Below are 144,179 nucleotides of genomic sequence, written 5' to 3' on the forward strand. Positions count from 1 at the left end.
CATGACCACCCTTTATACTCCCTAAGGTGGTCTTCAGCAACACAGCAACACAGACTCAGCAGCAACCTTTTACCCCAAACTCCATTAGATTCAGAAGGGGTGGTTTTGTTTACATTTGTCTGACCAACATGGCAAAGTAGAAGATATTTAGACAAAAATGCATTTGTTTATTCATTTATTGAGCTGCATTACTGAGTTGCTTTACACTTGTAATCTGAATTATTCTTCTGTACATAAGCAAATTAGCTAATTTAAGGCCAAAATGCAGGATGCAGCCCATGCATGAGTCTGTCCCAAATACGTTTGTTTAAACCAAGCATGCTTGAGGTCTTTTGCTGTTGTTGATGTTATCAGAGTATAAACTTAGAGAAGGACCACAGGACTTAATGCCATTTCTCTCAGAGACCATCACTGCCCTCTGTTGTTAAACAGTGACATTACACTGCAGATTACACTGCCACACTGAAGGTTTGCTCACTGCAGGGCTGTGCAATGTCCACTGACCCCTCACTGATAGATACCAATAATACATAGTGTAGGATAATACCGTAATTCAGCTCCATTGGCTGGCAGTGAGGAAGATAAGAAGCTTTTGGACACATGTCCAGAAAACAGGCTCTTTCCACAAATCTGTGTGTCTCCTTTATTGCCAAAAAGTCTGGAAATGGGTTTAGAGCCTTTTAAAGTGGCACTGAAAAAATAAATAAATAAAATAAAATCAACATGATTGAATTCCCTTGCAATATTTTTGCGTTCTCTCACAAAATTTCACTTGCAAAACTTTCGCATTCCCCTGCAAATATTTTGTGTTCTCTTGCAAAATCCATTGCATTTGCAAGCAAATCAAAAATTATTTTGAGGTAACGCAAAACATTTACAACAGAACGCAAATTTATTGCAAGGGAATACAAAACATTTGCAAGAGAACGCATTGCCTTTTTTTAACCACGGCCCTTCAGGGGGTCCGTACTGTCCTGCTTTAAGTAGCAAGTAAACACATGAACTTCGTGCTATACTTTATTTAGACAAAGATTGCATCAAAAATAACTTTATGAAAACTCTCGGTTTAGGAGAGTTTCTTTTGGTTTTGGATGTGTTGCACTAAATGGTCTATAAATGGTTTGCATGTCAGTCATATGGCTGTTTCCTATCAAAAGTCAGCGATTCTCAAAGCCATCCTTGACTGGTGTGCGAGGCTGAGAATTTTTCATGTGGAAATCATGTACACATTTTAATCAAGTAATCTGTATATTCCATTGACGGTTTTCTTTCATTCTTTGTTGTCACTATAATAAGAGAAGAAGAATCATAGAGGAACAGATGGCTCTCCCTCAATCCCTCCACACAATCAAGATTAAGATTACGCTCAGCACATGTGCAGTCACACACACACACACGGTACTCTCAAAGAGATTTGTTTATGTGTTTTCTAACACTGTAGGATAAAATGGACAAAGGAACATCACTTAGATACAGTCATGTTCTAAAGTTTGGGCGGCCCAGACAAATTACATCATTCACAGACATTAATATTTTTCCTGTCCTGCTTCTTTGTTGTCCAGCTGTCGCATTCATTAAGAAACAAAGACAGGATCATAGCCTGAACAATTCTGATCTTTGTTTGTAGAGACATATATATATATATATATATATATATATATATATATATACGTGTGTGTGTGTGTGTGTATATATGTGTGTGTGCACACATATATACATATATATACCATATAGGTGCACTTTATAGTTCTACAATTACAGACTGTAGTCCATCTGTTTCTCTGCATACTTTGTTAGCCCCATTTCACTCTGTTCTTCAATAGTTAGAACCCCCACAGGACCGCCACAGAGCAGGTATTATTTGGGTGGTGGAGTATTGTCAGCACTGCAGTAACACTGACATAGTGGTGGTGTGTTAATGTGTGTTGCGCTGGTACGAGTGGATCAGACACAGCAGTGCTGCTAGAGTTTTTAAACACCTCAATGTCACTGCTGGACTGAGAACAGTCCACCAACCAAAAACATCCAGCCAACAGTCCTGTGACCACTGATGAAGGGATGAAGGACTAGAGGATGACCAACACAAACTATGCAGCTGAGCTACTGTCTCTGACTTCACATCTACAAGGTGAACTAACAAGGTAGGAATATATATATATATATATATATATATATATATATATATAGATGTTAAGCAGGAAGACGGATCTCAGAAGATGAAAGAAATAGTTCAGTCAAAAAAAGCTTATGTTACTAATGGTATATAAAAATGAACAGTTCGGTTATTAGTTTCTCTCCACCATTTTCCACATTAGCATGTTTGGTCAAGATTCTTTTAAAGGGGAATCTGCCTGTTTTTTAAAAAGTTCTCAAAAAATTATTTGTGATCTGATAGGAAATTGCTATTTTAGAGTCACTAAACTGTTCACAGTGGTGGTGATAGGAACCAGATATCCAAAGAAAAAAATGCTTAAAAAAGCTACATCACAGACAATTATTACATTAAGTGGTTACAAGTATGGTACCTGATGCCTGAGACACGGTTTTACAATAATTTTGCAACCTAAAACACCTTTGATAATGGAAGGACACAATATTTTTACCATTTTTTACCATTATTAACATTACATGTAAAAACTATGGATACTAATTTAAATATCTATATTAGCACTGTAGACATTGTGACCCCTGGTTCCTCTCACCACCACTGTAAAGAAATCCATTGGTAAGTTTCTCTACTGCACCATTTTACATCAAACAAATGATGTTGGTCACATCTCTTGAATTGAATTATGCAGAATTAATTTTAAATTGCTGGAATCCCCCTTTTAACCATGCAAATCATGTGTAAACCTTGTGCTATATGTAAAACTCAAGCCAAATGCATCTTCCACAGCGTTCCCATGAGCGCTACTGGCAGACGATTGATTGGTGCATAGGCTGCTCCATCAAGAACAATGGATTTTATTGGCTTACTGTGTGATGACGTCATTGTCTTCTTATCCTTCATCCCTCAACTGCCACCAGTCTACAGCATACATGTGTGAATGTGTGTGTGTGTTTTGTGTATCTTACAGTAGAAAATGTTCTTTAGGCTGGTACTCAGTAATTTAGTCAGTAATTTAGCGTATGGATCCGCTGGCAAAAGTGAAAGAGAGCAGCTTATGAGGCTTCTGTTCATTGGCTGAATGAAGTCAAGGTTAAAGCAGCAGGGGGGATTAAAGTATTTTTACCACAAAGCCAGAGAGAGAGAGAGAGAGAGAGAGAGAGAGGTAAGATATAGAGAGATAGAGGAACAGAGTGGAGTGCAGCCAGTTGAGATATTTAGATAGATATTAAAAAGTGTGGGACAGAGAGAGAGAGAGAGAGAGAGAGAGAGAGAGAGAGAGAGACATAGGCAGAGACAGAGAGGCAGATGGACATAAGAAGTGAATGAGAGAGATATAGAGACAAACAGACATAAATATAGATGGACACAAAGAGATAAAGAGAAGCAGAAAGGCAGATGGATAAATAGAGAGAGAGAGAAAGGGAGAGAGAGAGAGAAAAAATCAGACTGACTGAAAGACAGACAGACAGATAGAGCATAAGACAGTGGGAGAGAGAGAAACATACAGACAGAAATACAGATGGACAGATAGAGTGAGACAGAAAGAAAGAGGACAAAAGAGAGAGAGAAAGAGACAGATAGTCAAACAGACAGATGGACAGAGCCAGAGAGAGAGAGACAGATTTATAGAGAGATTTATCATTGAGCTCTATCATTTATCTCAGTCTGTTCTGTCAGTGCGGTTCTCTCCAGTTCTACTGAACATAGTGTACGTTTGTCTCCAGTCTCTGGGCCCCCCCTCGGGCCCCTCACCATCCGGCCGGCACCATGATGGGCTTTCAGGTGGACGATGTGGAGATCGACCCGGTCACTCTGAACCTGATCATCCTGATCGCGAGTTACGTGATCCTGCTGCTGGTCTTCCTCATCTCCTGCATCCTCTACGACTGCCAGGGAAAAGACCCCACCAAGGAGTACGCGCCGGACCCCCAGCCCAGTGCCACGCAAACACCCATCCGCCTGGTGGTCATGCAGGGGTCCCCCGCCACCCGCTGGGACCAGAACAAAACGGTCACCACATATGAATCGGCAGGGGGAGAGCAGAGGGAGAAAAAAACTACACTCGTCTGACCACAGGAGTGGACTTACCTGTACATAGAACTTTGTTTTTTAATGTGGGAGAAAAAACTGAGCTCGTCTGACCACAGACTGGACTAACCTGTACATAGGACCTGTTTAAATGTGGGAGATAATAACTCTTCTCCTCTGGCCAGCAAGAGGGAACAAGACTGGACAAAGGTGTACATAATTTACTGTATACACATTTTACCCACTTTTAACTTAGAAAAGAAGTTTTATTTTGTAATTTTGTGCTGGGCTGAAGAATGCTGGGACTGGATCTGCAGATGATCAAACTGAAACGGTAAGTCTGCTTTGTTTTTATGCTTATTTGAGCCTTTTTTGAGCTCTCTCTCTGTGTGTGTGTGTGTGTGTGTGTGTGTGTGTGTGTGTGTGTGTGTGTGTGTGTGATCAGTGTCCTCCTCTCTTGGCTCTGAGATTTCATAAAGCAGGATTTCACGTGATAGCACAGAGACACACAGGCTTATTTAGCCTACAACATTCTGCAAGGTCCACATTCTAATAAAGCATTAAAAAACATGAAAAGTTCTATTTATGACACAAACATTAACGCACTGACCAATCAATACATTAACTGTCCAAAAAACTTAAACATCACTTTGTTCACATTTATGAACATTTCATTTTTCTAAATGTTTTAGTATAAATGTGTATGATTTCATTGTCAATTTGCAAGTCAAAATAGTAAAGGGGGATCAGAATTGTTCACAGTTGAAGGGAATAGGAACCAGACATCTGAAGAGTTGAAATGTATATGAATTTGCTGCCTCATGTCTGAGACTTTTTTAATGATAGTTTTGAGGTAAGGTTTTGAGATAAAACATATTTTGTCAAAATGCAGTGTGGAGAGGTACAAGCAGGGTACTCTACACAGTTAGAGATAAAGGTTCTGTGCAGGTACATTTTTCATTCATCAAGGTACAAACAATATAAATGTACCATCAAAGGTACAACAGTGGTTTTAAGGACCAATTGTGTATCTTAAATATGTTTGTCTCCAGAAACGTTTTCTAAGAAAAAGAAAAAGAGGTCAAGGATTAGCTATTGGTTCCTGAGGTTAAATGGACATTCTAGCCTTCGGTGGGCTGTTTAAAAGTTCTTTTGTTAGCTGGTGAATGCAGAAGGAAGGTACATCGCTAATGTTACAGCAAGGAAATTGAATATCTTATTACAGTTATACTGCAGTAACTGTCTTCAAATCATTACAGTGGAGCACTCAGACGACAGAAATGTCTTGTCAGACGAGAAGGCTAACAACAACTTGTCTCTGATGTCCATGTTGTACTGAATGAAGACAGAATCACTGTTTTCTTTACAGTTTTGTTTGGCAACAAGGTAAGAGTTGCACTTAGCTAGCTCAGTTGTAATTATTAGCGTACATCTCAGTGGCTAGGCTAGCAGTCAGGATTGGTTGACACCACAGGGCTGTGTGATATATCTGTGTAACGCATTTTGAGCAGAGAGAGTCCTGCTGAAAAAAGACCATTAGAAATAATATTCATGGCATATTTTTTTCACGTTCCATATTCACCAGACATGGATACAAACACAGCAAAGTATTTCAGAGCACCAAACTGAACACTTGATAAAATCAGCATGGCTTCTGTAGCTGTAGAGATTCTCTAACATAAGCGGAGATGGCAATCCTCTGCTGTTTGGCGTTGGGGAACAGTGCAACGCCTGGTTTGGCCAATCAAATCAGACCTCATAAGTTGTAAGCCAAGCATAATCTTCCAAGTATTACAACATTTTTCTTCAGCAACTGCAAAACAGGTCACGAGTGTAGCTCTGAACCTTTGAAGTTGCTGTTACAAAAGTTAGTTTTGAAGAATTCATAACTGATCTCTGTCAGAGCCGGTTCTGACCTCCCTGGGGCCCTGAGCAAAATTCTACAAAGGGGCCCTCCTACCTGACCCATGAGCCATGTAAAGCATTTGAAATTGCCACACAGTCACACCTGACACCCTTCTGGTCCCACTACAATCCTCCCTCCTTTAGAACAGTTTGATTCGTCTGTCACTCCAAGAGTGAGTAGACCTATACAGAACAGAATAAGGTACAAACAAACAATGTTTATCAGTCAATCAACATTTACTCCTCTACTGACAAACTTAAGCTTAGCACCTGCATCAGCTGCATCAGGTCCATTCAGATTGGCCTTATCTGATTGCTGTTCCTGCAAGTCACTCTCATGGTGTTTTGACCAGATGGATAGTTCTTTTTAGTAGGCTTTAAATCACTTAAATACTGATGTTTACAAATTATAGCCTTTAGGTCTGCAAATACTTGCACTGTAAGAGATACTTTTCTAGGAGACTGTCTGCTAAAAGCTGTTATCATCTGAATATTGTGAAGTAAAAGTAAATTATGTTATAACTGTGGGATAATAGCACAGTTTGGATGTTTTCTGGCTCGACAGTTAGTTGTGTGCTGTTTTGCCCTGTTTCAGCTCATTTTTCTGGTATAAAACTAGCCAGCTACTTTTATCTTGTAGATTCGTGAGTTGTTTAGATTGTCAATAAGGTATTTATGATGGGCTAATGTCTGAGAAATGACACAGCACACCATTTTCAGTTGTTTTAGTATTCCAAAGAACAGTACACAGGTACATACCAGACGATTATAACATACTTTCCACAGTATTTTATCCTTTGTTGGTCGTACCGTCTCCATTAGGCAATGTAAGAAAACAAGTTTTCTGAGACGCTGGCATCTAAATGAGCCCTAACTGACACAAGATTATCTGCTGTTCATGCTGTGTTACGCCTGTTACACCAAGGATTGGGTCTCTTGTAGCAGTACTGTTCTGTTCATCCAATCTGCTGTGTTTATGCAAACAACTCAACTGTAGACCCACTAGACTATAAAAGTATATTCAAAAAGAAACAGCTTATCATAATAAGTTTTATGTGTCTTGTTTAATTGCCTGGGCTAATCATTAAAAGTTCAATTAATTATTTTAAATTAAAAGCATTTAAAGGTAACCAGCATTTAAAGGTAACCATTGTCACGATTCACTTATGTTATCTGTTTATTAATTCTTTTTATCCAAAACATGGTTAGCATGAAAATTGATATAACTGCACCTTTTTGAGTTTTAAGTTGAATACTCCTGATATGTATTATACTTAAAATACTTTTGTCAGGTCTTTTATTGTTACTCCTTACCAGTACCAGGTTTTCAGTTGCAGTTCTACAATTCTGAAAGGAGGGGGTGCTGCAGCTCCCTTAGCACTTCCCGTATTCCCACATTTTAGTGTCTTCAGCTGAAGGGAGCTTTCATCAGAGACTACAGAACTAGATATCAGAAGAGAAAGTGAAAAGCAGAGAAAGCAGAATGTTTGAAAATGAATGAACAGAGAATCCATTGTTTCTCTCCCCATTTCCAACTGATCTGCATCTGTTCTGAGTTTTGGCCTTTATTCATTTTTATTTTAAGTGAATTGCATTTTTTAATTATTTTCCTTAAGACAGCTTCTTCTGTGGACAAATATTTTTAAAGATATTATAAAAATAAATTTTTAAGACACTTTTTTATGGTGTCTGACAAGACCCAAAGGAGTGCAAAATAAAAAAAATAAGCTGCAAATGCAGAAAACACTGCAAAGTCAGTCACAACACAACAGAAATGTTCCCAGAGGACCCATTTAAAACTTGAAATGCTCTGCAGCATAAACATTGACCAGTAAAAGTAAATTGACTTTTATTTGAACAGATAAATAATATTATTGTATCGTAATTAGAATTTCATATCAATAACAGATATGACTGATAACTACCATAGTACAGCTATGACGCGTCAGGTCGCTAACTAACCAGCCAAATTAACCATGAGTTCACTGTAATGTGAGTCTGTGCAGTCAGTGATTCTGTCAGTGATTTTCCATCACAGATATTCCCTCCCCTTTCAGAATTTTCAGAGTTGTGAATCACTTCCGTTGTGTTGTGACTGGCTTTGCAGCATTTCTGAAGTTGCGTGTGTTTTCTGAGAATACAGTGCAATTGTGGAATGTAGTCCAAGCATAGTCATGCTGACAGTACTTTCTGAATTTGTATTACGTTTATGAGCATCATTTTTTCCATTTTACTGTGCGTTGGGGCGTGCCAAAAATTTTTCGAGATTTTTTTTTATTTATTTATTTTTTCAAAACAATAGCCAGTGGTTTAGCAAGTTTAAAATGTGCACTAGCTTATAAAAGTGCATTCAAAATAAAACAGTTTATCAAAATATATTTTATGTATGTCATTTAACTTTGTTATTTGCTAATTGTTAATGGTTAAGCCTGTGATGGACTGGCGACCTGTCCAGGGTGTATCCTGCCTTCTGCCCAATGACAGCTGGGATAGGCTCCAGCACCCCACCATGACCCAGAAGCAGTTTAGATGATGTGTGTGTGTAATGGTTAAGCATTTAAAGGTAACTGTTGTCACCATTCGCTTATGTTAATATATTTTTTTTCCCCAGAACTTTGTAAGGATAAAATTTGATGTAACTGGACCTTTTTGAGCTTTCAGTTCAATACTCCTGATATATACTATACTCAAAATGCTTTGGTGTTTTATTGTTATTCTTTACTGGTTTCCAGTTGCAGTTCTGCAATTCTGAAAGGAGGGGGTGCTGCAGCTGCCTTAGCCTTTCCCACATTCCCACATTTTAGTGTTTTCCCTGCTCTAACACGCCCACTTCTACTCAGGGAGGGCTTGCTAATTAGCCAGTTAGTTGGATCAGATATGTTTAGCACAGAAAATACTCATATACACAAGAACGGGCCAGGGGTGCAGCCTGTGAATTGTGGTCACCTGGCCACACCCATATCACGGTGAAAATCTGAAAACAATCAGTGAAGTTATCAATCAGTTATGATCACGGGAGCGTGGACGCTGCTCAAAACTTATGCTCTATGTAGACTACTGTAGATTTTAATGATGTCCAGCACTGTTATGATGTTAGTATCATATAGTAATGTGTCATTTATTATGTAAGCTAAATACTTTTTACAGCTAAGTTCATATTTAATGATGCAGGCTAGATTTCATCAGAGGTGAATCCAGTGCTGAGTATACATTCCTGCTAATGCTACAGTAGATTAGATTGTTACCCTGCCAAATATTATTCTCTCATAATGTTACCTCACACCTTTTTCCCCCACCCCAAAAAATTGCTGGGCCTAACCTGGCCACCCCATTGAAAAGGTTCTGGCTCCAGGAACAGGATTGGGAATCACTGGCCCATGCTGACTGGGTTGGTTGCTGTATATTGGGTGATTCCAGGTTAGAGAAATGTTTTGCTTTCCCTGCCAATAAAACACCTAAACTCCTTGCTGTTGTTGCCAGGGACAAACAGCAGGGGATTCTGGTGTAAACAAACAAACACCAACTGAAACTATGAAGTGCAATGAGCTGAACTCCTAATGTTGAATAGCCTAATGTTCATTCAATACAATAACATAGACATAATACTAGGACAAGAAGCAGGACAAAATGCATTTAGCAGTGTAAACAACAGCCGAAGTAAAAAAGAAATACAATATATAGAGCATGGAATGAATGCTAAATAAATATATGATGTGCCTATAATTGCTCATCCTATAGCGTAGCTGGCACAACAAAACCTTATATCTCTAAAATGGTCATTTTTTAGGAGAAGGAAAAAATAAGAATCTTGTTAATACAATAAGATTCTTTTCTAGGAAATTTTGAAGCACTTCTATAGCTCCATTTCTTTTGATTAATGCACTTTAGTGTTTGAAATACATTTTAAAACAACATATTGAACGAGAACAGCTGGACATGGAAGCAGGAAAGGCAGAGGAACAAGAGATATTATTTTGGATGTACACTGGATCATTGAAAAAGCCATGGAGCTCAAGAAGGACATCAACATGTATTTCATTGACTACAGTAAAGCCTTTGACTACTTTGACCATGTAAAATTATGGAATGTCCTCAGGTGAATAGGACTGCCAGAGCATCTCATCATTCCAATATGGCAAAGGAGCTGGACAAGGCCGCATACTATCACCGTACCTGTTCAACCTCTCGATGCAGAATATATAATGAGAGAAGCAGAAATGGAGGAAGATGATCGAGAATTTGGGACTGATGGAAGAACTATTAATAACCTTCAATATGATGATACAACACTCATAGCCGGAAATAACTGGAAGACGTGAAGGCCCTTATAACGAAGGGAAAAGAACAGAGTGAACTGATGAGACTTCAGCTCAATGTGAAGAAGACTAAGGTTATGCAGACATGAAAGACTGCTAACTTTACCAGTGATGGAGAAGATGTGGAAATGGTGGACTGCTTTTGACTGTTGGATCAATTATTAACAACAGAGGATCCAGCACTCAAGAAATACGACACAGATTGGCGCTCAGCAGAACAAGGATGAAGGAGGTTGAAAAGATCTTAAATGCAACAGTTTGTCTCAACAAACAAGGAACTGTACAGCCGGTGGTCTTTTCTGTGGCTCTTTATTGATGTGAAAGCGGTACAAGAAACAAGCGTGGCTAGAAAAATATAGATGCCTTACTTTGGACTTATTCTAAGAAGAACCAATTATTTGGAAAAGACCACTGTGCTTGGAGGAGTTGAAGGTAAAAGAGGAAGAGGATGACCAGGAACAAGATGGATGGATACAATCAGAGGAATCATGAACTAGATATTCATAAGCCTGAAGACCCAAGCAGAAGACAGGATTTTCTGGAGAAGCACTATCCATATGATTGCCAGGAGATAGACACAACTTGACGAAATTTGAAAGTTTCATTACACGCTTCTATAAGCTAAGAATAGGTCAGCCAGTTACAACAGCTTTCCTTTTAATGACACTTTTCAATCATTTGTGAACTGAGGATACTAGTTGTTGCAGTTTTGCAGGTGGAATTGTTGTCTGTTCTTGCTTGATAGAAGATTCAAACTGCTCAGCAGCTCTGATTCTCCTTTTCATGATATGCCTTGCAATTTCAATAGTTGACAGGTATGGATTCAGGCAGATGAGTCAAGCACAGATATTCTGTGTCTACAAAGCTAAGCTGTTGTAGCATGTGTAGAATGAGGCCTGTCTTGCTGAAACAAGCAGGGACATCCCAGGAAAAAAAACATTGTCTTGATGGCAGCGTATGTCTCTCTAAAATCCCAATATATGCTTCTATATCAATGGTACCTTCACACATATGCAAGTCACCCATGCCATGGGCACTGATGCTCACCCATACCACGTCAGATGTTGGCTTATGTACCTTTCACTAATAAAAGTCGGGATGGTCCCATTCGTCTTTGGCACAGAGAACTAATTTTTCCAAAAAAAACAAGCTGAAACATGGACTCATCTGACCATTCTTTGCAATCTTGTGTTGAGAAATGTTCTCTTTGGATTGTTTAACAACAAGGTTTGGCACAAAGTGGTAAACTATGACCCATCTTAGCTTTGCCTTTGGTTGATCCTCCTTTCATACCCTGTCATGATACCCTCACCTGTTATCAATTCACCTGCTTATTGTGGAATGTCAAATTCCAAATTTCATATTTATAAAATGCAATGACATTGGTCAGCCAAAAGTCATTTGTTTGTACTTTTTTGTCAGTTTAAAAGAGAATTAACCAATAACAAATTCTCATTCTTTTTTTCTTCCGTGCATTTTACAAAAAGCCCCCCCCTAAAAAAAAAGTCTGAAAACAGGCTTCGTATTTTTTCCATATGGGATCAGAAATGGACTATTTTTCTATCAACGTAGTCCCGTCATTATTCATTCTGAGAGACTAAATTCATACCACAGAATCATTTACAGATTGCCTAAGAAAGTCTTGCTACAGCACATTCATTGAGTATAGAAAGAAAGTCTATAAAGTTTTCTTTGGCTAATATAGAGTATCTGATGACCAGTCAAAACCAATAGAAAGAGTGATATCTCATCTCAAGTAATATAAACTCTATCAGTACACACTATTGTAATAGTGTTGATCAAACACGATGTTTCAAAGGTTGAGTGACGTTGAGAGCTGGGTCAATATTGGGCATGCTGTGTTGATAAGAAGTGCTCCACGTGGAGGTGTAAAGTGTTGATTAGATTAAACACATGCATTCATACCCGAAGCTTGACGTTTGTGTTCAACATTGTGTATAAGTGCATATGTCTGAGTGTGGCCATTAAAACTATGTGCACAAGTTTAAATTCATTGTAATTCTGGTTAAAGGAATCAAATTTGTCCTTGTGTAGTTGACAGAGTTGTGCAAAACGTTTAAATAGAAGTAGTGAAAGAATACTGAACACACTGCCCTTAATGTATTCAGAATACATTTAGAATACATTCAGACTATATCCATATGAAGTGTACTGAAAAACTATGCTCTATGCTTTACGCAGTTGACTCCATTCCTCACTGTAAATGATAGGCAGTTTTCTTTGTGTAATTCTTCTGTTAATGTTTTATCATGTGAAGTTGCAACACAATTTTTTTCTCTCTTAACTGGTCCATTTCAGTCCACTGCTGCTCTCTCAATCTTCTACCTGTAGCTATTTTATTTTATAATAATTTCAGTTTATATGTGTAATATAATGCCAGAAAACCCACAAACGAGTCCAGTACAACACAGGTGGTAAGCTTATCACATGTCCACTACTGAGAAGACTGTTCAGTTCCATCATCCCTCAAAAGAGTTTAGTAACACTGAGATTAGTAACAGACTCATCACATTGATTTATCAGTCTACTCAGGCTTTAGCAGGAGCTTTAGTGTGTGCACAGAAGCCATTTGTTGAGGTCCTCTTCGATGTCTGTCTAACAAGTGTGTTTACTACACCTGTCCTGATTTTAAAATAGTTAAGAAACAAACATTGATGGTGTTTCTTTTAAAGAAATGCATGCATGTTTTTTGATATAGTGAGTGAGAATTCTAAAAGTATTTTCCTAAAATTAGAAGAGGTAACTACTGAATACTGCTGTTACAAAATGTAACTTGGACTGAATACAGATATTTAATTATATGATATTTACTTGTATTCCACTTCATCCCAACCCTGTGAGTCAGTCAATACATATATGGTGTCTGAAGTTTGCCTCTTTAGTAAAACTGGCTGGTGATATTTATCAGTATGATGATAAATCAGGTCACATTATGTTATTATAATATCCTGATAAATCAGGCCACAGTATGTTTTTCTGAGCATATTGTAGACATCATCAGTACTTAAAGAATGCCAACCTACCACATGATTCATTATAAAGTGTCCTGTTTAGTTGAATTTACTGTAGCACACTATGTGAAACCTCAAATCTAAATCATTGTACTCATAGTTTTTGATGGCATTTTATGAAATGTGGCACTGATAGGGCTTTTTACTTACTTATCAAACCAGAGAAAAATGAATATTGTGATGCACATTGTGTACAGAGAAAAGGTCTTGTAGTATGATGTTGATATATTTTTGAGATGTCGCCCACTCCTAGGTGAGGTATAAGCTACATTAGCCTCATAGCTCAAGTGTAAAACTACCAAAGCAAATATCTTGTCTTGGCTGACTGGCTACATTTGAAGTAAGGAGAAAATCTTGATCTTATTCCATTAGAACAGAAACATGCCATATTTTATGTCTAATTGTTTCCTCTGATATGTTGAAGTAAACAAATAAACAGTTATTGTACAGTAAATTGTGCAAAAGGTATTCTTTTTGTAGAGGACAAAACATTTGTAAACAGGAGTTTGATCAGGACACCCAAATACAACTGTAATTCATGGGTGTGTGTGTGTGTGTGTGCATGTTGAGACAATTTAACCGCAATTAAATATTGTTTTTCATTGGCTTCTGATTCGAATAATTGAGTTGTTTGTTACTGAGCAAGTTCAGTCTAAGGCAAATTAAGGGAAGTACGTGTTTGATTCATAATAGAACAAATATGTGGATCGACCAGAAGCCCTTGAAGTGCCATGGTAGTGATTCATGTGCCACTTTGTTTTTCTGTTGTTGTTCTTGTTGTTGCCAGAAACGCTTTCGTGTTTTGTAGTAACTGTGTATTAGTTGTGTATACAGTTCATTGAACAGAGCCTACACTGTAAAAAGAGTCTGTTGTTTTAACTTGAAGTAAACTGGCTAAAAGTTTGAGTTCATTGAACTTCTAATAGTAAGTGAACTGAAGATTAATCGGTCCTGCTCTTTTCAATACTGGTTTTAAACAGCACTCACCCACTTGGCCTTGTCAGCAATGTTCAAAACCTGATATATTTTGTCCTGTGTACAATGACTCTGGATCCTCTGAATTATGAGGTCTTTAAAGAGTCTAAATATGAATATTGCTATGTGCAGGCTACCACTGCGGCACTTTAAACTGACATCTTACAGGCCGGCAATGTCCCCAAAATACCCCACACAAACCTGAAATGTTTATTAAATGTGGTAGTTGCTTTGGCAGTAGTAACCTGAAGTTCGAGTAGCTGGTGTTGTTATATTATTAAATGTACCCATTGACTTGTCTGACTCATGTGATGTTAGTTCAATGCGCAAGAGTTTTAGCTTGCTTCATGCTTCAAACTTTGACTTCTTAGCGACCTCATATGTCAAATGGTCCAGAAATAACTGGGGGTACACATACAGGACAATCCATATCTGCTTTGGAACATTTTTATTTACCACAGAGTGCGATAGCGACATTTTTGAAAAACACCATTCATTTTTCTTATAGAGAAAATCGGCATAGACCCAGAGTTCATTATTAGAGCGTGACTCAAAATTACATACGACGTAGGTTTTTGTAGGTGTTCCTAACTTTTATGCTGTAGTGTACATAGTGTATAATTTCCATTTCTAGCAGAGTTATTAGCACAGCTGTTCTGTGATGCTCCACAGATTATCCTGCTCGAAATGATTTCCTGCCAGACATGGAGACTAAGCTGAATTTCAGGGTCCATATGTTAATGCTGTGTCCAGCACAGGGCCAAACTGAGCTAACCAGCTTTACTCAAAACTGCACAGCTTTATTCAAAGCCATCATCCATTTAAAAAGCTTCCAGAAGTCAGGTCTATTCAATTACTGTTGGCCTAGTGAGAGTTGATAGAAATGTCCCAAGGCCACCTTCTCATTTTTCGAAATGACGTACTTCTAAGCATTTCTTGTTAACCTTTCACGTGGATGGCCTATCCACAGTAGATCGTTTTCGTCCAGTGGACGTTGATAATGAAATTAAGGAACTGTATTTGCTCCATGGAAATATGTTTCATGTTCAGGATCATGTGAAACTGATTTCAGAATCATTTGAGATGATTGTAAGTATTTTCTACAGTTGTTAGCTTCCAAAAATTATATATTTCTTTTACAACAAACTTACAGACTTATATGTGCACACACACACACACACACATACAGAAGCAGAGAAAGTGCTGGATCTTTTGTGTGGAGGCGAATTGTCTGGCCATGTGTTGTCTCCGTCTCCTCTCTGGTGTACTGTTTCAGAGAGAGTCACTGTGGGGTCACTGCGTCTGTGTGTGTGTAATGAGAGAACCCAAGAGCCGTGGGGAACTCCCAGCATTCACTGGGCTCAGCTTCCCGATAGCATTGTAGTGGTAAAATGATCCTAACCGGTGAAGAGGGCATTCAGAGTGGAAACTGTCTGTCTGTGTGTGTGTTTGTGTAGCTTTTGACTTGGCGCTGTAGAAATCCTTGGACATAGAGCCAACCCTGATGCAATGAGGAGGTGAGAGGACATTTTATGCTGATTTCTACTAATCATACAATGAATTAATGCTTTAAAGTGATGGCTTATTATTCATTATTAACCAGTATTCAACAGTGTAAATTATTAAGAGAACTAATATTTATGTAGTTATGAGTAAGAAATTTATGTCTAGCCACACATAGAGATACTTAAGGGTCAAAAAGATTCATTCACTCAAAATGATTTATTTCACTTGTAAATCATTACAGAACAACGCAAACAATGCAGTAAAATGTAAATGGTTTAAGTGAGCATAAAGTGTATTATGTAATTTGACAAGTGCTCAATATGAACCTCCTCCAGCTGTACAGACAACATCAACACCATAGTCAAATTCATCCCATACTCGACTGAACAAGTTGGGTGTCACTGTACTCACGGCTCTTTCAATGCAATTTTGGAGTCCATTGTTGTGGAACCAACAACAAACACTCTGAGCTGCTGGAGGTTCACTGCCAACGAAAATCACATTACACAGTTATTATGGATTCAGTTCTATTGAAGTGGAGAATGCAAAACATTTTCTGCTCAGGGGTCGCCATCTCCTCGCAGACTGAAGGGAGCCATATTCCAGTCAGAAACTCTATGACCCCCTCTTTCAATTGGTATGTGATTTGTTCCTAGACGCCTCACGGTTGTAAAAATGTGGCGCTTTGAAATCAGATTAATCTTTTCAAATCACCCTGTATATACACTATTCCAACTTTTTTGGAACTGAATTTGTATACACGCACATTTTATCTTATTAGATTCATTATTTTTTGTAAACATACACTCATTCTGAAATTGATGCCTGCAGCATGTTCAAAAAAGTTGAGACAGAGGCAATTTAAAATTAGGAACATTGTGAAATGTTCAAAAAACATCTTCAAGAGGTGATGCAATCATGCTTGTGTATTAAAGGATCATTCAGAAAAGGCCTTGTCCTTTACGATCAGGGGTTTGGTCAAGGCTTGCCACTTTGCCAAAAATGCATCAGCATAAAATCCAACAGTTTAAAAATAAAATTAGGTATTTCTCCCTCTACAGTGCACAACATCATCAAAAGATTCAGGTAATCCTGAGAAAGCTTTTTGCATAAAAGAAAAGGCTAAAAGCCACAACCAAATGTGACCTTTGACCCCTCAGATGGTGCTGCATTAAAAATCGACATGCCTCTCTGATGGATATCACCCCTTGGGCTTGGGAATACTTTGTAAATAAACACTGTTTATCGATGCAACCACAAATGCAGGTTAAGACTGTACTATGCACAATGGAAGCCACATGTTAACAATATCCAGAAACGCCACCAACTAATCTGGACTCATCTGAAATGGACTGATGCTCAGTAGAAATGCGTGCTGTGTTATGATGACTCAACCTCTCGGTTTATGGAAATAATGGATGTGGTGTTCTCTGGGCCAAAGAAGAAAAAGATCATCCAGATTGTTACCAGTATAAAGTTCAAAAGCCTGGGTCTGCCATGTTATAGGGGGAGTGGTGCTTTTAGTGGGCAACCTGTACATCTGTGAAAGCACCGCCAACACATTTTAGAGCAACACATGCTTTTTCAGGGACATCCATGCTTATTTCAACATGACAACACCAAACCACTTTCTGTGCTAGATTGACCTCTCTGCAGTCCAGAACTGTCTCCTATTGAAAACAGGAGGCACATTATTAAGCTCGACAACAATATGACAGCAAAGGCTCTGTACGTTTGGACAATTGAAGATTTGTATACCTGAGGAATAGTAACAAATTCCAATTCTGGTTTCTTTCAAAATAGGATCAGTTTGTGTCTTCAGACTCCAACTGTTTAAGTGTTGTTAAAAGGAAAAGTGATGTAACACAGTGGTAAACCTGCTCCTGGTCCCAACTTTTTTAGGATGTGTTGCAGGCATCAAATTTGGAATGTGTATATAATTATTAAGTTCATAGGTAGAACATGAAATATTTTGTTGTACTATTACTCTTACTGTTCCAACATTTTGGGAATTTGGTATGTATTTATACAGTTATTACCATAACTAAGTAAACTGAAAGGAACTGTGTCAATGTTATATATTTTATTCATTTTGAATCAAGTAAATTCAGTGCATTGTAACTTGTATGTGGGGCCATTCTTTTTAGACAGACCCAGTTAAAACAGAAACCGGAACCAACACTGTTAAGATTCCAAAAGCCTTTACAAGACATTACATCTTATTACTGTCACTTAGTCTGTAGAGCTTACACACATGCAGGAAGCCCCAGGCCGACAGAAATAGCTCAGCACATAAAGCCTGTAGGAAAGGCTGAACACGGAACTTTGTGTGTGTGTGTGTGTGTGCGTGTGTGTGTGTGTGTGTGTGTGTGTGTGTGTGTGTGTGTGTGTGTAGACTTACTGATGTTAAGCTCCATTTGTGAAATGAAAATAGTGATACGCAGAAACGTAAAGGCTTAATTCCCCTTCTGTGTCGCTCAGTTCCATTAAATTAAACCAGAGAGTAAGATTATGACGTGTAAGGGACGGTCATCTGCCAGGTCTGAGTGAAGCCAAAACAGCAACTGCAGGACACAAGGACGTAGGAGAGAGTTGGATATTGGTGGAGACCAATTTACTGCACAAAAAAGCGAATGTGAGAATTTGATATACCAACAAATGAATCGGACAATGCTTCCTCAATTAACCCTTGTGTGGTGTTTGGCTCTGTGGGACCCATTTTCAATGTTTACCAAAAGAAAAAATGATGCGATTTATTATTATTTCAACCTCAGATTCTTTGGCTCATTTTCTGTGAAGAACATATGAAATAACACATTTTCAATGCCTTCACACTGTAAACCCCCTACACATTTATATTACACATGTGGTGTTGGGGTGAATCCGCAGAGAGTAAAGTATAGAAGTGCTGTGTCCCTTTACTCTGTTCTCCTCCTCATGGCCTGCTGTTAGTGTGTGTGTGTATGTGTGTGTATGTGTTTGTATAGGTGTGCGTGTGTGCGAGGGGGGACAACATGGACTGGCTACAGCTGCTAAAAGAGAACCCTAGGCTGGCCACTTGTGGTATTTTTTAACATCTGGTATTACATAAATTGTTATGACTATATTTATTTAAAAAAACAATAATGTGGTGGGTCCACCAAACCACTGAGTAACAAAAACCTTAACACCACACAAGGGTTAACAAATGCCAGAGTATTTTCTATAATAAATGCATTAATTACAGCAGGATACGCTTAAAATGTAGACAACACTTTTGACACATGTAGAACATATAGAGTTCATGTAGCTCCACATGTAAAGCATTGGGCTTACGTCTTAATACTGTTTAACTCTTTGATGCATTTGAACTTCAGTGAACTGAAGCCTGACTCTCATTGGATTTATCTGTGCTCCTAGCCCTTACATATTCTATTAGAACTATATGGCTATTGGAGCTAGAAACCTAGTGGCAAGCTAGCTAGCAAGATAATTTACCAGTTAAGGCTAGTGCATAGCCAACATCAAGTAAAGCACAGGTAATCAGGTAAATTACTTAAGCTAACAACACACTTCTATTTTAATTGTAAGACTAAGATAGCTGGCTAATTTTCCAAATGTTCCTAGATACTTACATTTGCTGGTCAGAATTAAATAATATATATCATATTTGAATGACTATTATTATGATGCAATTTTATAATGATCATCATTTTTATATAATATCATTATAATTATTATTGTAATTATAATTAGTGTCAGATACAAAGCTTAGGACTCGATTCCACACAGGGACATTAAAGTTTGCCTGCAAGGGGCAGATTTTGACACTTCTAAATCCTCCTGTTACTTCCTGTGGGAATCGCACTTGGTCTTGTAGATTGGTCTCACCCAGCAATTCAAGTCCAGCTCGCTTTCTTGTTTAATTACCATTAAAGTTCTGCATCAAATTGTATGTGTGACAGGGGCGTAGGTCTTGATTTTGGGAAATCAAGAATCGAGACAATTATAGTGTGGAATTGTCTCTTGGAGTCAACTCCATCACTTCTCATCACTTGGAATCAGAATTAGGGTCAATGCCAGAATTTCATCAGCTAAGTCAGCAGTTAACCAATGAAATAACCTACTGAGGGTGTATTCAAAAACATATTACATGTCACTTTCTGACATGGCTGGGGGAGTGTGTTTTAGATTTTACTATTAAAAACATTTACTATGTGTAGTTTACAACAATCTTAATTAGGGAAGACAAACTAGTCTGACTCTTTAGGAGTATCAGAGTACCCCTGTACTTTGCCCCCTTGATATGTAGTAATGAAGTGATGTCATATCAAGCTGCGAATGTGTTGGCCACTTTAGAAATACCACCAAATTAATTTGTTTATTTTTCATTATTCTTTACATATAAGAATCAGATGTTTTATTCTCCCCCAGAACCAGATGGAAAGAAATTTCTCTTGGTGTGGGTGTCAACATAAAACCTTATTCAATAATATATATATATATATATATATATATATATATATATATATATATATATATATATATATATAAAGATATACTGTGTAAATACACAGAATAGACAATACACAAACAAGCTATGAGTAACATAAAATATGTGCAATGGGAATTGATTGCAGTTACAATCCACTACTGAAGTACATATATAGTATGTACAGCTGAAGATGTGAGCAGTGAATATTGTTGTAAATATCTTTATATAATATGCATATTTGCAACAAATTAAAGTACATGTATGCACTGACTAGTAGAGGAAAACAGGAAAGATCCTTATCATACCTCTTTAAGATCTTATAGGGCATGGGTGAGGAGCTGTTTGGTGAATATGCTGCTCTAGCTCACCAACCAGACTAGGTAATTAACTGATGAGTTGAATCAGGTGTGCTTGAGCAGGAAACTATGCAGGAATGTGGCCCTCCAGGACTGGAGGTCCCTACTACAGTTATACACGATTGCAGCTTTTTTTTTTAATGTACATACATTTAGCTCATCCCTGTTAGCTAGCTATTAAGCACTTTTACACTTCACTTTCTGCTTTGTGTCGCATCGTGGGACAGTTCATCACCAACCTACTAAAAAAAATGATTCTAAATGTGCTTGGTGGATGTATGGCTCAGTATGTAGTAATTGTGTACAAGTACTACATACTGTATACTTTAAAGTCATAATTAGTGCTTAGTATTGAACTGCAACACAGCATACATGTGTTAGAGCAAATACCATAACTAAATAACCATAACTTTGTAAAGCAGTGGTAGTAATATAAAAGATGTATTAAAACTTGTAAGGTGTGTGTCCTGCACATTTATTTTTGTTCAGACACACTTTACAGTCTCAACGCATGCTGCCAATCTTAACCTTTTGGCATCACTCAGTCACCCTTAATTGTCCTATCCACGCTCTGCCCCCAGATACGTTTGTTAATAGCAACTGTTGGAAAAGCTTTACCGAATCTTGGCAAAATTTCCATTCAACCTAAAATTGGAGAGCATAATGTACAGTTTTTGCCAGAATATTTGGAATGTGTTATTAATTTCAAGTAATATTTAATGCTGCCACATGCAGATTCAATTATAAAAAGTAGATTAAATTAAATATTCTTTCTTTCTCTTTCAAACGCCACACAAGTAGTTTCATTATGGCTGTGCTGTTTGTAATCTGAGGGAGTGCACAGTCTCTGCACTAATTAACCTGCCACCTTAAGCCAATTACTGAGAAGGAAAAACACTGGTACACTTGATCCCTCAGGGCCTCCATTAACCATCAGTTACCAGCACCGCAGTACATTCCGCTAGTACATACTGTAAATCTCCACTGCCTGAACACAAAAACAACCAGCTCTGTCTGGAGCAGTGTGAAATAAACATGCTCTAGGATAAGCTATTGTACTTACTGTCCAGGCTTCATGTATCAAACTTTGGCCAAATAAAAATGATTATAAAACTAAATATGGTGCTAAAATATGGTGTGTGCTGCTGCTGATCACCTTGTATAGCCTGAAATAATAATTTCATAGTCAGAGTCATCGGGTCAGATTTCACAGGAGTTTTTCAGACCACGTCATATGTAGTTTTGTATTCATTTCACACATACAGGCTTAAAAAGAAGAGCCGGCTCAATGTTTAGATCTCAAAATCAACTTTATACTGATGAAGATATGACAATAGTTCACCTACATTCTCAGATGATGCATCCTTTACCAAGTTTTGACTGGGTTCTCTTTGAATACTCTTTCAATGCATTCATAGTCATCAGATTCATCAGGGAAGAGATTTGGAGTTACAAAATGTTTTTTCACATGTTGTGTGTAATTACACATTTCCACCAGAGAGGTCCAAAATCCAAAACCCAAAACATAGTGTAGCTTTAATGTATAAAATCTTAAACTATCCTCAGAGGGCAGACACAGTTTGGTTGCATCCATAAATTTACAAAAGGGCTTTAAAACACCAGCTTGATTGCACAGTGGTGTTATTTCTCATGCCAGAACATTAACATTAGCTTAAATTTTACAGCACAATAATGTACATCATTCTTATTTGTTACATAGGGCAATAAATATATGTCACAGACATCTACATTATAAAAACAATGTAGTTTGACACTATCAAGATGGCACACTTTATGAGTCTAGGTTTAGTGAAAAGTGAGAAAGCTTTAAATTATTGCTCTACTCAAGTTTGGCTAAAGCCTTCTTGGTTAGCTAACTGTTCTTATCATACAGTACATGCAACAGAAAACAACTGCGGAACATACAGGGCAAGAAATCTGCAGTAGATCTCTACAGCAGTGGTTCTTGCTGTTTTTCAAAAGCAGTGCCTCCATCAAGGGGGGCAGGGGGTCATGGCCATTCTTAACCAATTGCTGCCCCCCCCCCAGTAGCCCCCACCTTGTCTATTGAACAACTAAAAGATTTATTGTAAAGAATTCAAACAACACTACAACATGGTTGACACACTTTGTGGAGCACTGTTTTTCTAATAAGGAGTGAACTCAGCAACTTTTCATCAAATTCAAATAAAATCCTCTGCTACAAACACAAAAGCGGTTTGTTTACAATTTACAATTTACTTTTACTTTTAAATTTTACTTTTAAAAGAATTAGAGTCAGTGTGATACAAAGGAGGGCTAAAACCACTCTGATGGGACGTTTTCCATAAACCACTGTGAGCAAATCAGGCCTGATGTTGCACTTGGATTCTGTAGTGTTGCTTCACGTCTGTCTGATCTCGGTCTGTAGAAATTTGGGTCAGACTGTTGCATGTGCAAAGTCACAGACGCACAGAGGAGAAGAAAGAGGAAGAAGAAGAGGATAAGTCTTCCTCTCATCGGCTTAGCCTAATACAGCAGCAACCTTTGACCTTCTTGTACCTGCCGCAGCGATGGACTCTTCTTTTTTTTTTCCTTGGCTGCTCGAAGCTTGGCTGCTGTTTCTGCTTGCAATTTTGGTCGCTGCTGTAATGAGTCCAAACTGTTACAGTGTCCACAGTACAGCTAATGTGTGTCTGGCACCGTTCTGCTGTCTAGGCCATAGATATGCAGGGGTTAAGCCTGAGAAACAGGCCTGCCAAGAATTTTTCCATCTACAATGGTGGCACGGCAGTTAGGGGACAAAAGCATGCTTGGGCTGAGCACTGGATTCAGCGGGAAAAAAGAAGTCACAAATTTAATGTATAGTTGGCACAATAGCAAATGTTAATTAGTTTGTTCTAAACTCATTTTACCATGTTGTCTTCATGTTTCAAGTTTTAAAACAATGTTTTTAATGATATAAAATCAATTTTCTGGCAGAGAAATAGGTTTCAGATCATCAGTGAGGATCTGTAAGAAACATAGATGCAAACTCCCCCAAAAACAGCAACGCAGGAGTTCATGATAAATATGCATTCAACCCACAGATATAGGATTAAATTTTTATTGGCGAATCAGAATTAAGATAACGTGAAAAGAAAGTTATGTTTCATGAGCAGTAAAGTTGGTTTCATTTTTGCATATTGCTTCATTGAATAGCTTTTGTATGGTGAGCAAAAAGAGTAATTTGTGTAAATTATTGTTGTTTCCAACAAAGATTTCTGTGAACTGAGAGATGAGCATCTAGATATTACATGGCAAGTGGCAAGCATCGGGGCCCAAGCACCTCAATGTTAAGGTAGCCAGTATAGGCCTTTCAGCAGATAGAAAACAAATGATTGGGAGCTTTTACAATGGGCTATATTTATAATAATCATTGTGTACACACTGACCTTCTGATCTTAGTATAGTAACAATAGGTTTTTAACAAATGAGTTAAAACGCCAATAAAATGTTTTGGACATGACTTGTATAGGCATAGTTTGCTGTTGTGACAAAACATTATATCTTCTTTACAGAAAAAGGAAAAATTGTTCTTAATTTTGAATGGATGCTAAGATTTTTTTTCCAAGTAATTGTGGAGCATTTCTTTTGGTCCATTCATCATGAAATTTTACCACATTGTAAAAGACTATCGATATTCTCAATTTCTGTTATTACAGAACATTACAGAACAAAACAAATAATAAATTCCTGTTAATTCAAAAGTGATGTTCAAACCCTAAGGTAGATAACTTGATGAAATAGTACCCTAAATAATTACTAATTACAGTTTATTAGTTAGCATAACTGGCAAAAATACCTGAACAGTGGTTTATATGATGACTGTAACCCTTGAACTGCAGCAAACTTCATTGATAACACTTTTTCATTCATGACTGGATTCCTGGTTCAGCAGAAGGTCATCTATTTGAAATGAACTCTATTCACCCTTCAAAGAAAGCTTTGAGTTACAAACGTGAGAGATACAAAACTCACGGCAGTCCAGTCAGGCCATGTTCTACAGCACGGACTCAAACACTTTTGTGTGGATTGCCTTACCATTGTCAATGGCTTTTTTATAATGCTGTAGCTTCTTTTCATCGTGGACAATGCATTGCATTCTGCGCATAATCCACTGACCTGCCAACCCTTTAAACCACAGACAATGGCAGCTGGAGTCATGGCGGTTCATGGAGATCAATCCTCTTACACTACACTGCATAAAGTAATCCTGTTCAGGAGAAGTGGAGAAACAAAGACATCTCGTTTGCTTTAGTTAAAAAGCGCATTGGATAAAAAGGCTTTGTTGCCATTCATTGCCTTTTTTTGTTTTTTTGACCTTCTGAGGCTATACTAGAAAAGTTTGCTGTTCACTCCTTACATCTCTGTCTATCTCTCTTTCACACACACTTTTCAAAAGTGTGAGCTGTTGGCATTTGTAAAGCATTTGGGAGGAGAGAGAGAGATCCATCCTACCCACCCAGAGAGAGTGAGGCCAATTACACTCTCTTGGATTCCCGGCCATGGATGGCTGTGGCGTCAACTGAATTGAACGAACAATCTCTCAACAATATGACCAACACTCACTGCATGTACAGAATCAGGCGACTAGATAGTCACAATGTAGCCTCAAGTTGGTTACTTGTGGGTGCATTCAAGGCCGCTTTAATTATCACATGTGGAAATGTACACTGTACAGTTTCTGACAAGAAAATGTAAACAATATCTACAATGTATTGCTATTTTTGTGTGACACTATTGAGAGTAGGAACAAAAAGTTGGTAGGAACAAAAAGTTCAGAGAGTAGACGCTGAGGACCTTGTGTCTAGGATTGGTTCATGTAATTCATTATATCATACTTAATTTGCATAAAAGTTGCAAAAGTCTGAACTGGATTTAAGGCTTGTTGGCCTGCTGTCTTGTTGATTGTTGTTTTTTTGCATTCCCATGGGAAATGACTGATCAAATGTCACTCTGTCACCTGCTAAAGTGAACATATGGTTAGACAGTTGCACCACACTTTTATTATGCCATCTGCTCACTTTACATTATGAGAATATTTCATGATGAATGGACCAATAGAAATGATCAGAATATCAAAAAATCTTGTTTCATTGATATATCTCACAGCTAAGATGTTTTTCATACAAATATGCATACAAATGACTGTTTCATCAACAATTTACCATGTTTCAGTTTTATGCTAAAGACTAGTTCCAACTGGTTTTCTTTTTAAAGATCCCCCACCCAAAAAAAAATCAAAACATTTTTTGTTTATATATCAAAGTAGCCTACGTGATGTGGCACTACCAAAGTAGTATACATAATGTATGTTGGGATAGCAACATCTCCCACATTCTGTTAGTACAAACACTGCAGTATGTTAATATTTTGCAAGCTAAACTGCCAAAATTATACAGTATTTAGATTAATACACAGCACATACTTTATATTATGGCTGTTTAGCATAAGCGACAGTATTGGTCGTGGCATCATGCTCTTAGAATTTTACTCTAGGCACTTTGTCTAAAGGGCAAAACAAAGGCCTTGAGCATTACCTGAGAAGGCAAAGCATTAAAATTCAGTTCATCTGAGACTTTGCTTTACTGAGATAGGGAACCCTCAAATTTCACCTAAAAGCCTTACATAAGGAAGATCCTAATGGATTTGTTTCCTGTGGCCTTACGTAATAACGCTGGAAGCGAGAAAGCACAAAAGCCCTGTAATCATCGGCACTGTTTCATTGTTAGATGCTTAGCCACTTAGTGTGTGTGAGTGTTTACTTCATGCTGAGCTCTTTTGAATACCTTTCCCTTTAGCTGTTTCCTCTTACAGCAGGCAGATAGAGGTATAAAGATTCCAGGTAGGATATAAGAGCTGACGGGTGGCTTAAGTGTCTCCTGCAGGTTGACTTTTGACCCAGGTAGTCAGTCCTTATGCATTGTCGGCACGATTCCATCATTTAGAGTAGTTTGACATGAAGCAGTACATTGTAAAGAAACTTATAAACTCAGATTTTCTTTACAGTGGTGCTGATAGAAACCAGGAGTCATGATGGCTACAACACAAACATAGCCATTTTAGTAACTAACCAAAATGAGCAGTGAACCTACATGTGCCTGAGTTTTTCTATGTAATGTTAATAATGGTAAAATTTAATGTTTCCTTTAGATGCTATTTTCGCCTTCCAACACACTGCAGGTACCTCTCCACAATGGATAGCTTTTCAAAAGCTATTAAACATTTCACATAGTTTTCTGTGAGGTAGCTTTTAGAGGCATTAGAAACTTTACACATCTGGTTCCTGTCATCATGACTGTGAACAATTCATAGAATTGATAGAAAATCTAATTTAAACTTAAAAAGCAAACAGATAACAGAGCAGTTGTTGTTATTAGTTATTAACTGTACTTAGATGTATTCACCCACCTATCAGACAAATAATGCATATATGTCCATTATTTGATATGTATGTATATGTACACAACACATGCATTTTAAAATATATGCCTCAGCCTTTATGATATATGAACATATATAGCCATATATCAGACTTCAGTATGTGTGTTTACATTTTAGCTCTTTAATTTTACAGAAATTCTGTGGATTTTCCTTTTAAGGACTCCACATTAACCCACTTATTAATAGTAGAGAAGGGTTTGAGCCTAAAAGCTACAGATTATGATTTTTGGCTTCCCATACAGATTAACCCTAAAGCCTAAAAGACATTCACTGGTGTATCTAAACCACCATTAACGTTGCACTTGGCCTTAACCCAAGTTTGTAAAACCAGATCATAAACAGATATTTGGTCTCAGATATTATCTTCAGTAATCATGATGCAGAAGAACACGGTGGAAAATGACATCATCCTTCTTTTCCGTCACAGCACTAACGCACACTTGCTTGAACGTTGGCTAATAAACCAATAAAATTGGTACAGCAGCTCACCTCATTCTTGGTCCCGCCCATAGTTGTGACGACAGTAACGGTGAAACCCTCAGAGCGCCATTGGTCAGTTGCTCCCCGTTCAGCTTTTTGACGGGTCTGTGATTGGCTGACTCCCCTGTCAATCAGGAAGAAAATAATAAGCATTATAATATACAACCTCTCGGCTGTGAATCGTGTTTCCAGGGTCAGGACGTTCAGTGGCCTGTGTGGTGCTGCTGTTTTAGCGGCAGTTTTAGAGGGATGGGGATGAATCTCTGAGTTTTCCTGCGGGTTTATGTTTGAGCTGGAAGTCAGCTATGGTGTCGGTGAGGCGTTCTGAAAGCCGTGCCTTTTGGACAAATGAATGCGGTGCTTGGATTTTAACACAAAGCCTCATGAGGAGTTAATGTAGCTCGACTCGGGAATCATTTTCCCCTTCCTTTAGTTTAGTTTAGCCATACAGCTTGCCTTCCCCCGCCGAGTTTTTTCTCTTTTTATGCCAGTTCAATAATCTTTTAAGATGAAGAGGGTAAACAGTTTCCAAAGGTGAGTCAGACAACAACATGCACATGTCTAGAAATCGCTATGTTTTATTTTACCAAAGCTATGAATGCAACCCGGCTAATTCCGCTAACGCAGCTAGCTTTCCATGCACAGTGTCCACTGAAAAGAAACGGCAGACTAGTCATTGATACGGCGACCAGTAAACCCTTTTGCCATTATAGATGTTTTCACGATTTGCCGAGTGTCTATATTAAGTCAAAAATTGATTTGTAAAGCTAAATAGGTAGCTGAGTAGCTACACAGCTAACTAACGTTACAGATGTTCAGCAGGGAGGAGCTGCAGCGCTGCAGCAGCGCACAGATTAATCGTTATCAGTAATATTAGACTCAAATTACTGCGTGTCTGTCTGAGTAACTATGAGATTTATTATATTATTTTGTAATATATGACATATAACGCCATTCCTATACGCTGATAATTCGCCTTTGTTTCAGTAGTTGAATAACAGGACGAAGCTGTTGTCAGCTTCTTGTTTGAATTTTACCGTTCCACCTTAAAATGTACCCGCTGTACCATTTAAGGTGGAACGAGAAAATTCGAACACGAAGCTGGCGAATAGGAAGCCAAATTCAGCCTCATAATAACAGGGAAGATTAGGCTATAGGATGTCAAAGAAAATACGACTTCTTTGTGTCTTTTCCTGTTTTTCTTCCTTATTTATTGTCTGTCTGTCACATACGCATTTTTTCATTATCGATAATTCCCAGTCTTCATATCTGTATGGCGTTACATATTAAAGATGGTCCATTGATAGCCCGCTGTATGTAACCTATATGAAACTGTTATGTCATCGCCTATGGACACACTCTGGCCTAATTGTCTCGTGTGTATGTGTGTCTCTTTACAGATTCATGAACGGCAGAGCTGCTGCGAACCGCCGCTATCAGCCCACATGCTATGAACATGCAGCCAACTGCTACACCCATGCGGTAAGACACCTCTCATCCCCCTGTCTGTTACCTGCCATATCACCCGCTCTCATTACCTGGCCTGTCACACGGTGACCCGAATATGTGACCCGATGGATTACATTGGCGCGTGCTGTTGGGGGATAAGCCTCGGTTATGATTAGTAGCAGCAGATACAGGTTTAGATCACCAGGGATTACGTAATATCTGAAAGGCAGCATATTTCAGTACGACACCTTGGATTAATGCCTGAAAATGTAGGAGAAAGCTGTATCAAGTGTCACAAACGCTTACTCTGCTCTGACACCCTTTGTTCGTCTGGATCATGTGTCTGAAATGGAAAGATAACTGTACTGCCGCATCCACACACACAGTATTGCACAGCTGTTCAGTTGGTGAAGCTTGTGTTGTTTGAGCAATAATTTGGCATAAAATCAAAATTACTCAGCTTTCCCCTTCACCCCAAATGTAGTCAGTCAGCCAAAACGTGATTGGTGTCTGAAGTTTGCTTTTTCAGTTTTGAATTGAAGCTGTGAAGCTAATGTAGCTGACAAGTAATAGACAGTTCTAGGCGCCATTTAGCTATCATTGTGAAACTGCATGCCTAAACCATCACCCACTTGCCTCAAAATGTGTGGAGTTGCTTGCTTATTTGGTTTCTGGCACTTTCTGTTACCTATGAAAATAACAGTTGCCATTGTCTTGAAGCCTGATTTTTTTTTTTTCCTGTACATTTGTCAATTTTGGTCCATAACAGAATGGCTGATGGATAAAAGTGTGTCACATAGTTAAAGATGATAGTAGCCCCTGTGATGAAGCTGGAACTATGAATCTTGTCAATTTCTATATGTATAGACATAAACATTGGGGAAAACTTTGTACATTTGATTTTTGGCTGCGTCATCGCTCTGAACAATGATGTGGGAAGCACTGCACTGCATCATTGTTTCATTGGGACATAGAAACTTCTGAGTCACAGCCACAACATTTCTCAGATAGGCAGAAATAATGAGTTATTTAGAGTCAATACATTCCATAAAGGTTACCACCAGTGCTGGGAAGAAGCCCATAGTCAAGTGCAAGGTCAGCTTGTCAAGTTTATATCTGTAACAATGAGTGGCGTATGAATGTCCACCACAAAATTATCACATGCTTGCCTCAAACCTTGTATGTGTAATTAGGTCATCTCAAATAGACCTGTGCGGTTTCTGACACTGTATGACCTACTGTTATTTAAAAAAAAAAATAGGTAGGAGTACGCTGCCTACCTAAAAATGTTCTTTTGTCTGTTTTTGTATTTAACAGTGTGGCTTTGGAGTGAATTGTGAGAGTAGGGGTCTGTACGGGTACTTAAGTGCTCAGTTAACCATTCCAGGTTTCACTATTGGAGTACTGAAGTTACTGCATGGGTGTTTTAGTTCCATCACTGGAAGAGTTGGAAAATATTGAGACCTGTTGCCAAGGAGTTTAAGAAGTTAGATGTAGTATGGGTTTATGCTAACTAGAGTAACTACTTCTGTTGACATTAGATGTACTCAACAATGAGAAGCATTTCGCTGACAAACTAAGATGTCGATGATGATAAGTCCTCATTAGCATTCAACTCTATACCAATTAGTTGTAGCTCATTAGCTCATCTGAAAAGGCTAAATTGTTGGATGCAATTGCTGGATGGGGGAAACAGTAATTTCAGAGAGCCTTTCAATGTTCACGTACTCATATGGACCTCTTTTTGTGTGTATGTGTAGCTCCTGATTGTGCCTGCGATCGTGGGCATGGCTCTGCTCCACCGGCTATCAGACGACCGCTGGGAGCGAATTACAGCGTGGGTTTATGGCATGGGCCTCTGTGCGCTCTTCCTCATCTCCACCGCCTTCCACATCATCACCTGGAAAAAGAGCCACATGAGGTCAGACTGACCCCGAAAGGGGCTGGGGAGGGAGGGAGGGAGAGAGAGAAGGATGTACCGATGGACAGATAGACGGACAGCTTTAAGAATGAATATTTGAATGTTCAGCATTCCACCACCCTCTCACAAATAACATTGGCTTTTATACAGGGAGATTCACTCGAAAGAGGCCCTGAATATTCTGTTGTAACTCCCGTTAGGATGAAGCAATCTGAACCAAAAAATACGCTACATACCTTGACGTATGTGTAATCGATTCAATTACATGCGATGCTGGAAGTGATCTCCGTTTTCTGCCAGACACATGAAGCGGTAAGGGGGTATGCACCTGGAAGTTGCGAACAGCGGTTAAACGTTGCGACGGATGTCCAGCGCCTACCTCATTGTTCTGACGGCTTGTTCGAAGCTTCATATACTGAGGAGAGCTTCATATACATATCCCAGTGAGAGCTATTACAGAATATTTGGGGCATCTTTTGAATGAATCTCCCTGTATAACTAGTTCTTGTTAAATACGTTTAACACATGTAATTTGTGCAGACCGTTGAGTGGAAACTGTTGAAAGAGTGTATTTCTGAATAGGTGTGTAGAACAACATGTACCAGTCTGAAGGTGGTGATTCAACTGCATTGATTTTAGAGTGTAATAACTGATTATAATAAAAATCAGCAAAGCATAATGTTAATTTTTAGTTAATAAAATTTCAGGCTATTTTCAAATGTAAAATACTCTCCAGAAGTTAAGTGCATTGTTTTCATTTTCTGTGTTCCACTAATGCTTTAATGGTTTGTGCAGTTACAGTTGTGTATTCAGTGCATTTTTATAAGTAATTCTGAATTGGACTAAAATAATCTATATGACATGAACTTTAAACATTTAAAATTCCTTCCTGCATTTAATAATATTCCCGAAGAATCTCAATCAAATGAGGTCAGAGATTTACACCCCTAGATGTGAACTTATGGTCAAAGTCAAATATTCAAACTCATTCCAAGAAGAAATTTACATTAGGTGAGGTGTGGGTAAAAATTATACAAATGTTTTTGTTCCACTGCCTGCAGGACCATGGAGCACTGCTTTCACATGTGTGACCGAGTTGTCATCTACTTTTTCATCGCTGCCTCCTACACACCATGGTGAGCATTCAACCCAGTGAAGGATCAAAACATGCACTGTAAAAGTACACCAGCAAAACAGTGGTGCCACATTTTAAAAAAGGCTTTGAAAAACAGTGAGTGTAACTTTAAGGGGAGAGTTTGTGAATGTGTAAGTTGGCTTGTCAAAGGCATTACTGTTAAATCCCAGGAGGTTCTTAAGATGTTGCTAGGCCATTGTTATGGAATCCCAGGTGGTTGCTAATGTGTGTTTATGTAGTGGCAGTTAGATATGAATTCAACATTGTTATTCATTTTCTATGGGGGAAAATACTGTGTTTGAACAAACACTGTTTGGAACTCGTGCGTGCGATTGGGGCCAAAAGTGCAAGTGCACTATACTCCTATAAGCTCTACGATCCTGTAAAGTTTTGTGGCTCTTGCTCAAAAACAGCTTAATAAAATGCAGTGAGTACAATTTTTATGATACATGCAGTTGTTCTGAAGATGTGTCACAGAAACATCCCAACTCTGAAATTTAATCTTGTCTCTTTAGTTGCCATGGTGGCTTCACTGAATTTGGGACAGTAACTATTACACAATAACATTTCCTAAGGTTATTATCTTACCTCCTGCTGATTATAAAAGGGTTTTACAGAAGCATCAACTAGACAAGATTTCCTAAATGCTTTTATAATTTTGGGATGACTCCAATGGTGTCCTAACATTTGTTTCAAGCTCCATTTCTGCCACAGTAGCATAACACAGTAACTTTCATAGTAGTGTTACACTATATGATGTGAAGTTGGTAGGTGTGTTTTTCTTCTGGTGGGGTATTAGAGAGAGGGATCAAAGTGTACTTTTAGATGCTCATCTAAAGTGAATTGTTACAATTAAAAAGATTAGTAGGAAAGGAAAAATATCAGATTGATATCAGTATTGGTCAGTACTCCAGATTTTAATATTGGCATCCGTATCAGAAAAGATAAAGTAATATCGTGCCATCTATTGTTCCTGCTTATCAAACTAAACATTGTGATGCATGTTATGTATTGCGGAAATGTCTTGAAGTGTGATGTTTTGCCATATTGCCCACTCCTAATTGTGATGTAATTTACCATGATGCTAATTTCTAGCTCAGTGGTTTTACTGCAGCTGACCCAGCTCCTTTAATGCCTTGGCCATTACCTGACGAGTTGTATAAGGCTTGTTAGATTATGGCTGGGATTGGGAGCTACTGCAGTAGCTTATGCAAACACTCAAATCTGATCCTAGAAAAGAGAATGGGGCATGAAAAACAAGTGTACAGTCTCTACTGTCTTATCATTTCCTTAGAGCAGTGTTTCTCAATCCTGGTCCTGGAGACCCCCTGCCTTGCTAATCAGCTAATTAACAGCCCATTATTGAGTTAAAGTGGCTATGTTAAAGCAGGAAAAGCACTATGTGCAGGGCAGTGGGCCTCAAGGACTGAGATTGAGAAACACTGCCTTAGAGCACGTAAGTGTGTGAGAGGGTGTTTGTGAATGGAAATGGAAGTGAAAGAGTTGCGTGCAATGGGGGCAAATGTAGCGCAAGAGTCAGGAAGAAAATAGATGTGGGCTCTGGATGTAGCTTAAAGGTTAAGAGAGTGTATGTGTCTGTGAGTGTGTGTTAGGGCAGCACAACATATTGTCTGGTGATTGTTATGATTTTGGCTTTTTCAGTATTGATATCACATTTTACTGCAATATGCAAATGAGCTCTTCTCAGCACTCAGCATTAACGATTGCTCAGATGCTCCAGGCAAGTAAAATATTCATTCGGAGCAGCAGCATTAAAGAATCACTTGTCTGGGCAAGCTGATGTTTCGCCATACGGTTAGCAGCCATATTTGGAAAAATGGAAAATTCAGTTGTTCATGGAGTTACATCCAGCCAAACACACAGGTTTTGATACTCATTTGTAGAGAAAGTAGTGATTTGAAATGTCATTGATGCAGGAGAACGTGACTAAGTTATTGGAAAAACTTAATTTCCTCTCAGAAATATTCATTTCCTTAGATTAAGTTTGACCCAGTTTTTAGGTTTTACCTTGAAAAAGCAGACAAACTGAATGGTTCTTTGTTGACACTGTCATTTACAGAAAACAGTAACTTAAAGGCTGTGAAAATCCTTCTGCCATCTCGTGCCTAAAATGCTGCTCGCTCCTCAGGAGCGCTGGTCAAGTGTGAGCATATGATGAAGGCGTAAATGATAGTTCTAACTGAATAGTACAGAAGACACATGCACTTTCTGTCTCTCTCACTTTTGTCTCTTTCGTGCACTCTCTCTTACTCTTTATCCTGCTCTCCCTCGTATCTCCCTCTCTATATTCTTCCTCTCTTACTCCCTCTTTACTTTTGCACTCTCTCTATCTTTCTTTCTTTATTTCTCTACCTCTCTCCTTCCTCTCTCTTTCCCATTCCCCCTCTCTATTTCTCCATCTAACTCTCTCCTCTTTTCTTCCTCCCTCTCTCCCACTCTCTCTCTTTCTCTTTCTCTCTCTTTCTCTCTCTCTCTCTCTCTCTGTCTCTCTCTCTCTCTCTTTCTAATAGTAAAAATGATAACTTCTCTGAAAATGTTAAGGAAAAGTGCATAGATAACTTCTGCTGACAGTAGACTTTCACTTCACTTGCTCAACCGAGCAAGTTGTGAGAGAGTCAGTGTTGAACCCTGCCTCTAACCAATCACAGCGTTTGTACTGTGTGAACATCCTGACCAATCATGTTTTCACACATGTGTTTCTGCGAGTGTTTTGATGAATAGAAGTACTTATGTTTTTAGTAGTGGGAAAAAAAATCTATCATTAGATGTCAGAATCAGACTGTCATATAGGCTCTGTGTTTCCACTACAGTAAATTAATTCACACGCACACAATCTGGCTTGGAAGTGGAAAGAAACTGAAGATTCTCACTAATATTTACAGTCACAAATTGGTTACATATGAAGTAAAAGGCCCAAAAACATTGTAAAACAGAGAAACTTATGTAGGAACAACCAGCTCAGAAGATTCAGACTCAGGCTAATTCAGTAATATTCATAGTTAGGCTTTAAGTAAATGTTTGTGTTTACTGAAAGATGAACTGCGAAACTGCTGTATACAGAGTAAAGAATATGCCATACGAGGAAAATTCTCAGCGTTTTCTGTAAGTTCTGCTTCAGTGTCCCGATGGTTCAGATGAGTTGTAGAATAGTGAAAATATAAGACTTCATGGTTCCCTCAGGCATCTGTAGCTGAATTCCAGAGTGCTTGCGCTATAACGATGGAAAACACCCTGTTTTCAAAAATGCCAAAAATGTTTTACTCAACCAGATGGTATAGATTTTTGCAACACACAGGAACAGTGCAAAAATATGGTCACTTCTTCTGACCTCTGAACCTTCTGTTCAATAGCAAACCATATATAGCAAGGCTGCCCAAAGTTGGCTCACAAAGATATTTGATTTGGGCTGCCAGAGAGTTGCCTAATCCCTAAAAGTAAATTACTTGGGTCAATAGTGCAAGTCACTCTTTAACTACATCACTATATTAGTCTACCAGTGCAGTCTGAGTATATTGCAATTGCAATATGCAGCAATGTAATCACAACTATAGAATTATGTCTTTAATCTACTTACGTATGTATAGATTTAGATATTTTTAGAAACAACCAATCTAGCCTCTGATGTTAGAAACTAAGTTCTCATTGTAAAGACACTCCAGAGACAAAAGACGTTACAGAACAGATTATAGAAATGTCAATGTTTTATTGTTTCATCAAGAAAACACTGTGCTCTGTTATTATAGTAGAACAAAATGTAGCTTGTATGTTGGGAAATGCTGCAATATCCTTTAGAATATGGATGTAAATTTTCATGAACGCAGGTATTCTAGAAGTTAGTTTTTGTTTGTGAATGTAGAGAAAACGTTTTTTGAGAGAGTTTTAACAGTTTTAAGAACTGTGTTAGCCAGTGAGATGTCAAATGTGTAAATGCTGTGATTTTAAAGAAAATAAAAAAAATAATGAATCTTGTAGATTGTACAGGATTGATAATGAGACAGAATGATAATGAAACAGTGAACCTGGTACGGTCAAATCTGAATGTAAAATGAGCTCACACAGATTTCACCGACAATTTAGTTATTCATCAGTTTCATCTTTGCTGTATCTGTAGATCAAACTTGCATCTGGTTACACTGGGAATTACACTGTGCTTTTGTTTTATGCTAACTACTGACTGCCTAAAAAATTATATAAAACAGCAATGCAGGATCATCTCATACACTGCAGTAATACAGCATTTAAAACTGTTACTTTAGGAGAATAATCAAATTACACAATCACCTCATTCTACCATCTTAAAAAAAAAAACGGAGACCTTTTGTTTATTTCACATTTTAATCTTTTAAGTCGTCATAATTTTGACAGTGAAGTTTGGTCAGTAGGGGAGCAGTGCACTCATTACCCAACCTCAAACTCCACTTACAAACACAGCCATTGGCTCACGAGCTGCTGAATACTATCCTTTTATTGCTCCCTACTGAAACATCTGCGTGAATTAGGGGATGCTTCATGTAAATGATATGTAAATTAGTTACCGTTAGGCTGGTGCTTGAATTCACATACTGAAGCTGATTCACCATTTGCGCTAAAACGTCCACTTGTTTTCACATCGTATGAATTCAGACGCAGAGTAGCAAAGGTGATTAATTCCGTGCTCTTATTTTACATGACTTTCAAGAATAAGAGACCATGTAGTTGTGCCTTGTGTCTAAGCCATCCTTAAAGTTGTTAATTTTTGGAAAGTACAGTGAAATGTAGGGATGAAAAAATATGCCAAAATGAACATATTTCTGATAAGTTTTGACTATTTTTACAGGCTTGCCTTAAATTAAAGCAAACAACTGAAATGTTGCAAAAAATGAGTGCGTTCCCATCAGCTCTGTACATAATGATAAAACTCTACATCACATCTGTAAAAATATTTTGATAAATGTATCCAGAGAGAAGTCTTTAATGTTGAGCAGTTTTTCTTTATTGTTTTCTTTAATGGTACAGATATATTTTACATCGTACAGTCAAAACACACTGGCAAAAATAACAACACTGGAAACAGGCCTTGGAGCACTTGAACATTACGCTGCTGTTTATTCTTTTATATCACCATTATGTTTTTTTTACTTTGATAAGATAAACTTCTGTTTTAATTTCTTCATAAGTTCACTGGAACCTGCTGCCTCCTGTTGTGTTGCGCAGCTGCTGCCAGGCAAAAACAAAATCACTTGATCAGTCATGACTTTAATCTATTTACATATTATTTGTTCAGCAAATGCATTTTTATCATTTATCTCATTTTGTTTTAGCAGCAAAAAAGCTTTATCTACTTTGAATGTGGAAAAGAATGTGGACCGATTCAATGTTTGCCATTTTCATCAAATGTTTATCTGATTTGTCACAATACACAAAACAATATATGGATGGAAACAAAGCTTGAGAGAGGAAGTGATATAGAAAGAGCATGCAGGTCTGAATGTATGCCAAGGTACACTATTAAGAAAAAGAACTGTTTGATTTATGAGGTGTAAGCTAATTGTCTGCCTGTACGTATGTGTGTAGGTTAAATCTGAGGGAACTGGGGCCTCTCGCTTCTCACATGCGCTGGTTTGTCTGGCTCATGGCTGCCGCAGGAACAATATACGTCTTCAACTACCACGAGAAGTAAGTCTGACCCTTCACTTCATATGACCTCTGAATTATAGAGAACTATGTATAGCAGGGCTGCCCACAAGTTGGCCCACAAGAATGTTTGATTTGGTCTCCCAGAGAGTTGCCTAATCCCCCATTCTCTCATACATTGAGAAAGCACATACTTTTGCATTTTTAATTAGAACTTTTTAATATTGTAGCCTCATTCATTTAAAAAGCAATTTTAGTAACAGAACATGTAGTGCAATGCCATAAAATTTTAAAATCTGTGTAACCCTTTACACTATACTGTTGTCACTCACTGCAACACATCTTTAACAATACATAACTAGCAGTTATACTTAAAGATCTCCAGTTTAAACAATTCCTTTTACTGAATATACAGGTGAGGCATTGTACTATGTATGTTAAGAAACCAGTAGAGTATTTTAAAAATCCAATTCTTTCATGTGTACTAACAACGTGTAAAAAAAAAAAAATAAAAAAAGTAAAGATAACAAATTGCTAGCTAGCACTTTGGCCCATCTAGAAGTTTGGCCAAACAAATCCTATAAATAGTTCATTGGAAAAAGAAGTGAAACCTTTAAAAAGACGTGTGAATACATGCAGATATTATTTGGGTGGTGGATACGACAATGCGACACTGACACTGGTGGTGGTGTGTTAGTGTGTGTTGTGCAACTTAGTTTAAATAAAAGTTTAAATTTAATAAAAACTTACTTTAATCACAGGTTCACAAATGTGTTTTCCTTTACTATATTGCATCTGTAGGTCTTTGTTCATAAACATAGACTAGCCCAAACAAATTAACTATAAAATTAAAGTGTTTGTATAAATTATATAATTATATAAATTCAGAAAAAAAACATCCCAGTCAAACTGCATATGTGTACATATTTCTATATTGTGGTCTGTTTACACAAAGTTTGGTTAGAGTCAGGAGTTTCTTCCGTCATTTATGTAGGAATAGGCACTCCCAAACTTTTACGCTGTTGCACTGACGTTTAACGGTATGCTAGCACTGGGTCGGTATGTCCAACAGGTCAAAACAAGCTGAAAACAAAGTGCGTGGTGTATCCTGATTGGTGTGCTTGCTTCAGCTTTCGTTTTGATGTGTTACGTTTTTATGCACACATAAGCCAAAAGGAATGACAGATTTCGCATAATGTAGTGGAGTAAAAAGTAAGATATTTGTCACCCAAAATGGAAATACTTCAGTAAAGTACAGATACACGGAAAAACTACTTAAGTACAGTAACGAATTACATTTACTTCGTTACTGTCCACCACTGGTAATATGTAATACAGGTGTGTCCCTCTGGTTTAAAAAGGCATTGTCATCATATCATCATCTGTTTTTTAACTAAGTAATCAAGTTGAATTGAGTATTGCGACAGCACTGATACAATGGCTCAAACTTTCTAGTCTTTCTAGCATGCTGAGTTTTTGCTGTGTTGTTTTGTTGCAGGTATAAACTTATTGAACTGGCCTTCTACTTGACTATGGGCTTTTTCCCAGCACTGGTGGTGACCTCAATGGTAGGTGTCGACTGTAAATAGCTCATTATTTCTGCATGACTATGCAAGACCTGAAAGGGTTATGACTCAGAAGTCTCTACATCAACCGCAGTGATGCAGGGCAGCACTTCCCACATTAGTTGTTTAAAACGATGTTTAAAAAAAATACACAGTATTACACTGTTTCTCGTATACTCCAAATATAGTTGATCAACAAAGACACATACATTTTGTTCATATGTATAGATAACCATATGTCATACAGCGTCAGAAAGCACATATCTGAGTCTATATTAGATTACTTAACAACTGAACATGGTTTGACGTGAGTGTGTGATGTTTTAGGCATTCAGTATCACAATGGAGTCCTGTAGCTCCAGAGTGAAAGTAAAGAAACTAACCAAACATGTCTTGGCTAGGTTTGGAATAAGGGGGAAAGTTGGAACTGTATTTTTAGGAGAAACAGTTTCTTAGTCAAAATAGAGGTTCAAATTATTTTCCCCTTGTACACCGAGATGTATTAAATGCCGTGTCTCCATCTAGACTGGATATAGGTATCATGTTGTGGCCTCCAACCTCGACAGACAATCTTGACAAACAGGATACTCCCCTTTCTCCAGTTACCTGAGGTTTCCCCTTGCACACACTCTCTGCGGCCAGAAAAGCTGATGTAACTTTCACTTCATATGTGCATGCTGGATGGCAATTGCTTAATTAATGAATGAGCTACATCAGTTCATTCAGGTCATCATCCTACACTTTGGAAACTGGCTGTCTGAAACTGTGCTGTCATCACTGTATGCCAAAAAAAAAGCATTGCTATATTGAATACCTATATATAGGACAGAAATCACTATATTTAAGCAATATAGGAGAGAGTTGGACTGTATAAGAGTTGGACTTGGACTAAACTCCTTTTGACCGTATACCTTAATTGTTTATTTTTATTAAAATGAATTAGAATAAATTGTATTATCACTACCAATACAGCCATAACACTGATTTAGCCAATTTTGAGCATAATTCAATAACACTACCCAAGTACCTACACATAAAGATCATATTTAGATTAAAACACAAAACAAGTTTATGTAATTGCTGAAAGTGTGTTTCGGTAGTGACAATTGTTAATGTGACACAGAGACTCATTTACTTCAAAACAGTGGGATCTAACTGCTCACCATGTGGCCCTGAAGGACAGGGATGCAGTCTCACTTCCTGCTCTAAGATGCAGGGGTGTGGCTAAAATTAGGCTCCGTCAATGGGCTAAAACTCTTTGTGTTTCGGTAGTGACATGTAATTGTAGCAGTGTTTTTTGAATATTTGTCTGAAAATTAAACTTAGGATAAATCTAAATCTTTCAACTTCAGGAATCAAAAAGATCTTGAACATTAAAAAAAAAAAATTAGAAAGTACTTTCACAGCCGCCTCTCAATAGAAACTACCCTGTAAATGATGTTTTTTGTATATATTCATATTTTTACTCTCAATGTCTTGGGTTTAAATAGATCATAAAATAATCATTGTAAATCTAAGTGAATAGTGAATACTTTTTTTTTTTATTATTTTTCTTAATAGTTTTTTATTGTGGGACTAACTAATTTGGTAGAATTATAAACGTGTATGTAGATTTTTAATGTGGGGTGCTTATGGCACAGTTTCAGACAGAGCCTGTTACTATGGTTCATCATATGGTAGTGCAGTATGCTGACTTTAACAAGCAATTTCTCTTAGATATATGGTGATTAGGGGTTCTCTGCTGTATAAATATTTTAAAGATAATAATAAACTGCAGTTCTGCAAAATAAAGAGCAAAGAAGGGCAAAGAAGTCCTGAACGTTGTGACAAATGTGCTTTCATATTGGTAGTTCTGCCAAAAAGGTAGTAGCCTTTTTCGTTACGCATAGAGCCTTAAAACTGTCATTATAACAGATTCAGCGCAGCCTGATTAAACCAAATGTCCTTTTGCTCCAGCTGGTCTGTGAAGCACTTCAGAACCCATCCCATCCTGTATTCTGCTTGTTTTTGGCTAATTCCTGTTTGTTTAGTTGTCCCACCATCACAACTACAGACTGAAAAGCTGGCTTGGAGGCATTGGCAGGTTTTGAATTTAATGTAGATTTGCTGTGACAGTCTTTTGTAGAATCAGACTAAATGGGCTGCGGCTCAAATGTTATTTTAAAGAAATTATATATATATATATAAAGTTATATTATTGTTTGTGCTAAAGTAATGTTTGTGCGTTAGCAGTTGTTAGCTGCAGCATAAAGCAAGTCATTACTTGGCAGCCGGTGTTCAGCGGAATGGTAGTTATCATGGAAAAAACGGTTCAAACACTTCTCAACCGATTGTCAGATAAGATTGTGTTGTTGGAACTAACTGCTATATACAGTTCTCTATGTTGCCCTATTCACTATAGAATACTTTATTTTGGGACTTTGTTATAATGGTGTCAAAGAATATAGTGGAGAACATCTAGTACACTTTTACTCAGTTCCTTAACTTTACTCAGTCCCTCACTGTATTGGTATTGGCTGTGTACAAACTCTGTACCCTAGCAGACAGGAAATTATGCAGCATTATCTATGTACAGAGAAGGTAAAGCACGTCACATCTGCTAAACTAATGTATCTTCAAGAATCTTGAGTTTTCCTCTCTGAAATATAACGTCATTAGTTTACGAGTCAGTCAGTTGTTATTTCCAAATTTCTGACAGCACTTGAACACAGCATTAATGCATTTTAATCATGATTTCTATTCCCCGTAATAGTGCTCTATTTAGTGCTCCTGATTCTGTAATGTACAGAATAGTGATTAGGGATCATTTCTATTCCCTATAATGGAGTTCTGTGTACCACTCCTGATCTTCAAATGTATAGAATATTGATTAGGGTTTCATTTCTGTTCCTTAGTTGTTAATAATTAGGTGTTGTCTGGTTTTTCTATCTTTTGAATGACTGTGTGTTTGTAGGTACATGGGGTGTGCATAACAACAGAAACGTGACATGAAATACTTGGATCCATAGGTCATTTTATCTGGTACACCTACTATATAGGTGCACTTTTTAGGTATACAGGTACTGTTCGTAGCCCATCTGTTGATGCACAATTAGTCCACCAGACTGCCTCTGACCAAATATTATTTGGGCAGTGGACCCTTTTTAGTACAGTAGTGATATAAACATGGTAGTGACATGGTTGTGTATGTGGTTCTGGTATGACTCTATCAGACACAGCAGCTTTGCTGGGGCTGTAGTGTCAGCCTTTCTGATAATAGAAGCCTCATTGCTGCAGTCTCAGGCTCCCTCTTGTGGCAGAGTTGTGAAAATGCAAGGACATCTAATGACTGGGGATTGATTTTGCTTTCCACTTAACGTCTCTCTTTCTTTCTCTCTGCAGAATAATACAGATGGTCTGTATGAGTTGGCCTTTGGGGGTGTGATCTACTGCCTGGGCGTGGTCTTCTTCAAGTCAGATGGCGTCATCCCGTTCGCTCACGCTATTTGGCATGTGTTTGTTGCCATGGCTGCGGCCGTGCATTATTACGCCATCTGGAAATACCTCTACAGGAGCTCACCCAGCGACGACCTCAAGGATGCCTGAACCCTCACCTTTCGCCCAACATGCATACAAGCTGATCTCATCCTTCAACTCTTGTCTTTCTCAATGGGGAAAAGGTTTTTTCTGCTAGGCTCTTTTTCCACAACATTTGTACAATTCACTAACATCAGGTGTGCTAACATAAGCTACCGAAGTTTACGACTACGACCGTGTATTGTTTACTGTTTTCTAACAAGCTGGAGAACAGTGTAATTGTGTGTATGCATGTGTGACTGCACACGCTTCACTCGCGGCTACAGACGCCCCACGCAGCTCATGTCTGTTTCTGTAACAAACGATGAAAGTAAAACCTCTTCTTTTCCTTTTTGACCAGTATTTTTGCACAGCTCACTGCAAACTGAGGCCGGACGTTAACGTCATTTCTGTACTGTCTTTTTATTTTTATTTTTAACGCTCATTGTTACTGTTACTTTGTTTTGGAGCAATTGCACACATACACATTCCACCTTTGCTTGTTTCGGTTTTCATCAGCTGTAATCTCGTACTGTCAGGTTTTTTGGAACAGTGCATCAGGGTGTACTTTTGCATCAAAGCAAACATTTTTTCCACTTTTTCACATATACAATACTTAACTCATGGACTTTTCTGTTTTCTTTCCAACAAGGTTGTTCCACTGTGTTGTAATGTAATATATTCAGCAGTATTTGAAAGTGCTGTCTTTTCCAGAAACAAGCACTTTTGTAACATAAAGAACCACTTATATTTGATACTCCATGTTTTTGTTTTTCTCGAGTAGTTAGTTCGGTAGCTAATCCCAAGGGAGACCTGTTGTTACTGTAAGTGGTCCTGAAGAAACTGTACTGTATCTGTACCTGGAGGGTAGAAGTGTGAAGACAGTGGACAATGACTTATGAGCAGTCAGCATTTCTAGTGGAAAGTTTCTGAGAGCACTGTGAACACAAACGTGTCTTGATATGAGGGGGAGTTCCCAAGCAGAATTTCTTAAAGAGGAATGCCACCAATAATTAAGATGTAAACAAAGTCATTTAGAGTGGTTTGATGTGAAATGGTTAATTGTAGAAACTTACTGACTTGGGTTTCTTTACAGTGGTGGTGATGGGAATCAGTGGTCATGATGTTTACAACTCAAATATAGCCATCTTATTTACTATCCAAAATGACCAGTGAACCTACATGTCTTCTGAAAATGAATCAGGGATGGGAGATCAAGGTGACCTGCCATCACATTGTTCATGTTACCAAACTGTTTATATATGCAGTATGAACTGTCAGTGTTGTTGAAAAGCACAATGAGTTTGAGTTTATTCTTGGGCGTTATAGAGTACCACTTTTATTTTCTGTGCAAGTGCATTTTCCCAGGTTAATTATGTGTTGATTTACAGTGATGTAAAAATCAGTTCTACTAAGCTTGTTTATTCATGAAATTCAGCAACTGCTGCTGAGAATTTGCATTAAAAAGTTAAACAAGACAAATGTTATTATAAGTAGTATGAACATAATTAAAACGCAAGCTAATTTCAACATCACAAGTATGATCAGTTGAATTGTATCCAGAAACATCAGAGGTGCAAGAATTCTGATTGGTGCAAATGGAATCTAATATGTGATGATGTACAGAACCTGCTTTGAACGCAAGGGTTTCAAAAGAGTCAAAACACTCAGGATTGTCTACCATCACTATTAAATCTGAAAAAATCATTTTTTTATTAGGGACTATTTTCCTTTACAACGCCCTGCATGTATCTCTCCGCCCTGCACGTCTTTTAAAGACATATTTTAGTCCAAAAGCTTTTCATATGACAGACATCAGGAAATTGATACGTATTTATATCCATTTCATGTAATAACGTTCTGTGATGTAGCTTTCCGAGGCATTAAATGTTTCAGACGTCTGGTTCCTATTGCCACCGCTATGAACAGTTATGTCTTAAATCTCTCTAGAACAGCTCATTTCACATTTAAACCTCTCTGAAAGACTTTGTTTAGCTCTTAACTGCTGAATTACGCAAAAGTTTTGAAAAATCTTTGGTATTACTTAAGCTAATATTAAGAACAATAAAGGAAATCAAAAAGCATTTTGTTGATATTGGTGGCTTCTGTATCTTATGTAGTTAGCTGCATTCAAATGTTTGAATAAGCTTGTCCAATAGAAGAAAATCATAAACAGTGGGTCTTATTCACCAATATCTTTCTACGTTTTTTCTTAAATTTGTTCTTGAGAAAGGTCCTAAGAAAAAGTCTACACCAGATTCATGACTTGTTTTTAAAGTGCAGAATTGTTTACACCTTTGTGCTCTTGAGTGTGTGTAGATTCTGTTCTTACCTAAGAACAAATAAGAAAATACTGGTAAATGTCAGAATCTTTGTAAAACTGTGTAAGTGGGTTTCAAGAAGAAATTTCTTCTTAAGAACGGTTGGTGAATGAGGCCCATTCTTAGTGGACAGTGCTCACTAATTCAGCTTGTTGAACGGTCTTGCTTTGTGAAACGCCCCCCAGAGGCAGTGAATCATGTGTTTTTCTTATATTAGCCTGTTCCCCAAAAGCATTTTAAACCTCAAGATCATTGCAGCTGCCGCAGAGGGACTCAGATAGCCCAGATGATATTCCTATTCCTACCTAGCTCTTTGGGGAACCTGAAGCGTTTTCTGTATTGCTACAGTGCAGTGACCACTGTATTGCTGTTTGATTTCCACTTAGAACCTGATCGTGAAGGAGTTATTGAGACAGTATTTCTTCCCTTTTCTGTCCTAATGTGGAGGTTTTTAGCTCTGATAAATCAGCCAGAACTCACTTCGACCCATTCATACTGTTCAGTGTGCCATTCACGAAACAAAAACCAAGTTGCTTTTGGACTGCACTTCCCATCATTGTTTCCTCTGCTGTGCGCGTTAAAAAGAATCGTGGGAAATGGAGTACTCTGAGATAAGCTGCTCTTTTTTTGTATGAGTATTTTCATTCCAAAGAAATCTTCTGGATTTGCTTCCATGTACCTTGCTGAATATAGCTGGCTGTACTTCTGATGGCTTAGCTTGGCTGTATAATTAACTTTAAAATCACCGCATGGATCTTTACGGACTTAAGCCAGCTTTAAATGAGCGTGTTTGAAAGCTTGTGCTTCTGCATTAAGATAATTTCACTGTGGTTGGAAAATAGTGAGCTCAGTTATCGTTTTAGACTGTGTTTGTGAACAAGACTGATCCAGTTTTGATAACTCTTCGTAGGCTGGAACTAGCAGGATCCCTTGACTTTTGTAATATTTGTATACTCTTGTTCTGGCACATAACGTCTGTACCGGCCTTTTCAAAACAAGAAAGAGAGAATCCTTCCTGCACTGCTAGTTCCTTATTCTCTTAATCCATTCAGTGTTTGGTGCTGTACATGACAAATATTTGTGTCCAATTCTTAACGAGTTTCTAAATTATTAATAAACGATAACAGCTTTAACACACTGGCTCTGTTCTCGTCTGTTACAAACTGAAGGAATAGTTCAAACCAGCCCCTCATAAATAAAAGGTGATGCTTCTGTTTAGTATTATGCCAGTTAGTAAAGTAGCATTTGTCAGTGCTACATTATCATTGTTAGAATTAAACACATACACTTTGTTGGTGAACATCATGATATCTTGGCTGTGCAAATGTATTAGAAAGCACTATAAATTGGTATCTAGTTAAATGGACAGGATGTTCTAACTACTGCCAGAACCTTTAACTAATTCACAGCTACAAGGTTCCTCTTAGAGTTGTTAATGTATTCTTGAACTACGGTTACTAAAGGTGACCTTTAGGTTGGTCAGGACCTTGCTGTCATTTTAATGAACCGAACAACTAAGAATTGGACATTGTGCTATTTAAAATGCATTATTATTCAGTTTCAGTGCAGACAATGACTTTAACCCAATAACCCAATAGGGTCCATCATACTTTGGATTTTTCAATTTTTGTAACTCATCGCTATCAAAAAAAAAGTATCTCTGGTAAAATGGTAATTTTTCAGGAGAAGGCAAAAACATTATTTTCAATGAAAGTCAAAGAGGCCATTTCAGACCATTTCTATCAGTCCAGTCATTATGAAATTTGACACATTGTAAAGAACAGCTGTTGTGCTCAAAAGATTCCAAAAAACAAAATCTGAGAAAAATGTAAATTCAAAAATATGAAGCTATCATTGCATCAGCTCAGTGATGAACCCCAGTTATAGTGTAATAGCTGACTGTATGGTTTCTTATTCTATCTGTCATATTCTGACATCTGGTTTTAGTTGCATAAATCTCAACCTTAAACATTTTGCTCAGAATTCCTAATCAGAAATCTCAGTCCAAATTTGAAGGACACTCCAGCCAAAGAGAAAGAATGAATGAATGAATAAATGGTCACATCACCTGTTGCAAACCAGCAGGAGTTGTAGGAGTTGCCTCCTACAGCCATGCCACAGTGGTCTGATGATGTACATTGAAGGTGGAAGTAAATTTGGAAAGACTGCAAGAGCTTTGAGGGGGATACTCAGAGATGGGCAATGTCTTTTTCATTGCCTGGCTAATTCTTAAAGTGAATTATTCCCCTGAAATAAGAAAAAAATTGACAACCAAGTGAGGTTAGTGCTTTATCACCAAGACTAGCTAACACTGCAGATTTGCCTCTAGATTGGTGGCAAACAGTTTGATGTATGCGGAAATGTTCACGAAAAGATTTTAAATATTTTCCCCTTTACTATGTTTCTGTTTAAATACTTGTGGTAAGTGTCATGTGGCACAAAGTAAATGACTGGTTTTATTTTAAACCAGGAAATAAATGTTACCCATCCTGGAAAGTATGCAGCAGTTCAGCAAGCTTTTCTCAGCAGGTTTTTTCAGTGGAATTTCCCTTAAAGATACAGGAAACAAAGGAACAGTTCCACCACACTGTGCTAAATTTCTATCAGTTAGCCAAATTAAAGTTTATGCAAATCTGCAAACATAGTGTTTGTACTAGGGGGCAGTGTTGTATTCAACAAAATAGAATATATGGAAAACAAAAAAGAAAGCTAGAATAGATTTTCAACCCCAGGAATGGTCTCATGTAACATTGTAGTAGTGAGAGAATGGGTAGAAGTTAAATATCTGATGCAATAAATGAGAATTCAATTGTTTGGCTATTTTGTTTAGCTGTGTTTTGGGTCTTGTCCCAACCCCAATGCTAGCAGGTGTACTTCCCTGCGCAACCAATCAGCATTCGCTTTACACAAGGCACCACAAATACTTTCACATGTACTCAAATTTTTGAAGGTTTGTGCATCAGCTAAGATTACCCTGCATGTTGACTAAGATATTTTTGAGTGGATGTCAAAATTGTTTACAGCTTAATCAGGACAAAACAGAGATACTGAAACTTGATACTAAATCCCAGCAAAACTTATTAGTGACAAGTTGGGCCTTTTTGCAGGAAAACATGCATGAAAACCTGTCCATGCATTCTGCCACTTTCTTTTATGCTGCTAAAATGTGGAACTCTGAAACATTCACAAATAAGCAGCCAGGTTTTTAAAGAAACATCTGAAAGCATCTTTTTACAAACCTAAGTCCAAAAACATTGGGACAGTGAATTTGTGAAATGCATATAAAACAGAAACCAGTGATTTGTAAATCCACTTTGACATGTATTTCAATCAAAAAAGTACAACGACAAGATATTTATTGATGTTATTTATTATTCTATCAAGTTCATTGCTTTGTCGAAATTGATGCCTGAAATGGCAAGTGTGATTTCAGACAAGGAACAGTGTGCAGTATAAAAAAAACAGCTTAAACTGGTCATGCACTCATGATTGGATATAAAGGAAGCATTCAGGAAAGGCTGAGTCCTTTGTGAGCTAGGATGGATCAAGGCTCACCACTTTGCCAACAAATGCATCAGCAAATAATCCAACACTTTAGGAACAGAGCTTCTCAATATGCGATTACAAGGATTTCAGGTTTTGCACACACTATGGTGCATGACATCGTCGAAAGATTTAGGGAATCCGAAGAAATTGGTGTGCGAAAAGGGCAAGGCCAAAAGCCACAACTGAATACCTGTGTCCTTTGATCCCTCAGTTAGCACTGCATTAAAAACCACATGGGCTTGGAAATACTTTGACAAACCGCTGTTAATAAACATTATTTGTCGCTTTCTCCACAAAGCATGTTAAGACTGTACTTTGAACTGTGGAAGCCATATGTTAACAACAATCAGAAACGCTGCCGACTTCTCTGAGCCTGAGCTCATCTATAATACACTAATGCACAGTGGAAATGTGTACTGTTGTCCGATGAGTCAAACTTTCAGATTGTTACCAGCATAAAGTTCAAGTTTCAAGCATCAAATTTAGAATCAGCACACATTTACAAAAAATGTTTATGAGATAAAACATCAAATATTGAATGTTTTTGTGTACCGTTTTTAATTTAATACAGGTACAACAGGCTCACTGATTTCCGTTTTTACTAGCATTTCACATACTGTCCCAACTTTTTTGGAGTTGAGGTTTGTAATTTAGCTTTTACCTAAATTAATAATGAAACTAATTTATGATTCTATTTTGCCCATCATTTTATTCAGTTTTATTACTATTCATATCTTGCATGTTCTTCTTTTTAAAATTACTATTTTACTGTAAAGCACTTTAAGCCACTACATGTATGAAACTTCATCTGTAAATAAATGTTATCATTATTGTTATTACCCATAAACCTTTTCTCCAGAACTCTATGCAAATACATTTATGTGCATCTGAAACTGCCTCCAAAAGTGGAGCACTGGAGCACATTTCAGTGACTAGCTTCTCATGCCACTGGGCAAAAAAGGAGGGAGAGAGCCTGTGAGAGGAACTTAGAGGACTTTATTAGACACACTGAAATTACAGTGAGACAACAGGAGGAGGTCGGGCACACAGGAGCATAAAGACATCAAGGTTTATGCTTCTGACACACAAGATTAAAACACACCTTGAAATTATTTCCACCTTCTCTCCTTTAAACAGTCTTTTGGTGTTGCCATCAATACAGCGGTAACAAGCCTACTGCAGTGATTGAATTAAAAAAATAATAACCATAGTAATAACGTGGTCCAACTCCTCCGCCAATACCTAGGCCTTTCCTTAAAACTTCCTTCAAACTTCAGAGACCACTACAAAGTCAGTCATGACCGTCTCTATACCCTATGGTCTGCTGAATGTTATGTCCATTATATCTGGGGTCATCTCAAGTCTGGAAGGAGGGTTTAGGGAAGGGCGAAGTGTGCAATTTGGGACTGGGCCGCAGTGAGCGGATACCTGAAGGGAAAAAGGGAGCCCTTACTGTGTAGGTCTATGCAATGTGCGATGAAGAGTTGATAGAAATGAGAGGAAAGAGAGGGAATGAGTGACTGTGGAAACAGCCTGTGTAGTTCAAGGCACTGCAATAGACTCAGAATTATAGATGTTGCTTCTATTCGTGAGTGAGGTAGTAAGGTTTAGGGATGGAGAAGAAGGGGGCGGGGGCAGGGGTGCACCACTGTTCCTGAAATCTTACTGGTGTTCCTACCCTGAGAGAGCGCTAATGCTTATGTTAACGTCTAATCTAGGCTAAGGACATATTCCCAAAAACCGCAAAGAGTGACCCTGGAACATTCAGGCCTCCAAACGGCAAAATGTGAAACTCAATGAAGCCCTGAAAGAGTCCTGAAGAGATTACTGGTGCACTGAGACATGCTAAGCTAGCCTGAAGTGCATCTGCGAAATCGAAATCATCCATCTGCAGGATCCAAAATCATTTGGAATGTATGTCCTCAAAATGGATCATTTTGCACAGTTTGGTGGAGAAAAGAATTCAAATCCAGTGAGCATTCCTGGAAACTCATGGTCTTATGTGAAAACATCCTTAGACTTAAAACATAAGCAGAGAAAGTGCCAAAAAAGTATTAACTTGCCTTATTCTACAGTTTTAAACCCCCCTAAATATTGTAGCTGCTCATCTTCTAACACTCATTCACTGTTATAATGGTATTTGCCTTCTGCTTCTCAACTATGCTATTTTTTCAGACAAACATTAAGGTTAGTCTGAGCATAAAAGCCTCCCTCTCACAGAATTTATTGGTGATTTTTTAAATCTGTGGCCAGAGAACCATCCCATCATCTGAAGAAACATATTCGTGATTTTATCAGGTCATAAGCATTTCTACTGACTTCAAAAGGTACAAATACACTATATGGACAAAGGTATTGGGGCACCTACCCATTACACCTAAAGGAACTTTTATGACATCCCATTCCAAATCCACAGGCATTAATATGGAGTTGTTCCCCCTTTGCAGCTATAACAGCTTCCACTTTTCTGAGAAGCTTTCTACAAGATTTTGGAGAGTATCTGTGAAACTTTTGCCCATTCATCCAGAAGAGCATTTGTGAGGTCAGACACTGATGTTGATGAGAGGGCCTGGCTCACAATGTCTGTTCAAGTTCATCCCAAAGGTGTTTGATGGAGTTGAGGTCAGGGCTCTGTACAGACCAGTTAAGTTCTTCCACACCAGACTCACCCAACCATGCCTTTATGGATCTTGCTTTGTGCACTGTGGCTCAGTCATGCTGGAACAGAAAAGGTTCTTCCCCAAACTGTTCCCACAAAGTTGGGAGCATACAATTGTCCAAAATGTCTTGGTCTGCTAAAGCATTAAGATTTCCCTTCACTGGAACTAAGGGGTCTAGGCCAACCCCTGAAAAACAACCCCATAGCATCATCCCTCCTCCACCAAACTTTACAGTTGCAGTCAGGCAGGTAACGTTCTCCTGGCATTCACCAAACCCAGACTCATCCATCAGACTGCAAGATAGAGGAGCGTGATTCGTCACTCTACAGAATATGTACCAACCAGTGGCGCTGTGCGGTGAAGACTGCATGGCTATGTGCTTCATTTTATCCATCTGTTAACAATGGGCATGGCTGAAACACCTGAACTCAATAATTAGGAGGGTTGCCCTGATACTTTTGTCCATATCGTGTATGTTACTAAAATGCTGCAGTATGGATAGATGTCCCCTGTACTCTAGCAGAAACTAAATGGGGGCTTGACAAGAGCTTGTATTGGCTTAATCCTGGGTTTATTTTTATTTCATACAGACTGTACACAGATAGCTTGCACACAGCTAGGGCGTCATACATACACACATAAACTCTCTCACTCACACACACACACGCTAGCCTTTGCATATAGCTCAGTCAACCCATTTCTGACATACACAAACAAAAAAAAATACAGAAAATGACAATGACAATAAGGGAAGGAAATAAAAAAATAAACATATTCTACCAATTCTAGACAAAACGAAAAGAAAACCTCACAAATCTAAGGTTGTGCACAGCTTAACTTTGGCCTGAACTAACAAAGTTAGACCCTCTGACTACGCTAGCCTTGTTGGGGTCGATGCTTAAACACAAACTCCCCTGAATCCCACTGACTCAAACACTGGTCTCAGATCAGTGATGATGGAGGGATGAGTAGGGGAGGGGCAGTGCATCCTTCTAAATAAAAAAAAGTGGAATACCTGTTTATTCACTATAGTGCAGACTAATTTACGCAATTTAATCAATCAGCCGAGACATGTTTGGAGTTCTGAACTTGGCCTCTTTAGTTTTTCACAGACGTATTGAAGCTAACAAGTCATAGAAGCTTACACTGCCCCAATTAGCACAGTGCAAGTTTCATGCATAAAAATGTGTTGAGTGGTTAGACTTCCTGATGAAATTACTGTTTTTAGCCATGCAACATAAGTTAGAAAACTTATCATACCAAACATTCTGGCTGATTTATTAGATTTGGGAAGATTTTTCGCTTAACTATTCACTTAACTACCTCCCCGCCCTCCTTCATAGCAACTACTATAAAAAGCGATTCCATTGACAACATTGGACACAACATTCAGTGACAGACGTCCTATCTCCAACGACCGGCAGAAGAAGTCCATTTACCTCTAGCTTCCTATGGCAACCAGAAACTGAGGCAAGGCCAAAGCTAAAGACGTCTAACTCTACCGCAACGAGCACCTCTTTCATTCGACAGCAGAAGGGAAGATGTTTCGTTGTGTGAGAGAGAAAGAGAGAGAGATATGGGTGGTTGTGAAAATCCTATGCACTGCAGTTCCACAAAGAGGAAAAAGAAAACTATAGGCTAACTTCCATATGAGGAAGAGAATGAGGAGTGTAAGTCTTTAATGCCCAAACAACATGTCACAGTTCCGGGCCACCACTGTATCAGGCACCTCAAGACATACTGCCAATTTCTTGTTCATGGACTAACTAAGCCTAGTCATTGACTAAAAAGCAAAGCCAATGGTCTTTTATTATAGAAAATCCTTTTTAGTACAGGATTAGGCTTAATCAGGGTACATGAACATGTCTTAAAAGTAAAGGTGCCAAAAGGGTTTTTATGGAGCAATGCTGTAGAACAGTGGTTCCCAGCTTGGATCCCTAGATGGCCCACATTTTTCTTTTATAACTATGTGTTAAGAGTTGAGTTGGAGCAAAAATGTGGTCCATCTGGGGGATCCTGAGGACCAGTTTGGGAAACTCTGCCATTGAAGAACCACTTTTGCTTCCCTAAAGAACTTCTCAATTGTTGGTTCTAAAGTTGATCGATTAATTATTTTTATATAGAAACTGCAATTTTAAAAAGTGCAATTTTCAAATCGCAAGAGCTGCCATTTTAAATATAGTCTGTAACGTCAATAACATTAAGTTTAAATTAGGGAAATCTGACCTAATAACAAAAGCTTATGAATTGCTTGTAGACCAATCAAAAGCAACCAAACACCCATGAGTTCATACGTGTACATGACAGCACAATCACAACTACACACACTATGCCCAGTGTTCAAGCCTCAAGGCAGGAAAACTGCTGGTCATCTTGGCCAAAACAACAAGCCTGGACCTTAATTTATAGAAAATGATCACGATTTAAATCATAGTCACAATATTGGTCAGAAAATCCCCAAGTCATTCAACTGCAACATTTTTTTAGGCAACCAAAAGTGGTTCTTCTGAGCCTCCAAAGATCCCTTTCTGGCACCTTTAGTTTTATAGAGTGCTATTCCAGCATCAGGTTTAGACACTCACATCCTAAACGAACGCAACTCCCTTCAGAGAAAAGCACTCTGACCTCATGAGAAGCTTAATACACGCTGGCCCTGGTCTTAGAGCTCAAGTGCTGTCCATGACTGGCAAAAGACCAACCTTAGGTCAGCACTCATACTCCGAGAAAGTTTAAAACAACCCCTGGATCGCTTTGATTCTTTGCAGAACTCACGAAGATATAGGATAACTTATCAAAACGCTATCTCATTTGACCTTGAAGAATAGATATACTGATTATATATATATATATATTATATATATAGACTTTGACTCATATATATATATATATATGTTCTGTTTATTCTCTATTATAATATTCTGAATCTGTTGTGCCTTGAAAATACATAGCCAGTATAAGAAAAATACTGTACAAAAAGAACCTAGACTCTAGAATAGTTTCATATAAACATTACATCTCTGTTTAACCAATATATCTTTTTTAACGTGTGTGTGTGTGTGTGTGCTGCATGTTTTGGTCTGTAGTAAACAAACTGATTGAGTTAACCATAGTATTATAGACAACACCATCATACTGGCGCCTCTTTTTAAAAACACCTTATACATTCAATACATTCAAACAGCCATCTGAGAGAAAGAGGGCTAAAGGTAAAGCTACAAAAAGACTACATAGATCTGTATGTGATGAGTTAAAAAAAACCCTCCTAAAACTGAGCTCCAGAAAAACGACCAAAACATAGAAAAGAAGAAGGACAACAAAGGGTCATTGTGGGAAAATAAAACATTTACAATTAGCTTGAGGTTGCTGTTCTGAAGCAGAGATCATGCAGAGAAATCCATCGAAAGAAAAAGAAAAAAAAATAGGATAATTACAATACAGACAACGATAATATCAACAGCTCTAATAAGAATAATAGCAATTAATGGTTGAATATTTTCAAAATAGTTCTTCCATTCAAAAAAGGAGAAAAAGAAAACAAAAATATATCCATAAATAGATCAGGCAGATTCTAGTAATGAAGGTAGAGACATTGCACCAGATCAGATTGTGAAAGACGCTTTAGTGCAGGTTGTTAGCAGAGAGATAGAGAGACATAGAGAGAGAAGAAGAGAGAGAGATTCTGACATGTTGTGGCCTCGACGCCACAATGCTCAGTTTAACAAAAAAACATTCCACCCAACAATTTGGCAACCAGGTTTTAACGTGTGTGGGTGGACTCTCCCCCAAAAGCAGTCGTAGAGAAAAATGTGTCCCCCCTCTACATACGTATACACACGCGCGCACACACAAACACATGCACACGTAAGAACCAACCGTTTAAAAAAAGTTACCTGTCTCACCAACAACTCTGCTATGAAAATGACAGAAAACAAATGATGCGTCAGGAGGAGGATAAGTCAGCATTCTCATCCTTCCTCCAAAACATGCTCTTGAGTATGAGTTATTGCTCTGTGATTGGACGATGTATTAAAAAGAAAAAAACAAAATAAAGTATAAAAAAAAACGCTGGTGTCTGGATCAGGATAACTGAAATTAGGTATCGGATACAAACAAAATAGATGAGAAATGAACAGTGAGTAGAGGAGGGCCTAGTGTTATTTACGTTTACTGCACAGAGAGAAAGGAAAAGAGAGAGAGAGAGAGAGAGAGAGAGAGAGAGAGAGAGAGAGTTGAGTTCTGACAATAAAATTTCACTACCCAACTAAAATACAACACAAAAACAATATAAACCAAAGTCAATACAATGCTGCTCTGAGCATTAAGGGGAAAAAAGACAGAGAGAAAGAAAGAGAGAGAGACAGGTATGGCAGGACTAAGGGTGGTACTTTAAACAGGGACAAAGGTACAACAGTTCTCAGTCCTTACTATACGTATAAAACGGTTAAGAAAAAAGGAAAAGCAACCATACAGCATCACTTCCAATAAAATAAACAATCAGCGAGTGCAGGAATGAACGAGGAAAAAAAAAAAGAGGACTGAGAGATACGTCCCCTAAGCCTGTCACACACACACACTGGTAACGAGACAGAGCGGTGGGGGAAAATAAAAAGAATTAAAACATCAATATGAGGGAATTAAAACAAGGTTCAAAGAGAGAAAGAGAGAGAGAAAGAGAAAAAGAGAGGTGGAGGGCTGGTGCCTTAAACTGGGCACGCAGAAGTCCTTGGAACAGGTTGGTTTGGGCTTTTGGGGTTTTTGCGGGACCTTTTTTGGGGGGTGAGGGGTTGGTTCACAGCGCCCCGTGCCGCGCCTCGTATTTGGCCAGAATGTTCTTGCAGCGTCCCAGTTCCTTGCGTAGGTCGGCCACCTCCTGTCTGAGGGCGGTGTTCTCCTTCTCCAGGAAAGCGGCCCGGATGGCGATCTGATTCTCCTTCAGCCTCCGCGCGTCCCGTGAGCGTTTCGCTGCAACGTTGTTCTTTCTGCGCCGCGCCCAGTATTTATCATCCTGCAGCAAGAAGGAAAACAGTGCAGAATGTTAAGGAGACATTCACAGTATAAGTACAGTACAATTTTAAAGCAATGATTCACAAAAATCTAGTTTAGCTCATTTTCCACTCTTATCAAAATATATAGTTTTCTCTGTTGTTAAACCAGCTTTCTTCTCAATTTAGTCAATGCCAGTGCCCACGTAGCTAAGTCTCTCTATATCACATAATACTACCAAGCTGGAAGGGTGAAGGCTAACATTTGCTTCTTCCAAGATGAGAAATATGCGTTCATTTGTTGATGAAATCCATAGGTCTTTTGTTGCTGTTCAGTGCTTCCTTTGGTATTTTCTGCCATCCTGAACTTATACTAGAAAAGTTGTCTAGCATTCCCAATGCTGACACAACGTCATTAGATAGCTCAACATGCTTGCAGGAGAACGCTAACTCCCAATTCTGTTGTACCAGCTAACAGGCGCCCATGTTGGCTAGCATTGCCCTAAGTGGTGGAGGAAGAGGGAACGCCATTTTCCCCACCCACCTCTGTTGGACTTCCAGAATCTTAGGGAACTGAACTCATGATCTACCAACAACATTGCCAACGCTTAAATGCCTGCACTACTCAGGATATAAAGATGGTCAACCAAGAAATGTGCTTCCTTACTTGTTCTTTGGAGCTATGAGGCTAATGATGCTAACAAGTAATTAGTAAGAAAGCTTATACTGCCCATGCAAGCTGCATGCCTAATACTGTGCTTGACTTGGCACAAAGGTGGGTAGTCAAAGCTTGGAACTGCCTCATTTTAACAAATTTGAGCTACAAAGCGGGGAAAAACATGGACGTATCCATGAAAGCAAGGAGGGTTAGCAATAAGTTAGCCAGATAATGTTTATGATATGAGCGATAAACGTCCATGATGCATTTACCTTCTTAAAACAGGGAGCCTTATGGTCAATGTTATAGTTTAACCGACTACCATGCCTGGAAGCAAATATCATTAAAAATAGAGAAGTGGTTGTTTATTACTGGTGATTTGTTGCCTTGTTGTTTTGATGACATAGGTTAAGCTCGGAGCACTGTCCTGACCTTCTGAGTAGGAAAAATAAATTCCAGTTGGAGGGATGTTTCTTGATTTTTCCTAGTTGGAGGTGGGAAATTCTGAGTTACAAGCGTCAGTCGAACCCAGCATTGATCATCATTCATTTACCCCAAACCACATACTCTCAAACAGACTTGCTTTAGAGCTGGGCGATATGGCCAAAAATGTTATCACGATAAACAAAATTCATATCGTTCGATATCGATACATACCGCGATAAATGTCAAATCATTATTTCTTTCAAGTTTGAAGGCTGATTTTTGCTCCTGGGTGGTTAACTGCTGTTTTAAACTATCCTTCATGGTCGGAACATGACAAACACTCACCAAACAGTGGAACATTTCACAGAGCTGTCACGGGAGAGTGGGAGAGAGTGTCTGGTGAGCTGTTTTTATCAGCTGGAAAAACATGGCTATTTTGTAATAGTCATAATTTAAGAAAGAAAACAGATTATTTTTAGCTGGTGACGAGCGCTCGGCTACCCCGCTACAAATGACATCACAGTATTCAGACACCAGCTAGCGACGACTGGATATTCAATTGTAGTAGTTTAAGGGGTGAACCGCAAAATATCAACACCAGACAAACAGAGTTCTCCTTTTAGGTACGTTTAAACTGAAAGCGGTGCTTTTGTGTCTTGTTTGATCTACAGTACCATCAGTTCTCCATGCTGTGTGAGTGACGAAGCGCTGCTTTAAGTTAGCCAGCTGCTAAAAACAGCTAGCCTGGAAAGTTAGCGCTCTCCTGCTCTCCAATGCCTCACAGCTTCCTCAGTTTACTTTCATTTAAATCAGGGCTGTAATTTACATGAACCCACTTCTTTCTTTCACTTTTGTTGCTTTGGAATGCAATTTAAATATGACTATCCGAGCGCTGTAACAGCGCTGTAGTTGTGAGGATTGTGATTTAACGCTGCTAAAGCTGGTTAGGATGTACAGAAAGAGGTGAGTTCGCTGTAGGACAGCATAGTTACACCACTGACCTCGTCACTCACACTCGGTCACAGGAGAACAGATCGCCGGTCGCTCCACTCAAACAGGGAATGTATAACTCTGCGTTTTAGCCGTTGCTAAAGACTCCTCTTACTCGTGGCCCCCTCCCTCTCTAATCATGTAGAAAAACTCGGAAGTGCGCCCTCTCCTGGTGACAGCACAGAAGTGTCACTTTCCTTGCAGTAGAAAACGCCACCAAGGCTTTCGCTGAACGTGGAAGTGTGAGAATGGTGTATTATATTATTTATTATTTATCGAACATGTCGTATCGCTCTATCGAGGAAAAGTTATATCGCGATAATTATCGTTATCGTTTTATCGCCCAGCCCTAACTTGCTTATGTGTTTTTTGACAATGTATGACATACTGTTTTCTATAAAACTAGACAAAATGTGCAGATAAAATTTTAGGTTTCAAGGTGGCACCAGTGTGAAACTGTAACTCCAGACACCAAACATATCTTGGTTAACAGACTACATTTGGCATAAATCTGATTTTTGCATCAACTATTGCTTTAAAATTAACAATAGGACAGTCTTTTGACTGGCTGATAGTGATGCCCTTCAGGTAGGTTCTGTTTTAGGGTGGAGAGTGCTAAAACTAGCCAAACACACACATACACACACACGCATTCATACACACACCCTACCTATGCCCACTGCAGTGGGGCAGCCGGAGACGAGGAGAGAGGTCAGAGTTTCATAACTGCACCAGCCTTTCACTCATTCTCAGTATTTTGAAAACATTTGTTCCAGCTTGAGCATTTGGCCTTTGCCCTAACAGTACACCACACCACACACATCTGGCCTAGAGCCATGACTTTGTATCTGTACAGTCTCTCTCTCTCTCTCTCTCTCTCCCTCTCAATCTCCCAGTCTCTCTGTTTAAATCTGAACAGAATCAGCCTGGTTACATAACTGAGCTCTGAACGCTTGCACAGTACCCCCCCACCCACCCCTGCCTTAATAAAATAATCCAACCACTACCTCACAAGCCACCCTGCTGAACCCTGCACTGTACACAGACTACAGCTTTAATACGGACACTCACCACTGCCAAATTTACCCTTTACAACAGAAACTCAAACTCAAACTCAACCCAACACTGCAAATTCTACACTTTACAAAAGAAATTCAACCCAACACTGCCACAACAGAAAGTCAAGTTAACCCTGCAGTCTATCTATCTATCTATCTATATATATACTTTTAGGGATTGTTACATACAACTGTTATTACTGTTCATTTAGGTATCGTTATATAAAACCTCTGCTTCTCTGCTTCTTTATCAGCATCTTTACTGCTAGCATGAATTAATCAAATCAGTCAAGTCACACTAAACCCCACAGCACACTCAATTCCATTTGTCACCTCACCCAGTCAGCAGCCCCATCTGTGGAATGAAATATTCAAGCGTTTTTCTATGTAGACCCAGCAGCAGTGCACACACACACACACAAAAATCTCTGTACTGCTGCTGCTCAGGCCGTGCTGCTGTCTCAGGGTTTTCTGCTCGGTCCTTTAAACGAGAGGCTGTGTTGTTGAGATAATGTTGTGTGTGTGCTGGAAGCTGAACATGAATATTTGATTCCTTGATTATTCATTTAAAGTCCAACCATTAGTTCTTCAGACTGTTCAATATTGCAACATACACCCACTATCTACAACTAGAACCCCCTACTTTGTACTGCCCATGTGTTGCTGCACAATTTGCTCCCACCCTCTCCCCCAATCATTGGTCAGTTTATGACCATAGGACCACTGTTGACCAGATATTATTTGGACGGTAGACCATTCTCAGCACAGCAGCGACACTGACATGGTAGTTTGTGCGGTGGTGGTGGTACGAGTGTATCAGGTACAGTCTAGTTGCTGGGGGTCTTACACATGTGTCACTTTTAGGTTGAGAGTGGACCACCACCCAAAAATATCCAGCCAAGAGTGGCTCTGTGGTTAGAAACTGTCATTACAAAAAGAAATGGTATAAGACATATCATCATAAAAATGCAAACATTTGGACTTTAATAGATCTTAAAACATATGAAAATGTCAGCTTCCATTTATACTCTGAAAAATTCATAACGCACAGACCACTAGAAGCGAGTGAGTGATGAAGAAGAGGGCAGACGCACCTTCATGTCATCTGGGATGAAGACCTTGCGTGCTTTTTTGATCATGGGTTGAGGCTTGAGCTCCTCTGCTGTGAACTTGCGTTTGCGTGGGTCAAATATTTCCTGTCCTGGGACACTGGACAATGCAAGGTCTGCTGGGTCTGGCTCATAGCTCACTGGAACCTGAATCGTCTCTGGGTCAATTGGACTGGGTGTGTTCCGGGTAGATGGGAGAACTGAGAGAGAGAAAGAGGCAGAAGAAAAAGTGTTATTCTGAATATTTACAATGTCACAAAGTGATTCTCTATTTTCTATGACCTTATTGTTGATGGTCTAACCCTAGGCCTGTGTTACTGTTGTACGTAATACTGCCCTCTAGAGTCCACAGAACTGCACTGGCATAGTTCCTCCTATAAATATGCTAATGCTAATCACTAATGAAAATTATTGTGGGCCAACTTGTAAATATTATAAGAGTAATTATTCTGTAATCAATAGTAAACATGTAATAGTAATCATTCTGGGTTGAAGCATATGCCTTGGTTCTAGGCTGATCTCTTTTGAAGGTTTAGGAAAATAAATAGTCTTTTATTTCACAATTTTGTGTTTTATTTGCTGTATTTATGAATTTAAAAGTCAACATTAATCAAATTATAAGAGAAATTAATGGTGTATCACAATAAAATAAAATGCCCAAACGGATGTAACGTCCTTCTGTTGAGGTAGAAATCATTGAACCTTCAACTGCTGTGGAGCTACAAAATTAATGTACCCGTAGTTGCACCTTTACACCACCTGATGGCGCATGGAGCCATAAAATGATCAGTACTTGTCTCTCGCAGTTCACCATACAGACCACAGTGTGTTCACTATGTAGCTACACACAGTGGGCCTGCACACAAGCTGCGCACACATAGTGGTCACCTAATCAGTGTCCCTTATCAGCCAAACTCAGGGGGAGAGAAAAAAACAAAAAACAACACTAACAATGTAATTTTGAGCAGTCTGCCTGGACATGTGCTCCTGCTCTCCTGGACTCAGATGTGTAATGAAGAGTAAGTGATTTGACACAAGTGGCATACAGGTCAACTACAGGACGAGAGAGAACAACAGAGAGAAAGAGATTATTTCTCTCCCTCTCTCATGCTGCCTCTCATTCTCTCTCTCTCTCTCTATCTCTCCCCTGGCTATCCCTCTTCCTCTCCCCATCTCCTTTCCATCTGTCCATCTACCTCTCTCTCTCTCATAGTCTCACTATCTCCTTTCTGTCTCTCTTCATCTCTCTCTCTCTATCTCCCATTCTCTTGCTCTGTCTTTTCCTCTCCACATCCCCATCTATCTCTCTCTTTTTCTCTTGCTTTTTCTCTACATCTATCACTCTCTCCTCTATTCTCTGTCAGTCCCATTCTGTTTCTCTCTCTCTCCCTATCCATTCTATACACCTCTGTCTTTATAACTCTCTCATTCTTTTTTCTCTCCCTCTCTCCCATTCTTTGTCTTTCTCTTATCTTCCATTCTGTCTCTCTTTCTCTCACCATCTCTCTCTCCTCAATTGTCTCTCCTCCAATCTGTCTCTCTCCATCTCTCCGTCTTTCTCGCTCTTGCTCGCCTCCAATATCTCACTCCCATTCTGCTTCTCTCTCTCTCTCTCTCTCTCTCTGCTCTTCATTAGCGAAGGTTCAGACAGCCTAATTAAAACTCTTCCTGTATTAAGATCTATTAAAGCAGGGCAGACACACACACACACACATACATACACAAGGTAACTTTGATCATGGGCACACACTCAGCGCTAACACTTCTTAACCCACTGATCAGCTCTTAAAGTCAGCAGGGAAGAAACTTTACACTTCTGCAGATGCGTTTCCATGTGAGAGAGAGAGAGAGAGAGAGAGAGAGGGAGAGAGAGAGAGACAGTGCATGTTCTATTGCTACGTTATTTCTGTATTTTTTCGTTATCCTTTTTATATCTATCGTTAATTGCTTGGACAGTAACGTAAACAAACTTGCCCGTAAAGCGCTGCTGAACTGAACTGAACTGAGCCGAGCTGAATAAAGAAGGAGACGGCCGCTAAATTAAGTCAAAGGCACACAAGGTGAGTGTGTTACGTCGTAACTAATATTGGAACACCACAAATCTCTGTAAATCTCGTACGAGCTGCAGGGCTCAGTGACTCCAGGAGAAGGAAACTTCCTGTGTGGGCAGAAAGCCATGGCAGGACATGGAGAGCGTCCAACTAAGTTCAGTGTACTACACTTTAATTTCCATTCAGTGGGGCGTCACTAGTAGTGTAAATGTCATTCTGTACACCATCGTCACAATTCGATTCAATTATTCAGTGCATCATGAAATACACGATTACATTTTTTTGGTACGAATTACTTCTACACAAACACTGAATAAATAAATATGGAGGAACCGTTTACACTAGACGACACAACAGTTAAACAAGATTTTTCAAATTCATAATGTTAAAAAATTGTGAATTTTATTTTGGCCAAAAATGTGCATATATTATTAAATATTATTATAACTGATCATGATCAATTCTAATGTTCCAAAATCAGTGTTGAGGCAAAAAAGCCACAAAGCAGGCAGCTAAATAAGACCTTAATCTAATCGTTTCAGGTTAAAATATATTCCTTGTTTTGGTTTGTGGGGCGTTTCTATCCATATTTTGGTTCCACTGGTCTAAACCAAAGCGGGGAATGATGCATTTTAGATTATTAAACTCACCACAGTGGCTTATTGCCTTTATAATACAGAGACAAAATACAACACGATAAAATATGCTAATGTTAACTAAACAGTTTCATTTATTATTTATAATCACAATAAACAGTTATTGCAGTAAGCAATGTAAGTTAGTTCATAGGCTAGCAGGCTATGGTTGCCAAGCAACATGATGTTCAAAGTTAAAGGCACAATGGTTTTGAATAGCTTTTTGCTTCATAATACAGAATTAGATTTATGAGTGCAGTATTTTTAAGAAGGCTTTGAATGTGACAACGAATGATACCGACACTGATTTTAAGGGACTAAAAATTCAGAAACTGGTACTAGTTGATATAATGTTATATTTTAGTTTTATACTTCGATAGTTGTGGTGAAACAGTGCTTTACTAACAGATATGGCTGTCATTTCTTAACCCTCATATTTCCTGAAACAAAATAAACAGCAGAAACTCATAGTCTCAAATATTACGAATTCCTAATGGCAGGAATTTGTGAGTTTGAATTCTGGAGATGCTACAACCAAACACAGTCTTAATTATCAGCAATACCAATAAAGCTTGTGGCTCGTTGAAATCTCGGCTGATATGATAAGTCGAGCCGCATTCAAAACAGCATCAGAAATATGTGTGTTGCAGATATCAAAGAAGGTCTGCAGAGAGGAGACGACGGTTCATTCTGTCTTTGGTCTGTATAGGCGTCTCTGGAGGGTCTCGATGTGTGTACCTGACGCTCACCAGGATTCGCTCGACCACGTTCTCACTTGTTTTAACGAGCCGCACTACAGCAGTACGGTTCAACTGAGCCAGACCCGCCAAGTGTGCACACAACCTAAATATGAAAATAAATCCAATCAAATCAAACAACAAATCAATGATATTGGTAAGTCACAATAACATGTAAAGTTGATACTCACACAAGCACGTGCTCATGTTTGTTCCTAAACAAAGCTATAGTGTGTTGTTAAACACAGTGATTACCAGTGCGAGTCGTACATCAGAAAGGATGCGAATTTACGCTCTAATGGCTACCTGCTCCCAGCGGACCCACCGCAAAAACAGCAGCTGTGTGTTAGCTAAATGCTGTGTGTATTTGTGTGTGTGTGTGTGTGTGTTTATGTCACGTGATCTCGTGATAAACACAAACAGTCTTTCTTCTATTTTAGACTGAAGGAACATTCTCTTCCCCTGAGCTCACTTCCTTTCCGCTGCGCTGAGAGAAATCACACACACATACACACACACACACACACACACACACAGCTCTAAATACAGAACGATAACACTTAATGATTTAGTAGGATGCAATAAATGCAATAAAAAATCTACTCAGCAATAAAGAACCAAGGCTGTGAGTTTGTGTGTGTGCGTGTGTGTGTGTGTGTGTGTGTGCATGTATGGCCTGACTATAAAGCTGATTAAAAGCTCTGACCTCCTCTTTGACCAATCTGACCTGAGCAGCTCAAGCAGAAACACTCAGAAGCTTCTATCAATCTGTTCTTCAATCTCTCTCTCTCTTTGTCTCTTTCAAGGAGGCTAGTAATGTGTTTGAAGGTGAATGAGTGAATGCATGAGTGAAAGTGTAGCTGTGATTCAGGGTGAATGAGTAGATAAGAGTGTAGTGAATCAAGATGAGTGTGTAGTGAATGAGTAGAAGAGGATGTAGTAAATGAGTGAATGAGTGTGACATGAATAAATAGATAAGGATGTAGTGAATGAACAGTTGAGAGTGTAGTGATTGAGTGTGAAGTGAATGAATGAAGTGAATAGTGAATGAAGACAGTAGTAGTAGTGAATAAGTAAACAAGGGTGTAACTAATGAGGATGAGTGTGTAGTGAATGAGTAGACGAGGAGGTAGTGAATAAGTGGACAAGGGTAGAGTAAATGAGGATGAGTATCTGGTGAACGTGTAGACAAGGGTGTAGTGAATGAGTAGACGAGGAGGTAGTGAATAAGTGAACAAGGGTACAGCAAATGAGGATGAGTGTGTAGTGAATGAGTAGACAAGGGTGTAGTGAATCAGAGGAAAAGGGTGTAGAGAACGAGGATGAATGTGTAGTGGATGAGGGTGTAATGAATGAGTGTACAAGGGTGTAGTAAATCGAGATGAGTGTGTAGTAAATGAGTAGATGAGGAGGTAGTGAATACGCGGATGAGGGTATAGCAAATGAGAATGAGTGTGTAGTGGATGAGTGGATGAAGGTGTCGTGAATGAGGGAATGAAAGTATAGTAAATGAGTAGATGAAGTATTGAATGAGTGGATGAGTGTGTAGTGAACGAGTGTTTACTGAGCGAGGGTGTATAGAATGAGTATGCAGTGAATGAGGGTGTACTGACCAAGTGAACGAGTGTATAGTCAACAAGTGTGTAGTGACCAAGTGGGTGAGAGTGTGAATGAGTTAGTGCACTATAAAGTAGTTATGGCTGTACATAATACAGTTCATGGGGATGTAGTGACAACAAGGTGGCTTTAAAAAATGAGGTTATAAAAAGTTACAAAAATGTACCTTCTCCCCTGGGAAAACCGTATTTAAGGTACACAGATGGACCCAAAGACTGCTGATGTACGTCTGAGGGCACATTTACACTGTTTGTACCTTGATGAACAAACAAATGGACCTGTGCAGTCCTTTTTCTGACAGTCTACAGCATTAGCCCATGGCGTAAGTGATATTCTTAAGTCTCGTAGGCTATCTTCAATTTCATGAATATAACTGGGAGGTAGAGAGAGGGGCTGAGGGCGGGCTTGAACTCTGAAACAGAACAGAACTGTCTGCAGCTGTGTACAGTGAAATCGAAACACATCAACTTCAATTGTGTAAGAAATCATATTGGCATCGGTATTGGCATCAGCAGATATCTACATGAAAAATATAGGACACTGGACCACAATTTACCACACTGGAACTTCCCTCGCTGTGAAAGAACAACCGGAATAAGCCAAAGGGTTTCCTTTGGCTTATTAAGGATAAATTTAGGGTTTGTGTGCAGCGCAGCAGTGTTTACAGTACAACACAGTTCAGTGGAAAACATCCAAAAAGCCAGCAAAGCACAAAGCTGTGTGTGTATATGAATGGTGTGTATGTGTGTGTGTGTGTGTGTGAGAGACAGAGAGAGAGAGAGAGAGAGAGACAGAGAGAGAGAGAAATTCATTTTGGGAAATCAGGCCCAGATCAATAACGTGCCAGGCTCCCCTGACTCTGGCCTCATATGCTACATTACCACATTATAACAATGTATTACCAACCAATAATCCACCACCTTTATTTTGATGTTTATTTGAGGAAAACATCAGCAATTAAGCTGTAGCACTCAGAAAAGAGAAAAGAGAGTGATGAAGGGAAAGGATAAAAAGAAAAAACAGGAGTTTGAAGAGGACAGACTAATTATGGTCTGCAGCCTAATAGGATATGCCATCAGGAAAATAATTTCTATAATGTGTGCATTCATGTGTGTGCATGAGTGTGTGTGTGTGTGTGTGTGTGTGCCCCTCCCTCTGTCTCTGAGTCTCAGTCTCTCTTTTGCTCTCTCTTGCTCTCTCTCCTTCCTCATTCCACGTGTTTGTGAGTAGAACATTCCGATCTTTTCCGAGAGCATGAACTCCTTCCCCTCTCCCAATGGAGGGAAAACCCTCCTGCAGCTCACTCCAGCCACACACACACACACACACACACACACACACTTACACATGAGTGAATATACAAGAAAGCAACAAACGAGCAATGCAATTAACACCTGCAGCAGTTATGAAACTCAGGAGGCAATTCTGACCAGAGAAAGAGAAATAGAGAGAGATAAGCGGAGAAGGTGAGGAAAGAGAGAGAAAGAGAGAGAGAGAGAGAGAGAGGGAGAAGAAAAAGAGGGAAAAAGAGAAACAGAGATAGATGGAAAGAAAAGGTAACTAGAGTTTATCTGCAGCTCTGCTCTTATCTGCTGCCCTTTCTATCACACCAAGACCTTTACCCACCTTTAACTCTCTCCCCCATCTGCTGCCGACTGCACACACACTCATACACTCACACACACGAACAGTGACACATATACATACGCTTTCATGCACAACAATGTCCACTAGCATCCATACAGACTGGGACCAACTGACCTCAGTCTTCACAGCACTGCAGCGCTAGGTTATCAAATATTACCTTACATAAAATAGCCACTTTTATTTTGTGCTTGTGTTAAAAAATAATACAGCAGCACTAAGTTGACGCTCATCGAGAAGCAGAGTGATGGGAAAAAAGAGTAAAAGGTGTATGCATTGCATTCCACAATGATAGTGTACTTTCTGGAGTGGAGTATAGGTATATATTTTTATTTGGTTTTGTGCCTTTTCGGTCACAAAACCAGATAAATGGATATCATCGGCACTTAAGCACAGATGAACCACGTTTGATTACAAGGAGAGCATAATTAGTCCGGTTTAATTAGATTTAGTGCAGCACAGTTTTATAACTGTGGCACAACTGGCTCTTTTTTGGCTTGTTCTAACATTTCAGATGTCAGAAAAAATAAATATTGTGACAATTTATGTATAATAAAAACATTCTCAAACTACTTTTACCATATCACCCATCACCACCCATCAATACTTACATATAGACACAGTATATGGGGACATGTTATTAGTACATACAAGTACTTATGGGAAACAAGTCATGGGGTATAAAAACACCTGCATGTGCATGCTGTTTTGCGTATTACAGTGATGGTAGTTTTTCTGGTTTCAGAAGTTTGTGGCAATGCCATCTGCATGCGACTAGAGCACGACTTCTGCAATGTGATTTTCACAGAGAGTACAAACTGTGTTCCAGAGAGAGAGAGAGAGAGAGAGAGAGAGAGAGAGAGAAGGATCAGGCTAGTCACGGCAGGAACCTCCCCTCCCTCTGGCTTTGCCTTTCTTTCTCTCCACTGTCTCCCTGTCTGTCGCTCTCCCTCACACGGCTGCTGCATGTGTATGTCACATGGCTCTGCACGGTGCTGGGAGACAGGCTGCGCTTCACGTGAGCTGTAATGTGCTTGAAAACCGGAGCCTCCCTCACACACACACACACACACACACACCTCCAGACGCAGACGGGCACATGCAAAAGCACATGCAAAAAATGTAAACAGACCCAGCGCGTACATCCACACAGACGCACACACTATTGTGCTTTTGCTGCTTATATCTGGGGGGCCTGGACACAGCGTACTGTGCATTTTCCATCCCGTGCAGAAAAACCGGTGTTCTATCACTACACACCTACTGCACAAAACATACATTAGTGTGCAAAAAGTCCTGAGGCAGCCAAGAATATTGTTTAAAAATACTGATTTTGGCAGTAAGTGAATTTTGAATAAATGCAAATAAGCAATAAAATACAATAAAAAAAAGCACCAAAAAGGTATTGCTTTCAAAAAAAAAGCTACTGATGTGAGGGACACTGGCTAGCAAGTTGGAAGTGGAAATAGTTATGCTAACACACCAGCAATAAAAATACACTTTATTGTATTTATAATTATTTGTATGTGTTCTGATATTAGTGTTTAACAGAACAAAAATGCTTACTGCCCAGATAAACAGCCAAATATGATTTTCTCAGGTGGCATAAGACTTTTGCACAGCACTGTACACCAGAGATGGAGTCGAGACAGCGTCTCTGACTCGAGTCACAAGTTGACTGACTTGGACTCGTCAAATTTCAACCTGAGAAAAATGAACAAACTAAATTTGGATCTCTAACGATAAAGCTGTAAATGAATAAACCCTTTTGGTTCAAGCCTCATGTGTGTGAATTTGCCTGTCAGTTTTGCTACAGTCATTCCTGAAATGCTGTTCTCCCACAGCTCACCATGGCTTCAGGTTCAACATGGTTTCAAATAACTGATGGCCCTGTTCCTTAGTCTGATGGATGTGGTGTTTAACGGCGCAGTGTGTAAGATTTATTGGCCTCTAGCAGTGAGTTGGCAGATTGCAACCAACTGAATACCCCTCCTTCACCTCTCCCTTTCCATGCGTGTAGTAGAAACTACAGAAGCCATCATGTTTTCGCTTCCTTGATGATGAGGAGTCCTTACTTTTTCTTGTGCTAATCATTAGCCAGCACTGGCAACAACCACTGATTCTTCTTTCTATGTCTTCCAACTGGTGCCTCTTCCACATAAAACATGAAAGGCACTCTCTACAGATCGTGTTCGGTTTGTCTGCTCTGGGCTACTGTAGAAACATGGCCGCGCAACATGGTAGTCTCTTTTGGAAGGGGACCCATTCGCTATGTAGATGTGAAGGGCTCATTCTAAGCTAACGAAAACACAGCGATTCTTAGTTACAGGTCATTATACACTAAAGACAACATGGTTCTATATACTATATTTCGTTTCTGCTAATAGAACCCCTTAAATCTTACACACTGCACCTTTAAAGGAAAGAGGCAACATGGCCTGAAACACCTGGCTAGCATGTAATTTGGATAGCAAGTATGCTAGCTAGCACAACAGCTAATTTAGCTTAGGTTTTAGGAAATTACAGATCACAGGCCTTTAAAACTGAATAAAACTTTAGCTGGATTAACAATTTTGCTAGCTCGCTAGCATATTTCTTATATAAATTACAAAATAATCGACCATTTTTTGGTGGTTTTGGTTCTTTTCTGTAAACACAGCATCTAGCACTTCAGTTTTGTCCTTCAAACTGAGGGTCTTTTATAATGAAATGCTTGTTATTTAAAGCCATGTTGAACCTAACAAGTTTTTAGAGGCAGTTTACTTTTGTACAATGCAACGCCTTCGAACAATACTGAGACGAACCTAAAATTCTCTACTAAAGACTCGAGACTCAACTTGCACCGCAGAGACTCAAGACCTGGACTCACATGAAGCAACTTGTGAACATCTCCGCTGTACAAACACACGCAGACAGTGTAAACACACCCCCCAATCTTACACACCCACATCAAACACAGACACAAACTCAAATAAAATGAAGAGTTTAACATTCACCACAACAGGAGAAACACTGTCAGTCTGATCAGAGAGTCACGGGAGAGAATCAAACACAGATTTATAGCGCCATCAAATCAAGTAGAACATCATAACCATCATTTCCCACAGGACTCAACTGTACATCATCGAGCCACACGCTTTCAGACAACAATATTAAACCAATTTCACTGAATTTTTATATGAAGCTCTTCAGTGGCTGCAATCGAACCATAATCCCAACACAAATAATCAGGGAGATTTATCAGGGAGATCAGGAGGGAGAAGTAAACACAGATTTATAGCTCTATCAACCCAAGCCAGAAACATCAAACATCATAATTATCATTTCCTACAGGATGCGTGGTACTTCACAGGAGCATGCCATCGCTGTCGGAACAAAACCTTGCAAGATTTTTTTTTTGTGCATGATTTGAAACTATCAACTACATCTCTGTATCTGAAAATTTTACAATGAATTCATATATATATATATATATATATATATATATATATATATATATATATATATATATATATATATATATATATATATATATATATGTATAAAACCATTTTGGAGATGTTTTGCTTTGAGAGCGACAAAATGCTCATATAACGGTTTTCTACACCTATAAGTAGGTGTAACCATTGAGCCAGAGCTAATAACCCAACACTGTCTTCCACAATGCAACCTTGCCGTACACAATGAATGCAATTTGCCCACATGAATGATGCATGAGTGTTATTACATATTAATAAACCATGCTTTGCTGTGTAAATCTGTGGCCAGAGTGACTGTGTAAGTGCAAACTCACATGTGGCTGTATGTGTGAAAGAGTACACGTGTGTGTGTGTGCTGAGGCAATCGCTCAGGTTGGGTTTCTGGAATGTTCTTCATTTGGAGCGTGGAACTGGGACAGGTGTGTGTCAGAGAAAGAAAACCATGGCTAGAGCTTGGCATGTTCACATCAACACCAAAACGGGCAAGCAGGTGGCTTTTGTCCCAGCTATTGAACTTTGTTTAACCACCAAAGCCACCACAGGTCTACGTCACTGCTAACTTCTCATGTGCTAACAGTAGCTCAAAGAAGAAAGGATGGTGTAGCCAGGCACAGTATTTCATTTGGAAGTCTTTATCGTGGTACAGATTTTTTTGTGATAACAGAAGGTTGCAACATGCAAATGAGTTTTCCAACAGTGGTCAGCACCATGACTAGTCTCAGAGGGCCAGAGATTATCTCATAATGAAAACATGTGGGGACAACCATGAGAAATGTTGGGCTAAATGTGGATGGGAACATAGACTGATTAAGGAACAAACTAACAAACTGAAATTTCTAAACCATTCCCAGGCCTCGTGAACGTGGTGCACTCGTTAACACTGTCCATAGACAAGATGCCGGTTTGGATCAATCCAAGGATTCATGATACCCAACAAATATTAAATCTATTACTCTGAGAAAACTGCATGCCAGTCTTTCACTAAAGCATTTCTAATATATTGCAATTGCAATACATAGTGATGTAATTGCAAGCTGGTATTTAGCCCATGTCGTGCAGCTCTAGTCAGGTACCACACAGCACACACGCTATCTGGCTGATCAAAACGCTAACCGCCTTATCAGTTCTGGCTGACGTGTTTTGCGAGCCAGACAGAATAGGCCAAGCTGCCTGTTCGCCTTTTCTTATCGTTATCTCCCTTCTGTTACCCAGGAGATTCCACATGTATGGCAAACCGGCACGGAATAAAAAGCCCCACACCTGGGGGCAGAAGGGCAGCTGGGCAGCTGGGCTTATTAAGCACACCTGCAAGGCCCAATATACATTCAATCATCTTATAATTCTTACTGAACTTTTCATATTCTAATTCGGCTAGTAATCTAGCTAAGGCCATTTAGCATTATTTAGATAAATGTCCACTAGCTTTGAATTTCTACATTAGGTGTCAGAAGAAGGGTATTTCAGTTCAATGGCAATATAGAGAGAAACTTCTGAAGACCGTCTGAGAATGGTAATGTGGCTAGTAACAACTGAAAAGATTACCATTATTCACATATATACACACACACACACACACACACACACATATATGGTGCACACTAGCTTTGAATCTCTACATTCTATGTATTACCATTGTGTCGGATGAGGGGCAATTCGATTTGATGGCAATATAGAGAGACAGCAAATTTTAAATGCTGTTTAAGAATTTTTATGTGGCATTATTCATATAGCATTATTCAGCACTGTGTTGAATATAAAGCCTTTGTGCTTGGCAATACAAAAAGACAAAAACTATCAAAGAGAAAGAAAGAAAATTTTGTTTGAGAATGTTAATTTGGCTAAAAAGGAATTCTAGCAAGCTAGCAAGACCATTTATTGATATGCAGAATGATAACACTGGCTGGATCCCACTAGAAATAAGGCTGAGTCATTGCTCACACTGATCTTGGTTGAGTATTAACCTGTGAGAAATGTGAAAGTTGGTGTATGATAAGCATGGAGTGGCACGAACAGGACAGTTTAAAGGTTTGATTTTGCCTAGCTGTGCTAACAATAATCAACTCCTGATGGAAAGGATTAAGAAATGAGCAACTGCTGGCTGTGATGTTGAGTTGGGTTGGGCGATGTAAATGAAAATTCATATCATGATCATTGGACAACATATCACTCTAAATCAGGGGCATCAAAAAAGGGCTGGTGTGGCTGCAGGTTTTCATTGCAATCAAGCAGAAGCACACCTGATTATTCCTTTTTTAAGTCTTCAAACAACTGTTTAGTTATATGAGGTGTGCTTCTGCTTGGTTGGAATAAAAACCTGCAGCTTTTTGCAGATAAGACTGTGACCTCTGGTCTAAAGTGTATGTAAAATATTGATTATATAGTTGCACAGTGAATTTTCAGCTTATGCTGGGCTGGTTAAAATGAACCAGGTGGGCTGGGCTTATTTTAACGTCATAGTGTCATAATAAATATGTATCAGCAGATTAATTACAATTTTTAGGTTTGCATGTCAGTGAACTAAAACAATAGGAATGCTTGGCATGAAAAGTGCTTATGTCATGGAGTGCAATGTATAAATTCCTCAGATACATCATCACTGCTGAATGCGCTGTGAAGGTTCTGTCAAACCACAGGTATTTTTGCAGAATGTGCTGTGAATCCATCCTGAAGTAATGTAGATGTAGATCACACTTAATATTACCCAGCTCTGCGTGACGAGTGTTTGTGTATGTGTGTCTAAGCGTTCTTGTGGTTTTTACCTGCTCTGCTGGGACTCTGTAGGCAGGTCTGTGTGACCATGCCCGGGTGTACGGAGGTGGTTGCCCGGTTACTGAGGTCGACCACAGAGGGCGTGGGGGGAGGAGGGGGGCTCTGCTGCAGGGGCTGCGCAGTAGTTTGGCTCTGCTCACTCTGTGGATTGGCGGGAATGCCGTTCTCTGACAGGAACTCTTCCAGATCCATGTATTCCAGCTGGAAATTGTCTCCATCATACGGCAGGGTCTTGTCCCACAGGGTGGGCCCCAGGAAGGCAGACTGGGGGGCGTTGACCCCCACGCCATCTTCCTCCAACTTCTTCTCTTTCTCCTTCTCTTTGCCAAAACCTGAAAGCAGGATTCAAAGCAGGGATGTCACTTATTGTGCCCAGTAAGACCGAAGGATCTCTACTGTGACTGCAACTGGAACTGTGACACTCATACTCAAGTAACTTGGGTGCATTAAAGCTGGAATAGATTTAAAATGCACATCATGATGTTGCAATTAAGTGGGATTTCAGGCATACTGAGATAGTCATAAAGCAACTAATGCAGCAATAACCACTACCTCCAAATTGGTTCCTAGACGTTTGTGCTCAGCTGCGCCCTCTATAGGCAACAACAGGTAAAATCGCCACTAAAAGCCAGAGAACTTTAAGCTCAAACAAACAAGTCGACATGGACAGCTGCTATTTGCTATTTATCAACAGAAATTTAAGACAGTTTTACAACAGCTTATTTCAAACATTTTGCATCTAATAAACTCGTGCATTTAAGTTTAGGCTGGGGCATAAAATCTATGCAATTAAATCATGTCTTACGACTCCTGTGACAGAATCAGCCTTTCAGAGACATAGTGAGAACCAGAGGACGACTAAGTGAAATCTGACACAGAAAAATATCAGCAAATATTTCAGTGAACTCCTGTGACATGCAATGTGAAAGATAACTGCCGCCAACATCAAAGATGACAAGGTCTCTCTGTCCTTACTGAATGGAAGAAACCGGCTCACTGCAAAACAAAAATGCCGAGAATAATCCGCAAGCAGTTTGGAACGAAAGTGGGCAAAGAAGGGGTCTGTGTTTACCTTCATCGTGGTGGAAGGGCAGTTTCATTGGGTTTTCCAGCAGGGATTTGAGCACGCCATGGGTTGGAGGTAGGAAAGTTGAGTTTATAGGTCGAGACATTTTCTCCATTGCTCCGGACCAAAAGGAGAAATCTGTCCACAGGTGGAAAAAAAAGGATAACAAAAAAAATGTCCAAATTAAGAGAGAGAAGGAAAAAAGCAACCGAAAACGAAAACTTTCTCGTAAGAACGACGCAGGAGTCCACAGAACAAGTCCGTATCGGTGCGCGGGGGACGGCAGCTCCTGTCCCTCTGACTCTCGCTCGCTGCTGCTGGAGCAGCTCAAGCCAAAATGGAGCGTGCGAAGCCTGCTGCCACTGACGTCACGGGCGGCGGGCGGAGTCAGCGAGAGAAAGTGGGCGTGGTGTCGAACATGAATATGCCACACAGAATATTACGTTTCATATTCTCGCCTGTTTTTATTTTTGTTCGCTTTACGATTTCGAGGGAAATGAAATCTGATCATACCACACCAGCCGTCCATCACATTTCACTAACATTAAGCTAGTTCTAAACTGACTGCAGTTTCTTACTCATTTTTTTCGTCTGACAACACAGAGCTCTGTAGCAACTCTCCGTTAACGCGTATGAAACCGTAACGTGGCTAAAAACAACTCTGACGTTAAAAAATCGCAGACAACCTGAGCAATTTCACGTTCTAACGTATTTATTAACTGTATTGTCATTCAATGCCAGGAGATTTTTATGTTTGTGTTTTTATGTCGTCCATCCATGCCAATTCAAATACTCGTAAACATAAAATCCATTTCTCGGAAAGCCCCACTGCTCCTCGTCTCCACGGTAACAGCACCGCTCGCTGATACAAGTCATCGCTGCGGAATCCTATTGGCTGCCTGTCGGGCGTTGGACGCGTGCCGCCCAATTGGAGCTCGCTTCGATTAGACGGCGATGAATCGGTGAGCCGGCGCGGAGGAGCTAAAAGCCGCTCGCCGCTGACCTACTTTCAGCCAATAGCAGCGCGGCCTGCCGCACTCAGGCACATTGAATGTCATGTGTGCGAACAGAGTGACTGGGCCATGCTGAAGAATATACACCACACCAACATACAGGACAGGGGGCTTAATCCGAGAAGAGCTACTGATTCTTGATTCTTGTCTAAAACCAAAAAACAAACAATATAATACAATAAACAACACATGCATGCATATATATATATATATATATATATATATATATATATATATATATATATATATATATATATGAATGGATGTATACACAATACAATACATGATACATAAAAAATACATTAATATGTATGTGTGTATATATACATATATATATATATATATATATATATATATATATATATATATATATAGATAGATAGATAGATAGATAGATAGATAGATAGTCCACCGTTTCCTAATAATTGGCTATTAATAATACGCCCAAATTAAATAAGCCAAAAAAAAACAAACGAGCACAATTTGAAAAGCCTATCTGATAAAGCTTTATTTGCATATCTCTAATCTTTGTAGAAGTTGTATTGAGTTGTGTTTTGCCGGAGGCGCGTGCGCAGATCGTGGTTCTCTGTCAGTGTGCGTGCAAAGGGGCGAGCTGGGCGCGCGCGCGTTTGTCATGCTTAGTAACGGTGGTTGCTAAAGCAAAGGGCGAGTTGTGACGTCATCGGGGCTGAAAGTGGGACAGTGCGCAGCGCAGCTGGAGGAGAATGACGGTGCAGAACAAAACCGTACAGCGCCATCACATCATACAGCAAAACACTGTACAGCGCCATCACATCATACAGCAAAACACTGTACAGCGCCATCACATCGTACAGTAAAATACTGTAGAACAAAACCGTACCACGCCATAAAATCATACAGCAAAACACTGTAGAACAAAACTGTACAGCGACATTAAATCCTACAGTAAAATACTTTAGAACAAAGCCATGTGAAACTATAGAATACAAATGAAACCGCTGTAAAACACTGGCTCGCCAGTCTATCAATGCAATCAATTAAGTAGATAAAGTGTACACTAATTAAACACACAAACAAACAAATAAATGAATGCATACATTTCCTTTAACTAAATGTCACCATATTTCTCAGTGTCATCAACTTGATTGTCAAAATGTTCTATCCATTGAAAAAATGAGTAAAAACACTCATGCCAGCCAGTTCTGTGAGGTCAAGAGAAACATGTGCAAATCGTAATGCGCAAGCATCTGCAGCTGACATGCTTTTGCATTTCAGTCAGTTATTAGATGGACATCCCCTGAGTCAACACTGAGAACAAAACATCCTCTAAAACGCCCTTCTGCTGTCCCCACTAAGCACAATTCTAAACTGAAGACTGGAACTGGGGCTACATTTACAGAAAAGACTATTGTGAAGAGGTGTCCTGTAATACATTGTTATGTGAGGTATTCATAACAAGAAAGGGCCTGTCATTTGAATTGCATATTTTGACGAGTAACAAAGTGAGCCCACGTTGCTGTGACTTGGTTCGCAATCACTTTCCAACTTCAGGCTATTTGAAAGTGAAATGCAGTACCAAAAGGGAATAGTCTGGAGTCAGAGAGTGGAGCTGTTTGGAAAACATTAAAAATTTAACCCCTTTGCAGTCTGGATTGAGTCTTGTGCAAACTAGAGGTCTATTTATGATGTCATCATGCTACTCAATCATCTCAACATCAACAAAACACAATTACATTCTAGAACCTGATTTCAGTGGTAAGAGTCTATCTAGAAATCTTGAGTCATGTGCCTCTCGCCTCTTTGCTCTGTTTTAAAGTTCTGTTTAAGTGGATGTGCTTGGGCCTTTCCTGCAAAGCCAGTTCACATATAAGATGCTCCATTAGTGAAGCTCCTACTGGAAAAACAGAACTCTTCTGTCCACTGCCTTTGGAATGTGAATTTGTGTAACGCCTGGTAAACCACTGATTCAGAAACACAGGCCTAATTATGAGCAGCAAGAAAGAAGGGAGACAAAAGAAATATATCTGATGTAAGCCAGGCTCTCAGGTGCTCTTGGAAAACAGAAGCCACAGTTAATTTAATACATTGTATAACACACTAAAAATTAGTAGTTCAAGTTATGACCAGGAAAATGAAAATCCAGTATTTTCACACTCAAAATCCAGTACATTACTGATTAGCGATGCATGACTTTGTTTGGCCAATTCTGGCTTCTTTACACTGTTAGAAATAAAGGTTCTCTGTGGGTACATTTTTCATTCGTCAAGGTACAAACAATATAAATGTTCCCTCAAAGGTACAACGGTGGTTTTAAGGTCCAGATGTGTACCTTAAATAAGTTTTTCCTAGTGGAAAAGTACATAATTGTACCTTTTTTATAACCTAATGTTTTAAAACAGAACAATAAAATAAAAAGCCTGCAGACAAGATGGGGTGTGTGGAGTCAGTATTACTTAGAAAATATCATTTCAATGGATTATGGTACAATTATGTTCCCTGACTTAAGGTACTGTGATGTACCCTTGAGGGTACTGCCCCAGTGACAGTTTAGTACCTTTATTTCTGAGAGTGTACAGACAAATTGGTTGACTGCCATTTTTTTTTTTATTAGCCATTTGTTTTTTAAACCTGAAACACCCTTGTGGGCTAAATGAGCTCATGAAGCACATTTCCAACACTTTCTCACCAAAATTGCAATATAAATAATATAATTGCTCTTTACTGGTATTTCAAATTTGTAAATGAAAATAGTGGCCAATTTAAGTAACATGAATCAAAATATTTTTGTATAGCTGTAGCAGCAGCATTCAAATACAGCACAAGCCAGTTACCTGACTCACTTTGTTAACATCATGAAATTGTAACACTTATCAACTGAAATAAACATAACAAACTGACTAATTGCCAACTGTGTGTTTGGTGGACAAATCTGCCATTCCAATCTTGGCAGATTCAGATCACGAATGCCTATTACTGCCTTATCTTTACTGGTGATGTTCTGGCTGTGCATCAGGTAAACTAAGTAAATCAAGTGCTTGCTAGGTTTGATTAATTTCCCCCATTAGCAAACATCCAGGATACCAAGGCCAGCACAATACACCATTTGCTGTGATCACATGAACATTTCGGGTTTTGTCAGATGTACAAGTGCTTCGTACTACACTACCAGAGCCATTCTACATACCTAAAAAGTTATCTGTATGTTACAGGACTGGTCTTAGGCAGAAGTTAGGCAGGCTGTCAAAATGCATTTTCCCCACAGCTCAACTGAAGGTGCAAAAACTCAAACCGAGGGTGCATAGCATGCCTTTGCACCCTTGTAGAACAGGGCTGGTGGTATGCCAAATACACTCCCATGATGTGTTTTTAAAAGATGAAAACTCAACTTAGTTTTGCTGCAACAGAAGTGTTACAGAAACATTCTGCTTTGCTGGCCTTGATCAAGACATCATGGTCTTTCCTTGTCTGCTTCTGTTCATATATGGGCCCTGCAGATAGTTTCCTGGGAACTGTCCTGGGTCTGGTGCTAAATTACTGTGTCAATCTTTCTGAGATTCTGACTCCAGCTGGTGTTCACATTTAACCTTATATATGTAATTATGGTCAAATTCGTGCATGAAAGTGCATGTTGGAAAGGGGTCTCAATAAACAATGGCTTGGCCAAAAATCAAACGTACACAACTTTACCCTCTACTAAAAATACAGTCGATCAGCCAACATATAGTGAGTTTTCTTCTATACATTTTCATGGCAGCTATAAGCTGACAAGCAATGAAAGCTAATACCCCACTAATTACCATCATACAAACTGCATGTCTAAATCATAACACACTTACCTCAAACTGTGCTGGATTGTTAAGTAATCTCAAATAGACTTGCTAACTCTGTATGGCATACTGTTATCTATACATTTGGACAAAAGTATGGACGAAATTCCATGTTAGACAATGTTTTCATGGTAAACCCAGAACCCCATGCATTATCCAGCTCTTCATGGCCATTGGAACATGAAAGCTGGGTCCTAGGTCCATCTATGCAAGATCATTCGGTCAGAGGAATACCAGTGGAGAACCCTCAGGGCCTTCTCTAAAATCATGTCTGTACTTTTCAGTTCATTTTTATTCAATAGAATCATCATGCATGCTGTATTTCCAATCTGCAAGTGCTGTAGAAATACTCCTATTCCATTATTTCAGTTTTGGTTGATTTTATTTTCCAAGTTATCAAGGTAGATACAACCAAGAGACTTATCCCGTTGGTTAGGACTTCAGGAGCTAAACAGAGGGCCTAACACATCACATTAGAATTAGAAACTAACAGTGGATTCAACCAATCACATTTTCCAATAAGTGGGACCGATTTCATGTGAAAAAAACATCGCTCTAGGCCTTCTTGAAGATTTAGACACTGACTGTCACTGACTGTGAATAGGAGCAGTAGCCTGACCAGTGCATTTCAGTGAGTCAGATGGTAAAAATGGAAAACAGCTGTGGCAGCCAGGAAAGACTAACTGAAAACTACGTACGAGGTAAAATGTTTTGACATCTACGGCCCAAATTGAAGGCCTCGCTCTAACAGTCACTGTTCGCCACTGACCAGCTCTTAGCGATATCGCAGCCTGCAGTGCATGTTCCGTGTTGTTTAAGTGCTTTCACAGCCACCCAAACTCAGTATGAACCCGTTGACCTTCAAGGCCAGACAGCCAAATCTGATATCAGTGCAAATTCAATGAGGGGCTCTGAAATGTCAAGGGCCGAGCAGGAAGGAGTTAAGAAAAGTGGTTGATGAATGCTGCTGTGGTTTGTCATAACAACGTTCTGATTCAATTCCAGAAAGGAAACTGCACTGAAATGTGTGAAGCTCTTTTGTAGAGACGACACATTCAAAAGTGGAAACAGCGTTAAAGCTGTTGTAGGGTTTGTGGTTGTAGTCTGATGCAACGTGAGTGTTTTGCGTCAGGCTGTATAGCAGCATTCACCGTGTGATTGGTGTCACCATTATCTCATGTCTTCCCATAAACGTTTGGTTTTATTATTTACTTGCTTAGTGCTGCAAAACTATTTCTGTGACTTCACTGTATTTTAGTATTTTAGTGACTCTATATGTCCAAAATGTTAGGGATTCTTTTGAAATCAAGGGTATTAATAGGGAGTTTGCCTCCCTGCTCTTTTTCTGCTCATGATATTAGATGTTGGAACATTGCTGTGAGGATTTGATTGTATTCAGAAGATTGCATCTACAAGACTATTAGTGAGGTCAAGTATTGATGTTGAATGGCTCTGGATCACAAACTCCAACTCATGCCAGAGCTCCATCATTACAGAGCATACAGTTCCATTGCTGGGGGGCTTTATACCCCTTTAGCCACTTGCCATTGGGCATGGTGGCCAGGGTGTCCCATTCTATCGGCAAAAGTTTTCTATGGAGCTGTTTTTGTGCAATTAAAATGCCTTTGTCAGAAATAGTTGCACCTTGAAGTATTTAAACTACATTTGGACATTTAGTATATGCATGCAAGTTGTTATTGTAATTTGTAAATATATGTATTACGTTTCTAAACGATATAGAGTTTTACATGACTCCAGACCCAAAAGAGTGCGGACCCCGAACTAGAAATATGCGGCATTCCACACTGTAAAAAAAGTCACTGGAAAATTACGGTAAACTACTGGCTACTTACTTTTACAGTATATTACTGAACCATATCAACAGCAGATAACAGTAAAATAGCAACTGCATACTGTGACTTCACAGTCATCTGGACCCCAAGATTTCTGTGATGTAGTTGTATTCTGCTGTACACTTACAGTGATAAGCTATAATTAAAGCAGTCATTTCTTGTACTTTCCATAACCAGAATGTATTTCCATATCCAGAATGTATTTCAAAAAAAGAAGATATCAAATCATTAAATCAATCACTAACTTAAAATTAAGATACTGGAACACAAATTCATTTCAAAAGGTATTCTGAACAGCAAAATGCATTAGAAAAGTATTTTGGCTATTTATTGGCTATTTGATAAATACATTAACATACATTTATTTTTATATGGTACATTTCCCCAAACATTTTAAAATGAATGTATTTTACAATATATTTGGTTAATGTGGCAATATAATCTGAAATACATTTTAGTGTTAGGAATGTATTTTGCAGTAGATTGCAATATATTTCAAATATACAAAAATACATGTCCATATGTTTGTTTATTTGCTGAATTGCATATATTGACAAAAAAAGAATACAAAATATAGCCTGTGCAAAAGTTTTGGCATGGTTCTCTGTCGAGCATGTGTTAACACTTATTTTCACTTAGAAAATTTACAACACATGTAATTTGGTGTTCAAACTTTTTCACATGACTGTATATCAGTCTTTAAGTCACAGTAACAAAAACTGCCTGTTTAATTATAAGGGATAAAGTGAGGTTGGTAAATGGTCATATGAAAATGAGCTACGGCGGTCTTTGGTACATGTTATACACAATTGTTATAAATAGACTTGGGGGGGGGCATAAAACACCAGAAAAAGTAGGATATGAGCTCTTTAAACATTTACAAAGTGCATTTGTACTGAAAAACATGAACATGAAAACATTGCACTGCTCTGAGAGATTCATGAATAATAGAACAGCCTGAATTAATGATGTAAAACTAAGTTTTCAGTATAGCCCAACTGCACTGCAAATACGGCCTGTTTGGAATTGATTGTGGTGTCACAACCATGAACACATTTACTGATGTTCAGCCTACAGTAGTGTCTGGTTTGTTGGTATGTTTTTGTTTCGATTGTCTGTCTGACTGTCTCACACAATGTAGTAAATGTCTCTCTCTCTGGTGGAGTGACTGTATCTGTCTGTCTTTTATATTCCTTGGGGGGCGATAACAGCAGGGCGGTCACTTCCTGCAGGATCCACAGAGAGAACACACACACACACACACACACACTCTCTATTTCTCTCGCTCTCTCTCACTCACTCACACACTGTTATTATACACTGTGTGAATATTTCATGAGCAATGGACCAATTAAAATGGTCCAAAATTCTTAGAATAAAATCTGATTACATTAACATACATTCAAGTGAAAAATAACTTTTTCACCTATTAAGTCACTATTTCAGAGATACAAAATTTTGTTATGATAAAGACATGATATAAGTTACATACAGTCAGGTGCAAAATTCAGAAACTCTATTCAATTTATTTATTTCATTTCCAGTCAAAACACCCATTAAGTACAAGTTATTCATATTCAGAAACAGGTGTTTCCAAAACCCAAAAGAGAAAAAAAATAACTAAAAGATACAGAGAAAATGAGATCTTAACAACTGTGCAAGACCAGTTAGACCACCAAAACTATCACCTAATATGAAACAGCACTCAAAGCTGTCATCTTTGAGAGAGAGGAGAAAATCAAGCTCCACTTTTACTTTAGATCTGAAAAAATCCACAGGTGTTTCTGTCCATCCTTCCACTGTGAGATGACAACTCAACACTATGAGTCTAAAAGGATGTGTAGCTGTCAAGAAGCTCTTACTGAGAAAAGAAAATAGACAAAATAGAAGAACATTTGCAAATCAAACAAAGAAGCTGCTGGTGTTCTCAGAACAATGGACTGATCACCCCAGAGTCCAGACCTCAACGTCATTGAATGTGTTTGGGATTACTTCAATCACGAGAAGCAGAAAATGCAACCAACTTCTAAGACTGAACTTTGGAGGTGTGGAAAAACATCCCTGCAGATCTCATTGGAAAACTGAAAGCAAGTCTCCTGAAAAGAATGGAAGCTGTAATAAAGGTATAGGGTGGAGACATTAAGTACTGAAACAGATTAGATTAGATTAGATTAGATTAGACTATATTAGATTAGATTAGATTAGATTGACAAAGGTACTCTGTTAATTTCTGTTTAATATATGTTTTCAGCTTTCTTCCCTGGCTATTTTGACTGTAAGTTAAATAAATGAAGGGTCTCTGACTTTTGTACAGTGTTGTAGTTATGAAGTATAGATATACACATACAGTCTCTTAGAGTCAAAAGGTTGGTGTTTTTTTTGGGAATTAAAACAGTTTTGGGTCCCAGTTAAATAGAAGTGTTGGGATAAGCATGCAAAAAACAAATGCACTTCAAATGACAGAAAGTTATCAACATATATGATGAACCCTCCCCAACTAAAGTCGCTGTACAGAATAATAAGCCTTACTATATAAAAGCCTGGGATTTTAATTTGAGAAAATCTAAGGTTATTTACTATTACTATTTAAACGCAATTACACATTTAGTTACAGATGTAGTTACCTATGTAGTTTGTATTTACATTCTGATTTAGGAGGTCAACACTTCTGTTTGTTTCAGTGTAAAAATGATCTAAAAAAATGGGAGTAAAAAACTACACAAATAATAAATAATAAAAAAACAATATCTTTTCATCAAATTTATAAATATAGCTGCAAGCAGCAATTCAGGGTTTCAAGAACGATTCCGCGAGTAGGCCCAACTTAACCTCTTCAAAGGCCAGTTTTATTACACGCTTCTATAAGCTAAGAATAGCTCAGCCGGTTTGCATTTAAGTCCCTGTAGTTACTTAATAGTAAGTCTTAGTATGTGATAAGGATTTTAAGGAGTTAAACACACTGAAAATAACTGCACTTTAAATTTACATGATTCAAATGTGTTGAGTGGTTGCAAATGAATGAAATTAGTATTTCATAAACACAACTATTGCCAAAACAAGTAAACTTAATGAAAGCAAACATGTTGATGCAATACAGTTCATTTGTGTCCAACCACTTGACACATTTAAATCATGACCCATGTTTTTTTTCACATTAAATTGAGCAGTGTGATCATTTTGGTTGCCAATTACTTTAAAATGCTGCTGCAAAATCAGCTCATCTTTGGTATGTTCACAGTATGACAGACCTTGAACCCATATGTCTTGTTTTTCGGACTACTTATTGGTAAGGTATTGGATCCCTGATGAAATATCTCCTACTTAAATACAAATGTGCCATGCAGTGAACGTTTAGAATCCACACTTTCCACTGTATTCGTCTGCCTATATCATTGAGCTATGAGTGAGAAAAAATTAATATAAAACAACATGCTTTTTTATCACCTGTGATAACTGCGACTGCAAAGGGGTAAACTGGGAATTGGTTAACTATTGGCTGAACACTGGGTTTTCAGCATGCAGTATGAATCATATTTGGGTAAGTTTTCAGTGCTGTACTCTGGTGATCCTGTTGGAGTAGCCTGGCCAAGCACAGCCCAGCCTCAGCCAGCACCCAAGAGTTACATAACGGCCCAGCAGTCCCAAAAACACTCCCTAAAGCTTTCCCTAAATCCCTCTTCTGCTTCCACCCATTCCTTTCCAAAGTCTCTATCCACCCCTTCCTCTGGATACTGCACTCATAGACTCAGGCCTGTTATAGCAGCAGAGCATAGCAGAAGACTCATTGAAAGAGGGTCATAAGAGAAAACTCTCACAGAGTCTTATTCATGCTCTACTAGAAGCACCAGAAGATGCTTCCATTCTGTTATAGTTTCTGAAGTAAACAACATTGCTAGGCTCTGTGTTCTGCATAGAGTTATAACTGCATTACAACACAGTATGAAAGGTTACACTGTAAGATTTACATTCATATGTAGTTACAGCCAGGATTCAGTTACAGGTACAGATATAGGATCCATTTCTACAGTTACAGAAATGGTACAGTTTTGTAATTTCTCAAGTTAACCATATTTTATAATTGAACACATCAGTTAATAACCAGGTTTAACCAACCAGGTTTAGGTATCCCTTGTTGTTGACCTTCATCAATGGTCAGTTTCTGACCACAGAACCACTGGTTGGATATTTTTGGTGGTGGACCTCTCTCAATCCAGCAGACTAACATGTAAAAACCACAGCAAACACTGCACATACAAGTGTCAGGTAGGTGATGGTAGGTGTACCTAATAAACTATGAAACTGAGCATGTTAGCATGTAAGTCCATCTCTATAGATAAAAAGTAGGTCTACATAGATATTGTAATGTTCTACACTATTGAAGAGACATAGCTTTCTCATATGAGTTGTTGTGCTTTATTTTAGGCTGTATTTGGCCAAAGCCACGCCTCACACATGGAATTTGCTAACAGTTCACTCTAGCCTTAGCTACGTGTTGCTTATTCAGCGGTCAGCAGTAGACAGGCTAACCTGCCTTAGGTGGTATTAGGTGGTAGTGCTAGTATGGCATATTGCAGTGTACCAGGCTGCACATTTTATTGAAGACGAGACTGTGATCATGGCTGGTCTTTACAGTGATTTCCAAATAACCCAGACTCCCATTGCCAGTGAACTGCCAAAATAAAGGGAGATACTGGACCTTGTTTTCAGGGATTTTTGCTTTTTTGCATTTTCTGCTTCTTACAATCTAAGTAATCCCAAACACATTAAATGATATTGACATCTGGATTCTGGGGTGGTCAATCCATTGTTCTGGGAACACCAGCAACTTCTTTGTTTAGTTTGCAAATGTTCTTCTATTTTGTCTATTTTCTTTTCTCAGTAAGAGCTTCTCGACAGCTACACATCCTTTCAGACTCATAGAGTTGAGTTGTCTTCTCACAGTGGAAGGATGGACAGAAACACCTGTGGATTTTTTCAGATCTGAATCAAGAGTGGAGCTTGATTTTCTCCTCTCTCTCAAAGACGAAGGTTTTAAGTGCTGTTCATCTTGTATGGTTGTTAGGAGTCTCATTTTCTCCGTATCTTTTTTTTAAAGTCTGGGTTTGGAAGCTCCTGTTTTCTCACTTATTTTCTTTTGACTTTCCTTTCCTTAATGCACATGAATTACCTTATTTATAATCTCTTCAGAAACATGTCCTGACAAATTAATAACGTGCTTAATGGTGATTTTCACTGGAAATTAAGAGTCTCTGCCTTTTGCACAATACTGTTTGAAGTACAGACATGAAGACTCAGAAGATACGTGTATGTTCTCATATAACAGAATTTATATATATTTGCCGTCCAAAGAAAAACAAGTATCTCCAAAATGGTAACTTTACAGCAGAAGGTAAAAACACTCCTACCTTCAATGCAAGTTAATGTACCTATCTACTTTATTCGAAGCAATTTTGGAGCATTTGTATTGGTCCATTTACCATGAAATCTTCACATGATGTAAAGGACAAGTGCAGATCTCAAACTATGCAGAAAAATAAAAATTGAAAAAATAGAAATACTTGTTTTTTTGGACAGTGACAATATGTTCTGTCCTAAGAGCTTAAAATATATAAAGCAGAAAGATTCAGTTATGTTGTTAGAACAATTATCATCAAACTTGCAGGACAACTATGAATATCGATGTTGTCCAAAGAAACACATGTATTTCCAAAATAGTAACTTCACAGAAGAAGGCAAAAATGTTCTTAGCTTTTAATATAAGTTAATGTAAAGAGGTTTATTCCAAGTAGTGTTGGAGCATTTTGATTGGTCCATTCATCATGAAACTTTCACACAATATAAAGAACATCCACCATGTTCAAACGATGTAGAAAAATAAAAATAAACAAACGTTAAGTGACAATTTTTTTTCGACAGTATCAGGAAATACAACACACACAAATCCTCACAAGATCAGTATACCTTGTCTTATAACAACCTTGAAAGCACAAATACGAAGCTTCACAAGATTTATATATGCTCTGTTATAACAGCTTAGAATACACAAAGCACAGATATGCTGCTTCACAAGATATACATATGTTCTGATAGCTTTGAATACCACAGATATGAAGCTACTTATATAGTACTTTTCCCCCTTATATCAGTGTTATAACAGGTTTGACTACAAGTCCCTTGTGTTCTTTCATTCTGGGTGACCTTAAGCATCACATGGTCCTCATGTCTGATCTTCACCCACAGGCAGCTCTGTAACAACAACATCACATGATACAAAGAACCGCACCAGTGTTTGTGATGGTGACGTCACATTCATGCTAATGTTATTATTACTGTGGAAAGAAACAACAAAAAGTTTCATCCCTGATTAGAAGAAGGGAAAAAAGAGAGCTGTGGAACTCTTTTATTGCTTGTGGCATTTCAGAACAGAACATTTGATTTGATTATTTTTCATGAGCTGGACAGTCGCAGGGTAAGATGCTGGTTATTTTAAAGTGTGAAAGAGGCAACAGCTTAGCAGACAGAAAGCGCACATAATCCAGATTAGCAAAACATTTGACCTCTCAATGAACTGTACAGTCACATGAACATTGACATGAACATTCACACACACACACACACACACACACATGCACACACACACACACACACACACACACAATGAACAAAAATAGAGTCATTGTGCAGTCTTGTCAATAGGAAACAGTGCCACAGACTGGATTATAGCATGTAGTGGAAAGGACAGCTACTGGACTAAGTTATGTTTGGGCCACCTCTATTTAGCTGTGACTAAATTAGCCTGATGCTAATTATAGGTACAACATTCCTGGAGGTCTTCACATGCAGACACAGTGCAAATGTAGCATTGACATCGAAACACACATACACAGACACTACATACATAAATCAAGAGATGGCACTATTTTTGTTCACAGCAAAAGATAATTAATTAATCAATTAATGAGATTTGATGAGGTAATTCAGTAGTACATAGGCTATAGGTGGCAAAACTCCTAAAACCCACCTTTACAATAATACCAATTTCTGCTAGCACCCCTATGGGATTTCTAGTTGTACGTTAGCGCTGATGGTAATGCATATGAATTTGTGGCCACAAGTTACGCATGGACATTAGAAGACAAACAGACACACACACACACACACACATATATATATATATATATATATATATATATATATATATGCATTTTCAAACTATATATATATATATATTTAGTTTGAAAATGCCTGTTGTCCTTTATATTGTGTGTACATTTCATGATGAATGGACCAAAAGAAATGGTCCAAAATGACTTGGAAAGAAGTCTGGTTCCATTGACTTACATTAAAAGTAAAGTAGTTTTTTTCCTTCTCCTGTAAAGTTATAATTTTGGAGATTCTTCTGACAACAGCGATATACATATATAGCTTTGCTTATATATGGCATGGCTATGGACGACAACAGCTAAAAATTAAAGCCCCACTACTTGTGTAAAAGCTGTGTCTCTTGTAATAACAGTGGTTACAAGATTCAAATGTCAGTGTTTAAACTAGAGCTGTATAATAAAAGTGTATGTACACCACAGTTAGCTTGGCACCATCTTGACACTGCAACTCCCATAGAGACTGAATCTGGTAGCTAGCTGAAATGATCATAGCAGCACTATATAAGATATCAGATCAGAAAAGGATACATAGAAAGTGAAAGTTAGTACTGTATAATGCCAAATATGACACAAAAAAGGTTTATGATCTCACTTAAATAGCCTATGCTTTATTTTATGCCTATATTAAGATCTCTGGGCCTGAACATGTTTTCCAATGGAAAAATGAATGGCATTTTCAAAAAACACTGCTATTGCGTCCAGTGGTAAACTAAAACCTTTTGTCCTGCGTACATCCCCCCCAACCAGGTGTTACTGGATCCTTTAAATTACAAGGTCATTTAATAGTCAAAATATGAATAATGCTACCTTCATGCCACAAGCAAGCTAACACTCCTGTGTTCTGAAATCATATCACGTGAACGTAAGTCTACTATTAAACTCCAATGCTATCATATGACAACACCAGCTTCTCAAACCATAGGCTAAAACTGTTGAAGCAATTAACTGGCACATTTGACAAATGCTTGTTGGTTTGCGTGGGGTATTCTCAGTCTTATGGTGTCAGTTCAGTCTGCAGTGGGTTAGCTTCCTTATAGCAATAGTCACATTCCAGCCTTCAACTATATAGTTTCCCTTCATAGTTTCACTTCTTCTGTGTGAGTGTATGTAACTGCTAATGTTGTTGCTAATTCTATGCTTAAGCCCACCCTAATCTGGTTTCTTTGACCTTTTCTAATAAAGGCTACATTTTTTTAGAAAAGATAAAAGACATTTTTTCTCATGGAGAGCAGACAAATGTCCCCACAAGACATTTAGGTTTTCATCATCCTCAGGGGGATTTGGTCCCCACAAAGAGCTAAAACATGCACAAAAAAAACAAACCTGTCTAAACACACAGGAAGCAGCCTGTAGGACTGAGTATTGTTCAAAATTGTCCAATACCGATACCTTGACTTCCATATCAATTTCTAAACAATACTTTTTACAAAATAAGAATTTATGAGGGGCCGGATGTGGATATATTTACTCACAAGGATTTTTATTGGCTCACTGATGATGAGATTGACAATTTATGTATTGAAATCTGGTATTGAATGTCACAGAAATATTAATACTCTGTAGTATTGAAGTAATTTGGTCAGTACCATAAAAAGATTTCGACACCCAGTCCCAGCAGCTATTCGTCTCCCAGTGGCCTCTTTGTGTCATTCAGACCTAATCTTCCTACAGAGCCAACATACACCTTCAAACAACACTAATGCTTCTGGATGGTGCTGATTAGCACATGCTTCAAATACGCTTAGCATGACCTTTGCTGTTAAACTCACAGCTAGACCTGTACAGTACTTTGGGACTGTTTCAGACGGCTAACTGGAGCTCTGACAAAAAAAAAAAAAGCACGACAAAGTTACCATGGCAATAAGATTTCCGTGAAAGGCTCTGAAAGACACTTTCGCAGTAAGACAAGGACTCAAGACACACACACACACACACACACACACGCATGTAAAAAGAAGGTCCAGCTTTCTTCATTTTATCAAGCATAATACAGCCTCCTGGATGTGTAATGGGTCATTTGAATTCATGCAGGCAAATAAAAGACGGACAGAAAAAGACGTTTCTCTCATATTAAGAGAGAAAATTTCAATGTGTGTGATTTATAATTGTAGCCTCCTTTTTATATTCATTATGTGGCATCAAAATCTGAAGAAGGAGCTATAAAATACAGAACAATCCTATTTCTGATGGCTGCACTCCCACAGAGATGCTGAAGATTCATGTTTTGACAGTGAACCTAGTAATCCTGCTCTGGTGCAAGTCTCCCTGGTACATGTTCATGTTTGGCCTTTTGAATTAAGAATGGGCTTTAGTTTTGGGATCAGGCTTGAGTTAAAGTTGAAATTAGGGTTTGTGTTTGGATTCAGATTTGGGTTTAGGCTGACATTTGGGTTTATGTTTGGCGTTAGGTTTAAGTATGAATTTGTGTTAGAGTAAAAGTTTAGGTTTAAATTTGAATTGGCGCTCGGATTTTGGTTTGTGTTTAACTTTGGGTTAATGGAAAAATTCCATTAAATTTTCTAAATCTCTGTATAATTGATTAGTTAAGTTGAAAAAAGTCACTCAGAGAGGCTTCATGTAAAATGCATCACTCTGGAGAAACTTACCAAGTCAGGAAAGTTCAAAATGGTGGTGATAGGAATCAGACATCTGAAGCATTTATTGCTTATAAAAGCTTCCTCACAGAACGTTATTACATGAAATGGTTATAAATACATTGTCTGTTGCCTGAGACACTGTTTTATCATAGTTTTGAGACATGCTTTTGGCTTTTGGCTAGGGAAAAGTATCCCCAAAGAAAACTTATTGTTTGGATGTACCATAATTTTGCCATTATCAACATTACATATATTACCTGCAAATGAATATATACATACGCAATAGTTCACTAGTCGTTTTCCATAGTAAATATAATGGCTATTTATATACTTCCACTGTAACAACCACCATTTTGCCATTTCACATCAAACCCAGCCTCAATGATTGAAGAGAGATGTTGAAAAATCTGTGGCATTTTTCTTTAAGTTTGGTTTAAAATTTGGATTTTGGCTCACGTTTGAATTTTATCTGTTTGAGATGTGAGCTTGTGTTGCTTTTGGGTTTGAATTTAAATTCAGGTTTATGTTTTTTGAAATTTTGGGTTCAGCTTTGGGTTTGGCTTTAGTCAGAGTTATTATGAGCAAAGGTGAATTGGGTCACAGGAAAAGATACAGCCTCAAAAGCTGCCAGTTCCTGTCAAATTCATCAAAACACAACAAATGTGCTGGTTTGGTTTGATTTCATTTGTTCCAGATATCACAAGTGCATGGAGAAAATGTCATCATGGTCACCAGAATTTGTAAAAAGACATTTATTTTACTTTTATTACACTATATGTCCAAATGTATCCAGACACTCTTTCTAATTAGTGGATTCAGTTACTTTAAGGTGCACCCGTTCCTTTCACAGGCGTTTAGTTGTGCATACAGCTTGTCTAATCTCCACAGACAAACATGGGACACTTTGAGAGTAGAAGCTGCACATGAGCCGAGGGTCACAACCTAAAGGGGTATAAAGCTGCCCTGCACTGGGCTGTAGAGCAGTGGAACTGTGATCTCTGCAGTGATGCAGCTCCATCCAATACTTTTTGGGATGAGTTAGAGTGGAGTTTGTGATCCAGAACTAATAATCCAACATCAGTATCTGACTTTATTAATGCCCTTTTTGTGATTGAATGCAATCACATCCTCACAGCAAGGTTCCAACATCTAGTGTAAAGCCTTCCTAGAATAACAGAGGCTGTTATTTCAGCAAAGAAGGACAAACTCTCTATTAATACCCTTGATTTCAGAAGAAGCTTTGGATGAGCAGGTAGCCACAAGCTTTTGGACACATAATGTACTTCATTTGATGTTTAGCCCAGCGTGGGCTGGAAAAAATGTTCTTAAAAGCCAAATGAACAATACACTCCACTGAAATTGGGTCACCTCCTTGGTTTAATCTTGGCATGGAATCTGACTGGCATTTCGAAAACCAAGTGAATTTCATTCAGCATTTTTCCACATGTGTGTCGGGAGCTCTGTAGATTCTGCCAGCTTTGGTTTGACAATGATCATCCCCACTGTCATTTCCAAGAATTAGCTGAAACTTTCCAGACTGAAACCTTGGTTACGTCTCGGAGACTGCAACAAACATGCTGTGAAGTTCTTCAGTAAAATAGCACAGAGGAGATCATCTGCATTTTCTGCCTACTTCCATCTCTCCTACAAAGATAAGATACTAGCAGGAGCCCTAATGATTTAGCGAACTAAGGAAATATGCAAGGAGAATAAGCGGTGGGCTCAAGGATCAGGGGTATTAATTAGATCTCGATTCTGTTCATTCACAGAAACTAGGACACAGAGGCTCAAGCCATCCAAGCATCAATACCGCTTACAAAGGAAGACCCAAATCTAACCATTTAAATAATCTTTTTTTGGCCTATATTCCCTTCAGTATTCACGCACCTGTTGAACCATAATGTCTTTGTGTCTACTATATAGAACATATGATTAATGATTAATTATGTAGTCATTTGAAATTGTTCTTTGTTGATATCTACAGTAATGTTGCTGTGGTTGTAACAGTGCAAAAATGTTTAAAAAAATGTATGTATGTATGTATATATGTATGTATGTATGTATGTATGTATGTATGTATCTATCTATCTATCTATGTTATTATCAATTCCCACTTGCTGTCTCAATTTCTTCAGATAACACCGATGAATGTGGGAGTGTGAGGGCAGAAAAGAGGAAATAAGCAATCTTTCCCACATTGCAAACAGCATGACTGATTGAGCTTTGTTGAGCTGTGACATCATTGGGTTAGTAAACGTTACAGTATCAGTAGGTAATTGGAGGTCTGTTATGTGAAAGCCACAATTGAGCCAATTAAATGGACAAGCTAATTTTTACAGTTTAGGACACAAACTGACTTTCAGAAAGAAAAAACATTAGTACTTTGTAATGTAATTAGTGCTCACCAAAAATTTCATTTAGAATATTAAACAGAGCATTGTTTCTTAAATTGTAGAACACACACACACAAACACACACACACACACACAAACACACACACACACACATACACACACACACACACACACACACACACACTCACACACACAAACACACACACACAAACTAACCACAAACACAAAACTGAATAAGTCATAGTAATTACTGAATAATTTAAACTAGTAACTGAAGAATTCATAACTATTTGCTGAAACATTTTTTAGTCACTGAAAAATTTAGACTAGTTAATAATTAATACATTGTAGTTGCTGAATAATTCACATAATAACAGAAGTTACAGAATGATTCATCGTAACAAGTATGGATTATTCAGTAACTACTATAAATTATTCAGTAGTTACTATTAATTATTCAGTAACTACTATGAATTATTCTGTAACCACCAACGCTATTTTACTACTAAAAAACTTCATGTAGTCAAATGTGTAATCCTCCCACCCACATAATATGAATTGCTGAATTAACCAATATTCAATTATACAATAATTACTGTGAATTATTTAGCAACTATTGAATAATTTAATATTGGTTAATTCAGTAATGTGTACTATGTGGGTGCGAGGATGTACACACATGCGAGATGGACTACATGAAGAAGTTCTTTAGTAATAAAATAGTGTTGGCTGCAGTGGTGTAAAGCACACTGCCACTGGACTCTTGAGTAGTGGAAATGTGTTCTCTGGAGTGATGAATCATGCTTCACTATCTAGTCTAATGGACGAATCAGGGTTTGGCAGATGCAAGGAGAACACTACCTACCAGAGTCCATAGTGCCAACAATAAAGTTTGGTGGAGAAGGAATAATGGTCTGGAGCTGTTTTCCAGGATTTGGGCTACAGCATACAAGGACATTGTAGACAATTATATTCTTCCATTTTTTTGTGGCAGCAGTTTGGGGAAGGCTGAGGTCCATAAATATATGGTTTGATGAGTGTGGAGGAACTCCAGTGACCTGCACAGAGCCCTGACCTCAACCCCACTGAACACCTTTAGGGTGAAGTGGAACACTGACTGTGAGGCAGACCTTTGTGTCCATGCTGTTTTGCTCTTTTGATTGAATGGGCACCAATTCCCTCAGACATACACCAAAATATTGTGTTAAGCCTTCCCAGAAGAATGCTCATGGTTTGGGAATGGGATATCCAACAAGCTCATAAAGGTGTAGATAGATAGATAGATAGATAGATAGACATTGCCTTTAAATATCAATTGTATTGTATTGCCTTTAGAAATCACTTGGTAATGGCTTTGGTAATATTGTTTTTGGTAATCAATATTCCATATTCACAAAATATTGGTAATATTTTATATATATAAACAATAATAAAGCTCACTGAACTGAACTTAGATGGCAAAAAAACTGAGAAAGGGAGAAAGACAAAGAAAGAGAAAGAAAAATCTTTCTCTTCATGCTCTTTCATCTCTCTGAGTAATGGTCATAGCGGATATCCATCTTGGGAGCTCTACATGAATCCGATTAAGCTGCACAGTGTTGCTAATTGCTCCAAATTTGGTTAATATGCTGAAAATTGGGTTATAGTCTAATTTTCAGTCTACATGGAAATTGACATGAAAGCATGAATTTAATTTAGACTCATTTATCATTGCAGCACAGCAGCATTCAGTTTCAGCATCATTAATTTTATGTCATCATTTCACCAAGTTAGGTAGAAAATGAATGTTTATACAACACCAAGTTTAAACTTGTATTTCATCTGCTCACATCTAATGTTCTGTCCTCATGTTGGTTTTGGTGAACAAGTGTCAGTTTGACTCTGGATGAGAGAACATTCTGTTATTTTGATAAAAGAACTTCATGTTTTTAGAGAGTGTATTCTTGACAGGGGAGTTGAGGGAGCACTCAACAGAGGCACTGCGGAAAAACTTGGACCAGGACAAAATATTGATCCAGAATTGGCCCATCACAACTGGCTTGACCAACCATCCTCTCCCCAATGTGCACTTGCAAGCCACTTCATTAAAAATATGCATGTTGCACCTATTAGATTGTTTTTGAATAGTAACTTATACAGTGTATATTGAAATGTTATATAATAGACATGAAAATGTATCATTTATTCACAATTTGGTCAATGAGATTTGTTCACCACTTTTTAGATTGATTGAGTGTAATCTAAAGCTACATGCAATCTAGTATGGTTTTTCCTGGGGATTAAAGAGGAACTCTGCCGATTTTGCAAAATTACCTAATCATTTTATGGTCTAGATGTAAACAAAATCATTCTGAGTGGTTCGGTGCGAAATGCGCCATTCTAGAGAAATTTACAGAGTCAGAGTTGGTCACCATTATAGTACTAGGAACCAGACGTCTGAAGCATTTAATGGCTCTAAAAGCTACATCCCATCCCATTACATAAACTGTTTCTAAATGTGTTGCTTGATACATGAGGCATTGTTTTGTGATAGTTTTGTTATAAAGTTTTGGCCTAAAATGTATTTTTATTTAAAAAATTTTACTCCAGTATTACTTCCGTGTTTCATGTCCCAAACCTGTCCTCAAAACCGCATTCTCAACTAAGATCAATGCAGGCAAGCTAACATGCTTTTGTAGTTACTAGACTGTAGCTGCAGCCGTTCAGCACAGCTAACGCCGATGTTGTATCCAAATCAGTTCCCCCTCATATTCATGTTCCCTTTGACTTATCAGGTCTGTGGGCACGCGCGCATTTATATTGGGGATTGGGTAAACACACAGACGTTCAACCTTTTTTTGAACTTTTTCGCTATCCATAGTTCTAGTGGTGCTTGCCGTGGTTTTCTGTTCAGTGAATGCGTGTCTGAGGACCTGAGTTATCAAAGGGAATGTGAATTTGACAGGGAACCGAATCGGGTATAAAACCGACAGCAGCTTTTTGTTTATTTTTACAGTTTTCTTAACTATTTTGGAAGATGGCAGAGTATGCGGAGGACGTCGATAAGGTCTGTTTCCAATATGTCATAGAGCCATATCGATTTGAACCAGAATACACAAATGACTTGCAGCGGCTTGAAGATGAGACAGTCAAGAGAGAGAGAGAGAGAGAGAGAGAGAGAGAGAGAGAGAGAGAGAGAGAGAGAGAGAGAAACTGAACCCGCCGGTGCTGAAGCAGAGGAGCCCAGTGTTTGCTAAAAGGCTACCTATAGTGAAACATGTCAGTGGTACAATGAAATATGCCAGTATTGAGTTTAATCTGCCAGTGTCTGAATGAAATACACCATTAACTGAGTTAAATGTGCCAGCAGTTGAGCAAAATGTGCCAGTAACTGAGCTAAATCTGCTCAACAACTGAGTGAAATACACCAGTAATTAAGTTAAAACTCTAAGAGAGTTGGTAATGTTAGCATATCCAGGTCAGTACTCCACTCTTTATTTAGGAGATTGAATGGATCTACACTATTATAAACAGAAGACGTTGATAACATATACATAAAAAAAACACCAAACAAGCAAGAAAACAATTAATGTGTCCAGAACTACCTTTCCTTCATGTTGGATGAGTGACTAGAGAGAAGGCATCTCACTATTGATTGACTCGTTTTTTCAACTGACATGCACAGTATAAAAATGCATGTTATGTAAGCTAGAAGGATGCTTTTTAGTTGTGGTGCACGTTGTTTCATAGGCAACAATGAAAAGAAGCGCACATCAGAGCGTTTGAAAAGGCATTGTCTGAACATCTACTATATTTCAACATTAAATCAAATTTATGCTAACGTTATGAATAATAAACAGTATTTTTGGCCAATATTCTGCATAGAGGATCAATTTTACTGGTAGCATTTTACTTTCTATTGTATGTCTCTAAAACTTAAAACTGAAATGTGATCTTTGTTCTGCTAAAAATGTTTTAATTAAAATAAAAAAAAAAAACAACAATGATGAATTAACCTATTCATATCCAACTGCTAAATTTAGCATGATGCCACAGAACTCGCTCTGATTGGTCTAAAGTGATGCTCTAGCAGAGGGACTGTGAGTGGAGACGTTGGATAGGAGACGAAGAGAGTGTTTGGCACAAAACCTTCAATTTCCTCTAAAAGAACAATCACTCTCTCACCAGCCTACACACACACACACACACGCGCACACGCACACACACACACACACACACACACACACACACACACACACACACACACACAAACACTGCTCACTCTTCTCAACCTCCACATCCACTCCACAAACAGAATCTCACAAGCAGGATGCTCCAATACAGTACAATCTCTCTCTCTCTCTCTCCTTTGTTTTGCTATCACTCTGTCTTCTGTCTCCATCGTTTTCTTTCACTAATTCCCTCTATTGTTTTTTCCTCTCCCCATCTCTCTCTCTTAATCTTTCCTTCTCTATCAATGTCTCTCGCCCTTTTAGTCACTACTGCTCTTCCTTGTGTTTGCTCTTTTTCCATGTCTGTCTTTTTCTCTGTTTCTGTCTCTCTCTCTGTTTCTGTCTGTCTCTCTCTCTGCCTCAGTCTCTCTCTCTCTCACTCACTCTCTGTCTCTGTCTCTGTCTCTCTCTCTCTCTCTCTCTCTCTCTCTCTCTCTCTCTCTGTCTCACTCACATGCACACCTGTTGCATGATATATCTTTGGAAAGGATCTGATGTGTGCAGGTCTGCTGCAGGTGATGACCTGTGTGTGTGTGTGTGTGTGTGCGTGTGTGTGTGTTTGTGTGTGTGCGTGTGTGTGTGTTTGTGTGCTCTTCACCCTTAAGCATTCTAAAGCGAAGGATGGAGTAATAGCTGCTCTAACTGCCCTGTGTCCTGAACCGCCAGAGCCGGATTTACACAGAAAATCCCTCCATGGCCCGGAAACCTTAACTAGCCTGCTAAAGTCAAATCACACGCTCTCCAGCCTCCATCCCCCAACACTGCTACTCCAACAGCTCTACAGATCTCAGTCATAGGCCAGGAAAGAGGGACAAAGAGGTGCAAATCCCTTTTGACCTGTTTACTAATTCATTTTTAAAATTATTTTTGATTAATTGTTTTTTAGTACAGTGTCATCTGAAGGATGGAAGGTCAGGGGCATTCACTATTAGCTTTTGGCCCTGCCCCTTACGCATGGACAGTCCTATGGATTTTCTGAATCTTTTAACGACATTAAAGACTGTATGGTAAAATCTCTAAATTCTTTGCAATCATACTTTGAGAAACTGTTGAACTATTTGCTCGCATAGTTTTTCATGAAGTGGCGACTGAGCCTTTCGTGGATGCTCCTTTTATATACAACCAAGATTGTGTCACCTGCTTACCTATTAAAAGTTCCAAAACAGATGTTTTGGATCATTTCAGTTGCGGGCATAACATTTTGAATTAGCATATATTTACACAAATCAATAAAGTTGATAAGGTAAAAATGTTGAATATTGAACAGCTGTAAAAGACAAATCACTGCTTTCTGTCTTTCATTTATATTTTCCTTACTATCCCAATTTTATTGGAGTTGGTGGAGTTTATTGAATTTGGTTTATAGATAGCTAGATACATACACACATACATACATAAAAATATATACATACGTACATACATACATACATACATACAATTTAAAAAAAATATTTCACAATTAAGTCTAGGCCTCAGCCCAGTGACGGTTAACTGAGTTAATGCAGCCTGACAGCCTGCAAAAATGGTAAGAACTAATTTATCATTATGGTGACATTATTTATAGATTTGAATATAAAAGTGTGCTTCAAAAGCTTTACGCTTTTTATTATTATTTTATACGGTTTGCTACAAATGACCCTTTCAAAACGCATCACTGTGCTCTTTAATCATTGGTTAAATGACCTTCTTTGACTACTCGACGTAAAATCCACTGGATTATGTTTCTCTATAAATTTCTGCTTGGACTTTCACCCCCTTATTTATGTGAGCTACTGCAACTAGAGTCTGCAGCATATCACACCAGGTCATCTATTTACATCAAATTCCCTAAATTCAACACTGCCTTTTGCTCTTCATGTCCGTTTTGCGGCTGCTGAGGACTGGAAAAGCTACAAGAAACACTAAAACTGGACACTTTTATTTCAGTTACTGCTTTTAAGGAGATTGCTAATGATGTTGGTGCATGTTTATAATTAATCTTTCCTTTTCTTCCCTTCTTTCTTTCCCTTTCTTTCTTGCCAAGCCGGCATTGTAAATAAAAGCATTGTAAATGTTTTTAATGGCTTGCCCGGTTAAATTAAAGGCTAAAAAAAAATTTAAAAGCCAGCTTAAACAAAAATGTATTAATTTATTAAAATACTTCATGCAAGACATAGCAGAACACTAGTATTCCCACATCTGAACATAATTGAACTTTTAAGCATGTTGGCTAATGTGCTTATGTGTTTTGCAGTGATCTGCAGTTCTGTAAAAGCAACTGCTGAGCTGGGCTGATTGAACATGCTCAGTGCTGTAAGAAGATATCATGTCTATATAAAAAGCCATCTTGATGGACCAGTAAACATTTTAGGACACCAGACCACAGCGCCAGGTTTCAGACATCAGAAGACAAAGAAAATAGCTTCAGAGAGAACAGTTTCAGGTCTCAAGATAAACACATAACTGTAATTATGTCTCAGCTCTCATACATCAGGTGAAACAAGCCCTTTCAAACAGCCTCAGACAAAATGGAAAGAAGTTCATGTGACATTCATTATTACTAGATCAATTACAGTTTTGTGGTCAAATTGGCTTGTTACCATGTCTGCTTCATTTAGGTTTTATTGGAATGGAATTGTTTTTGATCAAAATAGTTTTCATTCATTGAAATGTAGTTATGTAGTGAGTGAGCAAATTCTCCCAGTACTTGTGATGAACAGCACCAGTGGTTTACAGTGTTCTTGTGATTTTTAAGAATTTTTGGAACATTTTGCTAATTAAAATGTCTGTTCCATTTAGGTGAGGCAGCGATGAGGAGCTTGTTAAGAGTTCGCTCCTGAATGTTTCATGTGTGTCGATGGCTTTGCCGCAGCAACAAAACTGACTAATGCTGTACAGCATCCTGCAATAAGAGAAATCTATAGGCTGGTTACTAAGCAACAACATCAGGACCAAACATGGTGCATGTTTAAAAGAGTGCTCTGTCTGGATAAGATCACTTTTGCGCACCATACACACACACACACACACACACACACTGTGAGCAGAAGAGCCCTTGGTTAATAACAGGATGTGGGAGTAAATCTGTCACCCAGACTGAAGCTGTCAATCAGAAATGGCTACAAATGGCACACACACACACACACACACACACACACACACACACACACACACATACAAACACACACACACACACTTGGAGGCTGATTGGAGTGATGGGTCTGATGGAAGGCTGCTGCGTCCTCACAGTTGGAGCACAGAAAAATGAACCATAGCAACGATTGCTACGCACCCACGCATATTCCTGAGAAAGAGAGAGCTAGAGAGAGAGAGAAATTAAGAAAGCAAGAAAGAATGAAAGAAAGAAAGGAAGGAAGAAAAAAAACATATATGAAAGAGAAAAAAGAAGGAAAGAAAGGAGAGAAAACTGAAGCAAGGAAAAAGATTGAATAAAGAAAAAAGAAAAAGAAAGAAGGAAAGGAAGGAATGAAAGACAGAGACAGACAAGGAATGAAATAATGAAAGAAACAATTAAAGAAGGAAACAAAAGAAAAGAAGGAAAGACAAAAAGAAAGAAAGGCAATCAGAAGAAAGGAAGAAAGAAAGAACTAATGAAATAAAGATGGAATGAAAGAAATGAAGGAAAAACAAAGAAAGGGAGAAGTAAGAAAAGAAATGAGGAAGGAAAAAATAATGATGGAAAGACAGAAAAACAGAAAAGGAAGACAGAGAGAAGAACTAAAGACTTGAAACCTATATGAAACTAAATTGTGAGTTGCATAGCGTAAAGAATACGTACAACTCATTTGAAACTCAGCTGCAAGCCTCGAGACCCTGCTGGTTGAAAAAAAGACCCTCCCAATGTTGGTAGTGACTGTTTTGGAATTGCTTTGTGTAACTGTCAAGTTGCACGGAAATGATGTTGCAGGCAACTCGCAGCATAAGACTGGCTGCATTAAAGTTTCACCATGTAAAGCTTGGCTAAGATTCTAAAGCCATCTGTTGACTGTGTGTATGAGTGTCTTTGTTTGGGTGGCGCGAAGGAGATTTATTAGCTGAGACGTCTGATGAACTAAGAGCTAAGAGTGAGGTGTTAGGGAGACAGAGTGTGTGTGTGTGTGTGTGTTCCTGTGATTTGGTTAACTGAATGTGTGTGTTGCATGTGGGCATTATTAAAAATGAGTAAAAAAACAGATCTTATCCCCTCACTACACTTCAGGATTGAAATAATCCTGTAGTGTAGGAAGGGGATAAGATCTATTCTTTCTATTCATGCCCACATACAACAAACACACTCATCCCTCACTCAGCCCCCAAGATAGCAAGATCTGCCCATGACAAAATGGTACCCACTCCCAGATCACACTGATGAATCAACAGCCCTGTCTCTCAGATCTTGCAGAATATCTCGTGAACAAATGAGACTTTGGATCAAAACAAAAATGTCAGATGACAGCAAGGCACAGATTACTATGCTAGTTATATCTATGAATATCTATATATATCTTATATCTATGAATTTAGTTCCATCTGAAAGTGATAGAAAATCTCCTTTTTTTTCAACATCAGTGATTTTCATCCTTCCATTAAGCTCTGCTCTCCCAGAGATATTATAAAGGAAGAGAAGACGGTTCACTGGTTGACCAATGAATGGGAAAGCTGTTAATGCTCAGCATGGCATCTGTTTACAGGTCAACATGGCTCAGGATGGCATCTTTTTAAAGACCCACCCTGCAAGAGAAAGAGCTATTTGGCTTGCAGCTAAAGCAGCAAGTCCACAAAACTTCTCAGGAGAAGGAAAAAATACTCTCAATTTCCAATATAAGTTAATACAAAAAGATTGAATTCTTGGTCAATATGGACCATTTTTTTCTTCATGAAATTTTAACACTGAGTAAGCCGTAGCTTTAGTAACATTAGTTTTGGGTTTTTAGGTCTCTCCCCATTCAAAGAGACAGGAGCTTGACTGGAAATATTTGCCCGGCATTGATGCAGAGTGGAGAGACTTTCTAAGGACTCTTGTTGGTTAGCGTTTCTGCACATGACGTCAACATTGTGTTTCATTTGAAAGAACTGGTGCTCCCCCGCACACGGCAGGATGTTGAGTTGCAAATATCAAAGATGTTTAATATTTATGATATATGAATTTGTGGAGGCAAAGACTGCACTGTAAGTAGTAGGAGTAAAGATTATGAGCAAAGATTATATTAGCATATAGCCAAGGGATGACCAGTGCCATTATAGTGTGAAGCATGGCCACCATTCTGGCCATCCTAGTTAAACAAAATGAGCCTTCATCAATAAAGCAGACACCAGAGGAAAGTTGTCCTACCTACTCAGTGCGATCTGGTTCATTTTGCATAAAGAGGCAAACACTGTTTTTCTACTAGCATCTAAATAAATTTCTACATCAATACACCTCAGTATTTTTTAGTTGTTATGCTCTATATTACATGACTAAAGATTCTGCCCAGAACACTCGATTCCATTGCATGTTTTGCCCCTTTAACAGAGCTCTATGTGCTACAGTATATGAAGTAGGCTTAAGTAAGCAAAATTACTCAGTTAATCATTTGTCATGTTAACTAAGTACATTTCTGTGAGTTGTAGGCTAGACTCCTTCTGAGGCAAACTCAGTGCTGAGTGGAATACATTCATGCCAAACATGGGTTAACTTGACATCCATCCATCCATCATCTAAACCGCTTATCCTTCTGGGTCGCGGTGGGGTGCTGGAGCCTATCCCAGCTGTCATTGGGCGGAAGGCAGGATACACCCTGGACAGGTTGCCAGTCCATCGCAGGGCAGACAGACAGACATACACATTCACACACACACTCACACCTAGGGGCAATTTACCATGTCCAATCAGCCTGACTGCATGTCTTTGGACTGTGGGAGGAAACCCACGCAGACACGGGGAGAACAGGCAAACTCCACACAGAAAGGACCCTGGTCACCCGGCCGGGAATCGAACCCAGGCCCATTTATTTGCCTTGATTCAAATGTGTACATGAATGAATAAAACACACCAACTCAGTGGGTCCAACAGCAATAACTGTGCTGAGTAAATTTAATACATTTTTTTCTTACTTTAAAAACACAACCACCCCTATAAAATCAGTGGCTTCTAAACTGGACATACCATTGCAAAAGTTCTGGCTATGCCCCTGGGCAGGAGGGATGGATTGGCCGATTATCTTGTACTGTGGGCCAGACATTAAAGGACAGTAGAAAGAGCAGAGACAGTACAGGAGTGTGTGTGTGTGAATGGAATGTGTAGCAGATGGTCACTCCAGACTGAGAAGGGGACACACTGCGTGGTGACGTACAAAAGCCCTCTCTCTCTCTCACACACACACATACACACAGTCTGAGTCCGAGAGTGCGCATGGTGTGAGGTGACGGACATAACCTGCATATGCTGTAGCCCTGTGTGTGTATGTGTGTGTGTCCTTTTGTCCTGTAACTCAATCCAGCTCCTGCTAACACAGGACCATGCCACTTGACCTGAGAACATTCTAGAACTGTTTATGTGTGTGTGTGTGTGTGTGTACATGAGACTTTGATCTGTGACTGATAGTGGAACTGTATGCAAATAAAAAATGTGTGTGTGTTCAGATGAACAAGCTCGGATATACCAACAAACCAATATATCATCACTTAGCTTGTAATGGAAGTTAATGGACTTTTTTTCCAAGTAATTTTGGAGCATTTCTCTTGGACAGTTCATCAAGCGATTTTAACACAATGTGAAGAGTAGCAGGAGCTTTCAAATTATGGAAAAAAGTTAAGTTGAAAATGGAGTTACAAGGTTTTTGCATGACAGTGTTGATATGTTAACCAGTATATATGTTAGATACTCAATGTATTTACTGATCATCCAATACATATATCAAAAAATCAGTGTTTGTAAACTAATACATAGATCACATTACCATTTTATAACTGTGTGAGCCAATTCATATGTCAGTAAACCAACATTTTGGCTTGGTTTTTAAAACAGAAAGTGAATATATATTCCTAAAAAGTCATTAAGTATGACAGCCAACCAGTAATGAACTAAAAATATTTATAGCACGTAGTAAAAAATCCAGTTTTATACTGTCGCTGTTGAGACACAACCTTTTTTGCCAAAGCCATTTTTTAATTTAACCCTTGTGTGGTGTTGATTTTTTTGTTACTCAGTGGTCTGGTGGACCCACCACATTATTGTTTTTTTTAAATCAATCCAGCCATAACAATTTATGTAAAAATACTAGATGTTTAAAATATCACAAGTGGCCAGTGTAGGGTTCTCCTTTAGCAGCTGTAGCCAGTCAGCAGCCTGTCCATGTTGTCCACCCTCACACACACACACACGCATATACAAACACATACACACACAGACACACACACACTAACAGCAGGCCATGTAGGAGGAGAGCAGAGTGAAGGGACACAGCACCTCCACATACGTAATCTAAATGTGTAGGGGGTTTACAGTGTGAAGTCATTGAAAATGTGTTATTTTATATGTTCTTCACAGAAAATGAGCAAAGGCCAAGAAATCTGAGGTTGAAATAATAATAAATTGCATCATTTTTTCTTTTGGTAAACATTGAAAATGGGTCCCAAAGACCTTCATTAATTTTCACTCTGAAGGGCCAGCACATTCAAGGTTGAGGTCTTAACTCTGGAGTGGCCAGTCCATCGTTCTGATAACACCAGCAGCTTCTACACATCCTTTCTGACTCATAGCATCTTTTTACAGTGGTACTTACTGGCTATTTTGACTGGAAATAAATGGTGGTCTATGACGTTTGCATTGTACTATATGTAACACATATAAGCAATAACAATGTATATAATATAATAATAATATTTTTATCATATATATATTGTAGTGTCCATGTTTCCAGAGGGGCTTAAGGGGTGTGGCATGCAAAGCTCCACTTGCCCACACCTCCACCTTCCATTAAAAGGACATTTGTTGTTGTTTGTTAGTTTAAGATGTGCTTATGTGTTGGCTGTGTTTTATTGTGTTCTGCTGTGGGTTATCTAGTATGGGTTTACCGTCAATAGATGCTGTATGGCTACAGATGACCTTCCCTGCTGTTCTTGCTGGTATTCAGTGGCCTCTTCTGTTTTGTTCAATAAAAGAGTGTTTTCTTTGAGCAGAAAAATGGCTTTTTCTGAGCTGATGCCACAATCTGTGAGCATCTATATGTAATAAGAATTTTCTAAGCCTGTCCCTAAACAACCTAACCCTAACTTTAAGCTTTAAAGAAATTATTTCATTCTTTCAGTTTAGAAAATGAACCATGGAAAAAGCACTTTGCAAAGTCTGGATCATGTTGTTTCTCTAGGTTAACCCTGTATTTCTCTGTTATTACTACAAAGTCATTCTGTAAATGTATAAAAACAAATAAACACACACACACACACACACATAAGTGAAGTGGACAATTCTTCTATTATTATAGTCATGCTGTTACTAAGCTGTTGAACGGAAATCTTCTCCATGAGTGGGCAATGCCTTTCTCCTGCCAACAAGCATGACCAACCAGCAACACTGCATGTGTGTCTGTGTGTGTATGTGTGTGTGTGTGTGTGTGTGTGTGAGTGTGTGTGTTTCCTGTGGATATTTTGGTCGGGAGCAGTGAGGTGGCTCGGTTCTTGTGTAGCCAACAGAGCCCACGCCACCCACAGCAGGGAAGAGAGAGAGAGAGAGAGAGAGAGAGAGAGAGAGAGAGAGAGAGAGAGAGAGAGAGAGAGAAAAGCCTGTATTGTTGGAGCATCCCACTCATCAGATTTTAGTTGTGGAGTGGATGTGGAGGATAGGGAGAGGTGTGTGTGTGTGTGTGTGTGTGTGCGTGTGTGTGTAGGCTGCAGGCTGGTAAGAGAGTGTGCTTTTAGATCTATTTATTCTAGAATTTTCTTAAAAAATGGCCAAGACTGAAATACGAAACATCCCTGTTCCTTTTGTGAGCGACGGGGTGTTGTAAGTATGTGTGTTTGTGTGTGTGTGTGTGTGTGTGTGTGTGTTTGCATGGAAAAACCTTCCTTCATTTCCTCAAGCTCTGTATCCTCAATCATCTACCTATAAAATATCACAATCTTGTAAAGAGAGAGAGAGAGAGAGAGAGAGAGAGAGAGAGAGAGAGAGAGACGTTTAAAGACATAGTGTATCGTCCTGTAAAATATCACAATCTTGTACAGTGAAAAGAGAAAAAGAGAAAGGGGGAGAGATGAAGAAAGGACTGAGAGAGAAAAAAAGAAAGAAAGAAAGAAAGAAAGAAAGAAAGAAAGAAAGAAAGAAAGAAAGAAAGGGGACACTAAAAAGAGGGGAGAAAGAAAGAGAGTGTTTGAGGGAGAGAAAGGGAGAGAATGAGAAAGAAAGAAAGAAAGAAAGAAAGAAAGAAAGAAAGAAAGAAAGAAAGAAAGAAAGAAAAGGTAAAAGAAAGAGGAACAATAAAAAGTGGGGAGAAAGAAGGTGTTTGAGGAAGAGGAAGAGAAAGAGACAGAATGAGAAAGAAAGAAAGACAGAAAGAAAGAAAGAAAGAAAAGATAGATGGAGAGAGTAAAAGAGGGAATAAGAGAAAGAGAGAGAGAAATTAGTGAGTGAGAGAGACATACTACTAAATACATACTGCTTCCTAATCAATGTACCTGTAAATTCTAGAGTATATATTTTTATTTGATATTTGAAAATGCCATCCATTCTTTATGGTGATCATTTAGTGATGAATACACACATAGAAATGTGATATAATTATTTGGAATAAATTACATTACGTTAACACAATTTTTGCTTTTCCTGTAAAGCTACCAATTTGGATTTACGAGGTTTTAATACAATAGTGACAATTTATGTTTTTGCAAGAAGTATTTCTTCAACCCATAGGACATGTAGTGTGTGTACCAAGAAATCACAGTTATGTTGAGAAAATCTACTGTTTTGGTGCCCACAACATTCTCACAATGTTGAAATGTAATTCTTCAGAAAGTAGTGTCATCTGATCGTGTCCTAGGAGGTTGTGATAACACAGTGGCAACGTGGACGAGACAGCAAAAGTAATCTGACCGACGTTGTCAGTACATTTTAACGACCACCTATAATCCTTCAGAAGTTCCATTTTTATCAGTATTACAATCCGAATAGGGCTTGTGTTGTGAATGAAACTCCATGGAATTTTGCTAAGTTGCCAGTAGGTAGTCATAAAACCATATGGCAGCGTTAATTAGCCATGAGGTTGTGACAACCTTATGGAGACAACGCAAGCAGCACCACCTTGTAGCAACATTGTAAGAAAGTAGACAATGTTGTGACAATGTTGTGTGTTTGCTGGGTATGTGTGAGTGTGAGTGTTATGAGCAGAACTGTTGATGCTGATTCGCTGTGAGTTTTAGCACCAACATAGCATGCAACGCTACTTCATGCCTTTATGAACAGATTTAGAGAAGTGGAGCGGTGTTTAATGATGCTGTCTAACTGACCTATAAAACTGCAGCCGCAAAGTGTTTCTCCTGCAGTTATGACATGAGCTACGATTTACCACGACGCTGCTAAGTGTCAATACTGAGGAGCGAAAACCAGAGACATGTGCTGACCTGAATTCACTGAGGTCACCGTTGCACTTCATGCTTGTCTTACCGGAATAGTTTGACAAAGGTTTCACTGTACACAAATATGCCTTTACAAATGTAGCCAATCAACCAAGACCTGTTTGGTGTCTGAAGTTTGCTTCTTTCGTTTTGTGCTGGAGCTCCGAGGCTAATGTAGCTGAAAAGTATTGGAAGTTCGTACTCCACCAATTAGCACTGTGCAAACTGAATGCGTAAATTCTTATAAATTCTTACCTCTAAACGCATGTTTACAGATGTACTTATGTGGTTTCTGATACTGTGATATACTGTTATCTATAAAAGTATTATCTGTTATCTTCAATCATGTAAACCTGTGAACGGTATATAACAATGTCATAAGAGAGAGAGAGTGACAGGGAGAAAGAGAGAGAAATAATAGGGAAGAGAGAGTAGAAAGAAAGAAAGAAAGAAAGAAAGAAAGAAAGAAAAGAAAGAGGGACAAAAGGGGAGAAAAGCAAGGACAAAACTAAAGCTTCAACTCTGCTGCTACCACTGTTATCTACACTCTTAAAACAGATGGTTCTTCAAGGGTTTGTTAGTCATTAAAATGGTTCTATATAGAACCATGAACACTCTAAGAACTCTTTGCATGATTAAAGGGTTCTTTGCATCGTGAAAGCATTCTACAGATTGATGGAGAATGTTTTGTAGATGTGGAACCTTTTTGAAAAGGGTTCTATATAGCACCCAAAGGGGTTCTGCTATGGGAACAATGTCAATCTTGTAGCAATAGGAGAACTTTTTTGGTGCCCTAAAGAACACTTTTCAAAAGGGTTCTATATAGAAACATCTTGAGCACATTCTTCATCAATGTGAAGAACCTTTTTTTCCTAAGAACCCTTCAAGAACCATCTTTTTAAATATTGTATGCTACACTGTAAAAAAAAAATCAAATAAAGTCAAATAATGGGTAAAAAGTCTGGTAGCAGGAGTGCCAGTAAAACAGAAATTAACAGTAAAATGACAGTAATTTACTTTCTTAGAAACACTGCTTTTACTGTAATTCAACAGTTTTGCTATGTCAGATAGTTATTCAGACATACAGTATTTTACCATAATAATAACTATGGCAACAGCAACTAAAATAAATGCAAATGTTTGTGAAAAAAGGTCATAGTTTGCTTTTCTGAATTTACATGCTATTTCTGTAAATTTACAACAGCATTATCAAAATACAACACATGTATGGTGTTTTACAGCATTTTGACAGTGAAAATACTTTCTTTACAGTGTATGCAGGGCCAGATAAGATCCCCTGAGCAATGAAGCTATAGTGCCCTATTCCCACAAGCCCACTAATAATAGCCTAAGACCATTTGCTGAAAAGATTTTGCTGAGGACTTGTTCTATTAGTTCTTCACAAAATATCTACTGAGCCAAAGGTGAATCCTCAGCTAGGACCTGGTCAAGATTGGTCAGGTATGTCAATGAGAGGGTGAGAAGATCACTATAAGATGCCAAAATGATCCTGTTTATGTTTTACACACACAGACACCACTGTCCAACAAATTTAGTGATAATGATAATGTTTTATGGATATTTATGGCTGGCTGATCAGGTTGACTGTTGTGGTATGTGAATAGATTTAACATAAACTGAATGTTTTTAAAAGGTGTTAGGTTAATTTAAAAGGGTGCACTTATTTTTCAACAGCCTTTTGGTGCCACTGGGCAGTGGGTGCCCCTGGACAGTCACCCAGATCACACATGATAGATTTGACCATAAGTGTATGTAGTTTTATCCATTTTTTATTGGGTAGGAAAAGTGGTTAAAACAATTATATTTCATTTCACAAACACATTTACATACAGTCATGTGCAAAATTTGAACACCAGTCTAATTACATGTTTTGTTGATTTTCTAAGTGAAAATAAGTTAACACATCCTCTACTGCAATTTTTAATGCAATTTCTATTTGCTGGTTTTAACATATTGGGGGAAAAATACAACATAAAAATAGAATTTATGCCATAACTTTTGTACAGTCAGGGGCACCCAAAATGTGCATACCACTGTATAGCCACCCATTTCGTCTACAGCAGTTTACCCATTAACATCATCATGCTTCAGCTGGGGCTGCTTTTGTAATGAGGCAAAATACAGGGCAGCCAATCAGAACAGAGATCATTTACATTCGCATCTCTGGGCATGACAGGATCACCAGGAGACCCCACAGCAGATCTATAGTCAAATTTCACATGCAGTTCTTGTTTTCCATCAGAGCCCATTTTGAATTACTTGCTTTTGTGATGTCACAAAATCTGACTCATTTACAGTGCATAAAGCTGCTCATTCAGCAGCATCAGTTCATCTCCGCCCATTCACACTGACGTTATAAGAGGTGTCTCAGGCTGGACTGCTTCTTAAATGAGGCACAATACACAGCAGCCAATCAAAACAGTGGTTATTTACATATATCAGCCTTAACCCTTTAATGTTCTGCTCAACTGTTTAGTAGAGTCACTATATATGCCACAAAGTGCCATGTTGACCATTTGGTAGACATGAATATTTTAAAAATTGTGGGGTCAAAAAAAACTATTTGTAACAATTGTGTTTATTATTGCCCCAAACAAATAAAAAACATAAAAAATACAATTCCATTGCTTTTTTCTTGGTGAGGACATTAAAGGGCTATAGATACAAACACACAGACTGTTTATTTTTAAGATGTAAAGAGAGTTTGGAAAATGGTCAAAAAGATCAAAACTCATGGACCACAACACCTCGATGAACCACAGTGGCTTCCTCACATGATTTGTTATCTCTGGACGATCAAGCGACAGGTTTAGAAGGAAACCACACAGCACTGGAGCTGCTGCGCAGAAGTATTCAAATTTCACACACAGTGCTGCAATCTGCATCACAGCGTGGGCAGCATTGGCTTCTGTTCATTTATAAACTGGGCTGTAAGAGATGATGATATGGAAGTCTGCTGTAGTAGATTTTACAGCTGATTGCTATGATGTTGATAGAGGTTTTATAGTCTTTTTCTTCATAATATTGTTGATTAGCAAGTTATAGTGAACTAGTGATAATTACTGCATGTTTAGGTCAAATAGTTGCGTAGCGTAGGTTATATCAGGTCACAGCTGGTTTCCATAGAAGGAAGAGGCAGTGATCTGATCTGTCTGCAGGGTACTGTTGGCAGTAAAGGTTATCTGAGGCCTCAGAGGAACCAGGAAATCTCCAACCTTCCTCACAAATTCCAGCACTGTTACAATGCGCTGTGTAACCCTATGCAACCCAAACCCATCCAACAAAGGCCTTTTTTCAGTCCAGTTCAATGTATTATAAAGACTTCTTTATAGTAGTGCCAAAGAAATAACACCCAAACTCACAATGATCTACACCCACCCTCCCTCTCCACAAGCCCCTCCCGTATTATGTATTACTTGACGTGCCGTAAGCCGACACTCCTATCATCTATCCTCAATTTTTCACACTATAAACCCCTCCCTTATTATCTACCCTGACCCTTAAGCTTCCTAAACCCCTCCACATTATAAACCCCAACATGCCACATACTTTATATATCTATATACCCCACCTACATTCAACCTGAGCTTGTCCACATCACCAACCCCACCCTTGGAACCCATAAGCCCCTCTCCCCACCATCTAGCCTCATAATATCTGTCATAATACTCCACCCTCCTGCAGTATAAACCCCTCTGATGCCATATACCTAAACTTCTTACATGATAAGCCCCTCCTCATCATCTACCCCAATCATATACACTATAAACCCACCGTTATCTACACCACCCTCACACTCTAGAAGTCCCTCCCTGCCATCTACCACAATCACATACACCATAGGCTATTCCCCCCTATCATCTCCCTCAATCTCTCACACCATAAGCCCCTCCACATCATCTACCACACCCTCATAGACCTGGGCCAGCTTGGTTTACTGTGTTTATATGGTATCATTGAATGTACTGGCAGCTGATATATCACTACTCAAAAACCTTTTGAGTGCAATTTCTTTGAGGTAATGTCATGCTTACCTCTGTTCCCGCTGTCTCTGCCTCCCAGCCTCCGGACTCCATTTCCCAGAACCCCACTCCCGATCACATGACTACCAACCTCCCTCACATGACTCTCCAACGTTCTGCCTCACCTGACTACTGATCAGTGCCACCTGTTCCTTGTTACGGTAACCTGTTAGTTTAGTATATAAGCCCGGACTTTAGCTTAGCTCATTGCAAAGTGTTGCCTTTGTTATCAGAACCTTACTGAGCCTTCCATTATAGCTCTTTGCCAGTTTGTGTATGAACCTTGCTTTGTTTTTCTTTGACTTTGCCTTTTTGCCTTGCTCTTTCAGTATTGTTGTGATTTCTGGTTTGACCCTGTTTCCATTTTTTGGACATTGCTTTTTGGGCTGGTTACTGTTTTGGTGTATTGTATTGGACTGGCTGACTTTTATTACAGATACTCCATTTGTCACTAAACCCTTTTTAGCTAAGTGTTGTCTGCGAGCATCTGAATTGTGTCCGAGCCTGACCGGTAACCTCTGAAATTCACCAGTTTATGAGGTCCAAATACACCACAAAAGCTTGTGCTTCTGTGCAAAATTGCTATAGGCAACAGATTTCAAGGCATATCAACACTTTTTTCCATTTGCACACATGATTATGGGCTCCATTATCCATAATAACAACTCTACACAGGCTTGTCTAAACATCTGTAGATGACCTCAGACTCTCTTGTTTATAAAAAAATGACTGTAGACAGTGTAATAGCAAGACTTGACCAAACCTGGGAAAAGAACAAGATTTACATGAAAACGTTTAAATTGGCTGAGGTGGAAGTACAGAAGAAAGATTCCTATAAAGGTTTCTATACTCTTCAAAATCAATGTGTTGATGTTCGCCTTCTGCTGGAACTGGCCTTCAAAAGCATAGCAAACAAACAGATTTTGTTGCTCTGACACACCTGATCCAGTTCAAGGAGTCCATGACAAATACTCATTGAGTCATATCAGGTGTGTTAAAGCAAAGAAAACGCCATAATACAGACACCAAACTCCAGAACCGGCCTGGACACCACAGCTCTAAGTCATAATCCCATCCTATTGTCATTAACACAACTGCAGTTTACTCTATACCAAAAAAAACTAGGGCAATAACTGTAATGAGTCACTCTCTCTCTCACACACACATGATTTTATAGGTGTTTTCCACTGAACTGTGTATTACTATTGCTCTGCTTACATCCAACCAGAGACGTTATAAAGGAGGAGAGAGTTCACTGGTTGAAACATTAGATACCTTGTAACACTTAACATGGCAGCTGTATTTTGGAAAGTCCCTCCATGATATAAAACGTGTCAATCAGCTTGAAGGTATAAGTGAGAAAAGCCTTTCTTGTTATGGAGATATGTGCATGCATAGTAGCCAGAACATCCTGAAAAAAAAAACAAAAAAAAAAAAACTTTTTTGCATCATTTGATCCCATTTATGTTATTTGTGTCATGTTTTACCAGTGATTTCAAATATGCTTTTAAAATGTCAGTCACTTTCAGTTTCTGGTCTCTGATTATTCAAAATACGAGAAGACTAGAAAAAATTGCCTGGTTACAGAGTGAACAGACTGTTCTAAGACATTTGCCCTAATCTTAACCTCAGCAACCAAAAGATCAGTGTTGGCCTTTTCACTTTTTTCATAAAATAAGCCAATTTTTGGTGGAAAAAGCATTTTTCCTCATGAAGAACAGACAGACAGTTCCTACAGCCACAAATTGTGTTTTTCCATTATAAAAATGACCAAACCTTTTGGCACCAGAAAAATGGAACTGGCCATCTGTCCAGTATCGAAGGTTTCAGTTCTATGGTTTTTAGTACCTGCTTAAGGACCTAATGGTACACAGTGTTATTTGCTTTCATCTTTGGTAAGACTTACAACCTAAATCAATGACAATTTAGTGAATTCTTTTCTTTTCCAGGTGAGGATAAAGTAACCAAGCAGAGTCACATGACCAGTATGTGCACCAGAATGTAAACTAGACTGGTATGTTGATGTGTCAGATATTTAAAATGAATACTTGGTAAAGAGTTTGCTAGAAGGTGACATAAGCTAGTTAGTAGAAGATCATATGAACATTATTAGCATATATGCTAACCTCCACAGAATGAAAGTTTATGCTCAAATTTTCACACATTTGACAGAGAAAATGATAACATTTTCTTAATTTTACACACATTACCATGTAATTGTAGACATTTGTGTGAATAGCATATTATCACAGCTGGAAATGGCCAAGTTTTACTGGGGGACCCTAGTTTTTTTTTCTTTTTTTTCTTAAAATGGTTCTCACATTGAAATATACCTTAAAAATAACATTTCCATTCATTGATTTTCATAGTCAACTGATAATGCTTTAATCTGGTGCATGCCCCGCATTAATATACCATGATATTTTATGAGCTGAAAGCATTATTTTTTCTTAGAAGCTTAACATTGCTACCTTACAGCAAGGCTCTCTGAAAGAACAAAAACACTTACATTTGTCATGATGCCAACAAAATTGTTTTTGACTGATTGTTGCAGTAAACCAATGAATTCAACCACACAGAACAATTTATTTGCAACTTAAACCTCAGTCTTTAAATATTTTTCTCAAATACAAATGATATCATTTCTACGGAGAGACGTAGAGACATAGCCAAAATAAACAAGGCAAGACAGACTAAAAAAGCCAGCAAAATCAAAATGACCAGTGTCTAGTTATTTGTTGATTTGATATCATAGACTGTTTATATTTAGATAACCTAACTAGCACTTTTCATGAGTAGAGTTCAATTTAGGTGAAAATAGTCTTAAAACATTTAATTTAGTAGGTTATGTTACCAGAAGTGTCACTTGGTAATGAGAGTCATTAGTTAATATTACTAATGAAAGAGAAATTTACTATAATAAAAGAAAACTTTTTAGCTTTAGTACTTCTTTGAAAGGTTCTGAAAGCATTTCATAAATAGCTGCATTTTTTGCTAGAAAATAATTCAGTTGTCACAGGCTTTAAATGCCATTTATACATGCTTTAAATACCTTAAAACTGGTAAACAAGGTTGCAAAAAATGCTGCACATTTCAGAAAAAAACAGCACATATCAGTTTTGGCAGCCTGAGGTGGGAAAATAACATTTTCTGAAGGTTAGGTGTTTACGTTGACTAATATTTTGTCAAAAAAAACAAAGAAAAAAGTAAACTTTTAAAGAGTTTCAAGGCATTAAATGAATTTAATTTATTCACAGAAAGTGCCAGGTAGCGTGTGATTAATGTCTGACATTAGCACGCTAGTAAGCTCAGTATCAGTCATTCCCTTCAACTCCAGTGGCACTGGCTAACATGTTCATTTATCATGGACATTTTCAACTGATCTCACTCATGGAAATTTCCAACAAAAAAAACACATGAATTGCCAAAAATATCAATGAGACTGAATAGAATTAATATCCAAACTAACGCCGCCAAATTCTGTTGAAATTAGAAAGTGAACCGCTACTTTTATTACGGATTGGCTACTTTCACAATCCAAACACACCATGTGTGTCACCATGCAATCATTTAGACTGGGACGGCGGAGCCTGCTGCATCACTGTGACTTTCTATTGGCTGAAACTGAGGTTTGTTCACCAGACAATGCCTTTCGTGCACACAGAGTGAAACAACAACTATATGCATTTTCCTGATAAAAATAGTTACCGGAGTCAGAATGTTATCCTTTTACCTCCAGAACAGGGATCCAGTATGTTCCAACCCATTTCTACCCCTAAATATTGCTTTACGTCAGCACAACTACTGTCAAACGAAGTAATAGCAAAAGAGCTAATATGTCAGTTAATGCTCAATATAAAAACCGTGTTTGTGTGTGTGTGTGTGTGTGTGTGTGTGTGTGTGTGTGTAGTATATCATTTCATGAAAGTACAGCCTAATGTAGGCAACCAAGGCAGCTACTTAGGCAAATTAGATGCTTAAAGCAGCATTTTGTTTACACTTATTTTCTTAACAACTAGAACTAGACTGATCAGCTCAGCAGATAGCTAACAGGCTAACAGGCTCCTCTTTTAATATCCATTGTTGGGCTTTGAATTAAAGCATTTACTGAGGATTCACTGTAAAACTGTAAAATACAAAACAAAGGGTATCTTACAAGCTTCCAGTGTCTGTGTTTTTGGTAGATCTGCCATAAGTAGCATTAAAGAAACCCAGAGCAGGAAAATTTAGCTTGATGCTAACACAAAGAAATCACATACAGCTAGTATTACTCTCAGCCGCAGACGCTCTGCCCACACATTAGACGGACCATCTGATATCTTTTGCATGTTAAGCTGCCCACGATGAATTTTGAATAACTATCCACATATCTGTGTGAATGCAGCTCCATGGGATTATCAGTTTTATGGGAAACAAACACTTGCAAGCAGTTGCTCTCTGTGTGTGTGCTGCGACTGAGCCTTTTTGGAGCAATATAGTTGCTGAATTGGAAAAACGTTAATGGCATTGTGTCTTAAAAGCTTATTCCGAGTCTTATTTTGAAGCATTAAGTGGCAAGATATCCTGTCATGTTTGCCAACACACACTGGTCTGTATAGTGGGTTTTTCTTGTTTTTCTTGTAGCCCCATTTTGAAAATCACCTGCCCCTACAATTCCCTATTTCCCATCCCCTATTCATTCACAATGGTCTGTGATTGGTTATTTTGCGATTGCAAAGTTACAAGCCTATAAACACATGGCTTTCACTTTATACTCATTTACTGCTCAAGAATAGTAAGGGTTGTCTTTGCTGTCCTGTTATTCTTTGTAATTAGGTTTTTAATGAGGCAAATATCATCTCCACAGCAGCATTGAAGGTGGAATGGAATGTTCAAATAAGAAGCCAACTTCAGCCTCGTCTCGTTAGCTTTGTTACTTGCTCTGGTGTTTGATGCAGTCGACTAGCATCACATCTCTATGAAGGTGGTTCATCCAAAGCAATACTTGACTTGACTCTCTGTGATAAAGATTTGTCTACTTATTCATTATGTAAAGTTGTGTAATTGTGTTTTCAAATACTTCAGTGCTTTATACCAAGGCCTATAGCGTTTACATTCTTGTCCAGCAGCAATGTCCAAGTTTAATTCTGTCTTTTATCAAGCACTTCTGTTGATGCTTGTTTTAGTACATTTTTTGTCATTACGTTTTTTGGCAGCACAGTGTGTTTTTTTCCCCCCACAGTACTAGAACCTACTAGGCTAGATCGCAAAATGGATTTTTAGCCAAATTTGCATGTTTTAGCCAAATAGATGGAGAAAGGGGCAGAATAATGTGGTGTAGGGGAGGATCTTACAAAATGACTGACAGGAGGTCAGTGTAAACACAGATAAGGGTGATTCAAAAAGATTTATGCGATTTCAAAGCGCCATAGGAACCAATGAGGCGCCTGGGAACCAATCACATACCAATTGAAGGAGGGGGTCATAGAGTTTCTGACTGCCACCGGAAGATGGCTCCCTTCAGTCTGCAAGGAGATGGCAAACCCTGAGCAGAAAGCGCTTTGCGCTCTCCACTTGAATAAAACTGAGTTGATCATAACTGTGCAACATGACTTTCATCGGTAGTGAACCTTGAGCAGCTCAGAGCGTTCATCGTTGGTTCCACAGAACTGGATGATCTCTGAAATTGCATTGAAAGAGCCGTGAGTACAGCGTCACCCAACATGCTCAATCGAGTATTGGATGAATTTGACTATGGTGTTGATGTTGTCCGTACAGCTGGAGGAGGTTCATATTGAGCACTTGTAAAATTACATAATAAACTTTATGCTCACTTAAACCATTTACAATTTACTGCATTATTCTGTAACGATTTACAAGTGAAATAAATCATTTTGAAATTGGATGAATCTTTTTGAATCACCCTGTATATTATTTAAATAAGTTCAGCTGCAGAGCTGACTCTAGCCTTTTTTCTAAGCCTCTAATTTTACAGTGCATCAGCTAGCAATCCTGCTCTGGGCCCCCATCTCACTAGCTGATGTACTGTAAAATTAGAGGCTACCTAATAACAATGATTACCTCAGCATGTCTAAATTATGTAAATGTATATCTGGCTAATTTGTGTATTGCTGATGATGTGATGCTTGTTTGTGGTTCTAATAAGTTACTGTTTAAATTACAAATCACCTTCTCAGCATTCTGGATTCAGGGCTGTCTCACCACACAGCATTTCTTGGTCACACAGCTAACTTTAAGCTTGGATCTAAGTTGGATCTAACGCTGGTGGTGGTGGCGACAGCGTTGCTTTTTTACTGTTATAAATGTTTTACTTCAACATATCAACACTGACCAAAACAAGGCATGTATCTCCACTTTTGTTGGATCATTTGAACACAGTGGCTGTCCTTTATATTGTGTAAAATTTCATGATGATTCCACAAATAGAGCTCATCCAGAATCACTTGAAACAAAACCTGTGAATTAACTTGCATTAAAAGTTAAGAAGGATTTTGCCCTCTCCTGTAAAGCCACTATTTTGGAGATACATGTTTTTCTCTGGACAGCAACAATATTTATGTGTATGATTTCTTTTTTTTTTCTTTCTTTGGCGACTTCTCATGTTTTACATCATTAGCTGTTTGTCATCATGCTTTCGTGTGCAGGTGCCAGCGTTATTATAGTTTTGAAATTTGTATTAGTTTTTTTTGTATTTAGTCATTTTGGTTTTTGACTTAGTTTTAGGTGCAAATTAATAGTTTAAGTTTAATTTTTATTTTATGTTTCAGTTTTAGTTTTAGTTTTGATATTATGTTGAACTAACTAGGGTTTGGAGATTGGTGAAGTATGCGTTGTGTGTGGCTCTAAATTGAACCATTGAAAATGGCTCTATAAAGTACCACAAAACGTCCTTCTATTGTTATGATGCAACAGTACAAGAACCCTTTTTTGATGCTATACAGAACTATTCTCAAAAAGGTTCTACAAAGAAACATCTACAACACATTCTCCATCAATCTGAAGAGCCATTTCACCATGCAAAGAACAATTTAAGCATGCAAATGGTTCTCCGAGTTACCCTTTTTTAAGAGTGCATGAATGTGATAAAGAAGTTTTTGAGTCTGAATCAAAATCATAAATGTGACCTTATGTCCTCATAGTGCTTACAGTCCTCCAGCCTTTTATCTGTTCTTCATCTGGGACAAGTGGAGCAAACTGACACAGCCCGCAGTCACCCTGACCCATACACACCATAGTACACACACACTGTTCAAAACACTTATTAAAAGACCTTAACAATAAATACACCAGCCAAAACAATGATTAAAAACCTTCAACAGTAAATATACCATCCGGTTTACAGATAAAAAGACATTCCCTTCACACAACACAACAACAAACAGGAGAGGTTTTTCAATATAAATGTTAAAACAATTATTAAAAACCCTCATCACTGAAAACAAAAGGAAAAATCATGTTTAAAAAGCCTAAACACTAAATACACCATCCACTGTAATGATAAAGACTGGTGATCAGCAAAAAAACAGAATGAGTTTGTAAATATTAACACCTAGTGGAGCCAATGTCACTCGAATAAAGGAATAAAAAAAGTTTAGTAATTAATTCAATCAGAAAAAAAAAAAACATCTGAAATTATGGCTTTTCATTTTAATTATTAAACCACAATGCAGTTTAGTTAAATGGAGAATTTTCCAATCTATAAACACTTACAAGTCATAAACAATTACTTTTGCTTTGTGATATTATATAAATGGAGTTGCACAGTATTAAAGTACATAGTTACATAATGAATTATATGTACATCTGATTTATATTCTGACAGGTTTGAGTCTGTTCTTCATATATTTCAACATCAACAAATGGCAAAAATGTAAATAGTGTATTTTATTTATGCAAACCAACACTGCACAACAACAACTTTACAGCAAATTCAAATCATAATAAAACGTCTTGTCTTCTACAAACATAAATGTAGTATAGACTGAAAGTTTAGAATCTGCACTTTGTTCACCAATTTACTCCCCAATTTAGTCTTTTCCAATTTCACCCACTAGTCAGGACCCAGTCACACGATACCACCCGTGCTAGGAGGGTGAAGGACAGCACAGGCTTCCTCAGATACCTGTAAAGCTCCACCGCATCTTTTTGAACGCTCACACAACGTCATTGTGCAGCTGAATGCACTCGGAGGAATGCACCAACCGCCATTTCTGTTGTGTCAGCTAACAGACGCCTGCACTGGTTAGAATTTCTCTGCTTGTTTCAATGAGCTACAACTGGGAAATAATTAACATCAAATTACAACATGCTGTCCTTACAGTGCCCTGTGATGGACTGCCGGCCTGTCCAGGGTGTTTCTTACCTTCCACACAATGACCGCTGGTATAGGCTCCAGCACCACCAGCGACCCAAGAGGATAAGCGGCTTTGATAAATTGTATGTTTGTGTGTGTGTTCTTGTAGGGCTGTACTTGTGAGGACCCCACGTCCTCACTATGATATGAATATATGAAAATTTTGCTCAAGTGAGGATCAGGAAAATGTCCTCACTTGAGCAAAATTTTCATATATTCCTATCATAGTGTTTTTACCACAATTGCTTTTTTTATTTGAAAACTAAAAGAGCAGAAAAATAGCCTTTGGGATACTGAGGTTAAGGTTAGGGTTGGATTTAGGTTTAGGTGTAGTATTAATTAGCTACAGTAACACAAAAATCAATTGAAACCTACAGACGTCCTCATATGTATAGCAAGACAAATGTGTGTGTGTGTGTGTGTGTGTGTGTGTGTGTGTGTGTGTGTGTGTGTGTACGTACGAAATAACTACAACTTTCTGTAACTTGAAGCAACTTCAGAAAAAACACCAAGTCATTTTAGCATGGTTGAAATAATTTGTACTAGTCACTGAATAGTTAAAAGTTAATGAATAATTGATAGTGTACACTGAATATTTCAAAGTAGTTGCTGAATCATTAATAGTAGTTAGTGAAAAATACATATGTAGCTCCTGAATAATTAATAATGATTCATAATTTTTAGTAGTTACTGAATAACTAAAAATAGTTAATTAACAATTTATAGTTGATACTGACTATTTCCAAGTAGTTACTGAATATTTTATAGTAGTTACTGAATAATTCATAGTATTTGCTTGCTCATTTATAATAGTCACTGAACAAATAATATCTAGTTATTGAATAATTCACGGTATTTACTGAATCATTCATATTTAGCAAATTAATTATTTATGGAAAACTAATAAATAATGTCTAGTAGATACTGAATAATTCATAATTGTTACTGAATCATTTATAGTACATACTGAATAATTTATAGTAGATACTGAATCATTTGTAGTAGGTTCTGAATAGCTGAAGGAGTGAACTAATCTTAAAGCCAGCTGCTCTCACTCTGAATGCTGACTGTATATTTATGATATGATGTACATGGACAGAAGTAGAAACAGCAGCAAATGGGTCTCTCTCTCTCTCTCCCTCTCTCTCTTCTGGCAATAGAGACTTTCCCACAATCCTGAAGTGTGTTTGGCTCTTTTCCTGTACGGACTTCCTCTAACATTAGGAATGTGATGTACAGCCAAGCCGGGAAGAATAGTAAGGAGAATTGGAGATGATGGAAAGTAAGAGAGAGAGAGAGAGAGAGAGAGAGAGAGAAACACACAGACAGGCAGACAGATGTCAATTGATGGTTGACATTTTCTTTACTATTATACTGTATTTGTGGGCTACATTGCTTTTACAATACAGTGCAAAAGATAATGTACACCGATCAGCCATAACATTAAATCTTTGTTTCTACATTTATTGTACATTTTATCAGCTCCACTTACAAAATAGGTGCACTTTGTAGTTCTACAAGCACAGACTGTAGTCCATCTGTTTCTCTTCGGTGGTCAGGACCACCAGAGACCATTATTATCGGGGTGGAGGACCATTCTCAGCACTGCAGTGATACTGATGTGCTGATACAAGTGGATCAGACACAGCAGTGCTGCTGGAGTTTTTAAAGACTGTGTCCACTCACTGTCCACTCTATTAGATACTCCTACCTTGTCAGTCCACCTTGTAGATGTAAAGTCAGAGACGATAGTTCGTCTGTTGCCACACAGTCTGTGTCAGTCATCCGCTAGTCCTTCATCAGTGGTCACAGGATGCTGCCCACAAGACAATGTTGGCTGGATATTTTCGGTTGGTGGACTATTCTCAGTCCAGCAGTGACACTCAGGTTTTCAAAAACTCTTCTCTTCTGTAGAACTACAAAGTGTAGAATAAAATGCACCTATATGGTAAGTGGAGCTGATAAAATGGACAAAGAATGTAGAAACAGAGGCAGTTTTAATGCTATGGCAATGCATTTTGAATAGAGAGAGATTTTTTCATACTTAAACAATATTTCAATCAATTTGAAAAAGTGTAAACAATTCCAGGAGATTAAGAAATATTCATAAATGAGCAATTATATTGGAACAGGGTCTATCAGCATCCACTGTAGCCAGATATGTATAGTTCTATACACTCTAGCACAGTGAGTGAATACTGAACTACTAAATACTTTTACTATACATGTATATGTTATTGTTGATTGTTGTGAAGACAAGAGAAGAGAAGAAAAGAAGACAAGAGAAGAGAAGAACAGGAGAGAAGAGAAGAGAAGAGAAGAGAAGAGAAGAGAAGAGAAGAGAAGAGAAGAGAAGAATGTGTTCTGTATTATCTTTTTCTTTAAACAGACTCTTGGATTTAGCAGACAGCCTTGTGTCCGCAGTGCTGAGGGTCCTCCTAATGAACCATTAAATGACTGTCTCACACATACACACACACAAGGAGGAGACCTAGACACATATCACTGAGATCATAGCAAAGTTCTCTTTCCCTTCTCTCTCTCTCTCTCTCTCTCTCTCTCCAGTTGCTGAATAATACAAAGCAAACACTGACCTACTTTTGCACGTAGGGAACATGCGAGAAGCAAAATCTGGAGTGGAGTGTCAGTGGAGGAGGAGCGAAGAGCAAGAGAAAGAGGAGAGAGGGTGGGAAGGAGCGAGCGAGTAAGAGACAGTGTGTGGGAATGAGAGGGAAAGAATGAAAGAGTGGGAAAAACAGGGAAGAGAGTCAACCTGACATGGATGAGAGGGAGACATAGAGAAAGAGGAGAGAGAAAGAGTGTTGTTATTGTTGACTTTGGAAGTTCTGAACTTTATACATTCATGCAGAGAGAGAGAGAGAGAGAGAGAGAGAGAGAGAGAGAGAGAGAGAGAGAGATCAAGCGTAAATGGGAAGGGAAAAATGAAAGAGTAAAAAGAAAAGGTAAAAAGAGAAGAGAGTACATTTTGCATGAATGAAAAAGAGAAAAAAGTGAGAGACAGACAGAGAAAGAGAAAAGAGAAGAAGAGGAGAAACAGAGCGAAGGGGGCAGAGAGAGTTTGTGTGAGAGAGACAGAGAGTCAGAGAGAGGGACAGAGATTAAAAAACTAGAGAGAAAAAGAGAGAGGGAGCGAGATTATTATTATAGTAGTATTACAGTTGTTGTTACTGTTGTTATTATGCTTTGGAAATCCACTTCGTATGTTTATGCCAATGAGAGAGAGAGAGAGAGAGAGAGAGAGAGAAAGAGAGAGAAAGAGAGAGAGAGAGAGAGAGAGAGAAAGAGAGAGAGAAAGAGAGAGAGAGAGAGAGAGAGAGAATGTCTTCTTCAGTGTGCATGCTAACACCAGTACTGACTGAGTCTGGATCCACTGAATCCGGCTCCGTCTGTATCCGGGTTTTCACTCTCACTGTAATGTTATTAAATGCTCAAACACTCAGAACACCAGAGTCAGGAGGCCCTCTGCTCTCCTGGAGGCCAATCTCACTCTCTCTGCCTCTCTCTCTCTCAGGAATGCACGCAATGCAGCCTCACACATGTGTCACATCATCCATCTCAGGTCTGCTCTCTTTTTGCTCTTTTTTCACACACTCAATCATTCTGTCCTTCTGTCCCTCTCTCATTCACTTATTCTATCTATCCATCACTTTCTGTCTTTCTGGGGACAGACTTTAGCATTTTCATTTTTCATAACATTCAACTCTGCACCACAGACTGAGAAAGAGAGAGAGACTCTCTAAGGGCTAACTTCTCCCTCCAAGACAAAACAAATCTGAGCCACCTTCTCCCTCGCCACTTCACTCTGAGTCTGAGTTTGCTGAATTCCTTCATGCCTCCTGCTGAGCTTCAACACTGCATTATGCTACAGTCAAGTGGATTGCTTTTAGCATGAAAAAGCATTAACACAGTTTTACAGGCACGTAAGTGACACAGTGGCAGCCTTTGCTGGTGTAAAACATTGGTCTTCAGGCTACAAGCAGTAGGGCACAAGATTTATATTAGAAACATCAAAAATGAAGATGATGGAACTCCTGAAAGGTGACAGCAATGTACTTTTTAGTGTTTACAAATTTATTCCAATTGTAGTCAATCAGATACAACTGGCACCTGAAGTTTGATTTTTAGTTTTGTGCTGGAGCTATGAGGCTACTGTAGCTAACAAGTAATGGAAGACTATAGCCAGGGACGAATCATGGTCATATAGAGGGTCTCTGGGCTGTTGTGTCTTTGGAGGCCCCCCTCTCCAAATGGGTTGTGTCAAAACTTTGGCACATGCTACTTTTTATATGCTAATTCTGTAACTAAAATAGTTTGCTGCAGAGGATGTTTACTTGTTGTCACTTTAAAAACCATGGCTGCCCAAACTTTGCACAACTCTGTATGCACTTTGAGCAATCAAAAAAATTAACCACAATAATGGGCAATATCCTATTGTGTCTATAGTAACGGTTTGTAGTTTTGCATAAGATCTGAATCATCATACACTATATTGACAAAACAATTGAGACACCTACACAATACATCTACAGGAGCTTTTATGACATCCCCATTCTAAATCCATAGGCATTAATATGGACTTTGTTCCCCTTTGCAGCTTTAACAGTTTCCACTCTTCTGGGAAGCTTTCTACAAGATTTGGGAGTGTCTGTGGGACTTTTTGCCCATTAATCCAGAAGAGCATTTGTGAGGTCAGACACTGATGTTGGACGAGAGGGCCTGGCTCGCCATCTCCGTTCTCGTTCATCCCAAAGGTGTTTGATGGGGTTGAGGTCAGGGCTCTGTGCGGGCCAGTCAAGTTCTTCCACACTAAACTCACCCAACCATGCCTTTATGGATCTTACTTTGTGTACTGGGGCACAGTCATGCTGGAACAGAAAAGGGCCTTCCCTAAACTGTTCCCACAAAGTTGGAAGCATACAGTTGTCCAAAATGTCTTGGTCTGCTGAAGCATTAAGATTTCCCTTCACTGGAACTAAGGGGCCTATGCCAACCCCTGGAAAACAACCCCACAGCATCATCCCTCCTCCACCAAACTTTACAGTTGGCACTATGCAGTCAGGCAGGTAACGTTCTCCTGGCATTCACCAAACACAGACTTGTCCATCAGACTGCCATATAGAGAAGCGTGATTCGTCACGCCACAGAATACGTTTCCACTGCTCCTGAGTCCAGTGGCTTTACACCACTCCCACCTGACGCTTGACAACCTATTTTGTAAAGCTTTTGCTATGTGCTTAATTTTATCCACCTGTTAGCAATGGATGTAGCTGAAACACCTGAACTCAATAATTAGGAGGGATGTCCCAAAACTTTTGTCCATATAGTGTATGTAGGACATAAACTTTATCTTACAAAGAGGAATGATTTTTCAACTGAATTTAAAGATTGCCTGCTATCAAGAAGTAGATATAGACTACCTTGTCTTCCAGACATCCTTCCACTCAAGAAAACAAATGAAGGCATACAAAAGAATGGAGGCATAGAACTTTAGAAGGCCCGAGTTGTCTTCCTATTTGAATTTTGCCATTCCACCTTAAATGGTACAGCAGTTATTACTATAATGCCTAATGCCAGACTGTAACTGCAGCATCATTTAGGTGAAATGGGAAAATTTAAACAAGAAGCTGGCATGGCAGGTTAAGTTCTCCTGTCTTTTGTGTAACTGTCAACCCCGCTTTAAGTGTTAGTGGTGTTACTTGTGGTTATTGTTTTAAATCCATCACCAGTGCACATCCACAGATGAACTGTGCAAACCGCAGAGGAAGGTTCACAAGCCATTTTTGCTGGTGTTTTTGTTCAATCTCTTGAATTTTTCTCTCTTGTGAACAACAACTTACAGTTCTTTGTTTTACACAAGTCTGTTTTTGTTGTTGCTGTTTGTTGTCCTGCATCTAAATGTCACACAAAATGAAAGGTATAAAGTTGCTTGTTTTTCATTAGAATCAAAGTCAGAATCTGATGAAAAACAATCAACTGTTTGAGTTCGTTTCTCATGACAGTCAAACGGCCCTTTCCTGTCAAAGTAGGCAGTCGTTGGACAAGCTGAGTGACAAAACCCACCCGATGCTCTGGCAATAGTCAGAAATCTTGATTGTGAGACTAATCATACCATAAAAAAAAAATATATATATGGACACAATTAAGTTGTAAGATAAGTGCTGTTGTTTTTACTATGCAACACTTTTTGCTCAATTTTATAGACAATGTCCTACAATGTCAGAAACCACATAAGCAAGTTCATTTGAGATAACAACCTGACACAGTTTGAGGCAAGAAAGTGATGATCTATTTTCCGAAGTGTCCTAGAGTGATGGGTGTTATGATGGCTGTGAGTAATGGGCCTGGTGAGTCACTTCAGCAAAATGTGGGGAAGATGCTCTGTTTCCAAGCAACCCAACAAACTTTCAAAGTTGGCTGTGTGGTGCAGCACATTCAGATTAAAAAAAGTTGGCTTGATAATGAACAAATGAATTAATCAATTACAGCGGGCTGAAGATAAAGAGCCCTCGGTACTTTCGTCAACCTTGATAAAAGTGAGAAAAAAGAGCCTTGAAGAAATGAGGTTTGAAAAGAAAAAACATTGATGGGAATGAATGAATGAATGCATGAATGGATTAATGAAATAAGCTATAACAGAGGCCAAGGGTTTATACTCAAAATAAAATCTATTATCGTTTTGTACTTTTTTAAAAAAAAAATACTTTTATATTTTCAATGTCAAATCAAGCTGATAAACAACAGAAGGCAGTGAAGGCTACTGTAAATTCATGCTGAAAGGGTGTCATAGCTTCCCTAAAATGTGGAGAACCACACAGTCATCCAGGTCCATTAAACACACCAAACTAAATGATTAACGTTCAACTGCCCGGCATAAAATATTCACTTCTCTATGGAGTTATTTCATTATTTTAGCCCACAGAGTGTGAGTCAGCTCCTAATATGCTGCAAACATTCATTCATTTTTTTTCAGGGTTTTTTTCTGACATCACTTTTGAATAGGAAATAGAAATGTGCAAAGTGAATTAGAAACTCATCAAGGTCTATATCAGCCTTCTTACCACACAGGCTTGAATCTAGGCCAGCTCGGTGAGATTTCTCTGAACTAATCTGCGCTGAGGACTGAGAATAACAACAAACACAAGCAATGTCAAGGGACACTGTATCATTACTTTGTCAATGTCAAATTTTTCAGAAGGCCACAGCACAAGCCTTTCTCTCTCTCACACTCTCTCATGCACCCGCTCAAATTAATCACAAATAAGGAAAACAGCCTCCAAACATAAAACTAGATTATACACTTGCACTCACAGAAAGAAATCTTTACACTCTCTCTTCTTCTATATTCCACCTGTAAACAAGAAAGTAAAAAATACACTATATGGCCAAAAGTATGAGGACACCTGACTATCACACCCATGATCACTAAGCACTTTATTAGGAACACCCGTAGGCCTACTCATTCATGCAGTTACCTAGTGAGCCAATCATGTGCCAGCGGTGCAGTGCATAAAATCCTGCAGGTACAGGTCTGCCGCTTCAGGTTATCGTAAGAACCGCAAGAACGTGGAAAAGGTGTGATCTTAGTGATTTAGACTGTGGCATGCTTGTTGGTGCCAGATAGGCTGGTTTGAGCATTTCTATAACTGCTGATCTCCTGGGATTTTCACACTCAACAGCCTCTAGAGTTTACTCAGAATGGTGCAATATAGAAAAAACAACCAGTGAGCGGCAGCCTTGTTGATGAGAGAGGCCAGACTGGTTCAAGATGACAGAAAGGCTACAGTAACTTAGATAACCACTCTGTACTATTGTGGTGAGCAGAAAAGCATCTTGGAATGCACAACATGTCGAAACTTGAGGCGGAAAGGCTACAGCAGCAGAAGACCACACTGGGTTCCGCTTCAGCCAAGAACAAAAAGATGAGGCTGCAGTGGCCACAGGCTCACCAAAACTGGAAGACTGGAAGAACGTAGCCTGGTCTGATGAATCTGGATTTCCACTGCTTTGTGATGTTTTGTGCTCAACTTGTTAGAAGCACAGCGCTTAACTCAATGCTATGAAATGTTGGTCTTTTAAATTAAAGTATTGATTTCTGATGTAAAAAAGAATCATGTCTGGGTAAGAGGTGTTGTGGCACGATGAAGCCAAAAGACTGTTATGATTTCATAAGCCCTTTGTTGACTTAGCCCCATTGATTAATTTAATTTAATTATGAAAAATCTGAAAACAGTTATTTGTTTCTAATGAATGAGAATAGAAGCAAATATCAGCATCACTGACCTTCATTGGTCTAAAAGTCATGCAGCTCAGACCCTAATTAATAAATAACTGACTTATTGTACTTCATGGTTATCTGGAAAATGCAAATCTGTGCAGATTACGTTTAAGTTCAATCAATGTTAAAAAGCAAAAGTGCTGGTAGAACAGAATAGAGAATAGAGTTCATTTCAATATTCACACAAATACATATTAACATTAAATCTTAAGGGAAAAGAATTCCATTAGACTGAGGATCAAACTCAGATCTAGCCCATTTAGCTAATCTATATTTTATATGATTTAAAAAATCAAATGGTCTGTCCATGAAACCTTGATCTGTCCATGTATTTAATGCTTTTTTTTTTTTAATTATCAGCAAAATAACTCAGTTCTCTGACCAGCCAGCAGAAACACTGAACCCAGCATCACAGAAAACTCAGTAAACCTCTTAACAACCAATAGTGAAACACTCCCATTTGCCCTCTCATTTGGAAATAAGCCCCTCCCATTTGGAGGTTTTCCACCATGCAGTAATACCCTATTCTATACCTTAGGGAGTAATATTGAGTTAGCCCCCTCTTTGAAGCTATAACGGCCTCCACTCTTCTGAGAAAGCTTTCCAAAAGATTTTGGAGTGTGTCTGTGGGAATTTGTGGCCATTCAGTCAAAAGAGCATTTGTGAGGTCAGTCACTGATTTGAACGAGAAGGCCTGGCTCAGAATTGCCATTGCAATTCATTCCAGAGGTGTTTAGTGGGGTTGCGGTCAGGGCTCTGTGCAGGCCACACCAACCTTGTCAAACCATGTCTTGACGGGCCTCGCTTTGTGCACAGGGGCACAGTCATGCTGGAAAAGGAAAGGGCCTTCCCCAAACTGCTGCCACAAAGCTTGAAGCATATAATTGTCTACAGTGTCTTTGTATGCTGTAGCATTAACATAACCCCTCACTGTAACTAAGAGGCTGAGCCCACACCCTGAAAAACAGCCCCAGACCATCATCCTGCTCCACAAAACTTTACTGCTGGCACTATGCATTCCAGCATAGTAGGTAGTGTTCTCCTGGCATCCACCAAACCCAGATTCATCCATCAGACAAACAGATAGCAAAGTGTGATTCATCACTCCACAGTGCTTATGCTAATGCTGCTTCCAGAGGCAGTTTGGAATATGCAATTTTACAAGCTATGCACCTCAGCACTTGGTGACATTGCTCTGTGAGTTTGCGTTGTCTACCACTTCATGGCTGAGATATTGTTGCTCCTAGACTATTCTATTTCACAATAATAGCACTTACCGTTGACCAAGGCAGATCTAGCAGAACAGAAATTTCACAAACTATCTAGTGGCATCCTATGACAGTGCCACATTTAAAGTCACTGAGCTCTTCAGTATGACCCATTTTTCTGCCAATATTTGTCTATGTGCTTAATTTTATACACCTGTTAGCAATGGGTGTGGCTGAAACACATGAACTCAATAATTAGGAAAGATGGCCAAACAGTGCATGTGCCATATAATTGCTGACAAATCACCTCTCAACTAATTTTTTTTTCCATGAATTATTATTTTTCTTTAAGAACTGTCACCCTTTACATTGTGTGTAAATCAGTAGAGAACACTCAGGGCCTCCTAGGCCCTCAGAGAAGACCTAATGATTGTATTTCAACTCTGTAATAATACTTTTATTTCATTAAGCTTTGGGTGGAAACAAAGGTTGAAAAAAGTGCCCAACAGAAAAAGATCCAATCATGATTTATTTCCTCCGTGGTATCTAGGTAGATACCATCAAGATCTCTTCCATTGGTTAGGACTTCAGGAGCTGAACATGAGGCCTAATGTGTCAAATTAACCACTAACTTAAAAGACAGTGGAATCAGTCAGACATGTATGCTTCACCACTGGTGTAAATATTTCATGAAGAATGGACCAATAGAAATGGTCTAGAATTAGATTAAATAAATCTCCTGATATTTTACCGTAAATACAGGATATTAGACAAGAAGAAAACTTATCTTCTCTGTCTCTGTCACTTGTCTTTCAGTAATTTTCTGAACTTTTCTGAACCTTAAAATATGACAATAAAATATGTCCACTCTGTTATCAACATGAACAGGGCCCATTTCTCACACATACCTACTTGTTATATAATGAATAAATTACTAATTTTATGCAGATTGGGTGATTTGCACAAAACCAAGAATTATGCATTACCATGTTAAACAGTACCTCATAATGCTAAGAAGGCATTTAATAGCATGAGGGTTAGACATCCATCTTTCACACCACCAAAGAAGTGACACAATGACCCGCTAATGTTATCTTTCAGTGCAAAAAGGAGACAAAAGGTTGTTGACCTTCTTAAATCAAACAATGGCTATAAAAAAAAAAAACACCTGAAAATCCATTTCCACTATAAGCATAATACAAATAAAAGTTTCAAACCACCGGAGCTGTGATAGACCAGTTTAAAAGCAGACCGAAAACTAACCTTTATGGTGAATTGTCTCAAAGAAAACAAAGGCCGATCAGTCTCATAGCTAATGTCTTGGTAGACTGATCACATTTAAGGAAAAGGAAAATTTGATTTTTGGTCAGTGTCCAGTTTATTAGATATACCTGGTATGTACACTTACTGGCCACTTTATGAGACACACTTACCATATATAGTTACACTTTATGTTTACAGTTACTGACTGCAGCCCATCTGTTGCTGTGCAATTTATCAGCCCCCCCACCTTGTCCATCAAAGGACAGAGACCACCAAAGGACCACCACAGTGACATTGACAGCCTTGCTTGGCTTTTTAACACTGTGTACAGTACCCCTTTAAGAGGAATCATGCTCCATGAGCAGAGAGCAGAGATTCGATCTGTTTCATGCTGTCCCGAGTGTGTACTTTGTAGCTTGATCTCCTGGAGGGGCTTTGTGTGAGCCAGGAGTGTGGAGGCCCTAGAGAGGAGACCCTGAGACCCCTTTGGGCCTCACACACACACACCACACCACACAGGAGGAGCAGGGAAATGTGATTATTCACGCATGAAGGGGAAATCAAGAGGCAGAGGAGAGTCTTTCATCTCCAGAACATCCACTCAGTGTAATTAAGCTAAGCAGACAGAGAGAGAGAGAGAGAGAGAGAGAGAGAGAGAGAGAGAGAGAGAGAGAGAGAGGGAGAGAGAGACTGTTTTTTTTCTGTACAGTGACTATGAAGAACAGAATAGCAAATGTCTGCAGATTCCCTCTCTTCTGCACATGCTGCCCTGAAGCACCTTGTCAACAGGTGAGAAAGAACAAACCTGCCCAACAGGTGAGAAACACCACACCTGGTGCAAGAGAGGAACACCATACCTGGTCCAGGTGAGGAACATGCACCAGGCACAAGTAAGAACCTTATCTTTGGTATAGGTGAAGAACATCACACCTGGTACCTGGTGCACCCAGTACAGCTGAGGAATACCACATCTGGTGCAGGTGAGTACCATCATACCTGGTTCATATGAGAAAAACCACACCTAGTACAGGTGAGGAACACCACCTCAGGTGCCGGAGAGGAATACTAGACTTAGTGCAGGAAAAGAGTATCATACCTTGTCCAGTTGAGAAACAGTACACCTGGTTCAGGTGAGGAACATCATACCAGATGCAGGTGAGAAAAAGGACACTTAGCCATCAGGTGAAGAACAGCACATCTAGTGCAGGTGAGGAACATCACGCATGATATAGGTGACAAATATCACAACTGGTGCAGGTGAGAACAATTACACCTTGCATAGGTGAGGAGCAGGACACTTAGCCATCAGGTGAAGAACAGCACACGTAACACCTAGTACAGGTGAGGAACCTTATGCCTGTTGCAGGTGAGGAAAAAAACACCGGCCCAGCTGGTGAAGAAGAGCACACCTGGCACAGGTTGGGACTATCACATTTGTGTAGCTGAGGTGAGGAACACCATGGCTGGTGCTGGCAAGGAATATCACACCTAGTACAGATCAGCAACATCACATCTGGCACAGGTGTGGAAGTCAACTACCAGGCAATGATCAGCATGTGTGGTGCAGGTGAGAAGCAGCACACCTGCTGCAGATGAGGATTATCATTACTGGTGCAGGTTAGGAACAGCACTCCCAGGCAGCAGGTGAGGACCAGCACAGCTGCTGCAGGTAATCCACAGCGCTGTGGTGCCATAGTTCACTAATCCCTTCTGCAAACATGTTCATCATTCAGAGCCCGATAAGGAAACGTTGCCATGGAGTGCTGCCCCATACACATAAACACATGTCAAACAGGAAGCAAGTTTTATGGGAAATGGCTCATGCATTCCACCTCAGAAAAACCACACAAACTGAAAAGAAAGCAGCTACAGACACAGATTAAAAAGCACAGAGAGAGAGAGAGAGAGAGAAAAACTGCAAAAAACAAAACCATGGCAAGTGCAATTATATCTATTATATCCAGGCAATAAATCTCATTATCATTCTATGATAAGATTATTCACAAAGCTCTGTGATTTTTCAGACAACATTAAAATTAAAGACAAAATTTTTTTTCCTTAAATCTCCTGCTGCTCAGCCATTTCTCCTGAGCAAAGGAGCTCAGGAATCAGTAAGTGTCTCCTCTTGAGTTTTAGTAGAGATCTCAGTAAAGGCACACATAGTGCTCAGATGTGCTCAGAGACTGACAATGTTTATCTGAAACTACACTTACAGAAAAGCAAACATTTTTTTCATATGTGAAATGTGCAAAAAACGTGTTTTATTCACATGTGAAAACGATGTGACTTTTCTGTAAGGGTAAACTCTCATCTCTCTTTTATCACTCCTGTATTTTACATCTCTTTCATCTCTCCTGTATCTCACGTCTCCTTTATCTCTTTTGTATCTCACATCTCTTTCATCTCTTCTGTATATCACGTTTCTTTCATCTCTTCTGCATCTCATGTCTCCTTGATCTCTCCTGTATCTCACGTCTCCTCCATCTCTCCTGTATCTCACATCTCCTTCATCTCTCCTGTATCTGACATCTCCATTTTCTCTCCTGTATCCTACATCTCCTTTATCTGTCCTCTATCTCACATCGCCTTCATCTCTCCTGTATCTCATCTCCCTCATCTCTCCTGTATCTCATGTCTCCTTCATCTCTCTGGGTTCTCACATCTCCTTCATATCTTCTTCATCTCCCTGTATCTCATGTCTTCTTTTTCTCTCCCTTATCTCTCCTGTATCTCATGTCTCCTTTTTATCTGATGCTATGCCAACAAATTTACTTCTCCTAAGCCATCAAAGAGCAACAATTCAGCAATAAAAATTTCCTCTGGGAATCTGCCAATGGGGTGAGCAAAATTCACCCAAGATTTCTTGAAATAAGCAGTAAAATTTATTTCTTCACATCTCCTTAAGAAAATATGTACACAGAGCATTTTAAACATGACATAAGCACAAAAGATGAAAGCAGAAATTCTAATTGTCTGTTGACTTACAAGCAAACTTGATGCTCAATTTGCTCTTGATGGCTCAATTTCAATCTGAAGTATAACATTTATCCCCAGATTATTAGAGTCCCAATTTATTAGCAATATAGTCTTAACAAGAGACTTAGAGAAATAGACTTACAATGAGTCCCTATATGTTTTTTTTCTGTGCAGTGGAGACAAAGAGAAAGAGAGATGTGTGCGTTGTGTGTAATATTAATGTTTCTCCTTCTTGTCTTCAGTATTATCTTTATTAGTATTAAGAATTCCTTTCGTTGCTTTGGCAACAGTTGTTAATTGCAATTCAGGCCAATAAATTCATGTGGATCTGAATCGGAGAGAAAGAGAGAGAGTGAGAGATATACTTGGACATATCTATGACACAGAGAGGTTTTCAACAGCAATGTAGTTTGAGAGATTTCAACCAGGTCATGCAGACATACACGAGTGCACATAATTAATTTTCATTACTGGCACCAAACAAAAAACCAGAGAATGAAGGCGAGAGCAGAGCGCACACACTCCTCTGGCTGCTTGTCAAGCTGCATTGCTGTGTGAAGGAGATCTTTTTCGTTTCCTTGGGAACCACACACGGCTAAATCCATCTCTGGCGAAACCCAGTCGAGGTGGCAGTGTGTGTAGAATATGTCTAACTTTCAATGCCAAAGCCGTGTGCAGGATCACTAAACACTGACCCTTTCAAGTGGCCGGTGCTGAATCAGACATTCGGTGTAGAATCAATTTTAATATTGACAAGTTACCATGACCATAAACACTAGACAGGAGATATTAGCCCTTAAACAACCTCAATAAGCACTGCGATACACTACAAAAGGAGATATTATCCCATAAACAACCTCAATAAACAGACTTATTAAAAAAAATGAGACATTAGCCCATAAACAACCTCAATAAAATATTTCAATGCACTATAATATGATTAATTAGTCCAAATTAGCCCAAATACAACCTCAGTAAATACTCCTATGCACAAGGAGATATTAGACCAAAAACAACCTCAATAAACTCTCTTATACAGTAGAATAGGAGATATTAGCCCAAACACAACCATAATAAATACTCCTGTTCACTAGAAAATACTAACCAATGAAGAACCTCAATAAACTCTCCTATAGAATACGTTATATTATATACAACAACAATTAACACTCATTTACACAAAATCAGAGATACTAGCCCGCAAACAACTTCAATAAATATTATACACTAGGAGATATTAGTCAACAAACAACCTCAATAACCATTCCTATGGTCCATAACAACAATCTCTCCTGTACACTAGAATAGGAGATATTACCCCATATACAACCTCAGTAAATGCTCCTATACTGAATAATGAATACATCTATACACTAGTAGAGACTAGCCTATAACTAACCTCAACAAAGTCTCTTAGAATAGGTGATATTTGTCTATACACATACACAATTAAAACTACTTTACCCAAAATTGGAGATAAAAGCCTACAAACAACCTCAACAAATACTTTACACTAGATTATTGTTATTAGCCCAATAAACTTCAGTTAACTCTCCTTATACACTAGAATGTAAGATATTAGCCTGTAAACAAACAAAACAAACAAAAACATAAATTCAATATTCAAAAACTGGCAAAACTGACCTGAATACACAACAATATCAGCAGGTAGTGAGTCAAACTGTATTTTTTCAACAAATTTTCACAATCCATTGATGAGGGAAGGAAATAGTCTGTATTGATAATCTGGAGATTTCTGGTTAGTCTATTATCTCTGGTTTTACAGTGCAAAACTGTAATCTCTCACTTAAAGGACTGAGAAGCAGCTGTGCTCTAAAGACTGTGTGGAATTTTATAAAAATGGACATACCCAACTGAGTTTATTTGAGATTACTTGACAGTTGACATGCTGAATTAGTTATGCAGTTTACACAGTGCTAATTGGTGTTGTATAAGCTTTCATTAGATGTTAGTTACATTCACCTCAAAGCTCCAGTGCAAAACTAAAGAAGTAAAGTTTTGACACCAAACGTATCTTAAATGACTGACTTCATTATGAGTAAAGTCAAAAATCTCATAATTTTGGTGGACTATCATGTTAATAGCTATAAGGACGCATCACACTAGCCAAAGTTACAGTCTCCAACAGTCCCAGGCTAAATTTATCCCAGCCTAGAGCCTAAACTGCAGCCAGCATCTCTTGTGCACAAACATTCCTCTCTGAACCAGTATGAATAGGAGGAAGTCCCTGAGCTTCCCTGTAAGCTGAAAGTAGGCAGCGGAGAGGGCCTGGAGCGCACTAAGGTCAAAGCGGCTGGAATGCAGAAGTGGTTTGGCTTCCGTGTCATAGGCAGTATCCGTGTGCCATACCGAAAGCTTGGGGGAAAGTTACCTGTTTCTGGCATCACGCTATGCCACAAACACACAACAGTCTGCTTCTTCTGTTTGGCAGTGGAACTAATGTGAGGCTAATGTAGCTAACAAGCAATGAATGGGAGATTATGTGGACCAGTTAGCCTTGTGCAAACTGCATGCTTAAATTACACACCACATCGAGCTGTTGTAGACTTGCTTATGTGGTTTCTGACACTGTCTAACATAGGACTGTCTATAAAAATGGACAAAAGTATGTCATATAGATAAAAATAGGAGCAGGAACCATTTGAAACCATGGACTGCACTGAAGTGGCTGGAATGCAGAAGTGGTTTGGCTTCCGAGCCAAACACTGTATCCTCATGCCATACTGAAAGTTAAAGGAAAGCTATATGCTGATTGCCAGCATGCCATACTACACATGCACACCACATCACACCACGCCCTGATACTCCCCGCCCTTGAAGACAGAGGCGATTCCACACGGTGTGGTGAAAATGAGTGCTGTTCCTTCAAAGAAAAAAAAAATGCAGAAACAAAAGCCATATTTGCATGTGTGACTCATATAATAATGATCTGCTCTCTTAATTTATGCGTCATTTGGCTTGTGATCTAATGTTGGGTTCAGTTTAAGGCAATAGTCCAGTCAAATTACCTCAAATCTAGAGACATTTGGTGTCCAAAGTCTACATCTTTAGTTTTGCAGTGGAGGTACATGGCTAATGTAGCTAACCAGCAATAGAAGCTAATACTTCACCAATTAGCACTGTGCAAACTGCACACTTAAATCATCATTTTCCTTGAACTGCATTGTGTTTTAAGTCATTTTAAATTTATATAAATATAAATTTCAATTTATATAACACATAAAATATATAAATTTATTTTGAGTGGACCTTAAATGAAACAAACACTCAACGGACTCTCAGTAACATATCAAAAATATATGAGGGTTAGGATTAGGTTTTGGGTTGAGGTTAAGGTTAGAGTTAGGATTAGGGACAGGGTTAGGGTTAGGTTTTGGGTAAAGTTGTGTAAGGTTACGTTTTGTATAACAGAAGTAACATATTCACAATACATCTACTTAATGTAAGTAATGTATCAACAGAACATCTCCAAGGTATTTACTTCAATGTATTCAGATGCTTCACTACAGCTACTTCACTGATATGTTGTTGATGTGTTACTGATACTCTGTTGAGAGTTCATTAATCATCTACAAAGAACTATTCCAAATAAAGTGTTACTGTTTATTTTTATATTCATTGTACGCTGAAATGGCTACGACTATCGAGGTTTTGTTGGCTCACCCTACTGCAGTGATATTTTTAAGTTTATGTTCTTCTTTTTATGCTTTGCTTATGATGTTGATCGCTGTAATGTTTGAAACATTTCAGATGTCACTGTTTAAAAACAGTTTTTAGGCTGCTGTTTCCTGCCTTGTCAAACTTTAATAAATGAAGCTGAAACTGATTTAATGGTAAACACTTGCATATATGAAGATCAGGGTAGGGATGGTTACTTTAAAAATGTATTCCATTAGAGATTACAAATTACCTGTTAAATAAAATGTTATTGTAACCTATTCCAATTAATTAAAATATACAAGTGTAATCTGTTTACTTTCCCACACAGTCACACACACACACACCCTTAGGGGCAATTTAGCCTCTCCAATTGGCCTGACTGCATGTCTTTGGACTGTGGGGGGGAAACCCTCACAGACAAGGGGACATGCAAACTCCACACAGAAAGGACCCTGGTCTCCCAGCCAGGGAATCAAACTCAGGTCCTTCTTGCTGCGAGGCAGTGCTACCCACTGTGCCACTGTGTCACCAAAAGCCATCTAATTCAACAATAATTAAGCAAAGAGAAAAATTATTACAGTAAAACTTTTTTGAACAAAAATTTAACACAAGGAAAACAGGAGAACTGCACTGTTTATGAAACACAATGAAAGATTTTGTCAGCACTTCATATGTGCTTTGAGCATGTACTCGAAAACTGTGTATTCATATAAGATGTGATGCAGATCTAAAGAAAAGCTGTCCAGTTCATTGAGTTCAGCAACTGTACAAATGCAGATTCTGCCTTATTTGTTGTAACTCCGTTGCTTAACATATCAATCAAAAGATCGATCTGGTAGACATTTTTTTTTATGAAACTCCTCATCAACAATGATTATAAACAGAGACCATTCTGAAAACTCAGACTGGCCATCATTTGTGTTCGGTCTGCTAAAAGGCCTGTACTGGTTCATAAGGCTTTCTACCTGTGTGTCCTGCTTGGACTTTGATGATCGTAATTTGTGGATGCTCTTTCAGCTCTCCCACAGAAATCAATGTGCTCTACTAGTTTAAAATGGTGCTAATTATACAAGAAAACCAAATAGAGCTGACTGTGTTAGTTACAAATAATGATAATGTACACATATTACCATTTTGCACCCATCATTCGAAAACCATAGAAGAAAGAAATATGAGAAAATTAAACTAACTTTACAGCTCACAAAACCGTGCTCTCTTTTTATGTTTTGTAATGTTATGTTAGCTCACCTCAACATTATAATCTGGCAAGTTAACCTTCACAAAAGTTTGACTTATAGCCTGATCACTGTAGAATTTTATGGAGCAACAAACAAGAATGAAAAAGCTTATTGTAAGATCAGATCAGTTTGCTGTTGTAGAATCAATCGTTACATAAAAGCCAGAGTAAACGCCTGATTTACATATCTTCAGAGAGATCTCAGTTCTGACAGTAAAAATAAATTACTGTAACTTTCACTGCTATGGAAAGAAACACACATCTTATGCACAAGTTGTTGTGCTTCATTAAATGGCTGTAGTCAGCCACAGCCATGCTGTAAACTAACCATGGCTTTTGGCTAACAGCTAGCTCTACACACAGCTCACATCTGCACTCTTTCACTTCAAACTAAAACCCTGTTCCTGTCTGCTCTGACACACATCCCCTGAAGGCATACTAGTCCCACCTTCACACTGAGTCTTCGTCAGGATAAACCCAAGGAATAACTGCAGGAGAACATTACCCAGAATAAACATGCAGAACCTTCCTTGAACACTTTGCAAGCTTACTAACATTCTATAGATTGGCTGAATAAAACTGTGAACTATTGCTTTTGCGAGGGATCCTTCAGAAATCTCTCAGCAGCAGCAGCAGGACACTCCTCCCCCCTGAAACACTCTTCAAATCTATATAATTTATGTGACATATTCAAAATTAAGATAGCAAATTTTGCCAAAAGCTGAAATCTAATGGCTGTCTTTGTTTACAGTAACTATAATGGAATACAGTTACGCTTTTTTGTATCCTCATTACATAACACTGATACATGTATTCAGTTACTGCCAATCCTGATCAAGCTAAATGCTAGCTACTAGTTTTGTTTATCCAGCTAAGGGCTAGATACTCATCAATAACAAGTAGTTCCCTGCTCCGCATACTGTGGCAGCAAAGAGCCATTTGGAGCAAGATACGGTTTCTGGAATGAAAAAAATCACATAATGCTGTTTTCTTAAGTTTTGTTTGAAGCAGTTAAACAAGATGTCCTTGAAATGGCTGACGGGTATGCTATTTTGTTTCATGCAGGTCTGCTTTGTCTTAGCACTGTTTTGACAATCGCAAAACAAAGGTCTACGATTGGTTGTTGTTTGGCATTACAGTGAAATGGCCCTTTCCTGTTAAAGAAGATCGCGGTCGGCTGCATCGACTTGTTAGCTAATCTCAAGTTGTGTGGTTTCTGACACTGTTATCTATAAAAATGGGCAAATGTAGGTTGCATAGGTAACAACTTTATAGCTAAAATTTATATGTAATTTAGTTCATTCTTATTTCTGAAACCACATAAGCAAATCTATCTCATAGTACTTAACTACTTGACACAGTTTGATACAAGTGTAATGATTCAGGTATGCAGTCTGCACAATGCTAACTGATATACCTAAGCTTCTACTACTTGTTGGCTACATTAGCCTCATAACTCCAGGGCAAAACTACAGAAACAAACATCAGACACCAAACATGTCTTGGCTGATGGACTACATTTGGTAGTATGGCAGTAAATAAGGCTATGGCAAGTACAAGCTTGAGACTTCTGTTGAATCTTGTGTGCTAGAGCAGGTAAATATGTGCTTGAGGAGTGTTACAGCAGGCAGAGAGAGGCTGTCATGAAATCCACTCCATTTTGTCCTCAGGGAACATTTCTCTTGAAACACACTCAAACATGTAAAACAAGGGATCGCGTGACTTTACCTTTTTAAAGCTGTTTAATTAAGTGTCATTCTCAGAGATCAAGACATTATGATGTCATGAAGGTCTTAGGGCCCCTGTTCACACCTGCCAGCGGGTGTGAGAGCAGGTGGAGCAGGAGATCAGAATCGTTACACACACATTCCAACCAGGCCTCATTGCTGTCACTGGAATATTTTACATTTCGTCTGCTGCTAATGTTTCAAGCTATGCAACAGTACCATATTGTGCTGGTTACTGTGGACTTACATAAGCCAGGCATAAAAACACAAGAACATACAGACAGTTGTAAACATTACAACTAACTTTATATATGTGCTTTAAAATATCTCATATATCAAAGCAGGTGGACAATGAGAAATACTGACAGGAACTTAGCTAGCATTATATTGTAGCGTATTGGCTGTCATGATGAAGTCATATTTAAGATATAAGCTTTCTCCAGTTTTCATTTTATCACTCATTACACAGGTTATCTCATCAAATAAATAAGGAAGAAGTAGAAAATAAAGAAGATAAAATGTCCAGATTTGAAAAAACAAATTAATTTAAATTTAAATTTAGTGTTTAACTAGTTGTTCAGAAATGAAAGAAATAAGTGTGTGGAACTGCTGTCAGCTTTTTTCCTTGTGAGTGTGAGTTTGGCACAGGGTGGTCTGCATCATGTAACTCTGAAAACATGTCCCACCATGTGACTTCTAGATAGCAAGAGGCTAGCACACCTCCAGGGGTGCACTGGCTTTTACTTCATGGTTTTCTGGGCGGTTAAGCAGAGATTATAGGGAAAAAATCTTTTTTTTCACCACTCATTTTCTATATACAGTCCAATGTAGTTATTTTCCTGTCTTTCTTTCTTTCTTTACTTTATTTTCTTCACTCTCTTTTATATATTGCTGTGTTCTGCTACTGGCTGGCGTCTGAAGCATGGCTATGCAGATGACCACACGCAAAGGCTCATGGTATGTGCTCTCTTGAAAAGGAACTGTTTATGTTGTTTATCTGTTAGTTAAAATATCTATATCTATCTGTTTATCTAAAATATGTATAATATCTATCCTGTATGATTTGGGTTAAGTAAATAATTTGGTTACACTTTATAATAAGGGTACATGACCTGTCAGTAATTAAGGCATTTACTAATGAATAACTAATCAGAAAATAATGAGTTATTAATCAGGAACAAATGAATAAGTCATATATTAACAACCACAAGACTAAATTACTAACGCATGTACTAATGAATGAAGATGAAGGTAATAAAGGCTTTATTCAGTGCCTGAATTAATTAGGAATTCATGTGTTAATTAATGTTGTCACAAAACCCCCTGAGACACAGTGCTCTGCAATATTATGCCTATCAAAGTCAACTGTTTTTTTTTATAGCTCCATCCTCTCATCATCTTGTCCTTCTTCTTCATCATGTTGTGTAAGCAGCCCTTGTATTTGCCTGTTTCTATCTGTCAGGTCTTGAGTTTATTGTTTTTGATTTCTTATGTGACCTCGTCTGTTTCTACCCACCTAGTGACTGTTTAGTAAAATGAAAAGCTTACACTGACATTGTTTTGCAACTAGTCCTCATTTGTGACCGTTACCATAGTTTTAATTCATCTTTCATGTTAATAATATGATGTTTTAACTCCTGTATTGATACACAGTCCCTCATGAGGGAATAGTTTAGCCTACAGTTACCACTGAACTCAGAAATGAGTTAATTATTGGAGTGTCTTTCTCCTGGGGTCATAAGAATCCTTAATTGTATGCACATTTTTGTGCTTTCCCAGATCTAGTACACCTGATTGAACTCAACTGCTAATTTACAAGCTCCTGTTGTGCTGGTTGAGGTGTGTCAGAGTGAGAAAAATACAACACTATGCAGTGTCAATTCTCAATTCACTATAAAGAAAGCAGTGATTACTGATAACTCATGATGAATTCATAATGTTTGTGCCCCCTAAAGTAAAGTGATGAACCAGTCACACTTTATTACTTATTAAAAGCTAATAAAATAGCAGAGGTTAATCATTTTACTTACCAAAATGACAGTCATTCTTTTGCCCTCTCAAGAACAGTGATGAAGGATAAGTACAACATGGCTCACATAAAAACATGACATTGACGAAATTCACAGGAATAAACAAAAAGCATATTTTATTATCATCTTATGACTTCTACACAATACACAGAATTAGAGCACGTGAATAAGCTATGTCACTGTAACACGGAAAATGAAGACACACACTGGTTCTGTAACTAGTTCCACAGAACTGCTAGCTAATTAAAGTCACAAAGATATTCATACTGCAGCGGTGTTTCCACATAACTCACACAAGTTGAAGATCGAGTCTGTGACTCAGCTTTACTGAAAAACTCAGAACGGAGTACAAAAGAAAGGGGAGAATATGGCGCTGGGTTAGTGCTCGGCTAAGCGCAGTTAGCGCGCCCTCTCGCTGTCTTGGCTCAGTCTGTTTACTACTAGGCCCTGTGAAGCACTGCCACCGCACACACAGCCCTTCACAATAAGAGTCCCTGTCAAAGGAGGAATTACAAATGAACCAAGCAGCATAAAATTAACATGTGATTTTAACCAGACAGAATAGACGCGCCTGACGCCACATATTACTACTACAATCACACGACGCTCGTGAGAAACACAAACACCTTACTATTAAATCCAAAAAGGTTTATTGCAAATAACTAAGCACCAAACCAAATATTTAAGCTTCTTTTCAACAAATTTAGAAATAGTTCCTGCAAATCCGTTCTGTTTCACCACAGATAACAGCTACATGTTTTACACCTTACATACTAGCACTCACAACACTCAGACAACAATACCACGTGTAAATATTATATCTGCGATGTAAATTACGTATATAATACAGTATGCATATGCATAACTCACCTTTAAAAGTAAGAAAAATGTGAAATATTGCAAAAAGGCGAAAAGAGAAATATAGATTTTTTTTTTATTATTTCAATTATTTTCATTCGCTGCTCTTAAACGTTGTACTAGAGATATTCACTCAAGACTCTACGGCCGCTTGACATATAGCATTTAATGCAATTACTGCCATTTACTGGCGAAGAAAAGTAGCAGTAATTTACAGCTGGAAACTGTTGAAGTGTTACATTGCAAAATGCTGTGTTTCCATTAATAAACATTTAGATATAGCAAAT

General features: G+C 38.5%; 3 protein-coding genes across 4 annotated transcripts; 2 read left to right on the forward strand and 1 right to left on the reverse strand.

The window, feature by feature from the left end:
* The first annotated feature begins 3,652 nt into the window (after positions 1–3,652).
* On the forward strand, positions 3,653–4,466 carry LOC118805023 (small integral membrane protein 36-like). Its single transcript, XM_036565626.1, has one exon. The coding sequence runs from the start codon at positions 3,878–3,880 to the stop codon at positions 4,178–4,180; it is 303 nt and encodes a 100-aa protein (XP_036421519.1). The 5' UTR covers positions 3,653–3,877; the 3' UTR covers positions 4,181–4,466.
* Positions 4,467–15,752: 11,286 nt separating this feature from the next.
* Positions 15,753–46,360, forward strand: mmd (monocyte to macrophage differentiation-associated). Of its 2 annotated transcripts, none has more exons than XM_036566069.1 (7): positions 15,753–15,883; positions 29,048–29,129; positions 30,857–31,017; positions 32,079–32,153; positions 37,727–37,828; positions 39,285–39,354; positions 42,733–46,360. In XM_036566069.1, exons 1-7 carry the CDS (start codon positions 15,876–15,878, stop codon positions 42,934–42,936), a joined length of 702 nt encoding a protein of 233 aa, XP_036421962.1. In that variant the 5' UTR covers positions 15,753–15,875; the 3' UTR covers positions 42,937–46,360. The 2 variants fall into 2 exon arrangements, with proteins under 2 accessions (XP_036421962.1, XP_036421961.1); XM_036566068.1 differs by lacking the exon at positions 15,753–15,883 and adding an exon at positions 27,818–28,181.
* Positions 46,361–51,982: 5,622 nt separating this feature from the next.
* On the reverse strand, positions 51,983–74,986 carry hlfa (HLF transcription factor, PAR bZIP family member a). The gene is made up of 4 exons (XM_036566070.1): positions 74,661–74,986; positions 73,579–73,920; positions 60,642–60,856; positions 51,983–56,438 (listed from the first exon to the last, which is right to left on the reverse strand). Exons 1-4 carry the CDS (start codon positions 74,767–74,769, stop codon positions 56,223–56,225), a joined length of 882 nt encoding a protein of 293 aa, XP_036421963.1. The 5' UTR covers positions 74,770–74,986; the 3' UTR covers positions 51,983–56,222.
* Positions 74,987–144,179: the final 69,193 nt, after the last annotated feature.

The sequence above is a fragment of the Colossoma macropomum genome, unplaced genomic scaffold, assembly GCF_904425465.1.
Source record: "Colossoma macropomum unplaced genomic scaffold, Colossoma_macropomum, whole genome shotgun sequence".
NCBI lineage: Eukaryota > Metazoa > Chordata > Actinopteri > Characiformes > Serrasalmidae > Colossoma > Colossoma macropomum.

Excerpts from the sequence above, each read along its gene's own strand:
- LOC118805023 (XM_036565626.1), top strand. The coding sequence starts at position 3,878 with ATGATGGGCTTTCAGGTGGACGATGTGGAGATCGACCCGGTCACTCTG.
- mmd (XM_036566068.1), top strand. The coding sequence starts at position 28,156 with ATGAAGAGGGTAAACAGTTTCCAAAG. Across the intron at positions 28,182-29,047 it reads AGGGTAAACAGTTTCCAAAG|ATTCATGAACGGCAGAGCTG; the intron begins GTGAGTCAGACA and ends GTCTCTTTACAG. Across the intron at positions 29,130-30,856 it reads CCAACTGCTACACCCATGCG|CTCCTGATTGTGCCTGCGAT; the intron begins GTAAGACACCTC and ends GTGTATGTGTAG.
- hlfa (XM_036566070.1), bottom strand. The coding sequence starts at position 74,769 with ATGGAGAAAATGTCTCGACCTATAAACTCAACTTTCCTACCTCCAACC. Across the intron at positions 60,857-73,578 it reads ACAGAGTCCCAGCAGAGCAG|TTCTCCCATCTACCCGGAAC; the intron begins GTAAAAACCACA and ends TCTCTCTCTCAG. Across the intron at positions 56,439-60,641 it reads TCATCCCAGATGACATGAAG|GATGATAAATACTGGGCGCG; the intron begins GTGCGTCTGCCC and ends TTCTTGCTGCAG.